General features: G+C 44.3%; 1 protein-coding gene across 3 annotated transcripts; it reads right to left on the bottom strand.

Annotated features, from left to right (window-relative positions):
* Positions 1-62,222: 62,222 nt before the first annotated feature.
* LOC119177220 (uncharacterized) lies at positions 62,223-142,135 on the bottom strand. Of its 3 annotated transcripts, XM_075878274.1 has the most exons (6): positions 142,042-142,118; positions 130,024-130,127; positions 76,583-76,702; positions 70,018-70,206; positions 66,269-66,379; positions 62,223-62,996 (listed from the first exon to the last, which is right to left on the bottom strand). In XM_075878274.1, exons 3-6 carry the CDS (start codon positions 76,649-76,651, stop codon positions 62,859-62,861), a joined length of 507 nt encoding a protein of 168 aa, XP_075734389.1. In that variant the 5' UTR covers positions 76,652-76,702; positions 130,024-130,127; positions 142,042-142,118; the 3' UTR covers positions 62,223-62,858. The 3 variants fall into 3 exon arrangements, with proteins under 3 accessions (XP_075734389.1, XP_037284534.2, XP_075734388.1); XM_037428637.2 differs by lacking the exon at positions 130,024-130,127 and having other exon boundaries at positions 142,042-142,135; XM_075878273.1 differs by lacking the exons at positions 130,024-130,127; positions 142,042-142,118 and adding an exon at positions 84,722-84,751.
* Between the last annotated feature and the right edge of the window lie 2,044 nt (positions 142,136-144,179).

Genomic DNA, 144,179 nt, shown 5'->3' with positions numbered 1-144,179 from the left:
ACCCTGGAATCGTGCAGGATGTGGAAGTGATTGGCAAGGTACGATGCAGTGACCATAGAATGGTACGGTCTCGAATTCGCCTAGACTTGAAGAAGGAACGACAGAACTTGATACGCAAGAAGCCAATCAATCAGCTAGCACTGAGAGGGAAAGTACAGGAATTCAGAGTGTCACTGCAGAACAGGTACTCGGCTCTCAGTGAGGAAACCAACCTTAGCGTAGATACAATGAATGATAATCTGACGAGGATCATTATGAAGTGTGCAGTGGAAGTTGGAGGCAGGGTAGTTAGACAGGACACTGGCAAGCTTTCACAGGAAACGAAGAACCTAATTAAGAAGCGTCAAATCATGAAAGTGTCAAGTACAACAGACAAAATAGAACTGGCAGAGCTTTCGAAGTTGATTAATAGACGTAAAGTATGCGATGTAAGAAGGTATAACATGGAGAGAATTGAACACGCTCTGAAAAACGGAGGAAGTGTCAAAGCATTGAAGAGGAAACTTGGGATAGGCAAAAGTCGGATGTATGCACTAAGGGACAAAGAAGGCAAAATAACTACCAATATGGATAGGATAGTTAAGATAGCGGAGGAGTTTTACAGGGATCTGTACAGTAGTCGAGACAACCACGACCTTAATACTATAAGAACTAGCAGTAACCCAGATTACACCCCACCAGTAATGATAGAAGAAGTCAGAAAAGCTTTGGAGAGCATGCAAAGGGGCAAAGCTGCTGGTGAGGATCAGGTAACATCAGATCTGCTGAAAGATGGAGGACAGATTGTGTTAGAAAAACTAGCCACCCTGTTTACGAGGTGTCTCCTGGCGGGAAGAGTACCAGAGTCTTGGAAGAACGCTAACATCATCTTAATACATAAGAAAGGAGATGACAAGGACTTGAAGAATTACAGGCCGATCAGCTTGCTCTCTGTAGTATACAAGCTATTTACAAAGGTAATTGCTAACAGAGTAAAGAAAACATTAGAATTCAATCAACCAAAGGAACAAGCAGGATTTCGAACAGGCTACTCAACAATTGACCACATTCATACTATCAATCAGGTAATAGTGAAATGCTCAAAGTATAACCAACCACTATATGTATAGCCTTCATAGATTACTAGAAGGCGTTTGATTCAGTAGAAATATCAGCCGTCATGCAAACACTGCGGAATCAGGGCGTAGATGAAGTATATATAAACATTCTGGAAGAAATCTACAGGGGATCAACTGCTACCATAGTGCTTCATAGAGAAAGCAACAGAATACCAGTCAAGAAGGGTGTAAGGCAGGGGGACACAATATCCCCAATGCTGTTTACCGCGTGCTTACAGGAGGTTTTCAGAAGCCTAGAATGGGAACAGTTAGGGATAAGAGTCAATGGAGAATACCTTAGTAACCTGCGCTTCGCCGATGACATTGCATTGCTGAGTAACTCGGGGGACGAATTGCAACTCATGATTACGGAGTTAGACAAGGAGAGCAGAAAAGTGGGTCTTAAAATTAATCTGCAGAAAACGAAAGTAATGTACAACAACCTCGGCAAAGAGCAGCGCTTCGAGATAGGTAATAGTGCACTTGAAGTTGTAAAAGACTATGTGTACTTAGGGCAGGTAATAACCGCAGAGCCGAACCACGAGATTGAAGTAACTAGAAGAATAAGAATGGGGTGGAGCACATTCGGCAAGCACTCTCAAATTATGACAGGTAGATTGCCACTATCCCTCAAGAGGAAGGTATATAACAGCTGTATCTTGCCGGTACTTAGCTACGGAGCAGAAACCTGGAGACTTACAAAGAGGGTTTAGCTTAAATTGAGGACGACGCAGCGAGCAATGGAAAGAAAAATGGTAGGTGTAACCTTATGAGACAAGAAGAGAGCAGAGTGGATTAGGGAACAAACGGGGGTTAAGGATATCATAGCTGAAATCAAGAAGAAGAAATGGACATGGGCAGGGCATGTAGCGCGTAGACAGGATAACCGCTGGTCATTAAGGGTAACTGACTGGATTCCCAGAGAAGGGAAGCGGGTTAGGGGGAGACAGAAGGTTAGGTGGGCAGATGAGATTAAGAAGTTTGCGGGTATAAATTGGAAGCAGCAAGCACAGGACCGGGTTAACTGGCGGAACATGGGAGAGGCCTTTGTCCTGCAGTGGACGTAGTCAGGCTGATGATGATGATGATGATGATCAAGGTCTGGTCACATCACAGCTACCGGGTTTCGAGTATATGGTGCCAAAACACGGCATCCAAAACGGGCTTCTAGCTGCCCGAACAAACTTGAGCACTCTCATTACTCATAGAAAGTGCTTAAATTAAATGAATGGCTTTACTGCCTACAAAGGAGTGAGGTTCAATGGTGGATAAAATAAAAGAAGTCACAATTTCATCAAAAGGGTGAAGCTATGAATGCGATAGAAACATATTCGAATGTTTCATGAAGCAAGGCTAGCAATTTTAGGAGCAATATTTATTGCAGTGAACATCCACTTGCTAATTAACAAAGTTTTTCGGCGACGTGGCCGCAGTAGAAGACCACAACGAGGCTCGTGCGTAGAAATGTCTTTAATTATAAGCGCCCCCTTTGAGCAGCGCATGCTGGTACTAGGGGCTATACGCCATGCGTCGCCGCTGCTGGCCGTTTGATATGGGTATAGGTAATCTATATGTTGGGAGGACCTCCCTCGGGTGTGCTCGGACTCATAGTAATGCAAGACCTACACGGTGAAATAAATTAGGCATTTAGTAACGTGTATGAATCAAAGGCCGCAAATATGGTATTCGACAGACACACTGTTGAATATAAATGAAACAAAGTTCACTTGATGACAGCGACAACCAACTTGTGGTCTCTGAAGTAGTGTCTTGATCGTAATGGAGTCAAAACTAGGAGCGGATTGGGTATTAAGGCGCTGTAGTATGGCGCGAATATCTGCTTTCGAAAATTCATTGTCAAGTATTGCATTTGTGTGACCGGTATAATCTGGGTGTAGTTGAGAAGGTGCTTGGGAGATGTGTGCGTTTGCCATCTCTCGCAAGAGCTCCTCCTCCGTACACGCGTAATCATGAATGAGCTCATTGATATTCTGACAGTGGATTGCTTTTTTTCTCTCAGGGTCTAATAGATGACAAAGGAGGTGCCATATTTTGCCTAAACCAATTTGTTTGTTCTTGTAGTCGCAAATTTCACGCCACAGTTTCTGGCTTAATTCTTTAGCGTATGTTTCAATCTCTCTGCTGAGGAGAGCTATGTGTTTCTGAAAGTTCCTGTTTAATTTTTGAGTTTTCCACCTTTTTTGGAGTAATTGTCTCGCTTACCACATTTGTACAAGTCGGCTATGAATCTCCTCAAGGTGTGGCTCTAGGGGCACTCTTTGTGTAGCATGATCAATATCTTGTCTTAGTTTTAGTTCAATGTTCAATGTCATCAACGGCTGAGATATTATTTTCTCGTGACTTGCGGAACTTGGCCAGGTCGACTAGCTAATGTTGTTTTCTGCTGGTTTGGGAGGGCCCCCCTTGGTGTGGATATCGATGATCTAATGGTCGCTACCTAAAGCCCCTAGTGTGTTACGCTAAGTTGTTGTGGGTGCATGTTTGATCAATGTAAGATCTGGCGAAGTGTTCTTGCTAGAACTGGTGCCTGCACGGGTAAGCACGCTTGCATCCGGAATGATAGTGCCACTAGCACGTAGTGGGTCGACAGCAAGAGCGGCTCTCAATCTGGAGGAAAAAGAAGATCGCGTGTTTCTTCTTGTACAGCATACCGTCTCGCAGGCAGAACGACGTCAACGAGCGGGATAAATGACGTAGTATGATAGCGCCCTGGCCCTCTAAATGATCAATGATTGGACGAAGAATCTCTGCGTCATCTCGCTGCCATTTGCTCAAGTCTTATGCGCTTATGGCGCCCAGGAAGCCTTCGTCTTCTTCTGCTTCCTGACTGACGACATGAAGGGGTGCGCGTGACAGTGTGTCAGCGTCCTCATGCTTACGGCCGGACTTATGGACGATGGTGACGTCAAATTCCTGCAGCCGCAAGCTCCACCATGCTAGCCGTCCTGAAGGGCCACGCAGGCTTGCCAACCAACAGAGTGCGTGATAGTCCGTCACTATCTTGAAGGGACGACCATAAAGGTACGGGCGAAACTTTGTGATTGCCCACACGACTGCGAGGCACTCTTTCTCCGTAGTGGAATAATTCGCCTCGGCACGGGATAGAGAGCGGCTGGCGTAGGCTATGACTCTTTCGGCGTCCTCTTGACGCTGAACGAGCACTGCACCGAGCCCAATGTTACTAGCGTTGGTATGAACCTCCGTGTCAGCCTCATCATCGAAATGAGCCAGAACGGGCGCTGATTGCATGCGCTGTCGCAGCTCATCAAAAGCTGCTTGTTGCTCGTTTTCCCAGCCAAACGGCGTGTCGTCCCTTGTGAGACGAGTCAGAGGTTCTGCTATCTGTGAAAAGCCATGAATGAACCGGTGATAGTAGGCTCACAAACTAAGGAAGCGCCGGACGGCTTTCTTATTGACAGGAGCTGGTAATTCGGCAACAGCGGCAAGCTTGTCCGGATCGAGCCGGATTCCTTCGGCGCTAACTACATGTCCAAGAAATTTTAGTTCTTTATAGCCGAAGTGGCACTTCTGAAGGCTTTAGTGTGAGGTCCGCTGATTGGATAGCCTCCAGCACGCTGCGCAGGCGGTGAAGGTGCTGCTCGAACGAGGTAGAGAAGACCACCACATCATCAAGGTAGACAAGACAAGTCTGCCACTTGAGCCCTGTGAGGACAGTGTCCATCATTCGCTGGAAAGTTGCCGGTGCTGAACACAAGCCAAAAGGGAGCACTCGAAATTGGTATAGGCCGTCTGGAGTCACGAAGGCTGTTTTCTCACGGTCTCGCTGATCTACCTCGATTTGCCAATACCCGCTTTTGAGAACGATAGAAGTGAAATAATGGCCACGACGAAGTCTATCCCACGAACCGTCGATACGTGGCAGCGGGTACACATCTTTTTGGTCACGTTGTTAAACTTTCGGTAGTCGACGCAGAAGCGTAGCGACCCGTCCTTTTTACAAGTACGACTGGAGATGACCACGGGCTGTTAGATGGTTCAATAACGCCATCGCCAAGCATCTCGCTGACTTGCGTACGTATCGCTTCACGTTCTTTAGCCGACACGCGGTAGGGTTTCTGGTGTATCGGGCGTGCGTCCTCGTACGTGATGATCCTGTGTTGAGTGATAGACGTCTGGCGGATCTTTGAGCAACTTGCGAAGCAAGACCTGAACTCGAACAAGAGCGCTCGTAGCGCAGTCTGGTTATCGGTGGACAGATCAGGATTGATTTCAATATTACTCATTGACGTGTCGGTGGTATCCACTAGTTCTGACGTGAGACAGTTGGTGACGTTGGCACGCTCTTCAATTTTTACTTTCACTTTATCCGAATTTCCAATTTCTTTTTCACGTGCCTATGTAGTAGCATCGCAGTGATGCTATGTACTTTTCCTTCCTCTTTTTGGGACTTGTTTTTTTTTCTTTTCGGAAAGCGGGATAATGCCACCAGCACGTAGTGGGTCGACAGCAAAAGCGGCTCTCAATTTGGAGGAAAAAGAAGATCGCGTGTTTCTTCTCTGCTCGAGAGCCAGCCACGACTGGCGCATCGTCCTAGAGATTGCTACCCGGTGGTTTAATAAATCCCCCAGTACTTGTGACTCATCGTGACAATAGTTAAGAATTCGTTTTGGGTGTCGAGCCAAAGATCGCGACCTTTTGGGGGTGGAAGAAAAAAAGTTTTCAAGTTTTTAGTGTAATAAGATTGTAACCGAGATGTACTAAGTCATTCAATTATTGTCATTTTTATTTAGCCTCGCAGTTTTCTACTCGCGCACTTATATGTTCAAACATAATACCCTTTTGATTCACGCGCTTTTTAGCATTGAAATTATTACCTGGTACTGTTCAGTCCTTTTCAGAATTCCTAACTGCTCTAGATTAGTAGAGGTATTCTATGACTAGACACTTTATTCACATGACGTGCTTATTGAAAGTGTGCTTGCTGTTACTTTCAAAATAGCATGTGTACCCAAACAAGCAGACGTCTGGGTACCCAATTCTAAAACTCTGCTCAAATGCCATTGACCGGCTCAGAATGTCTTTCAATCATGTTAGTCACCTCATTACCATGCATGACAACGTTTATTTAACATCACATTTGGAATGCGGCAGGCTCGTGATGTAGGCTATTGGTTCGATTTGCGTATTTCCTACTGAATAATAACATTAAGGTACGTGTTTTCTCTTTGATTATAATGCATTTCTTGATTTATACATGCGCCATTCCTACATTCGATGCATAACTTCATGTGTCTTCTTTTGTCAGTTATTGAACCATACAACGTCTATTTAAAGTATGGTCAACAGCCTTCACCCACTCTGTTTTTCTTTTTTTTTTTCAGTGGCAATCTGCCCCTCGAGCCATTTTTGTGCCTCAAAAAATACTCTGTTGCCATTTTTTTGGAAAATACTGTCGAAATTAGCTGCAATTAGCTTTCATTTATTTTCACTTCTCTTAAGCTGGAAGGCTTCATGCTTATCCCGGTGACTTTCGTCGAAGCATTGTCATCGGGATCTGTACAGAAAGCAGTGAACTCGAGCAGGCAAACGATCAGGTAGAACAGGGCGATGAAACTCCCTCACAAGCAGCTGCAAAGGCGTCAGAGTTACAACGCCAGTGTCATACTCGGAGGACGCCAACAAAAGAGAAAGCGTAGCATGTCTTTGTTTCCTGTCGTTTTATTATTCTCAGTCGCCTTCACAACTTAAAAAAGTGACCCCAAATAATCTGCTTTTGAAAATTTCCTAATTTAGGGAATATCTACATTGTCGCGGGTTTTATGCGCTATCAGTCGCCAAAATAATTGCACAGAGTGGTTTCGGTCTGGCATACAAAAAATATACTCGCTGTGGTTAAGTGGGTATAGTGGATACGTATTTTGCTAGTACGGGTCACTAGAGTGTACTTGCTTGATACAGTCAAAGCCGCATGCAAAGAACTCACGAAAATGTGCGGAGTAGTTTGATATATCGCAAAGCTGGTGAAAAGTTTTAAAAACGTGCCATATTGCTTGTGCAAATTTCAGTGCGTAAGCTTGTTTCATGACACTGCTTCACAATATTTCAAGGAGTGGCTGACTGAGCTAGTTGGTTTAGCATACTTAAGGTTTAGCAGCGCGAAAAAATACATGTTGGACAGGAAAATAACGGGACAAGCGCTCCCCATCCTTTTCCTAACTCTTCGTCATGTGTTGACATCAAATTTACACATGCCAAAGTTTTTGCGTCAGCGAGTAGCTATAGACCCCGTAGCAGCGATTCATGACCTAAAACGAAACTTAGGGATGAATAACTATCACTTTTATTGATTTATATCACTGGTATCCATCACTATTCAAAACGGTTGGCAATTCCGCCATTTCTAGCGGTGGGAGCAGAAGCAGTGGCGCTACCTCACGGTCACCTCCAGATCACGCCACAGCTGACCACTTCTCCACAGAAAAGAGTGATGTCCGACTCAGCTACTACGCAAATATTTCGTCTGTAGGCGGACATATTCAGTCATGCTTTGTCACCTGCATTGCTGACGTCGCCGTACAAAAGGTCGACTCTGGTTCAATACGATAGTCTGGAGCTTGGAATCCCCGCGATTCACGACGTCACAAACTATTTTTGCTTCGATCGACATTTTGAACAACAGTGATTCTGAAATGGACGCCGTTCCAAGCAGCACTGCAGAGGTGCCCGAAGATGCACGTTTCAGCCATGTTCACTCGTGGGTCTCAGCTATATTGGTGTGTTTTGGCGTGCGAAGAATTCATGTATACGCAGAGGTGTCAATGCAATATAGCTATCGCCAATGACCATCAGCGGAGAAATAGAATACGTTTCGTGCTTGCCAGGTTTTTTTTTGCCCTTCCAGATAGCTCCACCAGTCCAGCCTCTCGCGGTTAACACGGTATTAGCACTTTTACGTGGATGCTAAGTCTACAGATGAACTAAAATTCAACGATAAGTGCGTGTTACTAGTGAGCAATAATATCTGATTATATGCTGTTTCACTTTTGATAGCTTGCGGTCGTGTGAATGTGTAACACATACGTGATATGAAAACACACCCTCATTGCGCTTAACCGTGTTTCAAACTAGACGACTGCAACTCATCTGCAACTCACAGGGATTCCCCGACTTGCTGACCGACAAGCATACGTTTAATCATGCTCTTTTCTTTTGCCGTTCTTTTAAAGGTGGTTTTTATCTTGATAATTTCACGAAATCATTCAAAACCGGTGCGATGAAGATCAGACGCGACGTGCGAGTGCGTTTCTGCGCTTCGCCACCAGTCGGCGCCACGATAAGGACACTCGGAGCGTACACGTGATCGCTACTAGGGAATCATCACTGAGGATGGTATTTGTGGAACGTATCACCGAACACGTAGCACAATTGTCGATGTCACCGGGCAGGTATTTTCTGTTTTTTCTCCTTAGCATTTCTACGCTGTTTGACATCGAAATAAATTACTTCCGCGCGACGGATGCCGTTCAAATTTGGCCAAGAAAACCTATGCATACCAAGCTATAGAATGAGGGGCACATCTCGATCTTGAAATTTGATGTCAGTGCTCCTTTAAACTAAAATTTCTATAAGGATAGGTTGCCGGCAGTACACGTCACTTTCATTAAAAAACACAGCACATGTACAGAGTGAATGATGATGAGCGGGGCGAAGCGTCCATTCACCCATCCGTCCGTACGCACGGACGGACTGACGATCACATGGACGAACGCACGGTCGGACGGACGGAAGCATGGATGGACAGACAGCCAGATGAACGCAGGGACGAACTCACGAATGGACGCACGAATGGATAGATGGAAGCACGGACAGACAGACAGACAGACAGACAGACAGACAGACAGACAGACAGACAGACAGACAGACAGACAGACAGACAGACGCATGAATGGACGAAAGCACGGACGGGCGGCCGGTCAGATGAACGGACGGAAGCATGGACGGATGTATGGAAACATGAATGAACAGACGGACAGACGGATGAACAGACAGACGGAATCAGAGATGGACAGTCTCACGCACGGACAGAAACTTGGACGGATAGACTGATGGGTGAATGGACGGACGCATGGACGGATGGTCACAGGGACGGACGGGTGGGCGCTTGGCCCCACTCATCATCATTCCATTCATTGATATACTGTGAAAACAACTAAAACAATCTAGTTATATTATTTTCAAGGACATATATACACGCAACGCCATATATTTAGCAACTCATAAACTAGAGGTTGTTGCATATAACTACAACGACTACAGAGGATTGAACGACCCACGGCCTAAGGAGCTTTGCCCCAAAACTTTTCTAGGGCCGGGGAGGGGGAGGGGAGGGTTTTTGTCTATAGTTTGTAGTTAGAGTAGCAGAGGATATGCTGGGGTGAGCAATGTGTGCGAATATACGGTATCAATGTACAAACCAGCCCTTAATTATCTTATACACTGCATACTCGTAGGAAACCGCATGCCTATAACCCACCTCGGCCCTACCCTCGGCCCCGTTATTCAATCACACGTGCGAGCTTTTTGATACGTTGTACGCAGCGGCAACGTTGTGCTTCTTTCCACGTTCTGTGATAGTTATCGTTAGATTTGCGGAAAATGGCAGGTTCTTTCATTTCGCGGCAGCCATCGCGTTAACAAAGCGAACCCTGACAGCGCATGATGGACAGACGAATGCGACGATAAGAAATCATGGGAAAAATTTTGAGGAATAATAAGAGGAATCGGGGAGAAAATCGTGTTTACTCGATTCATGCGGCGTCCTCCAAACCAAACCGCTGGCTCTCTCAAATGCGTGCGGGAAAGTCATACTAAACGAGGAAAAACCGAGTTGTGATACGAAGCCAACTTATTGCCATGTATCGTGCTATACTATATTCGATGTATGAATCAGCTATTTTTTGTTTGATGTAGCCCTAAGTTTTCCTACGTATTAAAGCTAAAGGTACACTAAAGAGCAAAACAATTTTTCGGCTATTACTAAAGTAGAATTTCACATTTTGAAAAACACCCCCTTTACTCTGATGTATGCGACGCTTGGTAAGCGACAGAACGTGCGGAAAATAATGCGGCTTTATTTTTTTGTTCCTTTTGGTTGGCCTCTTTTATAAATGATTAAAGCGAGTTTAGCAATACAAGCGTCTAAGGAATCGCGTTAACAATATCACATGCTCAATGAAATCGACCTGTAACATTTTCTCAATTTTTACACATTAGTGCAACAAGCGTCGCGTACGCAAGCCGTTAAAAAAAACCGCCTGCATCTTCCTAAGGGGGGGGGGGAAGGGAGGTGGGCTTCGAGTAAATGCGTCACAGAGGGGGGGGGTATCGCGTGAATGTTGCGTAATTGTAGGGAATGCCTAATTGTTATTTCATCTTTATTGTTCTTATTTATTGAAGGAAGGAGAAGCGATGCCTTCAATGAGTGGTGGGACGCTGATTTGGATAGTCCCCCAACACTGGCTGAAGGTAATGTTGCTTCCATCGCATCTACTCGAGTCAAGCAAAGCGTCAAGTCAAGCGAAAGCCAAGAGGCCCTTGACTGAATTCTGTATGCACGATACAGTGCCTACACATGCGGGGTGGCCAGTGAACGGTCGGGGGGGAAGGAAGCGACAGTTTTGCAGGTGTCTTCCTGGGCTGGCACGATACGCGAGCATGGACAGTGGGTTGTGGACGGCGCCGCCGACACCGGATCCGCGACGTCGTGCCACTAAGAAATGCTCCGCATTTAAAAAGGGTCAGCTTGTTCTCAAGTGACTGAATTAAGTGGCAAATAAGTGGACTCAAGTGGCAAGGTAAAGGAGAAGACCCACTGGGCCCCCGCCGGCAGAATGGGGGTGTCATTTTCTTTGAAGCCGAGGCAAGCCACTTTGCATAGTTCCCAGTTGATGCAAAAAAGGACGCTCCGCTGTCACATAGCGCGCAACGTAACAAAGTAGGCACCAATTATTCAGCGTCAACTCTCGGTATTATATGAGCTCACGTCTCAAACAGCTCACAGCAGACAGCTCACGTCTCAAACAGCTCACAGCAGTGCTCACAGCAGACGCTTTTTCTGTCGACGACCTGTACCTGTTGGGCTTCGCGAATAGTAAATTTTAGAACCAGATCGAATGTGAATGAAATAGCTCAATGAGAAACAAACGAATATGAGGTGCATATTATTCAAATAGTAAGAGAACGATTTTCAGAACAGTTGCTTCAACAATATCTAATGTGAAAGTAACAGCCAGCAACATAGCAAAAGAATTGTTACGACTAATTTTAACCACTAGGGATGCCATTATTATGCGTGTATATCAAAATGCGTATAGGAAGTGACAGCCAATGAAAAAAACTTTATGTGTTCGCTGAAATACAGTGGTTGGATTAAAACTCAAGGGGTTATTTTGTCGCAACCTCTTAAATCAAAGTGAGGCAAGAAAATCAACAGTGAGTTTGCTGAATTAAGATAATAAATTTCGTGCATAGCGGATTGACATTATCGCATGGCGACCATTAGGTTTTAAATATAAGTACTGTGGTGAAGCCTTCGAACAGTGGGTCGTCCTCTCCAGCACCTTCTAGTGGGTTGCCCTTTTTAGCAAGAAGAAGAGCAGCTCGTGCAGAGAGTCGGTACCCGCATTGACTGTCACTGTCAAGCATCGTCAACAACCGTCCGCCAATAAACGTCTCAACAATTTGGTGGAGAGTGCTGTGCCCTTCTAACACCTCCGGTTAGCATTTGATGCCCCTGGAGCTACGATCCCGCACCGTGCCTTCTACCATGCACCAAGACGCCGCACAGCAAACGCTTCCTCCTGCTCCGACGCCATGTTCCGGTGTTCCCCGCATCCGGGACCCTCCTGTCTTCACCGGCGCGGATGGCACCGACGTCGAGGACTGGCTTGCTATGTACGAACGCGTCAGCGTCCCCAATCATTGGGACGAGGCAGGTAAACTCGGCAACCTGGTTTTCTACCTCGCGGGTGTGGCCGGCATGTGGTACAACAACCACGCATCCGATTTTCCCACTTGGTCCGCTTTTAAAACCGCCGTCGTCGACGTGTTCAGCCGTCCTGCCGTTCGTAAGCTCCAAGCCGAACAGCGGTTACGTGAACGAGCACAGCAGACCGGTGAGTCCTTCACAAGCTACATAGAGGACATCCTTGACTTGTGCAAAAAAGTGGACGCGAGCATGTCAGAGGCCGACAGAATTACCCATGTTCTAAAAGGCATCGCCGACGATGCCTTCACCATGCTCCTGGCCAAGAACCCTCGCACTGTAGCAGAGATCATTACACTTTGCCAAAGTTACGAGGAGCTGCGACGGCAGCGCTCGATGACCCGTCGACCACCCTCACGTGACGCTGATCTCTCGGCCTTGTCAACACTTCCGGACCACACCGCCTTGCTTGCTGAAATCAAGACATTCGTGCGTGAAGAAGTGGCTCGCCAGGTCTCTTTACTGGCCTTTGCTTCCCCGCAACGTGCTGAACAGTCGTCAAGCACACTTCTGCCTCCCCTCCGCCGAGCCATTCAGCAGGAAATCGCGGAGGTCGTTCCAGAATATCACCAGCCGCCTCCAGTATCTACACCACTCAGTTACGCCCAAGTTGTCGCCAGGTCACCCCCACCGATTCCTGTGACTGGCCCTCTTGGTTACACCGAAACCATCGCCAGACCCCAGGCCTTCGGAGAAACTGTGCCGCCTACATATACCGACGTCATCCACGTGCCCCGTGTGCCGCCCACTATGCAGTTATATCAGCAGCCGGCTCGCCCATCGCGTTCTTCGACATGGATGGGACCCACGAACCGATGGCGCACTGCGGACAATCGCCCCATCTGCTTTGCTTGTGGTTGCGTCGGGCACGTAGCACGCTACTGCAATCGTGTGCAGCGACCGCAAGTCGCCTGCAATTTTCCCAGCCAATCGAGCCGCTTCTATGACCAACCGCCACCTACGTCACCGTCGTCCCGCCCCGCTCCATCTACCCGCCGCTCACATTCTCCGCGACGTCGCTCACTGTCGCCGATGCGGCCACGTCCACGAGAGGGTGACCAGGAAAACTAGTCGTCGCAGTCTACGAGGCAAGGGCTGCGACGCTGTCGAACTGCGGAAGCCCTCAGGAAAGACCTTCGAACGTGATAGACGTGCTTGTGGATGGTGTTCGTGCATGTGCCCTTGTAGATACTGGAGCCGCCGTATCCGTGATGGACGCAAAGCTTAGCCGAATACTGCGCAAAGTGACCACGCCACTTTCCGGGCTCTCCCTCCGTACAGCCAGCGCCCAAAGCATTCACCCTACAGCGATGTGTACAGCCCGCCTCATGATTCAGGACGTGATGTATGCCGTTGAATTCATCATAATTCCTTCATGCTCTCACGACGTCATCCTAGGATGGGATTTTCTCTCCCGCCACGACGCCGTCATTCATTGCGCACCAGCAGAAATAGAGCTAACACCATTCTCTTCTTTGACGCCGGCCGACAGTCCATCTACTGCAAGCAAATTACTCGTCAGGGACGACACGCAAGTGCCTGAAAACTCGTCCGCGGCGGTGTCGGTGTACTGTGCAAGTCTTTCAGACACCGCTGCACTCCTCTCACCATTTCATCGTGTTTTCACCAGAAAAGGTTTGCTGGTTCCTTTCGCGACCGTGCAAGTAACTCGCGGCAGCACCACTATTTTTGTTCTGAACTCATCCCCGTACAGTGTTACGTTGGTGCGAGGGGAATGTCTCGGCAGCGTGGAACCCATCGAAGACGCACAAGTCATGGATCAACCTGATGACACGCACTGCCGAAGTTCCAATACGCTTAGTGCTGTTTCTACATCTGTTTCATCATCCGCTGATGTATTTCGTCCTTCCATTGCCGACAACCTTACGCCGGTCCAGCGCTCCCAGCTTCTGGCCCTGTTGGAAGAATTCCGCTCTTCTTTCGATGTCTCTCAACCTTCTCTCGGCCGCACTTCGACTGTTACGCATCGCATTGACACAGGCGCACAACCACCACTACGGCAACGTCCATATCGCGTATCTCCCACAGAACGCCGTGTAATCAACGAGCAAGTGGACGACATGCTACGCCGCGATGTTATTCGACCCTCTAACAGCCCCTGGGCATCTCCTGTCGTTCTCGTCGCGAAGAAGGACGGTTCTGTGCGGTTCTGTGTGGACTACCGACGTCTCAACAAGATCACTCGTAAGGACGTGTACCCACTACCGCGTGTGGATGACGCGATTGACAGCCTGCAAGGAGCCGAATTTTTTTCATCTCTAGATTTGCGCTCAGGGTACTGGCAAGTACCTATGGCTGAAGACGCTCGACCGAAGACCGCTTTCGTCACTCCCGACGGCTTGTACGAATTCAACGTCATGCCGTTTGGGCTGTGCAATGCGCCTGCCACCTTTGAGCGCATGATGGATACCGTCCTGCGTGACCTGAAATGGCACACGTGCCTGTGCTACCTCGATGACGTCGTCGTTTTTGCTCCGGACTTCTCAACGCATCTTCAACGCCTGCGGCATGTTTTAACGCGTCTGAGTGACGCCAGTCTGCAACTGAACCTGAAGAAGTGCCGATTTGCAGCTCGGCAGTTGACAATACTCGGCTACGTCGTGTCCAAGGACGGAATTCTCCCCGATCCAGCCAAGCTTCGGGCCGTGACCGAGTTCCCCAAGCCGACATCCATCAAGGAACTGCGCAGTTTTTTAGGACTGTGTTCCTACTTTCGGCGCTTCATCCGAAACTTCGCGTCTATCGCATCGCCGCTGACAAAACTCCTCGGTAGTAACGGGCCTCTCTATTCGTGGTCATCACAGTGTGACGACGCATTCACAACGCTTCGTCGTTTACTGACGTCGCCTCCCATACTCCGCCACTACGACCCTACTGCCCCTACAGAGGTACACACGGACGCCAGTGGTGTCGGTCTCGGCGCTGTCCTTGCGCAGCGCAAACCAGGGTTCCCGGAATATGTCGTGGCGTATGCAAGCCGTACGCTTACAAAAGCCGAGACTAATTACACCGTCACTGAGAAAGAATGTCTGGCAATCGTGTGGGCCCTTACCAAGTTCCGACCTTATTTATATGGTCGCCCATTTGATGTAGTCACCGACCATCACGCACTATGCTGGTTGTCCTCATTGAAAGATCCCTCAGGCCGTCTCGCCCGGTGGGCACTTCGCCTGCAAGACTACGACATCCGCGTGCTGTACCGCAACGGAAGGCAACATGCTGACGCCGACGCCCTGTCGCGCTCTCCCTTGCCTGACGACAATGCCCACGACTCAGCGTCTCACCTTGCCGTTTCTTCCATTAGCATTCATGCCGTTGCTACTGAACAGCGCAAGGATCAATGAATTGCCTCACTGATAGACTTGCTGACTGATCCATCCACTCCATCCACTCGCGCGTTGCGTCGTCAAGCCCACCATTTCGCCGTTCGCGACGACCTTCTCCACCGACGCAATTACAGTGGTGACGGCCGCCAGTGGCTACTAGTCATACCCCGCAGTCTGCGCTCTGACATATGCGAATTCTTTCATACTGATCCGCAATGTGCGCACTCCGGCGTATCGAAGACTTACCAGCGCATTCGCCAACGGTACTTTTGGCGCGGCATGTACCGCTATGTGCAGAAATTCGTTCGCTCCTGCATAGAATGTCAGCGCCGCAAAACTTCAACGCACCTGTCGCCGGTATGTCTGCAACCTCTACCTTGCCCTGCCAGGCCATTTGGGCGCGTTGGCATTGATTTGTATGGGCCACTTCCACTAACGTCGGCCGGTAACCGCTGGGCCATTGTTGCTGTGGACCACCTCACGCGATACGCCGAAACTGCCGCTCTCCCCGCGGCTACAGCGAGCGATGTGGCCTCCTTCCTGCTCCAACGATTCATGCTGCGACACGGTCCACCTCAGGAACTGCTCAGTGATCGAGGCCGCGTCTTCCTGTCTGAAGTCGTCGAAGCCATTCTCAAAGAGTGCAACGTTGTTCACCGCAAAACTGCTGCTTACCACCCGCAGACGAATGGCCTTACTGAACGCTTCAACCGTACGCTCGGCGACATGCTCTCCAAGTACGTCGCCGCCGATCACACGAATTGGGATTCCATTCTACCCTTCGTCACCTACGCATATAACACCGCCCCTCAGAGCACTACTGGCTTTTCACCTTTCTTTTTATTATATGGAAGGCACCCGTCGCACACCATCGACACTATACTTCCGTACAAGCCAGATCCGTTCGAGTGGGCGCCTATTTCTGCTACAGCCAAGCTTGCTGAAGAGTGTCGAGAGCTCGCAAGGACCTTTACAGCGCATGATCAAGAGCGGCAAAAAGGCATTCGCGCTGACACCAGCACCACTGTGCCCATGTTCCTCCCTGGAGCTCTCGTCTGGCTCTCGATCCCTACCACTTCAACTGGCCTATCTTCAAAACTATTGCCCAAATACGAAGGCCCCTACCGTGTCGTCGAACGCACTTCCCCTGTAAATTACTTGATCGAACCCATCGAACCATCTTCGGACATGCGCCGTCGAGGGCGCGACATTGTCAACGTGGAGCGCCTCAAAGCCTACCACGACCCGCTCATAGTAACCAGCTGCTAGGTCGCCAGGCGGCTCCCTCTTCGTACCCGGGGTAGTTGTGGTGAAGCCTTCGAACAGTGGGTCGTCCTCTCCAGCGCCTTCTAGTGGGTTGCCCTTTTTAGCAAGAAGAAGAGCAGCTCGTGCAGAGAGTCGGTACCCGCATTGACTGTCACTGTCAAGCATCGTCAACAACCGTCCGTCAATAAACGTCTCAACAGTACCTTTATTTGGGATAAGCGCGGAATGAATTGCTCCTTAAAAGATTGCTCTGCATGAATGCATCTTGATAATCCACCATTTTGAACAAAAAACTTCTGTCTCGTTCTAATATGCGTTCTCCTCAGGAGTTTTTCCGCCGGTGCTCAATGCTCGAAGAAAAAATACTCGGTGTTTCGAATATGTGTCATTCAATTCGCGAGAAATGAATTGACTAAAACACCATTCCATTTTCTATTGGAGCTTTTATAACTTTTAGAGACCCCTATCATTACCCAAGGTTGCAGTCAGGAGTGAAGCAAGAACGTTAAGCCATCTTCGTCGTTTTACAGGGCGTTCTCCTTCTTCACTTCTAAAAAAATGCATGATCTACATACAATATAAACCACGCGAACGCAGTAAAAAAAGGAGGATTGATGGATTGATATGGCGGTACCCTTTAGATCGGGTGGCAGCTATTGCCACCTAGCCGTAATACTTGGTGAACCAATAACTATATTTATGTTTTTTTCTTTAAATAGGGAAGTTGAGGACTGCTACTTTGCAGTGAAGGATTTAATTTTTCTTCGTGCCTTGATTTTAGCCACCAATCAGATAACCTCCTTCTAGTTATATCTACCAGCTTAAAGTCTATTTTGCCCTTGCTGTCCCTGAATCCTAGTGCTTTAAAAAATTCTGCGCCATCATTCTGAACTATAGCGTGAAGCCCTTTACAGAACATTATCATGTGTTCGGCTGTTTCCTCCTCTTCTCCACAAACAATGCATACCGTGTCTACCCCTTCGTATTTGGACCGATAAGTCTTGGTTCGCAGTACTCCCGTCCTGGCCTCAAACAGTAGAGAACTACCCCGAGTATTATGATAGATCCTTTCCTTGGCATTTCCCTGCCTAAAAGTTCGATAGATCTCTAGTGCAGACTTCTTAAGCATGCCGATTCTCCACATATTGGTCTCCGTTTCCTTCATCTTCTTCTTCACCAATATTTCTTTTTGGTTTGCCCCCTGACGTTTTGCTATGGCTCTCTTCAACTTCCTCACCTCACCAACATTTGGGTTTGTGTCTCTTTTAATTAAACAGTCTAATTAGATTCGTGTACTTCCGCACTGTTTTATTATACTCAGCGATTACCTTCTCAATTTCTTTTGTAGCTATTTCTATTTGCCTTTCTGAATAAAAATTCGCCTGTTGTTGCTCATCTTGTCTCCCTCCCACTTTCATTGCTCTTCCGAAACTAGGCTGATCATTACTGGTGGGGTGTCATCTGGGTTACTGCTTGTTCTTATAGTATTAAGGTCGGGGTTGTCGCGGCTACTGTACGGGTATCTGTAAATTCCTCCGCTATTTTAACTATCCTATCCATATTGGTAGTTATTTTGTATTTTTTGTCCCTTAGTGCATACATCCGATTTTCGCCTATCCCAAGTTTCCTCTTTACTGCTTTGACGCTTCCTCCGTTTTTCAGAGCGTGTTCGATTCTCTACATGTTATACCTTCTTACATCGGATATCTTACGCCTATTTGTCAACTTCGAAAGCTCTGCCAGTTCTATTTTGTCTGTTGTACTTGAGACTTTCATGATTTGACGCTTCTTAATGAGATCCTTCGTTTCCTGGGAAAGCTTGCCAGTGTTCTGTCTAAGTGCTGTACCTCCAACTTCCACTGCACACTCCGTAATGATACTCGTCAGATTATCATTCATTGCGTCAACGCTAAGGCTGTTTTCTTCGATAAGAGCCGAGTACCTGTTCTGAAGTGAGACTCTGAATTCCTATACTTTCCCTCTCAGTGCTAGCTCATTGATTGGCTTCTTGCGTATCAGTTTCTGTCGTTCCTTCTTCAAGTCTAGGCGAATTCGAGACCGTACCATTCTGTGGTCTCTGCATCATACCTTGCCAAGCACTTCCACATCCTGCACGATGCCTGGATGTGCACTGAATATAAAGTCTATTTCGTTCTTATTTTCACCATTAGGGCTCCTTCATGTCCACTTACGGTTTCCTCGCTTTCGGTAGAACGTATTCATATTCCGTAAACTATTGCGTTCTGCCAATTCTACTAGTAGCTCTCCTCTGGAATTTCTAGTGCCGATGCCATAATCTCCCACTGCCTGGTCTCCAGCCTGCTTCTTTACCACCTTTGCATTAAACTTCTATATGCAGGGTGTCTACCCAAGCTGACATTTCAAAATTCTCCTCGTTTTCCCCGAGTGATTTTGCTAGGATTCTTTAAGTCAAACAATTCTTTTTTTTGTCAAGACAGACTGACACTATGTCACATGTATGCTATATATGCTCGTTAAAAATAAATCTGACTTCATCTCATCGAAATAGTACAAAGTACGCTTAAACCTCGATATAGCTAAGTCAGTAAAATGGGAAACTTACATCGTTATATAAAACTTTCTAAACTTAAATTACTCTTATCAAGCAAAGTATACTTGCTAAAAGATTCTTTACTCTTGTATTACTAAAACAACGCTCGAATTATGAGGCAGCTTGAAAAACTTTTCTTTTTTTTAATGCGAAAAAAAAATAATTTTATAGAAGCTCACATACTGACAATGGTTTATGCTGCAACGGTGCGGCATGCGTTAGGACAAAATAGCCACAGGTTTGATGCACTGTGTCACTGCACCTATCCTGTTGTCGCTGCTTGTAATCAGAATGTTGGGTGTTGCCTATAGCAGTGCAACACAGATGTTGTCTCAGTACTCAGCTGAGCCATTTGCTTTCCACTCAGTCCAACAAAAGCACAACCACTGAACATTGCATGTAGAAGAAAGAAATGTTGCAGTTTCACTGCAAGGCTAAATCAATCGACTTGATAATGAATTGGAACGCTGAATGAATATCGGCTACAGTGCAAACAGGGGCGTAGTGTTGCTAGAAATTCTTCACAGGGGAGGAAGGTACTTAATCATGCTTTACACATGTTCGTGGTGAATTTTTATCTGTTTGTGTGCTTAAACACATACAAACTAAAAAGTTTTGAAGTAATTTGAACTACCCAAACCTATGCTTTTGCTCTCTCCCCTACCATCTAGCTGTGCCAGTTATAGCAGCTCACTACTATAAAAACACTGTCGCTGCAGCTAAGAGATCTATCTGTTTTTTCTATGGAAACGTTGCGACCAGAGCACAACACGTACAAAGGTATGAGCCGTCTGCTCACCCCTCTAAACATTAAAGTGAGGTGAGGGTAATATGTTCATTTGGCTGTAAATTGGGACTTCGCGAGAATGCGGATTTCCTCTATTTAGGCGCATTTTTTAACTTTAGTGAAACAACCTTTGCAGGGGAGTCACATGCGACCATAATATACACCTATTAGTTCATTTCGAATACTTCAAAATTTACATTATTTAAATTCAAATCAAAGCGACTTCAAATATTTGAAGCATTTAAATATTCGCACAAGCTTAGAAAATTGTGGTCACAAAATGTGAAGGCAGGGTTATAGACTTCCATTCGCTTAAAATGAAGTTACAGTGAATTTCTCTGATGGGAGCCCTACTTCGTTGAATTTTATCCAAGTTTTTCCAGACTATCAGAAATCCCTGAGAATTCCTGGTCTTCCAGGTCGGTAGACACCCTGTATATGGTTCAACGGCACCACCAAAAGATTGTAACATGACTTTCTATGACAGTGAATGTGCTCCAATTTTGCCATGTGGCTGTAGAACATAGTATAAAACACAGCATGAAAACGACATGAAAGAAATAAAGGAGACAGGGCAGTGCTTTATGTTGTCTCAATTGCTGTCCTGTTGTTTTCGCACTGTTAATGCATAATTGAAATGCCCAAACTTTGGTGCATTGCACCTTTAACAGTATAAAATCACCACAGTTAAAGCTTGAATTAATGAAGCCAGATATTTCTGAAGTAAAGAAAAGATTTCCATTCCCCAACAGGTATCAATTAGGTTAAATGGTGCCATCACCCCTAATTAGCACTATGAACTTGACCACTACAACAAACAAAGCGTTTCCTATATTAAATGAGCAAAGAAAGGGTCATTTCTTCTTATTTTGATGGAGGAATGTTCTTCGAGCAGACAAACCACTGATATTAATTAAAACGTCTTGACACCTTAGACACGGCCTTAGATTTATTTTAACAAGGCTGTCAGTCACACCCATGTACAGAACAAGCTCTTCAGTCAGTATTGCTCTTATGAGCTAGATGGTGCTAGGGGTGATAGTAGTTCCTCTGGTTATTTCATGGCACATGCCGGACAGCCTCCTTGCAAATTTCTTGCTCAGCCTGCTTGCACAATCACTGCATTCATTCTCCTCCTTTTTGCAGCATGTCATGGTGCTATGTGCCAGTCAATCTGACCTCTATCGCTTGGACGTGGAGCCCCACCATGTCATTGCTGCTCATGTGGGACTTTTCACAGATTCACACGCATAGGCGGGGGTCATCAGCAATGCAATGCTGATAGCTTTTGTGGGTCAGTAAGTTACAATTTTATTTGATTTAAAAGGGCTGAAAAGACTCATTTTAGATTTTATAAATTTCCCAATTTAAAACAATTTGAGCAGAGAAATCCCTTCATGGATTTAAATACAGTTTAACTGCACAAATTGCATGCGAATGAACATACAATGGCAAGGCATTTGTATGCAAATATGTATTTTCCAATAGTGACTGCGTAACAAGTAGCACACGCACACTTTTCACATCTGCCAATAACTATTTAAGTGAGATTAATTCTCTGTTCACTGTGGGACACTTGCCCAAAACAAAAATTTAAATGCATTGAACTTTTGCCTGCAAATAGCAATTGAGCAAATGAGCATCTAAAACTTAAGAAAACCATTATACGAAAATGAGAGATGCCGCGATGAAGGTCTCTACGTAACTAGACCACCTGGGGTACTTTAACATTAACCTAAATCTAAGCTCATAATCCTCAAGCATTTTCTCTCCATCGAAATTCCACCGCAGCTCAAGTTTGATCCCACAACTTTCTAGTCGGCAGACAAGCACTATAACCCCTCGACTACCAGGTGGGGGCAAATTAAGTCAAGATGACAACACACGAGTAAGCAAGCAAGCCCCAGTGTTAATAGCAGCAGGCGACACTAGCTTGTGCTTGCCCGGAATTAGGCTGCTTGATGCCCGGCACTCTACTCGTGACATTGGCTAGATGGTATATAGCTGTATAGAATGTTCTACATGACATCTCCCAAATTTTGATGAAGTCAATCTGTACCATGTCACAAACACTACAAAACATGACCACACAATGGCAGCAGCCTCACTGATCTTCTTTGATATTTTCAATATTTAAAGGTCTAGAAATCTGCTAATTGATCTTTTTTAGCATATAGCATTAGCAAAATTATCTACAAGTGATGCAAATACCATATTTTGTTTTAGTGATTCAGTCACAATAAACCAGTATTGGCTGCATGATTCTAGAACATTAAATCAATCCTCTCTTACCGTCAAGATGTTGTTACTCTTTTTTTAGCACGATATTCATTTTGTCAAGTAAAAATCAGTAACTACAATGTGCCACAAAAATTCCACATGTGCCTGGGCTTACCAGCGACAAATAAGTATGTCTGTGGCAACCAAAAGTTTCGATCTGTACATTCGTAGTGGCAGGTTTCTTGAACATATCTTCTGCAAACACTTACAAGACATTTATCTGGGACTCATTAAATGTTTCTGCTTTTTCACCAACAAAATGCTATGGTTACCAATAAATTATGGTACAGTCACGACCACATATGGCATAAATATTGACCAAACAGACCTGCATGGTGAATTATGATGCGAATCTAAATTTTTCAAGCACAGGACAGCGTTTCATTTCCTTGTACTTCAATATCACTCACCTCTGCGAATGCCGTGACGAAATACATTTACTCCACCACCATTGATGCATAGAGCACCCGGGGAACCGCATCACTTGGTGAAACTGAATTAAAGCGGTACAATATACGTACTCATGACAGTTACGTTTGCTCCTTATTTTCGATCTTCGATTACATCGCCAACTGCGCATATATAATCTGCGCCTATTCGTCTCGCTGTACTACTGCTGTAACCGAAGGTCAAAATCAAATAACAGAGTACGGGCGATAAGGGCGTAGCGGCTCATATAGCGCGAAAGCATCGTCTGGCTGCCGACTCAAGGCATCGTAAGAGCCCGCAACCACAGTGCCACGACTGCAACTGCGCTAAAAAATAGCAAGTGAGTACAAACAGCGAATTTTCGTACAAGAGCACTCTAATAAGTGGCGTCTTCGACAACAATTTCCAGAAGACATGTCCCGCGCGCACAGCCGCAGCTAGGCTTAGCTCATCATGTCTTTTTACAATGCTCATTTACACCCTAAGCCAAAAACGGCCGAAATGGGAGCAACGGCTGTTTTTACTCCTTCAGACCGTCTGTTACTCTCCAAAAAGACCAAGCGGAACAAGATGGCCGACTTGTTAGAGAATGGGGGAGCAACTGTATTCATCTTAAGTTTGTAAGGGAGCAACGAAAGGAGGAACCGTTGTAAATGCTCTCGTCACACAACGGTTACTCCCCGGCAGGACACCGCACACAAATATGCAAGCCGCCCACATTGATATTCATGAGCCAGATTATTGTTTGTTCTGTGTGCCAAACTTCACCAAACCAAAACAGTGATTTATTTTAGCATCCGCAGATAATAAGATAGCAGCGCTGGCTGAACACAGAAGGCCTGAGAATACAGCTACGGCAAGTACCTAACACACGCAGCAGCAGAATGGAGAGTTGGCACGTCAAAGCGGACCGAACGCCGAAACACGTGCAAAACAACGATAAAAAAAAGCCTAGACACGCCGTTCGTCCGCGAAGGAAGGGCGTCAAAGTCGATGAAGCACCGAAACACGTGCATAAGGACCCCCCCCCCCCCCCCCCGATATATCGGAGAAAAAAAAAAGTGGACCCAGACGCGCTTTTCATCAGCTGTGCACATAGTAGCACGCTTTACCGTGTAGTTTGAGGGCAGAATGACAAATCTGTGCCATCTGCGCCCGCACGACAAGTGTGGCGTCAGTGTAGCAAGCGATGTAATTTACAAAGTAATTTTTATTGAGTGTTTATGTTTACTACCACTAAATAAAAATTACACTCAATTTTTTATATTTAATTATGAGTTTTAGTGTACCTCAGTTTTTTTTCATAAGTGTATTAGGAGAACACACTGAAAACATTGCGCTGACGCCTGTGCTGCCACTGCTCGACGTCTTTTTTTTTTTTCGGCGCAACTAGGTTCGCGTTCGCACTACTCATATTCATATTGTCTGTGTGGTCAGCGAGCACATGGACATGCGGGCTTGTGGGCTATGTTTTGATCGTGTGTGTGTGTCGCAGATTTGCGTTTCTACTTATTTGTGATGAAGGTTAGTGTATATTTATCTTTATGGAGCGCCAAGTTGGTGTGGATTTTGCTGCTGGGTGGAACAAACACATCGTAAACACGTTTTCAGCTATCTGCAAGCCTGTTCGCTCGTCGGACAAAGGACTGTGCATGCATCAGCGTGCAGGTAAGTGGCATTTGCAACAACATTTAATGCTCTTACAATACATTGTTGAGTGGTTGCGCTATTAAAAGAGAAATGATTTGCTCTTTCTTATTTACCGTATCCATTGCTAGCCGTATCGGACTAAATTACCTCTATTATTACCGCCTGCATACCCTCTTGCTTCCCCTGTCACCACTGCAGTGCCAGTGTACTTTTGCAGTTAAAAGTTCATTTCCGCAACACTACCTCGCTTGAAAAAACACTGGGGTGGGGTTGTAGCTGCCTTCATACTGGCACTTTTCTACCATTGGCTTTATGTAACGTTAACGGCTGAGTGTTGGGGCTTTGGGCCGCATTGTTTAGAGCTGTAAAGTGTATGTTAATCAGTAAGTGAACAAATTATTGTCGCATCACTTCACTGGCATAGCCAGTCGGTTTCGCACAGAAGTTTTTTAGGCCGGGCGTAGGGAGCCCATAATGACGACCATATTCGCTTGCCCGGCCTCCAATTCAGATAAGCGGACCCCCCCCCCCCCCCTCCCCGCAAGCCTAAAAAAAAATCTGCTTACATCAATGAGTCACTTGCTTCACCTCTGCGCTGAATGTACTATTTTATAAGCGCACCATCAAGCGAGCAGTTTACATATGGACAGAACAATTGGAGGAGGAATGACCCAAATCTTTCAGATTTCTTTAGTGATGCAAAACCTTCGCAAAACTGAATATTGTAAAAGACAATCATAAATGCTGTATGTTCTCGTTAGCGTTGTCATTATTCTGCATCATGAAATCTTTATGCGCTGTGAAAACTTGGCATGCCGTTGAAGTCACATATCGACGTTAATACCAATTGACGAAAATTTCGACAACCTCAATAACGCTGATTGGTATTTGCCGCATGCACATAATTAGGCTAATTCCCACTTGGCTGTTCTTAACCTGACTTCACTGCTACCAAATGAAACGATATTTGATGCATGTCTTTTACTACTTTTTTTCAGGGATATGACACAAATTTGGTTATACTGCAGATAAAGATGCTCCCAACGATGCTAAAGTACACAAAGCAAGTGAATTTCGGTAAGTGCAGACTTTTTGTACTTCGTATATGAAAGCATCGCTTTTCAGGGGCAAACTGTGCATGTGTTGGCCAGAGAATAGTTCATCATGCCACATGGTTACACTGGCACTGACAATTTGACATGGCTCCGCTGGCTCTTTTGTGTGCTCACACTGTTACCGTTGGGATAAAATGTTTATGTTTTCATTGCAGGGATTGCTGTTTGTACTAGAAAGCCAACTGCCGAGATTTGTTTACGCTGGTGCTCCTAAAAGTACGCTTTCCCTATTTACATCGATTTTGGCTTGCACAAAGCATAAAACTTGGGCCTAGATTCACAAAGCTGTCCATGCGCAGGCTTTCATAACAGCGTGTCTTGACTTGCCTTTACCCTGTTTTCTGCAGATGTTTCGTGGGTTTAAAAGTGCCACAGCATGTTGACCTCCCCCACTCTAAAAAATTCACGTTCAAAGTTCTGCAAGAGTGGGCTTAACTTTCTTGTGCACCTCCTTGCTGTTCCAAGGTCCTGAAGTGTTATGCTCTTACTAGAGGTTGCAGTGCTTCTAATGTTTGTATTTACATCACATTGACCAAGTATGCGATCTTGGCTTGACTGGTAGCACATCCTCAACAAACGTCCTTGTGGCACATGTAGAAGGCACTACAAAATAAATAGGCAGACATTCACAACTTCTAATAATGCTTTTTTTTGGGAAACCACGGTGCACTTATTCCAATTTGTCTAACAAAGCAGTAACCTGTTTGGCTGTGAACCAACAAGACGAACTAATAAAAGCTTCACATCTTGTTGCTCTCAGATATATATGTATTGGCAAGCTATCTGTGACACTGTTAAACAAATAATCAGAATATCTGTGCATGCCTTAAGATATATTGCTTCAGTTACGTTCCGTTTGGTTCTTTCCACTCGCCTCTCGCTTGTTGCGCGACATTTGCTGCTGCTGCCAAGGAAGCCGAAGACGAGAACTTTTCATCTGCTGGCACCTTGAGGAAACGACCGCTCCGACATCATCTGGATATGGAGACGTTTATTCGTTTCTTTCTTTTCTTCCTCTTCACTGTCCCTGCACCCCTGGTTTTATCCCCTGTCTCCCCATTCAACCAATCTTACAGTCCAATCGTAACGCACCCCTCTTACAGTCCAATCGGAACGCACAGATGTTTCTCTCCTCGCCACAACCTCGAAGACCCACCGCCATTTGCCCACTCATCGGTTCTCCGCCGTCGCTCAGGTTTCTTTCACACCGGTTCCCGGAATGGTCGACGACGGGCGTTGCCAGGTCGTGGAAAAGCGCCTCCGAGTAAGTTCCCGCGATGCCGGGATGACAGGCCATCAATACAATTGGCCCGTGCGCCAATGCCGTCGCCTGCGCTGATTCTGATTGTCCGGCGGACGCGTACGTGTACCTTCCACGTGTACCTTCCACGTGTACTTTCCACGTGTACCTTCCACGTGTACCTTCCACGTGTACCGGCCATCTGCAGCCTGGCTTGGTCTCCTGTAAGGCGCCATAATTGAGCCCGACAGGGGCACGGGAGTTGTCGCGTCCTTTGTGGCCAGCAGACAGTCCTCCCGCATTCCGGTGGCCCTGCTTCCTTGATGCCGAGGGGTCACCGGCCGCGGGGTGGGTAACATAAGGTATTCGGGGAACGCACAAAGTTCGAGCCCAACAGCTTCGTTCACATATCTCGTGGCTGTGACTCGTCAACCGAGTGAACAAATGCACCCTAGTTTACTAAATTTAAAGCATTTTTTGAAGGTAGCACGGTCTACATTTATTTGTCTATAGTTTTGTCCAGTCGTTTGTGTCAGGTACAAAGAAATATACTGAAGATTATCATGTAGCCTATGCAAATGGCTGTTTTCAAGCAGGCTTTGCATGCTTGGCTTGTGCCTGCAGGTATTGCACAATTCAAGACGCAGCAGCGTATGATAGAACAGTAGAATCGAGAGCAACTATGTGCACGAGCTAAATAAGTATTTTAACATGAGCGGACGGTACGTGTTATTTGCCACACACATGATCTCACTTAGAATGCCCATTGGTGAATGGGCTCATAGAAATGTCACTCAGCTGTGTATAGGAAACAAGTTAACTGAACCTAAGGGTATCTTTAACTGCTACAAATATGCCTTGTTGAGGTGCTGCACATTTTCTTCCAGAATATTGCTGTCTGAGACATCATGTGAAGAGTGTCTACCACATCAGCATTTATATGGCTTGCCAAGTAACGTTTGGCCGAACCTTCCTTTTTTCACATTTCGTTTTGCAGTAGGCATCCTAGAATGTAAGCGCTGCTGCAGTGTGTATGAATCATTGTTATGTATTGATTCTGGCATGTTTAACCTCACACTTCTATTTTTTTTCTTGCAGCAATGAGATGCTTCCCATATGCCTGCGGTGACATTCCGCTGCGCTAGCCTGATGTAAACACCAGCTGCGAAACCTGAGTTCTTCAGAATTGGAGAAGTTGCCCTTCTCTCACCAACGATGACACAGACTGCCCCACGCTAGAAATTCAAGATTGTTTTTCACGGATGACGCAGAAAACCTTTGATGTATTATGGTGCTTGTTTAGTGTTGGCTGTGGTGTGGCGAAGTCTACTTTTACGTGTGCTCACACGTCGCCTCATAAAAAGAACAATAAAGCATTTATTTTCCTTTCAATATTGTCCACTTTTTGTGTTAGAAGCACCCAAGCAGTGCTCTTCCAAGGAGCTCTCGCCATGTGTTAAGCATGTGACAAGCATACTCGAGATAGTCATTTCCCCAAGGAGTCACTGGAAGCATGTGCAGTTGGTTTTCAGAGAGTAACTGCGAACACGTGGGAGGAACGGTAAAGAGTAACTGTTGCTTTTAGAAGAGCAACTGGTGGGAGTAATGGTTGGTCCGCAGGGAGCAACTGGTGGGAGTAACTGTTGGTTCGCAGGGAGGAACTGGAGGGAGTAACTGTTCATCTCCCGAAGGAGGAACTGAAAGGAGAGCAACGGTTCGTTCCTCTGCAGTTACTCCTTTTAGGGGAGTAATGGGAGTGGCAATGCAATTGCTCCCTGAAAGGTGCAACCCCTATACCCCTGTTGATCCCTTTTGTTTTGGGACGTTAAACCCCACAAATCAATCAAATCTGTTGCTCCCTTTTGGCTTAGAGTGTACAATGACAACAAAAAGCAGGCTGGTTACACACACTCTCTACCAATTCTCACCTCCTGAAACTTCAAGTACCGCTCGCTTTCACAAAGACGAGCGTAATTTTCTGGACACAGGCAGCAAGAAGAAATCGCTCCAAATTGGCGGTCAAGATACGCCCCTTTTCGCAAAGACTTCTACTCGCTGATTGTTGCCACCAGGAAAAAAATTCTGCCACAGAACGCCTAGACCGTCTACAGACACTGTAATATTTATTTATTTACTTGCTTATTTATATATTGTACATTTTGAGCAAGCACCCAATAAAGCGTTATTATTGTATGAACACCCTCCCCCCCCACCTCACTGCTGCCTCACATGATTAAATCACAGCCAGTCAAAGCATTGTTTTTCGTGGTTGTTGCTGACATCCCAATAAAATGATGTCGATGCGTAATGCAGCGCAGCCAGCAGAATGGCATTGTGACATGCGAATCATAGTGACCATATCTTTCTCCCTTCATGGATCATATAGAGCAAATTGTGAGCAGTCTGAATGCTGCTGGTAGCCAAACACAACATAACCGATAATACCGGTGTCACACGGACACTTTTTAATCGCGAATAGTGTCTATCCGGGCTAATCATGATCCGGTTTAGGTGCTGCTACACGGTCACCTTAAATCACGATCAGGCGTGATTCGAATCAAGATTATCGCAATCCACGCATTGCGATCTGTCTGAGAGACCGCTATTTTGATGTCGTCTGCACACCGTGGCTGGGCTTGTTCAAAGCACATTAAACAAAAAATCAAGTATAGTTCAATAAAAACACTTTAAACAACTAAGTTTTTATAAAAAAGAAAATTCTAAACTGTTTAAATTGGAACAATATCTGAAATATTGCATATTTTGTGATTTGTATCGACCGCTTGTAGTTACGGGAGGTTACGGGAGAAGCAGACGACCGTTGCCTTCCGCGCTTAGTTCAACTCTCGCACCGTCAGAGCTGAGCACTTCTCGACTACGTCGCAACGCACGCGCACTTCGTGGTTGAATGAAGAGACCTAAATATACAGGAACTGACCTCTGGCAGGAGCAACTCAAACACTTGAGGCGCCAGAAGTGAAAGCGCGTACAAGAAGATTGACGCTTCGCTGTGACTGGACGGCTATGAGCGGGGGCCATCAGAAACAACAGCAAATATCAAAAATCTGACACAGCAAAGTACATGCAAGGAGAATTCTATCAAATGATGCCTTTATTTAATTATAGTTACTTTCGTAGCAGCACGCGAAGTTTTGACGTTCGAGCGGTTCTTGCACGAATAACAATAATGATACGCCGAGTTTTGCCCGGGACGTGTTTTGCTGCACCCAAGCGCCATTTGGTGCATTTCATCTGACCCAAGCTCAAACCAGACAGCATGCAGTTAAGCCATTCTGATCTCACTTTGAGAAAAATTGTATGGTTTCCTATAAGTACTGCAAAACCAGAACCACCACATCAAGGTGTTATACCATGATTTGGTTCTATAACAATTACCTCATTTTACGGGTGTAATGATTTATTTTATATTATGAATGAATGAACGGAAGGATTCAACTTGTATTATAGTTCAAACAGAAACGGTTAAAGTAAGTCTGCATATACTTGGGCATGTGTGTGGTGGGGAAGTTGGGGCCTGGGGTGGGAGAGAATAAAGCCTTGTAAAATGGGAAGGAGTAAAGAGCACAAATGCAAGTATTAAGCAAAAAATCTTGATAGAAAAAGCGGAAAGGAGAAAAATGAGCCGGCACGGAGGAGAGGAGATAAAAAGAGGGGGAAAAGAATAAATAATAAATAAAATGCAATAAACCCATAGCTATAGGATGGCTACTTGGGCTGGTTGGTACTGCATTCTTAAAGGAAACCCCCTTTTTTGTAAGTTGAACTGAGTTCATTCTGTCCTATCTCAACATTTCTTGAAACGTTTTTGCACACACAAAAAAAAATGTTTTCCTTCAGGAATTCCGAATTGCTTCGCAGGATCCCAACCATAGCTTGTACCTACGTTCCAATTAAACGCGAGCATCTGAACCGCTGAACACGCATTTAAGGGAACGGTATGTCTATGGGCAACAGAAGGAGAAAATATGGAAAGAAAAATAGAAACAAAGTGATAGGAATGGAGAGAAAAAAAGGAAAGAAGAAAGCGGATCATATAGCTATAGTGAGCTAAGGGGTGGGGTAACCAAGCTAGCTGATCATGACTTGGAGCAGGCTTTTGGCCGAAAGCGAGACAAAACTATAGATGCAAAATCTTCTGAAATTTTGAGCGATCGAGAAAAAACCTGTTTTCTTCACGTTTTTTTTCTGAAATTCTGGAAACAATGAAAAATAACACATTTTATTCAGCATATGACAATAGTTTATTGCCATATGGTAATAGTTTATTGCCAAGTGTCAAAAGCAATCACTTTCCTTACGTAAATAACCAAAATGAATGATTTCCCTCTTTTCAGAAACGAATACGACATTTAACAGCTAGATTGAAGGCAGGCCAGAAGCATCACCAAACTCCTTTAGCTCTCTGTGAAAGAATGCGGCTTCCTAAAATTGTTTTGGCAGTTCAAATAGAGAACCCAGAAATATCAAATTCGTCGTGGCTGCAACTATATGAAAACATTGATGAAGATGAGAAAAAGATTAAGTCCAAACTCTTATTCAGAGTCAGTATCATTAGCTTCATCTGTAGCTTTCTTCATTGTGTTAAGAAGTGGCATTGGGACAAGCGTAGCTGCTGTTGCAGTGCTTACACACAGCGAGTCCCCGTTTTCCACCAATGGTCTCCCCAACCTAGTGCATTCACATGTAAGAAATAGCCCCAACCATTACAGAATCTACTTGCACATGCCTTTATAAATGGACTTCCGTTACAGGTTGCGTACGAGGGAAAGTCAAAAGCGAACAATGACGGGTACCAAATCATCAGAAACCACCCTCAGCAACATGACCACGCCCGAACAAGAAAACAGCGCTATAGACTGAAGCTAAGCTGACGCTGCAGCTGACTTTATGAGGTGTCAAAGGCAATTGCCGGTGTTTGGGGTTTTCGGTTTCATGTGCGACGTTTCGGCTTCATGTTCCATGCAGCGTGTTGCCTAAGCTTTATTTCTGTATGTTTTACCCCACAGAAATTTGGGCGAGTTTTTACAGCTGCGTCGAGAGAGAGAGAGAGAAAAAAAATTATTTAATTAAGCTTGTGAGTGAAGGTGGGAGGGTCCCTTACTCCAGTAACCCTCTGGCCTGGACAGCCCGCTGGGCTTGAGCGACGAGTTGACGCTTCTCGACCATGTCCAGCTGGGATTCCGCAGCCTCCCACGCTTCACTGAGGAGGTCTTGGTCCGCACGTGGTGCTGCTGCTTGTAGCCTTGGGACGCTTACTTTGCACTGCAGTAGGAGGTGCGCCAGAGTGTCTGCCACATTGCAGCGAGGACAGATGTAGCTGTGCAAAGTCGGCCTCATATGGTGCAATAGTATGCCGTGGGTGAAGGTGTTGCTTTGAAGACGCCTGTAGTCAGTGGCTTCGTCTCTTGTGAGTTTTCGATGTGGCGGAGGGTATGACCTGCGTTCGAGCCGATAATGTTGCAGCAATGCATGATACGTTAGTGGTACGGGTTCTCTTGCCTCTGCTTCTGTTGTTGTGTGGGAGGTGCCTCGGATCTCGTGCGGGAATGACCGGTTGACGCATTCGCGGGCAACGGTGTGTGCCGCTTCATCACCCCCAAAACCTTCATCACCTGGAATTCACACGATGCATGTGTATGGAGGAAGGTTGTCTATGTGCTTTAGTAGCCTTATGGCTACCGTGGAGACCCTGCCTTTCAGGTACTTCCGTGCCGCTGTTTGCGACTCGGTAAAGACCATGATGGGATCCTCACTCATCTGGGTGGCGAGTGCTCTAGCAGCCTCTTCAGCTGTTTCCGCTCGTTTGGCGAGGATAGTCGCTGATGCCAGTACGGTGCCCTTGTAATATGTAACGGTAATCGTGAAGGCGTTAAGCGCCGGATATTTGGCAGTGTCCACGTATCGCGCCTGTGGGTCATTGCCATAGTTTTTTTCCGGATCTTGTTAACCCTGGCGAGCCGCCTTGCTCGGTGATGTTGAGTATTCATGGGATCTCCTGAATTTCCAGGCATTCTCGGAGCTGTGACGGTATTTTGCCTTTGCGTTTTTCGTTGGGTTCTACGGTGGTCTCGTATGCTGTGTGTCGAAGGATGGCTTCACCTGTGAGTGACAGCTTGAGTCTCTCGACCTAGTTGATGAGGTGTGCTTCGGTGAGTTCTTTCCACGTATTGTCAACTCCCATGCGAAGCGATAGGTCAGTGGAGGCGGCTGGCGGCATTCCAGGGAAAGCTTAGTAGCATTTCCTATCAGCAGATTAAGTTTTAGTTTCTCCGCTGTCTTCAGGTTGAGGTTGGGAGTTCTGTACGCTATGCAGCTGTTGAAGAGAGCTTGTACCATTTTTAGAGTGTCGTGCTCTTTGAAGCCACTGCAGTTGTTAGCCACCCTTTGGATTAAGTAACGATGCTTAATTTTTTTCTTAAATTCTATTCCTTGAGATTTAATAACAATTCCTCTGACAAAGTTGAGTGTATTACTATTATTTCGGTGGAAGGTTCCACATTTATTGCTCATCAACTGGTCTGAGCCCTACACAAAGCTCTTTCATTGTTCCATTCTGCAAGGAGAAGAAAAAGTGTAACATGTTTAGAGCTATGGTTAACTGCTATGGCTACGTTTTGATGACAGCAGTTATCTCGACAGCAGACAGAATGCCACTAGAAAGCAGTTTCAGCGTGCACTCTTATAGTGTGTATACTCCCGCTCACAAGTCTATGCATTGCCTACACAGTGATTCACCAGAATGTAAATAGCCATTTGAACACTATCGTGTCTGACTGTGTTTGCAGTATATCCACTGTAGTCATTTTTGTAATTTAGCCTATATAGGACTTTGTGAATTGTATACCCAGTGAGCCGTTGTGATATCAGGTAAAGGAGAATTCAATTGTAGAGCCCGTATTCTAGCCAGATAAGTAGCCTCAAAACTGAATGAGCACTTCTGCACCACATAACTTACTTTGGCTAACCGGCTAACTAGTTGTGAATTAAATTTTTAATTAGTTTGTTTAAAAACAACATGAACACACTAGTGTGTCTTACCTAACTTGGGCCAAGCTAAAGTTTACAAATTAGCAAACTGCCTGCGACATGTTTGTAAAGCATTAAAGTCACTTACTCATCTACACACCTTCATCATGCTGAAGCTGATGATAATTGTACCTGAGCACTTTGCAATGGGTAAGTCCTGAACAACCTATATGCGCAATAAAGATAGTGTGATGCCTGCTATAATTTCACACTTCTGTTATGAAATTTTACCTGTTTTAATGCGACGTGACACCTACATTGTTTTTTTTTTTCAAAAGGTTGCAAACAGTGGGACAGCTCTACTTTCACACCGAAGGCCTGGATTTGACACTGGCTCAAAGGCATGACTTTTATTTTCTGAATTCTTCACTCATGGCACCACAATTTCTGCGAAACAAGTTCTTTAATGCTGTCATGTTAAACAGGAAGCGAGATGATGTGACCATCATTGTGTTGTATTGTGCTATCCCATTTTTTTCGCTTGTGGGTCATTCTATCTTTTTTTCTTCTTAGTCGCGGTTGGGATGATGTTGAAATGGAAGACGAAGATGGCCTCGCACTGCGCGCCTACTATGATCTTTAGGATTCAGTCTGGGATGAAACGTAGAGGAAGATGACAGGCATTCCATCCATCTCTGTCTTTCAAAACCACTGGCAATTTGTTAATAGTTGTCTTTCGCACACTGGTAATTTTTTTGGTTTCCACTGCTTGGTTAACGAGTAAAATTTAATTGCATGTATGATTGATCACTGATATAAATGAAAAAATTTACCCTTTCCATTGGAAGACATGACAATAAAGAATTTCCGGCTTGCGACATTGTTCCTTGTAAGATTGTATGAAAGTTTTGCTGAAAGAAAGCACATGCTGTTGTCTAGTGCATATTTTGTTTTTGCATTTTTGGCTACAAATTCGCACAAAACTGTGAGGAATGATGTCACGAGCTACAATCTTTGTAGCATGATAGCCTTAAATTCAATCCAAAATGAAATGTCACAATATTTAAAATGCCGAAATTTGCACAACTGTTAAAACGCATTGTTTAGGCAATATTTTTCTCTAAGTACCTAAGGGTTCACAACCAAAAAAATTATAATTATGCCAGAGGTGACCACTAGCAAAATGCTACTAGTTACATTCTGTACCTCACTGGTATTTTTCTTATTTAGTTATTTTAGCCCAAGATAGCTGGGACATGCTCCATGTCAGTAGATTTACCAGTACAGCTTAGCTTTGTTCATTCATGCTGCTGAGTCACTAAGGAAGTATGCACCGTATACGTACTCTGCCACCTGAGTGGTTCAAGTGGTTCACTTCAAAAATTAAATGCTGCAGTGTAGTAGTTGTCTGTATAGACAATGGAAATAACTTGTTTTGCAAACAGTTCTTGCATTGGTTGAGCTATGTGTCGCTATTGTTTACTGCCATAAGATTTTGGTGATAACTCTCAAATGTATTGCATCTTTTTATTCTCGTGGGAATGAGAGCATGAAAGTTTAAGTGCATACTCGATTTTCATGCACTCATTTACACTAATATTATTTTTTTAATACAGACAGAGTATTACTGTGTGAGATTTATTTACAGTGTGCCAGAAAGGAACTGACAACTGATTAAATTGTGTCTCAAGGTGAGAATAGTATAGCCAATAAAATAACTTGTTTTGCAAACAGTTCTTGCACTGGATGAAGTATCTTTTGCTATTGTTTACAGCCGTAAGATTCTGGCAATAACTCTCAAATGTATTGCATCTATTTTCATGTTTGTGGGCATGAAAGTTAGGTGCATACTTGATTTTCATGCTTTCATTACCACTAATAATTTTTTTCACTACAAGCAGAGTATTACTGTGTGAGATTTATTTACAGAGTTTCAGAAATAGACTGACAACTGATTAATTTGTGTCTGAAGATGAAAGTAACAATGTGGAAATCGTTTTTGCTGATGTCATAAGGGTCGCCATTTTCTATTACCATACATGTTAGCATGTTAACCGCAGTGCTGTAGTGTTTAACGTGCTTGGCTGCTGACTTCAAGGTCGCGGCTTCGATCCTGGCTTTGGCGGTTGAATTTCAATGGAGGCAGAATGGTAGTGGTGCATGTACCGTGTGATGTTGGTGCGTGTTAAAAAAACAGTTGGTTGAAATTTTCGCAGCCACCCACAAAGGTGTCTATCATGATCATATCATGGTTTTGGAACGTTCAGCCCCAGACATTATTATTTTTAGTATGTTGAGCAGCTGCACAAACAAGGTGTATGACAGGCATATCCTGAGTGAAATGACAAAAACAATGATAATTCAGTAAAAAGGAGTCGCCATCAAAGAAATATAATAATTAGCTTGTGACAATATCGACTACTGACGTCACCATGGCCACTATATTTGGGTAGCAACTTCATGAAAAGCTGCATCTATGATGTCATGCAAAATCTACCTTTAGAATTTAATAGAATTTTAGTGGTTTTAAAGTATGGTTATCATTTGAAATGGACAAAGTCACATATGACCATAGGTCCGCGAACTCATGAGTAGACTCGCTTGGACTCATTCAGCTTGAGCCGTAAGTCTGAGAGAGTCCAGCTGTGTAATATTTTGACGAGTTTGAATCTGGTTGGAGATAAGTTTCGTGAGTGTCAGTCTGGCTGAGGAAAAGTTTCGCGAGTTTGAGTGAGTCCTAAGTGCAAGATATATTTCTTGAGTGAGTTTGATGGAGTTGTATTTGTTCTTGCCGAGATATGCACATTACTGCTTTGTGACAACCCCACTGTGGAGCCTATGGAGCCTCTCTCATGGACACAATTTGTTATGTACAAATGAGCTGCCAAAATGCACGGCACATTTTGTATTACAGAAGTCCTTAACCATCTTTCGTGCTTGGAGAAAAACTTTTGGTGCAGCGGAAAGCAGTTGCTACTGTCAACCTCAGACAAATCTTGCTGTCATGCACAGTAAGTAGAGTCTACAAGTGCCCTCGGTTTATACTGAGGCTCGCAGTCACTTACTTTGCAACTGCTGGCGGTTGCTGTGTGGCGTCATGCAGCAAATGGCTTCTATTGGCTGTTAGCTGACATAAACCAAGAGTGGCATTTCAATAAGAGGTGCTTCTTGTAGTTGGGTGCTAGGGCTGCACTCTATAGTGGGGCATAACTTCCCACTATACGCTACCGCAACAGTAATGACGCAAAGAGAGAGTGATGGCATTTCAAAATGCCCGATCAAAATTAGTGTGTGCACTGATGTAGCTTCTTTCTCCCCTTGTTATCTACTGCTATATCACTTCCACTGCGTTTATCAGGACAGAAAAATAGAGAAAGCATTTCAAACCTGTGACAAAATTTTGCAACTGCACTTGTTCTTTTATATTCGAAGTATATTTCCAGCGATCAGTTCTTGAGATAATAAGCTCCGATACTGAGGTCATTTGAAAATTACTGAGAAAAGTGATTTAGAGCCCCTGAAGAAACATGTCAGTCTTTAGTTTGGCGTATCTTCTGTGTAATATTGTATTTCTAAGAGCATTGCATTGCAATTGTGATGTTATTTATACTTTATTTATTTATACTTATACCTACAGCGCCCTCTGGGGGCATTGTTGTAGGGGGGTTTACAAATTCAAAATACAATTAAATCATTGGGGACAATCTAAATTTCACGGCACACAAAAATTAAAAACAAATAAAAATACCTAAATCAAAGCATACAATATCATTGTGTGACCACATACTCCTTCAAAAGGGAAGGAAACGCTGTGGAAGGGGTGGCCACAATGTTTTTTTGAAGACTGTTCCATTCATGCATAGTTTTAGGCTAAAAAAAAGTATTTGCATACGTTGATGTTTGGCACATATATTCACACACTTTCAAAAGATGGTCCCGTCGTGATGAGATGTATGTTGGTGGTCTGATGTATTTGTTTTTATAGATCCCAGTTTTGTCGTTTATTAGGTTGTAGAAAAAACATAGCCTGATATATTTACACCTTGAAGAGAGTAACGGCCAACCAAGCTGTGCAAAGGTTTACACAACCACCCTACACCACGCCCTCACAGCCCGCACGCCCGGCTGCTTATACATCACCTTGGGCGGCACCACCAGTCACCAATCCTTGCAGGACGTCCGATAACCGACCGATTTGCTAGGCCTGCTTCAGTCCCGGACACGTTGCCCGCTACTGCCGCCGTTCAACGGGGCTAGCAAAGATCAAGGTATGATAACTCACTCTTTTCATCTAAACAGACTTGTCCCTATGAAGTTTGGCATCAGCATTGTTTTAAGGTGCAGTGGCAGTTACCACAAGCAACAATTTTCGATTGCGAGAACCGGATACAGATCTCTGCGAACGGTGCCTTCTTTGCATGGCTCCACATTAAATTCGAGTGCCTAGACGAATTCGAGAGTATGCTACAACTACATGCGATTTTCAAAGCCTTTCTTCTGAGCTAATGCTGCAAACAATCGCACAAAAAGAAACTGGCCAACCTACAATAGCGACGTACAAGGGGTGCGTGTGCGCCAAGAAAGTGCGCTATGCTTTAACAAAGAAGGCTCCGGGAACATTTTAATGTTCCCGGAGCCTTCTTTAAAAAGAGCGGCTGTTAAAAAAAGCGGCTTGTAGTGCCCTCGAAGAGCACGTTGAGTCTACTGGACACAATATCGTCTGTGATAATACCCGTATCATTGCCACGAAAAGAAAGTTGTTTCTGCAATTGCACATGGAATCTTGGCCATTTGGACTACTGCGCATACACTAAACAGAAATATTGGGACACTGCCCCTAGGTACACTGCAACACATCTACCATAACACGTACAGGCATGAAAAAAGAGTGCAGACCACGAGATCGTGTGGCAGAATGCATCGACGCTCCATCTACTAATGTGGAACCTGCTGTGGTGCGCATGCACGTCCCGTCATTGTCAGGTCACTTCTCGCTTTGTTCGCTTTGTTTGATGAGATTATGACGCCCGTAGCCGAAATGGCTAGTGGGTTTTTTGCCTCAAAGAATCTCGACCATTCTTTCACGTAGTGGCTCTGCTGATTTAAGCGCCGGGCTCAAGTAATTTTTCCATCGCCTCATTAGTCTTACTAAGCATAGCTAGCAACGCATAACCTGATGATGCCAAGCTTTCAAAATTAAGTTTTCTCAGCCCAGCTGGTCTTTGTTGTGTTAAACCAAGATAACTTTAAGAAGCCTAGTTAACCCAAAGTAAGCATAGCCAAAACTAATCAAACCTGTTAGAACATGGTATCACCTAATAAAATCAGGCATAAGTAGGTTACATTAAAAGCTGGTTCCAATCAAGTCTAGTCCAGCTGGCTGTCTTCATGTTAAGTCAAGTTAGGCTTAGATGTGAGTCGAGGTAAGTATAGCCAAAGATAGTTAGACATAGTTGATCACGATATCCATTCACTGAGCCGACCGTTCTTAGCCTAAATAGTATGAACCTAATAGTGACTTCTTCCAGTGCTGGGCTTTTCTGGGTACACAGGGGATTCGAATTGCAATAATTGACCACTATAGTGGTTAGTTAATTCAAATTGACTTCCCCGTGACCCCAGAAAAGCCAAGACCTGTGGTTTATTAGTTGGATTTGAATATTTTAACCACTATATTGGTCAGTTATTTAGGTTGAATTCCCCGTGACTACAGAAAAGTCAACACCTGTGGTCCATTAGTTCAAGTTGAATTCCTCGTTAACCCAGAAAATCCAAGCGCAGAAACAGACGAAATACTCCTTCTCGACTCCAAACTTAATCAGCTCATTCAGGTCTAATGAGCTTTAGTACAGACACAGATAAGTGTCTCAAATAGAAATAACCAGGTGTAATTTTCATAATTATGCAACATCGCTTACCTTAGCTGCGCTTATTTCAATCATTCATAGGTGAAATTTTTTTCGTGATCATTAGATATAGCTTATCTTAACAAAACTTGACTCTGCCAGCAGCAATTAGTATCTTTCTGAACTTAGATTATCTGAGTTTATGAAAAATTTTAGTTATCTTTAGTTAGGTATGAATTTTAGGTATGAATTAGGTATGAAGGTATGAAGTTAGGTAAGAATTTTAGTTAGGTATGAATTTTAGTCATCCTTATTTAGGTATGAAATAAGTAGACCTTAATTATTGTATTATGATGCCTAATCAGATTATTCTACGCCTACCTTAGTGCCATTTAGTTAGTTTAGGTATGCATGCTCAGTGCAGTTATGTCCCGTGAAACTAGTATGTTGACATGTTGTGTTAGATCACATGCTAATTCATTGGACATAATTAGTATTCATCCCAGTTAATATAAATTAGACCTAAAGAGCTTAATTGTTGTCGAGTCAGTAAAATATAATTGTTCTCTAGGATCTTGACTTCCCTACACTTTCAGGGATCTGAATCTGATGGGTTGGCCACAATTAGATTCACCTTAATAGGCTCAATATGCTTGGATAAACTAAGGAACACCGTGATCGACTATGCCTAATTAACTTTATTAGCTATGACTGTACTTACCTCGAATCACTTTAAGGGTATATGGTAGGGCAAACTTCGAAACCCGGCTTCGGTGGCTGCATTTCCAATCAAGGCGGAAATGTTGTAGGCCCGTGTGCTCAGATTTGGGCGCACGTTAAAGAACCCCAGGTGGTCAAATTTCCGGAGCCCTTCACTACGGCGTCTCTCATAATCATATGGTGGTTTTGGGACGTTAAACCCCACATATCAATCATGGTAGGGCAAACCCTCCAAAGAATAAAATTTCCGATTCTGACACCAAAATATTCACTGTACTTTGAGGAACTAACCAGTGGAAGCGCGACGTCGAGCGACTGCTCCAAGTGGTTTAAATGGTGCGCCAATGTTCGCGGCAGGCCCTTCGGGGTAAGCAGAATGCCCACGTAAAACTTCGTTTTTCTCAAATTCTGTAAATTTTTTAATTTATGTACTTTTTCTCAAAAAGTATTGAATCAATTTCAACTATACTTTGTATGCATGAGCTAAAACAAGTAAGAGATAATCTAAACTAAAAAAATGCTGCTTTCATAAAAAGTGAAGCTGTAAAAAATTTACAGTATTTGCCTTAATTGGCTTTGTGCAAGCAGTAATTTAATTTTTTTTTACAAAGACTTCATGAGAAATATAATGTCTTTTTAATTCAGATGTAACTTGTGATTCTCTACAATAACACAGCTAAATATCATTACATTTCCTTTGGTAGTTGCAGAGAAAAAGCACACTGAATAAGTGAGCCGCCTCTAAAATTTATGAGCGGGCCCCAGAAAAGATAGACAACCTAGGCATAAAAAAAGGTGTCACTTGATACTCAGTAGCAATTTTTGTGACCACTTAAAGTTTTATGCAAACACTTGCTGCCATTTCCAACATACTATGCTAAAACTGACATTTACACTATCATACTCCCTTAACTTCGCTTGACATGATGAGAGCAAGCTAGACTAGACGTGATTACTGTAGACTCAGCTTAAAGTGATCTACTTATGCCTGACTTTATTAGGTCATACCATGCTCAACTAAGTTTGATTAGTTTCGAGTACACTTACTTTGGCTTAATAAGGCTCATCTCCACCTGGCGAGAAAAGCAATTAGACTGGGCTGAGAAAAATAATTTTGTATGCTTGGCTTTCTTAGACTATACGATGCAGCTGGCTGTGCCTAGTTGGGTTAATTAGCCCATGTGAGAATTGATGGGTGTTTAACAACACTGAAAAAAAAACAACCCCTGCAGTGTAACCCTTCTACAGCCGTTACAAAAAAAAAAAAAAACGTGGCACAGGTTTGATGGAACAAAGAAAGCGGCACCAATGTTGTCGCTTTGGCTATGAGCTCCGTGACCCATCAAGCAAAGTGACGTGAGAGCCACCTGATAACGACGAGATGGGCATGCGCATATATGAGCAGGCATTATGTTAATAGATGGCGTGTGAATGCATTTTGCCCTGTAATCACATGGTCTGCACATTTTGCTCACGCCTGTACCTAAGAGCGTACCACTACGACGCAAGGCTCATGTGCAGGGAGTCGGACCATTTTTTAAATTTTTGTGTCTTTTACCTTGGTCGGAATTTTTGCTTAATTTCACTGTGTTCTAGACCAGGTGGCATTCCATCAGACTCTTGACAATAATTGCTGTAAATACACTGCTTTTTTGAAGTGCATATTAGACAATTTTGTCCTTGTTTTAATACTGCACAGCAAAACAATTTAATTATTAGGTGTCTTATTCTAGTACTGATATTTTATTTAGTTGTCTTCAAAAGAATACACCATCAATGCATTGTTCTCTTTTTTGTACTTTGATTTTAAAAGCATGCATCTCGTGAGTTCACCTTTCTCGAACTTTGTGTGCGACATTTATAACGGCATTCGCATCGTTGCTGCTACCCATTTACATCAATGAAGAGGTTCTAAGGTGATGAAATATTCTTTTCATCTTTCTGATCAATTGTTCATGTCATTGCACAAGTGTATATCTTCATCATTTTTCATTGTTTGCCTTCTTTCAACTTGTGCTTGGTGTTCTAGTTAATAAGGAAGTTTGTCACTACTAGGTCACCTCTTACTGCTAGAACACATCACATTATGATATGTTTAGTAGGTTTAGTAAGAGGCTCCGATTTCTGCAGTCACCTGTTTGGATTTTGAAATAAAATGGGAATACATGCGCACTATTAGGACTGTGTTTTGGAAACAGAGACGGGGTTGGTAGAAACTAGGCACCTGATTTTTAATTAGGGGTTTATTTATTAAACTTTTTGTAACCAACACTACTGTCATTCCAATGAAAACTGTTTTCTGCGGAGACAGTTAGCATAAGGCCAACTCACAGTCTGTATGAAGGGGCATCGGTATAGATGGGTGGATGAAGAAGTTGTGTGAAGCACAAATTGCTCATATGGTGCTATTTGACACATATTTTTAACCTCATTATTATGAAGTCACAACAATTTTGAAACTTATGTTATTGTTACTTTCCATATTGTTTTTCCATACATAATTTTGAAGAAAACAAGTGATCAGGTCTGTGCAGAAGAAAGACCGAGTGCCTCTGACAGGCTAACAGGACGTTTACTGTGGATTGAGATTTTTGGTAGACTATCAGCATTGATACATTGATGATAAACAGCATGAGCGTAATCCATGCTGTCAATTAGGCCTGCAGTAGAAAATTTTTCTGTGCCAAATCAGTTCATACATCAGTGAAAACGGAGAAGGGTTGGTGAGCAATCATACCCTCCAGATCTAACTAATCAAACTCTTCACTAAAATGTATGCCCTTTCCTTCTCTAATGACTGTTTCCTATAGGCTTGTGCGAATAATCGAGTGCTTCAAATATTCGAACAAATAGTTGAGTATTTGAATTCACTTCGATTATAATTTAAAATATCGAATATTTTCGAAGTATTCGATATGAACGAATAGATGTATATTAATCCACATGTCACCACAACTATAGGAGGTTTCAGTGCAATGTGGGAATGCTAAGCCAAAAAAGCATTTATAAAAAAATCGCTTTGTTGCAAAGCTTCTCCTTTAAATATAAAGGGGCTCTGCAACACTTACGGAACATGGTGAGAAAACACTACCCATTGGTAGTCAAAGCTACTGAAAATACCCGAGGTAAATAATATAGCGCAGCACGCAACCTGTATTCACAATCAATTTTCAAAGCTAAAAATTTCTTTCTTCCCTCGGCAAATGACACTACAACCTCAAATATCACTTGTCACAGCCATTGGCTGATTTCATCATGATGCACTCGTCGTTACCGGCGCCACCGCGGGAGGACGCCGTTTGTCCACGAGTACGTGCGCGATCGCACTAAAAAGCCACGTGTTCGAAGAAAAAAAATGGGGGGGGGGGTGTTCGAAATCACGCTCAAGGTGCGTGTAACGTATTTTCTTTCACCGTGACATTCCCCCCTGCTTAACTTCTAGCTCTATCGAAGGGCCGAGAAGAGAGAATGCGATTCCAGCGTGCGTCAAATTTTTGGAACTCCGCTCGTACTGGACTACTTCTAGAAACATTTCGGCGGTAAATTTGTGAGGCAATAAGCATGTTTACTGGCTCCATGGCTACCTGAAAAAGTGTTGCAGGGCCCCTTTAAAGAACTTGTTACCCTCAAATTAATTGTTCATTTTATTAAGCTTGTTATGACGACTTATATGCTCCAAATATAATAAATTTAAGAACGTTAAGTATCTTAGAGGTTATGACTCGCATCCTACCGAAACTACTACAGAAAGTTGTTTTGGCTTCGTTTGAACGAAAAAAAAAGAAGGCATTTGCATAGAGCCCCTATTTCACTTCAAAAGAAATACCGTGCAGATTAGTTATGTCATGATAAATATTCCTTTTTGTTATATGTGATACATATAATTCAAATTCGATTTGAATTTATTTGATCACAACCTTTATTCGCTACGAGTTCGCTTCGAACCTAAAATTCACTATTTGCACAAGCCTAGTGGTGAGCCTTCCCTTCGAGATATTTTAATTTGGTGTTAAAGTAAGCACAAGTGCTCATCTTATTTGGTAGCGCTTTAAATTATCAGCACTAGTAGAGCATAAAGTGGGGATTCGTGTGGTGTTGAAAGAGTAAAGGGAGCATTATTAACACCACAGACAAGTTTGCGGGGGGTTCGCAAGATTGCATCTGACACCCCTCAGACCGTGTTAGTGGGCTGCTCTTAAGGGGGTTCTGGCTGCTTATGCCAGTGGCTTTTGAAGTGCGTTAGCTACACTTTTTTTTATTATGGGGCACTGTGCTTGGCAGGTGACACGCGTGTCTCATGTCATTTTGAAGATTGTGCTTGATGCTTTGCATGCTAACTCGATGCTTTAGCACCCACGTCTCATTTTTTCTGCTTGCAAGGCACAAATTTAGATAGTGTGCTCTCAATGTCACTAAAGGTTGAGCGCACGTGATCTTAATACCCCATTGCTGTAGATGTAGTAAGAAAACTAAACACCACGAGTTAAAAATAAAAAGAATTTTGCACAAAAAGACAAGTTTTGTACCAAAGTTTGACTATCTGTACTGTTTTTATCATTACTACATAACACTAATGAGAAGCAACAGACAATAATGTTTAGGAAATATTATCTTTTTATATTACTGTTCATTAGTTCTGAATATTATACTGCTTTAGAAAGAATGAGCTCTTGAATTTATCATTTCTTACATCACAAAAAAGAGAGACCATGCATTGATTTGTGATGTGAAACTGAGCACTTGTTTTCAAGCAAATCGATGCATCGATATTATATGACAAACAAGAAAGACTTTTTATATAACCAAGAAGAAGAAAGAAGGGGAAGATTAAGTGCTCTAAACATTTTTATTCTCCTTGTAGAATGGAACAATGAAAGAGCTTTGTGTAGGGCTCAGACCAGTTGATGAGCAATAACTGCGGAACTTTCCACCGAAATACAAGTAATACACTCAACTCTGTCAGAGGAATTGTTATTGGATCTCAAGGAATGGAATTAAAGAAAAAAATGAAGCATCGTTACCTAATCCAAAGGGTGGCTAAAAACTGCAGTGGCTTCAAAGAGCACGACACCCAAAAATGGTACAAGCTCTCTTCTACAGCCGTATAACGTACGGAATACGCAACCTGAACCTGAAGACAGAGGAGAAACTAAAACTTAATCGGCTGATAGGAAGGGCTACGAAGCTTTTCCTAGGACTGCCGCCAGCCACCTCCACTGACCGATTGCTTCACATGGGAGTTGACAATACGTGGGAAGAACTCACCGAAGCACACCTCATCAACGAGGTCGAGAGACTCAAGTTGTCACTGACAGGTCAAGCCGTCCTTCGACACACACCATATGAGACCACCCTAGAACCGAACGAAAAACGCAACGGCAAAATACCATCACAGCTCCGAGAATGCCTTGAAATTCAGGAGATCCCATGAATACTCAACATCACCGAGCAAGGCGGCTCGCCAGGGTTAACATGTTCCGGAAAAAACTATGGGAATGCCCCGCAGGTACGATACGTGGACGCTGCCAAATATCCGGCGCGAAACGCTTTCACGATTACCGTGACAGATTACAAGGGCGCCGTACTGGCATCAGCGACTATTCTCGCCAAACGAGCGGAAACAGCTGAAGAGGCTGCTATAGCACTCGCCACCCAGATGAGTGAGGATCATCCCATCGTGGTCTTTACCGGCTCTCAAACAGTGGCACGGAACAACCTGAAAGGCAGGGTCTCCACGGCAGCAATAAGGCTACTAAAGCGCATGGAGAACCCTCCTTCCTACACATGCATTGAGTGGATTCCAGATCATGAAGGTTTCGGGGGAAATGAAACGGCACACACCGCAGCCCGCGAATGCGTCAACCGGGCATTCCCACACGAGATCCGACGCAACTCCCACACAACAACAGAAGCAGAGGCAAGAGAACCCGTACCACTAACCCGTACCATTGCTGCAACATTATCGACTCGAACGCAGGTGATACCCTTCGCCACATCGAAAACTCACAAGAGACGAAGGCACTGACTAAAAGCGTCCTCAAAGCAACACCTTCACCCACGGCGTACTATTGTACCATATGAGGCCAACTTTGCACAGCTACATCCATCCTCACTGCAATGTGGCAGACACTCTGGTGCACCTCCTACTGCAGTGCACAGTAAGCGTCCCAAGGCTACAAGCAGCAGCACCACGTGCGGACCAAAACCTCCTCAGTGAAGTGTGGGAGACTGTGGAATCCCAGCTGGACATGGTCGAGTAGCGTCAACTCGTCGCTAGAGCCCAGCGGGCTGTCCAGGCCAGAGGGTTACTGGAATAAGGGACCCTCCCACCTTCACTCACAAGCTTAATTCAATAAATTTTTTTTCTCTCTTTCTCGACGTAGCTGTAAAAACTCGCCCAAATTTCTGTGGGTTAAAACATACAGAAGTAAAGCTTAGGCAACAGGCTGCATGGAACATGAAGCCGAAACGTCACACATGAAACCGAAAACCCCAAACACCGGCAATTGCCTTTGACATCTCATAAAGTCAGCTGCAGCGTCAGCTTAGCTTCAGTCAATAGCGCCGTTTTCTTGTTCGGGCGTGGTCATGTTGCTGAGGGTGGTTTCTGGTGATTTAGTACCCGTCATAGTTCACTTTTGACTTTCCCTCGTACGCAACCTGTAACGGAAGTCCATTTATAAAGGCATGTGCAAGCAGATTCTGTAATGATTGGGCTTATTTCTGACATGTGAATGCACTAGGTCGGGGAGACCGTGGGTGGGAAACGGGGACTCGCTGTCTGTAAGCACTGCAACAGCAGCTATGCTTTTCCCAATGCCACTTCTTAACACAATGAAGAAAGCTATAGATGAAGGTAATGATACGGACTCTGAATAAGAGTTTGGACTTGATCTTCTTTTAATCTTCATCAATGTTTTCATATAGTTGCAACCACGATGAATTAGACAATTCTGGGTTCTTTATTCTAACTGCCATAACAATTTTAGGAAGCCGTATTCTTTCACAGAGAGCTAAAGGAGTTCGTGGTTATCCTTCTGGTCTGCCTTCGATCTAGCTGTTAAATGCCGTATTCGTTTCTGAAAAGAGGGAAATCATTCATTTTGGTTATTTACATAACGAAAGTTATTGCTTTTGACACTTGGCAATAAACTTTTACCATTGGCAATAAACTATTGTCATATGCTAAAGAAAATTTGTTATTTTTCATTTTTTCCAGAATTTCAGAAAAAAAGTGAAGAAAACAGATTTTTTCCCGATCGCTCGAAATTTCAGGAAATTTCGCATCTATAACTTTGTCCCGCTTTCGGCCAAAAGCCTGCTCCTAGTCATAGTCAGCTAGCTTGGTTACCCCACCCCTTAGCTCACTATGGCTATATGATCCGCTTTCTTTTTTCCTTTTTTTCTCTCCATTTCTATCACTTTGTTTCTATTTTTCTATACACATTTTCTCCTTCTCTTGCCCATAGACATATGATTCCCTTAAATGCGTGTTCTGCGGTTCAGATGATCGCGTTTAATTTGAACGTAGGTACCAGCTATGGTTGAGATCCTGCCAAGCAATTTTGAATTCCTGAAGGAAAACATTTTTCTTGTGTGCAACAACGTTTCAAGAAGTGTTGAGATAGGACAGAATGCACTCAGTTTAACATACAAAAAAAGGGGGTTTCCTTTAGGAATGCAGTACCAACCAGCCCAAGTAGCCATCCTATTGCTAATTGTTTATTGCATTTATTTAATTATTTGTTCTCTTCCTCCTCTTTTTACCTCCTATCCTCTCTGCCGGCTCATTTCCCTCTTTTCCACTTTTTCTGTCAAGATGTTTTGCTTAATACTTGTATGTGTGCTCTGTACTCCTCCCCATTTTACAAGACTTTAATCTCTCCCACCCCAGGCTCCAACTTCCCCATCACTCGCCTTCTTTGGTCCACACATATGCCCAAGTTTATGCGTACTTACTTTGGCCTCTCTGTTTAACTATAATACATGTTAATCATTCCATCCATTCATTCATAAAATAAAATATTTTATACACCCGTAAAATGAAGTAATTTTGATAAAAAGAAATCATGGTATAACACCTTGATGTGGTGGATCTGGTTTTACAGTACTTATAGGAAACCATACAATTTTTTTCGAAGTGAGATCAGAATGGCTTAACTGCTGTCTGGTTTGAGCTTGGGTCAGATGAAATGCACCAAATGGCGCTTGGGTGCAGCAAAACACGTCCCGGGCAAAACTCGGCGTATCATTATTGTTATTCGTGCAAGAACCGCTCGAACGTCAAAACTTCGCGTGCTGCTACGAAAGTAACTATAATTAAATAAAGACATCATTTGATAGAATTCTCCTTGCATGTACTTTGCTGTGTCAGATTTTTGATATTTGCTGTTGTTTCTGATGGCCCCCGCTCATAGCCGTCCAGTCACAGCGAAGCGTCAATCTTCTTGTACGCGCTTTCACTTCTGGCGCCTCAAGTGTTTGAGTTGCTCCTGCCAGAGGTCAGTTCCTGTATATTTAGGTCTCTTCATTCAACCACGAAGTGCGCGTGCGTTGCGACGTAGTCGAGAAGTGCTCAGCTCTGACGGTGCGAGAGTTGAACTAAGCGCGGAAGGCAATGGTCGTCTGCTTCTCCCGTAACCTCCCGTAACTACAAGCGGTCGATACAAATCACAAAATATGCAATATTTCAGATATTGTTCCAATTTAAACAGTTTAGAATTTTCTTTTTTATAAAACTTAGTTGTTTAAAGTGTTTTTATTGAACTATACTTGATTTTTTGTTTAATGTGCTTTGAACAAGCCCAGCCACGGTGTGCAGACGACATCAAAATAGCGGTCTCTCAGACAGATCGCAATGCGTGGATTGCGATAATCTTGATTCGAATCACGCCTGATCGTGATTTAAGGTGACCGTGTAGCAGCACCTAAACCGGATCATGATTAGCCCGGATAGACACTATTCGCGATTAAAAAGTGTCCGTGTGACACCGGTATTATCGGTTATGTTGTGTTTGGCTACCAGCAGCATTCAGACTGCTCACAATTTGCTCTATATGATCCATGAAGGGAGAAAGATATGGTCACTATGATTCGCATGTCACAATGCCATTCTGCTGGCTGCGCTGCATTACGCATCGACATCATTTTATTGGGATGTCAGCAACAACCACGAAAAACAATGCTTTGACTGTCTGTGATTTCATCATGTGAGGCAGCAGTGAGGTGGGGGGGGAGGGGGTTCATACAATAATAACGCTTTATTGGGTGCTTGCTCAAAATGTACAATATATAAATAAGCAAGTAAATAAATAAATATTACAGTGTCTGTAGACGGTGTAGGCGTTCTGTGGCAGAATTTTTTTCCTGGTGGCAACAATCAGCGAGTAGAAGTCTTTGCGAAAAGGGGCGTATCTTGACCGCCAATTTGGAGCGATTTCTTCTTGCGGCCTGTGTCCAGAAAATTACGCTCGTCTTTGTGAAAGCGAGCGGTACTTGAAGTTTCAGGAGGTGAGAATTGGTAGAGAGTGTGTGTAAATAGCCTGCTTTTGGTTGTCATTTCAAATCAGCATTGTAAAAAAAAACATGATGTGCTAAGCCTAGCTGCGGCTGTGCGCGCGGGACATGTTTTCTGGAAATTGTTGTCGAAGACGCCACTTATTAGAGTGCTCTTGTATGACGATTCGCTGTTTGTACTCGCTTGCTATTTTTTAGCGCAGTTGCAGTCGTGGCACTGTGGTTGCGGGCTCTTACGATGCCTTGAGTCGGAAGCCAGACGATGCTTTCGCGCTATATGAGCCGCTACCCCCATATCGCCCGTACTCTGTTATTTGATTTTGACCTTCGGTTACAGCCATAGTACAGCGAGAGAAATAGTCGCAGATTATAGATGCGCAGTTGGCGAGGTAACCGAAGATCGAAAATAAGGAGCAAACGTAACCGTCATGAGTACGTATATTGTACCGCTTTAATTCAGTTTCACCAAGTGATGCGGTTCCCCGGGTGCTATATGCATCAACGGTGGTGGAGTAAATGTATTTCGTCACGGCATTTGCAGAGGTGAGTTATATTGAAGTACAAGAAAATTAAATGCTGTACTGCGCTTGAAAAATTGAGATTCGTATCATAATTCACTATGCAGGTCTGTTTGGTCAATATTTATGCCATATCTGCTAGTAACTCTACCATAATTTATTGGTAACCATAGCATTTTGTTGGGGAAAAAGCAGAAACATTTAATGGATTCCAAATAAATATCATGTGAACGTTTTCAGAAGATATGTTTAAGAAACATGCCACTACGAAAGTGCAGGTCAAAACTTTTGGTTGCCACAGACATACTGATTTGTAGCTAGTAAGCCTAGGCACATGTGGAATTTTCGTGGCACATTGTAGTTACTGATTTGTACTTGACAAAATGAATATCGTGCTAGAAAAAGGGTCAGAACATCTTGACGGTAAGAGGGGATTGATGTAATGTTCTAAAATCATGCAGCAATTATTAGTTTATTGCATTTTGTCTTATTTATTTTAATTAGTGCCTGAATCAGTAAAGTAGGTCATGGTATTTGCATCACTAGTAATTTAATGTTGCTGAAGCAATATGCTAAAAAGATCAATTACCAGTCTTCTAGGCCTTTAAATTTTGAAAATATCGAAGAACATCAGTGAGGCTGCTGATATTATGTGGTCATGTTTTGTAGTGTTTGTGACATGGTACACATAGACTTCAACAAAGTTTGGGAGATGTCATGTAGAAAATCGTTGGCACAAAGCTCGAAACAAGACGAAAAAAGAAACAAGAAAAAGCACATTTGTATGAGATTTTCCGTGTCTCTTCTTTCAATTTTTTCGCCGACGATTCTACACAGCTATACACCACCTAGCCAATGTCACGTGTAGAGTGCCGGGCATCAAGCAGCCTAAATACGGGCAAGCGCAAGCTACTGTCGCCTGCTGCTATTAACACGGGGTCTTGCTTGCTTGCTCGTGTGTTTAGCTGTCATCTCACTTAATTTGCCCCCACCTGGTAGTTGAGTGGTTATAGTGCTTGTCTGCCGACTAGAAAGTTGTGGGATCGAATTTGAGCTGCGGCGGAATTTCGATGGAGGGAAAATGCTAGAGGCTCATGAGCTTAGATTTAGGTGCACATTAAAGTACCCCAGGTGGTCTAGTTCCCTGGAGCCTTTCATCACGGCATACTCATTTCCGCATAATTGTTTTCTTAAGTTTTACATGTTCATTTGCTAAATTGCCATTTGCAGGCAAAAGTTCAATGCATTAAAAGTTTTGTTTTGGACAAGTGTCCCACAGCAAACAGAGAACTAGTCTCCCTTATATAGTTATTGGCAGATGTGAAAAGTTTGCGTGTACTTCATGTAACGCAGTCACTATTGGAAAATACATATTTGCATAGAAATACCTTGCCATTGTATATTCATTCCCATGCGAGTTGTGCAGTTTAAACTAGATTTAAATCAATGAAGGGATGTCTCTGCTGAAATTGTTTTGAATTGAGAAATTTATAAAATCTAGAAAGAGGCTTTTCAGCCCTCTTAAAGCAAATGAAGTTGTAACTCACTGACCCACAAAAGCTATCAGCATTGCATTGCTGATGACCCACGCCTATGCGTGTGAATCTGTGAAAAGTCCCACATGAGCAACAATGACATGGTGGGGCTCCACGTCCAAGCGATAGAGGTCAGATTGACTGGCACATAGCACCATGACATGCTGCAAAGAGGAGGAGAATGAATGCAGTGATTGTGCAAGCAGGCTGAGCAAGAAATTTGCAAGGAGGCTGTCAGGCATGTGCCATGAAATAACCAGAGGAACTACTATGACCCCTAGCATCATCTAGCTCATAAGAGCAATATTGATTGAGGAGCTTGTTCTGTACAAGGGTGTGACTGACAGCCTTGTTAAAATAAATCTAAGGCCGTGTCTAAGGTGTCAAGACGTTTTAATTGATATCAGTGGTTTGTCAGCTCGAAGTACATTCCTCTATCAAAATTAAGAAAAAATGACCCCTTCTTTTCTCATTTATTACAGGAAATGCTTTGTTTGTTTTGGCGGTCGCGTTCATATTGCTAAATAGGGGTGATGGCACCATTTAACCTAATTGATACGTGTTGGTGAATGGAAATCTTTTCTTTAATTCAGAAACATCCGGCTTTATTAGATCAAGCTTTAACTGCGGTCATTTTATCCTGATAAAGGTGCAATGCCAACAAAGTTGGGTCCTTTCAAATATGCATTAACCGTTCGAAAACAACAGGAAAGCAATAGAGAAGACAGCAGAGAGCACTGCCCTGTCTCCTTTATTTCTTTCATTTCGTCTTCATGCTGTGTTTTTTACCATGTTCTACAGCCACATGGCAGAATGGGAGAAGATTCACTGTCATAGAAAGTGATGCTACAATCTTTTGGTGGTGCCGTTGAACCATATACAGGGTGTCTACCAACCTGGAAGACCGAGAATTCTCAGGGATTTCTGATAGTCGGGAAAAACTTGGAGAAAATTCAATGAAGTAGGGCTCCTATTAAAGAAATTCACTGTAACTTCATTTTAAGAGAATGGAAGTCTATAACCCTGCCTTGAAATTTTGTGACCACATTTTTCTAAGCTTGTGTGAATATTGAAATGCTTCAAATATTTGAAGTCGCTTTGATTTGAATTTAAATAATGAAAGTTTTGAAGTATGCGAAATGAACGATTAGGTGTATATTCGCACATGCTTCATTAGAGTATGAGTACGCTACATAAGAGTATGCCTCCATTAGAGTATGATGGAGTCAGAGGAAGTCGACTCATGAGTCAGTCCGCCAACCAATGGTTGAGTGTACATATGACCTATATGTTTTACGTGACCGAGAGCTAATTAGTTAACTTTAGTTGGCCAATTTTATTATTCTTACTCAAATTGGTAAAAATAAATAATTGGTTGAACCTCGTTTAAAATAGCCTCAGAATCAAGGATTTATTTTTTTGCTGAAATCTGCCTGGTTTTTACTCTGAGGTAACAAAAATGCGTGAAACACGCGAAGTAAGGAATAAACGCGCGCTGTCGTGCCGAGGTGCTGCGACCACGCGAGGAAGCAAGACGTGCGGCGTATCGGCTCTATCAACTTTAGGCTGGTGCCATGGCTCAATCATCTGAACTCCACCAAGCCCGACTTTCATCGATGCAGCAAGTCATCTGGACCCCATTGGAATCCAGTTTGGCCCAGCGGGCCATAGGGGCGAGGTTGTTACGCTTAACGGCGACGCTGGTACCTGGTGGCCTAGAACGCTGACGGCGCGTCATTGGCCAACCGAGGTAACATGGCAGCCACTGCGTCTTACCTGTGGGGTTACGATCCCGAAGACATAGGCTGGACGACAGTTGCACCTTGTCAAAACGACAACTCCACTGTTCCAGGTTTTTGCACCAATCGCTGAATGAAGCAGTCGCGCATCGCGCGTCCGTTCAAGCAAGGACAGTGGCGTCCAACGCCATCTCGGCCTCCGAAACACCGACCGGCAAAAGGCAGCCTCCAGTATCGCGCGCTGCAGGAGGCAAAGGCAAGGCTATTACAAACTGAAGGCCTCACCCATTCTCAAAACCGGGCCCGGGGAACGCAAACAGGCCTCGGTGCATCCAGCCTTCTAGAAAAACTGCTACAGAGCCACCTTTACGGCCTAACTCGGACCCGAGTTGGCAAAGTCAATCACGGTTGCGCCGTGACACTGAACGTGGGGTAATCCCACTCCATGGATACCTCCGACAAGACGGCGGTGATGTGTGCCACGGGATCATGGTTGTCAGCACCTCAGACACCACTGAATCGCTTCGAGAGCAGGTGCATTGAAGAGCAGGCACCATCGTTGAGGTGAGGAAATTCGGATATTTTAACAAAGCTTGAGTCACTTTCGACGGGAAGGTGAAACGGCGTTTTATGGATAACGAGAACATGCTTATTCCTGTGCGAAAATACTACCGGACTATTCCAGCCTGCGACCTGTGTGTGTTCGTCAGTCATTGAGCGGATGCATATCCAACGTGCAGCCAAACACACGTGCGGACTCTGCGGACAAGAAGCTCTTTTTGTGGGCGGGGTGCGGGCCCCTGACAGGTGTATTCCGCGTGCTCTGTATGTGGTGGTGAACATGCAACAAATTAGCGAGAGTGTGCAGCAATATTCTGTACCCACAAGGTGATCGCCGTGATGGGACGAAAAAGAAATCGGCAGTCATTAAGAAGAGCCACCATTTTAGCCTCCCCTGTGGGCACCGAGCCGGAAAGACAGCACTGTGAAGCCGGCACCATGTGCGGGCAACGACAGCAAGGGGCCGCCGACGCAGCCACCACCACAAGGCGACAGTGGAAAATGTCACCACGTGGCGAGGCCAGAACCTGGACCAACGTTGCAAAACATTGAACGCAGGTGAGTGGTACGGGCAGGCACACGCCCCCCCCCCCCCCCCCCCCCTGTCGCACGCAATGCCGAGCAAACCAAGAAAGCAGCTCTCGAGGACAAAATTGAGATGTTGCTCAAAAATCAGAGCTCCTAGAATCGAAATCGAAAGAGTTAACCAACCCCTCCTCTCCCGTTACTGAGGCTATGGAGAGTGAGCCAACAGCCCCGACGGCAGCACTGAGCACGGAAGCTGCACTTTAGGCTCGTCTAGAGGCCTGCATGTACGCCCGTATAAATGACTTAGAAAATCTGATTTCCACAGAAATGACTTCTGTGATCGCCAAATGACCGAAACAATCCCTACAATCATGGGCCAGCACTTGGCACAGTCCTCGCATAGCGTCCAACGATCCGGCGGTCTGATTAAAGACGTGTCTGGCCACTTTTCTAAAACCTCGCGTAGCACCATAGAAAATGATGTAGATTACGATGACAGCTGCACGCTTACAGCAATTGAGGACGCCATCCTCGCCGCGAGTGCTGGCTCTTCAGCTGCGTCCCTACAACCGCTTTTGCTTTATAACTTCAATGACCATGTCAGGCAACCCTCAAGTTAGACAATTTTTATGCTACAATTCAGCCACCCCCGTTCAAATTAGTCCATGAAACGGCCGGGGATTCCGTTCCCGTGCCAAAAGAGCCCCCCGCCGGCTTTTCCTGTCAAATCCCGTCCTCTCCTGTCGAACCACTTCACGCAGTGGTTGCCCTCCAGGAGCCAGGGAGCGGCGCTAGCCTTCCAAACTATTTTACGTTCCAGCAGGACCCCTCATCGTGTATGTTCGTGCACAAAAATTATACAGCGAACCAAGTAGATTTGGAACGTAAGACTGAATATTTGTATGCCATGGTCTACCTCCTTCCGCTTAAGAAACAAAACGCACAATCACACATACTCAACATGTACGGCTCTCCAAAACCTAAAAATGTTACATTCGCAACACTTTTCAGTTTCGCCCTGAAGGCTGTGGGCAGGGATCCCTTTGTGATCGTGGGCGGTTTCAACGCTCACAGCACTCACTATCTGTGAGTACGTGCGTGATGAGAAGCGTGGGCGCAAGCTAGCGGCACTTGCGTCCACGTCGGGCCTCAATCTTCATACTGACCCTGCAAGTCCAACGCGAGTGCGTAACTCCGTGACTCGGGACACGTGTCTAGACCTTACCTTCACAAAAGCATGAGGCACGCAGACGGTGCCAACACCGAGGAAACCCAAGTGCATACCCAACTCAACCGTCAGAACCACATCTTTGGCAAGACCCCATGGCCAACCCGCCTACCCGACTGGACGAGGTTCCGGGAAAACTACTCCAATCTGGCCCAGATTCACGAAACAGGTTATCACGCATGGCTACAAGAATTGGTTACCCACATTCGTTCAACGGAAATTCAAGTTCAACTCTCAAGGCTACGCTGCAGGGGTGGACAACCACCTCCTTCACCTCTGGGAGGCGCGGCAGAGCCTCGTACGCAGAAGGCGCCGCCAAAAACACAATCGGAAACTCACAATTTGCATTGCCAAGCTCACCCAACGAGCGGCTGAGTTTGCGGTCCAGGTCGCCGACTTGAATTGGGTGGAACAATGCAACATGGCTGCTAGACAACTGTCCAGCCGGAACACTTGGCGTCTCTTTTGTGCCTTAATTTATCCGACCCAAACTAGAGCCGAGACGCAAGAATATCTCCAACGGGCTATCCATGCCTGCGATGAAGATACTTCAAAATTAGCATGCAATTTTTGATAGAGGCGAAAATGCTGTAGGTCCGTGTGCTCAAATTTCGGTGCACGTTAAGAAACCTCACGTGGTGAAAATTTCCGGAGCCCTCCACTACGGCGTCTTTCATGATCATAGGTTGGTTTTGGGATGGTAAACCCCAATTTTATATCTATCAAAATTAGCATGCAAACACCGCGATCAATACCTCTGTGTCCGATGAGACATTCAAGGACCAGCGTACTCGAATGCAGGTTGGAAGAACGCGGAGCTGGATGAACCATCCCGGCTCTATGACCTGAAGGTGGTCCTGACTATAATGAAGCGAGGAACGGCACCGGGGAGAGAAGAAGTAAGAGTGAAATTACTTGTCAACCTTCCTGACCCGGCGTACAACGCACTTCTCACGTACATAAACACTATTTGGCTTGGAGGGACACCCCTTCTAATTGAACGGATGACTGCCCTAATCTCCTTCATTCCAAAAGCCGGCAAAGCCATAAACAGGGATTACCTTCGCCCCATCTCTCTCACGGCTTTTGTGGAAAGCTGATGGAGACTATGGTGTGAGATCAGCTATCCATGTTTTCGAAGAACCAACATGTATGACACCTAGTTCGAGTTCCGCCCGCACCGGTCCACACAGGATGTCTTGCTTTAGTTAGGCCATGAAATTCTAAATCTGTCGATTATCCCCCAATGACAAGGAAGTACTCGCCCTCGACTTGAAGGGAGCTTTCGACAACGTCACACATGACATAATTCTGACGCACCTTTCCCAAACCAACTGTGAACACAACACGTTTCGATACATTAGGCAATTATTCTCTGACCGACCGTCATATATCCAAATACGAAATGAAGAACTTGGCCCCTACTAATCAGGAACGGGAGGTACCCCACAGGGCGTGGTCCTCTTGCCCCTACTATGATGAACCTACCGGCTCAGTTGGAGAATGTTGAAGGCATACAATACGCACTATATGCTGACGACATTACCATATGGGCTAAACACGGATTGGTAGGAGACATAGAAGCCAACTTGCAGCAAGTGGCGGAGATGCTACACCTGCTGCTGTGGCCTTCAATTCTTCCCGACGAATTCTGAATTTGTGCACATTCGCTCCTCGCCAAAGTGCACTACCAAAATTGAACTGTCCTCGCTAAGTGAACCCCTCCCAGAACACGATGAGATCAGAGTACTGGGTCTGTTTATTGACGATCATCACCGAGTCGATACAGCATTGACAAAACGGCCTAAGGTGGGGAACCAGCTGGGGCCGTATTGTCCGTCCGCCGGTTTCCGACAAGCGCGGGGAGTTACGTAGCAGAGACGCCTTGCGGCTAGCGCATGCATTCATAACAAGTCGAGTTTTCTACTCGGCTCCTAGCCTCCACCTACGCAAGTTGGATGAAAACGCCCTTGAAGTGATTCCCAGGAATATATACAAGCGTGCCCCCGATCTCTGATGAACCCCGTCGAACCAGCGCCTTATGGGGCTGGGGATGGTAAACACTTTCGCAGAGCTCTGGGAGGCACACTTGAGCAATCAGTACACGTATTTACTAATGAGATATGCTCGCTAACGACGCAAGTGGACTCGCTGTTCAAAACCTCGCGCTTAATAGGTGGAGCTAAGTGTCGGTATACATGCTCAAATTCGGCTAGCTCATGGGTAAATACAAGGCTCATGTTGACACAGACCGACAGCCTGCTTCAGGTAAACGCCAATGTGTTATTGGAAACCGGCTCGAAGTCGTCTATCTCGCACGATGCAGTGGTTTTTTTTTTCTCTGGTGGGAGGGTCAGCGCGTTTTACAAAAATAAAACGGTGTCTATTCACAGTAACACCGAGAAAAATATATTATGACAACTTTGAGATAAATTGGAATTGACCCCGCGTTTGTCAGAATGCTTCAATTCAAGTAACAGATCCCGAGGAATAAATTCCCCAAAACATTAGTTTCAAGTAACAATCAACACGTTAACCAAAATATTAGCTCAGCTTATACTGAGTTGCGCAATGCTGGGACACAAAAGAGCTGGTGGCCACCCAGGTTGTCTTAACTAAGCTAAGCTGTAACCTTTTTACTTGTATTTTTCTCTCCCCCTGCTGTACAATACCATATATGGCCAGGCTTTCTCTCTCTTTCATCTTTTTTTTTGTAGTGTGTCTTTCTCTTCCTTTGTATGCCTGTAGGCAAAAGTCCACCATAAGAGCTCTGCTGTAAAGCTCTTATAACGCGTATAGGTTCCCCTAAACCAAACAATGGTCCACAAAAATTAACAAGGAAACGTACGGGTGAACGGCGAGTAAAGGCCGCACGTTGCATGATCTCTTGTGAATCAGGCTGCGCCGTGTGCTTGGGTGGGGATTGAGAGTAGGCCGGTTTATGAAGGTGATCATTTTCCATCAACAACACAGCGCAGAACTCGACCCTCACAGTACAGCTGTAAACTTTGATACGCCTCGCTGCTAAGAAACTTCTATTTTTCCTTAAGCTACGCAAAAATATCTCGAACTATACTACGGTCGTTGCATAAATGCTCCTCAGACTTGTGTTAATGTGAGTTAACCTTTGACTCATGATGAGACTCAATCAGATCCCTAAATATGCAAATTTGGGCATTGAACTGGCATCGGAGGGTGCGTAGGTGCGCCGAACATGACTGTCTGGTCATGCTATAAATATATAGCAAGAAATTCCTGCCACGTACGCCATGACACTCTCCACTGCGGTCACGTATGGCACAGACCCGTATATCACGCACTGTGGTATGCCGGTATGCGCCACAGGTGATTCGCTGATTATATGTACCCAGCAATGGCGAGGACAGCCATTGACAATTCAAATGCGAGAGCGTTAAAAATATCCCGCAACATCAGCAGCCTTAATCCGATCAGTGGAAGAAATAAAAATCAGAATCCTATAGAAGGAATTGAACCCCGGCATTAAGCGTGGCAGTCATGTATTCACATCTATTCACACCAAGCCATGCCAGGTCTTGAAACAGCTTTGTTAAAGACCCTACGCTGGCATCATGCCAATGCGAGGACAATTGTGGTTGCAGTGCTACCTATCTAAATTCACAACAAGATGATAGTCATTGCATATGTACGCCTATGATGCAGGCATCATGGAAATTAGTTGTGGCTCCATTGTCGGCTCCCCTTTTAGAAGAGCCTGATAAACATTGCATTTGCACTCCCAGAAGAGTGCATATATAACCATAGTCATATATATTTTAGCATGCCATATTCAAGCGTTGCTTGACCATGGAAGAATATGCTAACGAATAATATTCCGATCCTAGCAGCGTAGCTTGAGCAATGTTTTGATAAAACTGATTTCAGTGCTCTAACGAGAGTGCTCACGTTGCATGAAAACGCAAATTGCCGTTTAATTGCAAGTGTAATTGACGTGCCTGGTAAGCACACGATGACCGCACTACTCTAATTACAAAAACACGTCTACATACCTCATAGCCCTTGTCTCAAAGGGTCAGGGAGGGGAGGGTTCTCGATAACTGCTAGATTTCTAGCACCGTATCTCAGATTGCGTGAAGTCTACCGAATTCTTAATGGACATCATGAGCGGGAATGTGGAAGTAAATTACTTCTGCTCTTGCTTCCACACGGCTCGCGCTTCGGGACTCAGTGCTGTATTCACTGCCTTCTGTATCAATGGGTACTCTGCAGTCCTTCAATTGACATTGTACTGCTACGTAAATGGTTAGCGATGTTTTACGGAGCAACACGCTACACACGCAATACACACTCATGCACGTGCACGCGTAAGCGCTGAGGCGGTATGCATCCATATTGTACACCACAGACTTTTCTGAGGCAACCAGAGTGTTTTACCACTTCATCTTGGGAAACAATAAGGCAGCCATTGCGAACAATTTATTGAGCACTTAAATATCTGAAAATGTGAGTTCATGCCTGTTTCTACTTTTGCCTAAATATATCTTACAAGGGATTCGCTTACACAAAAACGCATATATATATATATATATATATATATATATATATATATATATATATATATATATATATATATATATATATATATATATATATATATATATATATATATATATATATATATATATATATATATATATATATATATATATATATATATATATATATATATATATATATATATATATATATATATATAGACTCTAGGCCGAAACGTCGAAATAAACCACGTTGTGACCGCTCACGGAGGATCTACTAGACTATATATATATATATATATATATATATATATATATATATATATATATATATATATATATATATATATATATATATATATATATGAATGCATGCATGATGTTAGTCTTTTCGTATATGTGTTAATTCACCTCCGTGGAGCATACTACTTCGTGGTCGTAAAACACATTTTTCGCTTGGCCCCATTCGTAGTTTGCCCTTTAGCTCAGCCCTTTGGAAGAGTGGGTGCCAGCAAATTTTCTCCAGGGGCGTTTGGCAAGAGAAATCGGGGATCGTCTGACACAGACAGACATTCAGCATGCTGTGCTAAGACATCAAAAGTATGGATAGACGAATGAACTAATTCTAGTAATATAAAAAAGTGGCGCTATAACATGGACGAGAGGCAATGTGGGTAGGCTGCTAACCTAGGCTCTCTCGCCGACACGTTGAGCCGGTGCATCAATGCCAACGTGCATACGACCTGGCTTTTTGCCTTGCAACTTCTTGAAACGCTTTAATCGCTATTGATAGCTTTTGCGTCTGAGCTTCTGCGTCACTGTTTTTTTCAGGCACGCCAAAAAGGGCCGTTTTATCTGGAAATCCAACGTATTATTGGGGAGTCCCAGATTACATCGGCTGAAAAGGGTGGCACCAAGAAAATATGTATTGCTATCATTTCACAGGTAACAGCTTGATTAAGGTGACCTATGTCCTATAGGTGTGACCCACTGTTCACATTAGCCCCTTTATCATCCGCGAGTGAACGCGTGCAACTCATCGCAAAGGTAACGGTTACAGAGATGAGAAACTAAGGAGGAGGATTGAAGGAGGAAGGACAGGGAGGTTAGCCAGTTCTCAAACTGGCTGGCTACCCTGCGATGAGAAACTAAAATGGAAACTAGTGTTCATGAGAAACTAAGATGAACACTAGACAAACGCCCTTAATTATCACTGCTCTTAGTTATCAACTTGATAGAAAAGTTAGGCAAAATAACTGGTTAGAACTCCAACCAGTAACTCATGAGTGCACTCAAACAGCTCCTGCTCACATGAAGATCAGATGAGCTACCTCCTATTTCCCTCACTGCCATGACCTCTCCTTCTCTCTGCGTGTAGACTCATGTTATATGACAATGAATATAAAAGAAGTGGCTCGGCATTTATGGATTAACGTTCTGTAAATGATTGTGTGGTCTTATTTAAACGTCTTCACCTGATGACGAACTACATTATGCAAGTTTCGCTTGTTGTTCCCTTCATTGCAGTACAGTCTTTAGAACCAGCTTGGAACACAGCTGCCACCATTACACCGTCATGAAGCAAACATTGCTGGGAAGTACTTGTTTCTAAAGACAAAAAAATCGTAAACAGGGGTTGTGTGTTGAGCCAACGTTTCGACAAGTGGACCTGTCTTTCTCTAGGCTAGAAGCATAGACAAAGCTTAAATTCTGCTGGAAGGTGACAAGGTGATGACTTCATATTTATTTTGGCTTCTGTGAAGCTTGTTATGTTAATTATTGAATGAAAATGTCATTGAAGAATTAGGACTGTCACAGCATTCATTGTAATCTGCATCGTATGCTTATTTCTTGCATTTTCCTATTCGGCATGTGCCACTTACGCCCAAGATGCGCCCATGGCAGAATTGGCTGCTGCTACTTGGTGTAAGGGAACAGATGAAGCTACGGTAGTTCGGCTCATACTTGTCTGACATCGCTGGGAAAAAATATAGAAACAAGCAAGAGCTCATTCCCACACGACATATGGGTAGTTCATGCCAAAGCGGTGTCTGAGGGAGTAAAAAAGAAACGGGTCGAACTCCCCACTGTTGTGTAACCGACGCTTCTCCCGTCAGAGGGCAGTGGGAACGAACGATCCATGACGTGCACGTTCTGACTAGCACAGTCTCCGCCACACTGTTTGTCGCAAGCGTTCCCCATCCAGGGCGCCTGCTCCTTCCAAAGATGTACATGGTGGAAGAACAGGCATTCGGCTGTAGTGGTTCTCATCGAAGACGGCATCGTTCCTCAGTCCACATAAATGCGAAATTGCTGCAGTCTACCGGCCTGATCGGGCCACGGCCGAGACGGTGTCGTTACTTGGGCAACACTTGCGTGACGGTAACCGAGTGTAAACCAGGTGGTGGCAGGGCTGGTAGCCGTTCCTCTTGGAAGAACTTGTATGAGAAATAGGACGACACCACGAAGCACATCATGGCGAACATGGCGAACACCTGTTGATAGAAGGTGACATTGCATCAGTTTTGAGCGGCATTGGCATAGCGTCGAAGACCAAGCATCTAACGACCCATTGTGTTTTAGCCATTCAGCTACAGCCCTCTCCGGCTCTCTGACAATGCCTAAGCGCAACGTACAGAGGCCGTGAGAAGTTCTCAGTCAACTAAGTCATGTATTTCCATGCCGCCGATGCCCGCAAACTTTTTAACGGCCCTGTACATAATTTTGTTTTACATAACATTATATTTTAAGGAACTGTTCTTAAGAAGGCCGAAGATGTCGAAAGCAATGTAAGGACGAAAAAGAAACTATAACCAATGAAACTTTATCAATATTGAAGGAGTATCTTGATGCTCACTCCTATATAGTCAATGATGTTTGAAGATGATGAAAAAACTTTGTTTTTATTCGCGATGATCTCAAGATGTATGACTGGTTCCGTTTGTGGTATAACACTATTACGGGACAAGTGCACTGCCATTAGGAACTGAATATATATATATATATATATATATATATATATATATATATATATATATATATATATATATATATATATATATATATATATATATATATATATGTATATATTGGGACATAGTACGTTGAACAAGAACCCAACTATGTGAACATGGTGTAAGTTAAGAATTTTGATCTTCGTTATGTGATAAACTGGTAATAGTCAAGCCTTCTTATACGTTACTCAATTGTATGTAGATAGCCCAGTACTTATAATGATATTGCTGGTAAGATCGTTCATAAACAGCCAAAATAGCAGCTGCACTGAAACAAATCTCGAAGCTATGCCACACACAATATTGAGCGTATTAGAAACATAGTCTAACATAGTACAGCGCAATGACCTTGAAAGAACTACGCACTCAGTAGTGCACGTCTTGTTCTTAAAACCTCAAAATTCTGGTCGGATGTGGTTTAATCATGGAAACCATCTATTAGAAGCCTCTACCATTGTAAGAACTATTCACTAGCAGTCATAACTGTCGGTGCATGCTTATTCCAGACATTCTATTACAGGCAGCGAGGAAAAATAATTTCAATTAAGGAAGATTGGCCTGAGCACATCTCGGCCTTGTACCACGGGGCATCGCAATGTAGTTGTCAATGGTCTCATATTTTTCCAAAAGAACTACCAGCCACACCGTAAGAACCTAAAAGAGTGTACACTTTGAAGGATATTCCTTCCTAGATGAGCTTGCCCTCCATTTACTGGAGCTTGTTGATCAGTGATCTCAATGTAAACAGTATATAGGCTAAAAGAAGTGCAGCGCCATCATAAGAAGGTGCAGAAAAGCGAAACTGCGAAATGTGTTAGGAGGTGCGCGAAGCGGAGGAAAAAATTTACAAGGTTTCTTAGAGATTCGCCTGAGACGTCTCAAAAGTGAAAACTATTCTATGTTTCTACAGTTTCGTTTTCTTTTTAAAGACGACAGTCTTTCTCGGGAACCTTCGAGGCCAAAATTTCGGTCTCTCTGTATATTTGTCTGTTTTTCCGCGGTAACGATACCCTAAACGACACCAAACGATACCTCAAACGGCCGACGCCATCCGAAGCGCCCGCAAATATTGCTCAAGTTTCAGCGTTCGTACCTGTACGATTGTCAAATAAAAAATTGGCCCCGTATCTGCATGTAATCTGCAAATGTCGTCAAAAGACGATAGTCTTGCGTGAGGAAAGAGTGAACAAAACATTTATTTGATGTTCCACGCAAGAAAATCGGTGAATGATATTGTGAAGGCGCTGCGGTAGAGTGCCTCGAGCACGCAGCGGAGGCTAACGAGCGCATCAAGGCACGTCACACGTGAGACATAAGTGCCATCTGGCAGTTTTCTTAAAAAACGAACCGCGTGGCTCTGCGACAAGTGTGCGCGCCCGTCTCAGAGGTGATAAGGTATAGAACGCAAGGCGACTGGTAGGGGGCACCACCGTCTCGTCTTAGCAAAGCATTGGACCCACTCGCCTTTTCGTGCAGCGCAGCGCAGTAAGCGCTACGGTACTTAGAATTACTTATGTATGCCTTTTCTTGTAAAAGACGCACATTCAGATTATATACGGGTTGTTATGGTGCCCCAGACATGCGCAATAATTACATTTTAATGGACAATCGCACAAGTATGAACGCTGAATCTTGAGCAACATTGGTGGGCGCTGCGCATAGGGTCGGCCGTTTCAAGTACCAGGTGCCCTCAAGAGTGGACAAACAGACAAATGAACAGACAGACAAGTAGACAGACCAAAATTTTTACGTCGAAGGTGCCCAAGAAAGACTATAGTCTTTAAAAAAGTTATTGTGCTTATCTTAGGTACCATAAGAACACATCTTTATACTAGAGAAGGCACACACAAGTAATTATAAGGACCGTAGCATTTATCACGCTGCGCTGACAGTGCTACGCGATGCTCAAAAAGGCTAGTGTTTCCAACGCTTTGCTAAGACGACACAGTGGTGGCGCGTGCCCGTTGCTTTGCGTTCTACACCTAATCGCTTCCGAGAAAGCCCCGCATCTTTCTCCGTGGGTGCGCCCGCCTTCCTCCTTTTTCAAAGATAACTGTCACATGGCGCTCGTGTCTAACATGCCTCGATGCCCTCGTTACCGCATTATCAGTCCTTTTCAGAATTCTTAAATGCTCTAGATTTGTAGAACCACTTCAATGACCAGGCAATGACTAGGCACTTCATTCACATGACATGCTCATTGAAAGTGTGTCTTGTTGCTTTCGAAATAGCATGTGTACCCAAACAAGCAGACGTCAGTGTACCCAATTTTGAAACTCCGCTTGAGTGCCGGTGACCTGTCCAGAATGTCTTCCAATCATGTTAGTCACCCCATTACCGTGCATGACGCTGTTAATTTCAAATCACATTTGGAAATGCGCCAGGATCGTGTTGTGGGCTGTTGGCTGGATATGCGTATCTATTACTGAATATTAGCGTTCAGGGACGTGTTTACTCTTTGATGATAACGTATTTCTTGATTTATACAAGTGCCATGCCTACATTTGAGTTATAACTTCATGTGTCTTCTTTTGTCAGTTATTGAACCACACAACGTCTATTTAAAATATGGTCAATAGCCTCCACCCACTATGTTTTTTTCTTTTTTTTCAGTGGCAATCTGTCCCTCGAGCTATTTTTGTGCCTTAAAAAACTACTCAGTTGCCATTTCTTTGGGCAAAACGCTATCAAAGGTCGCTGCAATTAGCTTTCATTTATTTTCACTTGTTTTAGGCGGAAGGCTTCATGCTTACCCCGGCGACTTTGGTGGAAGCATTGTCATCTGGATCTGTGCAGAAAGCGGTGAACTCGAGCAGGCAAACGATCAGGTAGAACAGGGCGATGAAACTGTCACTCACCAGCAGCTGCAAAGGCCTCAGCGTTACTACGCCAGTGTCATACACTCAGGATGCAAACAAGAGAGAAAGCGTAGCGTGGTTTTGTTTTCTGTCGTTTTATTATTCTCAGTCGTCTTCACAACTTAAACAAGTGACCCCAAATTATTCTGCTATATAAACTTTCGCAAGTTAGGGAATATCTACGTTGTCGCTGGTTTCATACGCTATCAGTCGCCAAAATAAATACTTATAGTGATTTTTATCTGGCATACAAAAAATAATCTCGCTCTGGTAAATTGGGTATTGTGAATGCGTATTTTTCTAGTACGGGTTTATACAACGTACTATCTTGATACAGTTAGAGCCGCATGCAAAGAACTCACGAAAATGTGGGGAGTAGTTTGATATACCACAAAGTTGGTGAAAAGTTTTAAAAAACGTGTCATATTGCTTGTGCGAATTTCAGTGCGCAAGCTTGTTTCACGACACTGCTTTACAATATTTCAAGAAGTGGCTGACTGGGATAGTTGGTTTAGCATACTTAATGTTTAACAGTGCGAAAAAATACACTGCAGACAGAAAAAGAATGGGACTAGTGCTGCCCATCCTTTTCCTGTCCACCGTGTATTTTTTTTTTTTGCGCTGTTAAACCTGAAATTTCAAGAAGGATAGCTTCCCGGCAGTACACGCCACTTTCAATAAAAAATTATAGCACATCCACGGAGTGAAGGATGATGAGTGGGGCGAAGCGTCCATCTGTCCGTCCGTCTGGACACACGGACGGACTGACGATCGCATGGACGGATGCATGGTCAGAATGACGGAAGCATAAATGGACCGACAGAGACATGGTCGCAAGGACAGACTCATGAACGGATGCACAAATGGATGGATAGAAGCACGAACGGACAGACATACAGACACACAGATGAACGGACAGAAGCACAGACGCATGGACGGGTGGAAGCACAGACGGGTGGATGGACAGATGAACGGACGGAAGCATGAACGAACGGATAGAAGCATGAACGGACAGACTGACGGACAGACGGACGGACAGATGGATGGACGGATGAACAGACAGACGGAATGACAGACAGACAGTCTCGAAAACGGACAGAAGCATGTACGGTTGGACTGACGGGAGAATGGACGGACGCATGGACGGAATGACACACGAACGTACGGGTGGACCCTTGGCCCCACTCATTCCATTCGTTGATATGCTGTGAAAACAACTAACGTCATCTAGTTATATTATTCCCTTGGACATATACACACAACGCCATATATTGAGCAACTCATAAACTAGATGTGGTTACATATTACTACAACGACTACACAGGATTTAACGACCCATGGCCTAAGAAGCTTTGCCCCTAAACTTTTGTAGAGTTGGGGGGTAGGGGAGGGTATTAATTTATGGTTTGTAGTTAAAGTAGCGGGTTATATGCAGGGGTGAGCAATGCGTGCGAAGATGCAGTATCGATGATAAAACCAGCGCTTAAATATCTTACACTGTGCTCACTCGTAGGAAACCGCCTGCCTATAACCCGCCTCGACCGTAACGTTGGCCTCGTCCTCCAATCGCACTGTGCGAGCTTTTTGATACGTTGTACGCAGTGGCAACGTTGGGATTTTTTCCACGTTCTGTGATTATTATCGTTAGCTTTGCGGAAAATGGCAGTTTCTTTCGTTTCACGGTCGCCATCGCGTTAACAAAGCGAACGCAGAATCGCGGAGAAGCGAACGCTGACAGCGCATGATGAACAGACGAGTGTGATGAGAAGGAATCATGGGATAAATTTGGACGAATAATAGGAGAAATCGGGGGTAAAAAAGTGTGACGGCAAGCAGTAGTGTCTACTCGATTCATGCGGCGTCCTCCAACTCAAACCGCTGGCTCTCTGAAATGCGTGCGGGAAAGTCCTACTACACGAGGAAAAACCGAGTTGTGATACGAAGCCAACTTATTGCGATGTATCGTGCTAACCTATATTCGATGTAGGAATGAGCTGTTTTTTTTGTTTGATGTAGCCCTAGATTTTCCTACGTATTGAAGCTGAAGGGAAACTGAAGCGCGAAACAATTTGTCGCCTATTAGTAAAGTAGAATTTCACAATCCGGAAAACACCACTCTTACTCTGACGCGACGCTTGGTAAGCGACAAAACGTGCGAAAAAAAAATGCGGGTGAAGACGCCACCTTGAAATTCCCGCACCAAACACCATGACGTCATAAATTTCGAAAGTTTCTACTGGCTCTTACGTAGCTGGTAATCAATAAAAATTAAGTACATTATCATATGTGGTAGCCATAGACCTAGCATACGAACTTTCAAAAAATTTCATGCATCTAATGTCGCGAAATTCCGAAAAATACATTTTGAAAATTTTTACGTGACGCGCGGGGTTCTCAGTGCGAAATTTTAAAACGAAATTTCTGCCTTGAAATTCTCCACTCATAATGAACCAATGAAAGTGAAACATGTGGCATTAGAGTTCTGAGAGTGTAGTTTGTCAATTTGAACCAATTGTCATTCTTTCTCTTTAGTGTCCATTTAAAGCTTTGTAGTGTTGGAAAATAGCTCAATATAAAGGATAATTTGATTTATTCGAGTACAATGCAGTTGGGTTTGCAGTATTGAGCTTAGAACGCATTTGAGTCATGCTTAAGGAAAAAACAAAATAATACACAAAGTTCTGCACGTTCTAAAGACAGATGGCCAAACGGACGTCCATGTTCTGTACGTTCTAAAGAAAGATAAAATATTTAGGGCTTATTCATCCGAAAACAATCATTTTTGTAAATTTTGCGCAAATTTGGTTCAGCGAATTCCGCTTGCCAAGAATATTTTGGGAACGAAAGACATGCTCGTTCGATCGAGTTATTCTGTGTGTCGCGTAAAAAAAAGGTACATAAAAGGTTGCTAAATAAAGTGTACGGAAGGCAGCCAGTACTTTCTTGGGGCGTAAGCTCGAAAAAGTGCAGAGGTTTCTTGCGGGTGCAGCCATTTTTCACAAAAGCTTTTCTAGTTCCAGATGAATTACCGCATAAGCATATCTAATAGAAATAAGAGAGAGAGAAAGACATGAAGGGTAACCAGAAGGAAATTCTCTGGTTTGATACCCTTGCACTGGGGAAGGCATATGTAGGTACAAGGCAAGGAAGGGTAAAAAAAGGAGAAAGGGTTAGAATTATAAAGAAAACAAAAAGTTGTATACACGCTCAAGCAAAGGAGTGTCAGTTGTTTAGAACCAAAATTCAAAGAGGGCCTCCAAGACGAACTTTGCTTAATTCATTTATTTCAAGTTGGATTATTTTTTCAAAAAAAATTCATGCTGCTGTATTTTGAACGTGAGTGGTGCATGCGGGGTAGCGTTTATCATCAGCCCACTAATAGAAAGATTTCGGGCGGTTTTACGGCGCAGGTAAATAGTAAGGAAACCACGGCGATGAAGGCCTAGCATAACCTCGTATAAAGAATCAAGGACATCTCGCATTTTTTGTCGGGCTTGCGCATAGAATAAAAGCTGGAGGTGATGACGTTGGTGCCGCTTCGTGCGACTGCTCGTACGCTCGGGAAAATTCGCGACTGTGTCAGCACACATGCGGCTACTCGTTTCTTTGCGACAGGAGACGGAGCTGTAACGCAGTGGTCTTACGGAGAGCGGTACGTTGAAGCATCTGGCAAGGGCCTCCTGGGCACGCAGCACGAACACCATGATGACCAAGAAAGCGAACAGGAACGATGTGATGACCACGAACAGGCTGAACTCGTAGCGGTGTATATAGGCGTAGTAACAATCCCCGCTGATTGACTCGATACAGATGAGCCCGCACAGGCCCAGAGTCTGCAAGGGTGGAAAAAGAATCGTCAGCTTTGAACTGAAGAGGCAATATTTAAAACAATCTCATTAAGGGCACCACTTCATTCATATTGTTCCTACTTCATTCATATTGTTCCTACAAAATTATCTGTCGTTTTGCATTTTTGGATTTCTTGTGGCACATACAATTTTTTTTCACGTAGCTTCAAAACATACAGAGAGAGAAAGAAAGATCAAAAGAGAGAGGGATAGAGAAATTCTTAGGTCCATCGTGCCAATACAGTAATCTGCGCAACAATTTTTTTTAGTGAATCGAGTTAGGTGACCAGTAAATTTCAGTTACGCATATTCGAAAAGTTCGCCCGAGGTCACAGTTACTTGAAAAGGCTACACAGCACATTCAAAACAACAGGTGTAGTTGGATTCATTCAGTGTTCATCACACGGAATCTTTCTCTAGCTGTGAAAGAAAAAAAAAACACAGCAACAACAAGAGTGGCCTATGACTTTTGAGTGTAAGATACATGAATTCTTTCAGAAAAAAAAAACACCTAGAGAAATGAATCAAGCTTGATAGAAAGACACTGTATTTACGACTGATGGTTCAAAGGTATGCAAAGTGTAAATAGCAGCAAGGAAATCAATTTGAGAAAACTAAAAGACTGTACCAATGCGTACGCGTATTATCGAAAGTCCGATGTACAGCTGTCCACCTACTTTTATGTCATGCACACTGGGCACACTCATCATGCCCGCTTACACAATTATTTACGTGCCTCGTCGTAACTGCAATACTAATATCTGGGGCTTTACGTCCAAAAATGACGATATGGTTATGAGAGACGCCGTAGTTTAGGGCTTCGGCAATTTCGATCATCTGGTGTTATTTAACGTGCATTGACATTGGCCATTCTCGTCGTTCAGATGGCTTCATACAATAGTCTATTTCTTAATATAAAAAGAAACGTCTTGGAACACATGTAGCGTACAAAACTGTGTGGCACTTGCACATACGACAATAATCTGCGAAATGTCCGGGACATGTAATCGTCTTCGTGTTGCATTGATACTTCCCAAGCTTAGTTTTCGCCCCTCCCAGTTCAACCAACGTAGCTTCTACTAAATGAAAGTCAAATCCTATTGATCTTTCCATCTACTCACGCAACTAAACATATAATGCGTGCTTCTTGGGGCCAGTGGTATTGATATACATGTTTATGGCAGCGTACTACATGCGTGCTAGCCTGTCCGGTGCGCACAGGACACATCGCACATCCACCTTTTTAGACAGCGCGAGATGTTGCCACGTGTAGAACAAAACCAGAGGCCACTTCTCCAGCCAGTTTATGGCGTCTTTACATCCTTGATCAGACTTTCTACGCCTACCGCGACAGTTATTTGCTGGTAGCTTGTCTTATTCAGGTGGTCCATCTGGCCGGTCACACACTCATGGCTTTTTTACCTAGTGTCAGTACGATTTGCCCAGACCAGCACGCAAGCAACTCCTGCTAGCCCATTTACTTTTAAGTGTTTTTCTATGGAAACTGTTACAATGCACTTCACGTCAGACTAATTACATTTCAACTTTGTAAGAAGTCCATATGCTTGCAAAAAAAGTACCATTTCCGGAAAGTCGTGCGCAATGCTTTGTTGAATGGAGACGAGGAAAACTTTAATAACTTCAAATTTCACGCAATGACTGCCTACAAAAACCACTTCCGCCGTTTGTTTCTACGCGTGTGTGTTGCGGGTGCTGTTCGCTGAGAGCACATTTAAAAGCACCGAATTCTGCACGCAGATTTTCCCTCGCTTCCTTCACGTGTAGTAGAAAACGGCATAAACGCTTTTTGAAAAAGGTTTACCTGCAGTGCTACATAACCTGGAAACCATCTCCTTCATGGCGGAGCCAGGTAAACGATGTTCCGAAAGAAACGAATGTTAGTTATGCCACGCTAGACTTTTGATTGATATGGGGGGTTTAACGTCCCAAAACCACCATATTATTATGCGAGACGCCGTAATGAAGGGCTCCGAAAATTTTGACTACCTGGGGTTCTTCAACGTGCACCCAAATCTGAGTACACGGGCCTACAACATTTCCGCCTCCATCGGAAATGCAGCTGCCACAGCCAGGATTCGATCCTGCGGCCTGCGGGTCAGCAGCCGAGTACCTTAGCCACTAGAGTACCGGGGCCACGCTAGACTTTTCCATAATGGTTTCGGGCTATATTGTATACGGGAGGGATGAATGAGATACTACAGATCTCCACACTACTTGTAGAAAAAATTGCGGGGGGCGTTATTGACACAGCTGAAAAAAAGAAAAAAAAGGTAGAGGAGCTAAGCGTTGACGACTTGGTGTAACGCCATGTACATAAAGAATCAAGGTCATCGTTTTGTGCTTTCTGTTTCATTTAGACGAACACCTAAAATTGTGCACAGATGGTCGTAAATATTCATAAGAATTGGGATGAAGAGGCAAAATCTGTGGATGGGTTCGATCATACAGGACGCCCACTCGGCATTTCTACCTTAAAGTCGGCTTCTACACGATTATAAATGGCTGCTGTATTTGTTGCCGTTGTCTATACACACATTCACAAACTAAGACAAAAACACAGACTGTGTTTGAGCAACCTAGAGCCTTGTAAGTACTAGCCAGCATGGACAAGCGATGATTTCCGCTGACTTTACAGGCGGAAAGGCTTGTTTTTCGTAATTCCGCTTGTAAACTTCAACATCTGTGAAATTCAGTGGGACGCTGTTTATGTGGGTCATACAAGAGATTAAGTTGATGTAGGTACTTATAATAATTCCGAGAAATCTGTGAGTCACTATATTGCGATATGAATGATTTGGTTTGCTTTGTTTGGTCTTTCCTCTCTTTCTCTCGCCTTGCCCTTGGTTCACGCATGTGGTATAACAAAACGCAAGGCTTCATTCATCATCATCATTATCTTCATGATCAGCCTGACTACGTCCACTGTAGGGCAGAGGCATCTCCCATGTTCCGCCAGCCAGCTCGGTCTTGTGCTTGTTTCTGCCATTTTATACCCGCAAACTTCTTAATCTCGTCTTCCCACCTAAATTCCTCTCTCTCCCTAACCCACTTGCCTTCTGTGGGAATCCAGTAAGTTACCCTTAATAACCAGCGGTTATCCTGTCTACGCACTACATGTCCGGCCTATGTTAATTTTCTCTTCTTGATTTCAAGAGAACGATGACGAAGTATTCGTGTATCCAAGCGCTTCTCTTTGTGCTATCCAATTTTTTCGGTGCAACCTTCAGTTTTTCTCTGGTTCCTCGGCTCCGCGACTTGTGGCCAATGACGCGGGGCCTTCCGGAGGACCGCCTGGCCAGCAGTAATCTCGGCCGACCACCGCGAGAAATAGAGGAACCTCACTCAGTGACAGCGAGGACACATAGCTGTACTCAGCCGCCTCGGAAGACGACTCATCCAATGATGATTTCATTCCTGCCCGGAGCAAGAGGGCGAAGAGGAAGATCGTCAGCGCAGCCTCGCCCACCTGTGCGAGTACAGCGACTATGAAGTCAAGGCATGAACACTGGCCACACGTCATCATGTTCGTGCTAGAAGAAATCTCAGGAAACCTGCTACTGCTGAACAGGCAAGCAGTCTCCACTTTTCTGGAACGTGTGGTACCTAATGAAATCTAAAAAATCAGAGTAAATGCACGAAAAATTATACTTGCCATAGACGTATTTTACGTGAACGCGCTTGGACCACTCAAAGAAGAGAGTGAGCTAGGTGGCATCAAAGTGCGCCCCTTTACACTTATTGACAACACATCCATAACTGGTGTGATATAGGACGTAGACATTTAGATTCCCTAAGCTGACTTGCCTACCCTCATCAAACCGGCAAATGAGGGTACTGTCATCACTCAGGTACACCGCCTTGAAAAGTACGCCGCCTTTGACCATCCCATGTCAAAGCCAGACGTTTTCGACATCCCGTTCGGCCTTTTGTGAAAAAGCCACTTAAGTGTCATCAGTGCTTTAAACTAGGTCACGTCAAGGGCATGTGTCCGAACTCCCTACGGTGCCCCTGGTGTGCAGGAACCCATTTGGAAGGTGCGTGTAAATCCACATTTCTTGAATGCGGTAACTGAAATGGCTCAAACCCTGCCTTATTGAAAGAGTGCCCTCGAAATAAGAAGGAGCACGTGGTGCTTAAGCAAATAGTCACAGACAATTAGACCCACAGGGATGCTGCCGAAACAGTCTAGCATCAGCAGCGGCGTCAGCGCCGTCGTTAGACCTCGACTGCGCAAACTCGAAATGACAGCGCCACCTCTACTGCTGCACCATTAAGTCAAGCTGCAACAGGACCGACTAATTCAAAGAAGACTACGGAGAGGACTATCTCTACAGAAGAATGGCCTATTCTTCCTATTCATCCGCTAACCATAGAATGTCAGAAGACCACGCCCCCTCAGGAGTCTTCACCAACCACTGATGACACACATATGAAAGATGGCAAAATCATAACTATGCTTCGTTCTCTCATGGATGCCATATGGGAGAACTTTTTGGACATGAGAACAACGTCTGCTCGAAGCGCTCTCAAAGTACTGGACGCCTTAAGCCCAGAACTTGAATCGCTCGAGCAGAAATACGGCTAACGATCGCCATCATTTTTATGAAGTCAAGGAAGCATTCATCATTCAGTGCAACTCCAGTGGACTAAAACCGTGTCTTTTCAGACTTTTGTCAGTTACTATGCGTCAATGTGTTCCAAGTCATCTGCATTTGTGAACCCAACGCGTGTGCGAGCTCTCCTCTCTCTCCTTTTTTTCCATCTTTCAAACTCCCTCATTCCTATCCCCAGTGTAGGGTAGCATACCGGTCGCTCCAGACTGGCTAACATCCCTGCCTTTCCTTTCCCTCCTGTTCCTCATCTTGATTTTAACTATGACATATTTAACCCCAGTTTGTGCCCTGTATCCACTCCGCTCTCTTCTTGTCTCTTATGGTTATACATATAATTTTCCTTTCCATCGCTCGCTGCGTCATCCTCAATTTAAACTGAACCCTCTTTGTAAGTCTCCAGGTTTCTGCTCCGTAGCTAAGTACTCGCAAGATGCAGCTGTTATATACCTTCCTCTTGAAAGATAGTACCAATCTATCAGTCATGATTTGAGGGTGCATGCCAAGTGGACTCCGCCCCATTTTTATTCTTTTAGCTACTTCAATCTTGTGGTTCGGCTCCACGGTTATTACCTGTCCTAAGTAGACATAGTCTTTTACAACTTCAAGTGCCCTGTTACCTATCTTGAAGCGCTGTTCTCTTCCTAGGTTGTTATACAATACTTTCATTTTCTGCAGAATAATTTTAAGACCTACCTGTCTGCTCTCCTTATCGAACTCCATAATCATAACTTGGAATTCGTCCCCTTCATTACTCAGCAATGCAATGTCATCGGCGGAATGCAGGTTACTTAGGCGCTCTTCATTAACTCTTATTCCTAACTCTTCCCATTCTAGGCCTCTGAAAACTTCCTGTAAGTACGCAGTAAATGGAATTGGGGAGTTGTATCTCCCGGCCTTACACTCTTCTTGATTGGCATTCTGTCGTTTTCTTTATAGAGCATAGTTGGGGCAGTTAATCCCTTGCATATTTTTTTCATGAGGTTTATATATGCTTCGTCGACACCCTGATTCCATTGTATCTGTATGACTACTAATATTTCTACTGAATCAAGCGCCTTCTCGTAATATGTATAGTGGCTGACTGTATTCTGAACATTTATCTAATACCTCATTGATAGTATGAACGTGGTCGATTGTTGTGTAGCCTGTTCGAAATCCTGCTTGTTCCTTTGGTTGATTGGATTATAGTGTTTTCTTAGTTCTGTTAGTGATTACCTTTGCAAATAGCTAGTATGCGATGGAGAACAAGACGATCGGCTTGCAATTCTTCATTCTTTGTCATCTTCTTTGTTATGTTATAAGATGATGTTAGCATTATTCCGAGATTCTGGTACTCTTCTCGACAGGAGACACTTCATAAACAGGATGATTAGTTTTTTTAACGCAATCTGTCTTTCGTCTTTCAGCAGATGTGATGTTACCTGATCCTCACTAGCAGCTTTGCCTCTTTTCTATCCCTCCAAGGGTTTTCTGACTCCTTCTATTGTTACTTGTGGTATGCCACCTGGGTTACTGCTAGTTCTGATGTTAAGGTCATGGTTGTCTTGGCTACGTTTATTTTTACGATAAGGTAACTTTCCTTTATACCACCTGATGTTTGACGCCTCCAGATGCTCGGTGCACTTACGCATACTACCTGGTGATGCCGGAAATCACAGCTTCCACTACTGCGTATTTCTCCTTTGTCGACCACAGGGGACAAATGCACTTCTTTTGAAGACACTTACAATTTCAGCTATCCTCAGCAGCCCATTGGCGGTGGCCATAAAGCCTCGGTCAGCACCGATGGTCGGCATATTGCTGGGTTCCACTGTGCTTTGCAGTCCGCACAGCCTCAGCAGGCCTTTCTGCGAAAAGTCATCAATAACACTTATATGTATTGCCTGCCGAGAAGTTTTTATTGATGCAACACAACTTTATTTTTCCGGCGTCTTGCCTTTCTTCTGTTGCCCGTGTGTGCACGTTTTCACTTTTAGAATGAGAAACATAACTGATACCAGTTTTACTATTTAAATTTTACAAATACAGCTTTGTTATCCTGCTCGTAAAAGTAGATTTTATGGTGAAGTGAACGGCGAGAATGGGGATAGCCTAATTTATGGGCAGAATGGCAGGTGGGGTTTGTCGCTCAGTTTCTCGAATATAAGAATCTGCACAAAATAGTGCGTGTAATTTAGTAGGTTACCTGCACAAATGACAGGACTTAAGAAAGTAGCTTGACATAATATTGATAATAATCACTTATGAGGTTTTACGTACCAAAACTACCATATGATTATAGAAATGTCGTAGTGAAGGGCTCGAAAAATTTTAAACACGTAGAGTTTGAAAACTCATGCCCCTAAAATTTAAGTACACGACCATCAAGCATTTTAATCTCTATCGATAGGGCTACTGCGACTGCCGGGATCGGACCCATGACGTACTGCGCAAGAGCCGAGCATCGTAACCACTGTCCACCACAGTGGTTGCGTGGTATCTAGATTTAGTATGACAAATTTTTGCAGTGCTACTGGCATATGTTGTGCGCTAACTCATGGTGCCAGCTTTAGTGTTATTGCACTGGAGTGAAAAACCATGACGACTGTAACATTTAGGGCGATTTTCATCGCTGATTTTGTGATTGTGGAACGCCTTCTTCGGAAGCCTAAGAATATTGTTGGCCGCTGGATGCTGATTAATGATCGAGCCAGGCATGGCTTCCTTGAAGAACTCATGGAGATTGTGTACTCAACGCTTCATTAAAACACTCAACGCCCCTTTTGTTATCTATTTCCTTGTCTTGCACCCATGTTCGCAAACGTCAGTTTTTCTGCACGTAATACAAATGTCAACTACCTCAATTGTCTGTTGTTCTAGGGTGGGCTGTTGAAGATTGTCACGGGGTCGCCCCACCGTGGTGGTCTTGTGGCTAAGGTACTCGGCTACTGTCCCGCAGGTCGCGGGATTGAATCCCCGGCGGCGGTGGCTGCACGCCCGATGGAGGCCGAAATGTGTTAGGCCCGTGTGCTCAGATTTGAGCGCACGTTTAAGAACTCCAGGTGGTCAAAATTCCCGGAGCCCTCCACTACGGCGTCACTCATAATCATATGGTGGTTTTGGGACGTTAAATCCCATATATCAATCAGATTGTCATCGGGTGTCTGCACTTAATGTTGCTGAACAGTCAACCATACAATGCTCTACGATTCCTTAGCTCCTTCAAATTTTTATCGAACCTTGCTTAGCTGGCTCAAAAAAGTTTGCGTGAAGCACAAGTATCTGCCGCAATAAATGATTTCTCCAAGTCGTTCCTCAGGCACTTCCCATGATATTTGTTTTGTCTGCGCTCTTGGTTATTCGACAATATCCAAGCATGAATACATTTTTCCATTTGAATGAACAAAATACTTCTCCGTTCACTTGAAGTAATACTTTACGTTGACTTTACTGGTCGTAGTGCACAACATTTACAATTAAAAGAATATTGGTGAATCTTCAGGAATAAGAATCGTTACATGTTCTTATTAGCGATCTTTTTATAACACTTAAATGACACGTGCGTCTGATGGTTAGTGTATAGGACTTAAATGCTACACAAAAGCCTCAGATACCTTAGGGATGTCGTGAGCAATGAATAATCTCTGGACGCCATGCTCAGAAATTGCACTGGTTATCAATGTTCTCAGTTTCACGTCACTGTGGCAGCAGGCAATTTTTTGCTCGTTCCTACATCGTCCAACCAATGCTCGCGAACGTTTAGTTTTTTGACGAATCTACTAGTATTTCAAGCGTAAAGTATCATCCAGTCTGAGTGTGAATTAAACCCTGGCCTTCTGCGTGGTAAGCATGCAAGTGCTCACGAAACCCCACCAGTGCTTCGTAAAAAGAAAAGACTAACACATAGAATGTCGTTTAAAGGGCGGGGTCTTCTTAACGCATATAATATTGCATGGAAGAATTGTAGAAACGCACTAGGCGTAAAAACATGTGAACTGCGTGAAGAGTGGGGTGCAAAAGGAGCCCATTACAAAGTTTACAGGTATGCATGGCTCCTTACAGATGCGTAGTGGATACATTGCCAGTTTGCAAAATGAAGCATTATGGCACAGTGGGCTCTTTGTAACTGTGTGCACAGTAAATATTTCAGAACAGTTTACAACGGCCAATATTACGTGAAAAAGCGTTCCTGTCCTTCCAGGATAGTTGAAGGTGGTTTGCACGAAGGCGGATCACGCTAACGCGTGCGACTCCTGAAAGCGAAGCTGAAGCATCCTCCGTATAAAGGAAATGTCCTTGTAAAAGGACTTGTTGTTGGGATAGTTAGCAGAGCATTTTTAAAAGTTAATTCGAGCACGAAAACATGACACGATCACTCACACACGCACACACCCATGCATCAAACACACACAGCGTTCTGTGTGTTTGATGCATGGGTGTGTGCGTGTGTCAGTGATCGTGTCGTGTTTTCGCACTCGAATTAACTTTTAGAAAAAGAAATGTCCGCCGCGATGGCGTATCAGTTATGGCACTCGGCTGCTTACCAGTTCACTGGTTCGATCGTGGTCGTGGCGGTCGAATTTCGGTTGAGGCAAAATGGTAGTAAAGGCTTGTGTACTGTGCGATGTAAGTGCACGTTAAAGAGTGTCACTTTGTCGAAACTTCCGGAGCCTTCAAATATCTCATAACAATTTCGGGAGGTGAAATTCCACATAATATGATAATACTTGTATCCAAATGAAAATAAATGGCATCAGGTGGTAACCTTCGGTCACTTTATCAAGTTTGTTTAATTATTCGTGATATCTAGACCGGTTCGCTGGCTCCTACATACGTTCAATGAAACAATTGCACCGCCGGGGGACATTTGCACACGAAAGGTGAGCAGCGAGGTTCTGGGTAATATTCACCTAGAATCTCTTTTCCTTTCCACTCCCACACACCGAGCAGAATGTAAGATAATATACGTTGGCTAACCACTGTGTAATTCATTGAAGCGCTTTGTCTTCAATTTGTCGTTTGACGGCAACGCCATGCTGGCGTGCGGAAGGTAAACGCGTAACGCGATCACATGATAATGGCCGACTATGCAATAACCAATAATGTATTCACCTCTGGCGGCTTGAATTGATCTAAAACACTTACAGAACACGAAATGCATGCGGCTCACGTGTTTCAGAAAAAAAATGTAATTAATGTCAAATAATAATAAATATGATGTCGTTATAGCAAAGTAGAATATATGGAAGAAGATTCCAGAGTCGCAAGCCATCTGGAACCTCCTTCAGTTGTGTTTAGACGCACCGTGCTCTCCACCTGCTTGCGCTCAGCCATGTTGAATGAACAAACAGTCGATATGCAAAAAAACCGAATAAAAACAATGGAACAGATTGAAAACTCGCTGATGTAAAAAACATATAAAAACGTATAAAACGTTTGCCCTTCTTCACGCACAACATGACATAGTTATGATCCATGCAACTTTGATCTAGTTTCATAGCCAGCAGGTGTTTTGTAACATGTTACAGAAGAACAATCAGACTATTCGCTGATATTCCTATGCACGGGTGCATCATTAGTTCCATGTTAAGGGGTGCGCTTTTCGCGTATTCAGCATGAGTTGTAGACTCGCCAGGTTTTACACCCGAACACATCATATAGAGTATAGCATTTTTTAGACCTCAACTTTATCGTGACAATTGTGGCTGGAGGCGACTAGAGCTCACACAACTTTGTATGTACAGTCAGTCGACGCATATCCGTAATCGACGCATATCCGAAGCGCAAGGAAGTATTTCTTCCTTGCGCTTCAAATTGTGAACCCCGAACTTGACGTTAAGACGTTGATGAAGTTCTAAATACCTAAACATTTCTATGACGACCCAACGATGAAAGCTGTCCGCCCTTCACTGCATCACGTAATAAGAATTGCTATAAAGAAATGAATATTGAAAACAAAGTAAGTACGAACGAAACAACATTATCGTCGGTTAGTTTCGAACCCACAAACCTAGCTCAGAAGAAGAATGTTTTACTGACTGATCGAAGCAGACACGCCCTCAGACCCACAGCTCAGCTGACCCGTATGGATTTTTTTCTGCCGGCGGTTAAAAAAATTGTAAAAGGCGAACACATTGTGTGAGGGGTTTGGGGAGAGACTTGAGAACGGTGAAACAACAGCCCTCTTTCGGCTGATATGTAAAGCTCACTTGAGATATTGCAAACATCAGGAAAATCCTAACAATGCAAAAAATTGAAGCCATAAAAACACGTCTGCGGAATGCATTTCATTGGTCGCGGGAGACGCCTTCAGTTATGTCGTTCCAGATTCTGCCGAACGCTAGAAAAAAAAAAAAAAACGTACCCGTGCTCATGCCATCGAACGACGATGCCTAGGAATCTGCAAAGTTAAACAGCACGAAAACGCACCCACAGGACGAATGCCAATTCATTGAGTCAGCGCTGGTCCTGTGTGTATTTTCTTGTGTCTTCGCCTTCCGGGCTGCTTAATTTTGCAGATTTTGCACCAAACTGCCCAAACTACAACACTCATAACTCAAAATTCCAGTAACAAATGCCATGCAGAACACGCCCGGAAAATGCAAGCGCGTAACGCGGGGGGCGTCACTGGAAACAAAAGACGTGCTATTCACCGCCTCTTTGTCACCTCTCTGTCAACATTTAGATATTACAAGTGCACTTCTCCGTCTGAAGACTCTTGCGTGGTGCTTCTCTGAAATATATCAAAGGCAGCGCTCATGCATGCATGATTTGGATCACTCTCAGATGACATTCCGCGTGGGATTTTTGATATGTAGGAAGGGCTCCCACTATTGATATTTTTTTCAACGATATTTCTAGATATATATGAAGCATCACTTGAAAAAAAAATAGCGAGTTTGTTTGTGCGCTGATAAGTTGCCTGAACACTGCTATCGCGTTTTTCTCTGACAAAGATTGTCTGGTGTTCAGTTTGTCGAGTGCAAGTGTTGGCAGCAGTGCACAGGCTGCGACAGTTTTTCCACGTACAAGGTTACAAAGCTGCACGTCGTCGCTGTGATAAATAAGCGAAAAAGGTGCGCACTTCTCGCTTGCACACTTGTGTCCGATGCGTTATCAAATGTAATGTGCGCCGCTCTGCACGCTCTCCTATCGCTAGAGAAAAGCGGAAAGGGGTTACTTAACGCATTCGCGCGTTACTTGTTTCACTTGCAATCTCCACATGCCTGTAATGAACAACGGAAGCAGCAAGTATATGACGTTTGCTACAGCATGCGCCGATGAGCACGTACTATTTTAGGAGCCGGACATAATAAATCGGCCCAATAATCTATCAACCGCGTATAAGCTGCTCGAGAAAAACAGCAAGAGTTTGACTCTAGCCATCTATGTTGCAATCAATTATCTTCTCGGCACTGGAGTACGCGGATTTCACCGATTACCAAGAAAAAAAGGAAGGCAGGGAGTAATGTTGTGATTTGCTATGCTCCCCTGCACTGGGGTAGGAAATCGTGAGATTAAAAAGAGAGTGCGAGATAGAAAATAAATAAGAGCACGACATGGACATGCACATGCACACACGAAAACGTTCCACTCAGGGTCGTTCAGACAAGCCACTAGTTTGCAGGAAGCCCAGTAGCGCTTGCACGGCCTTCTGCGACTTTCAGTCTGGACAATGGCGTAATATTCTTTCCTCTGACGGAGACTTGTCATATAACTTCTTGAGTGTATCCGAAAGAGATTGCCTTAGTATTTTGCAATCCCGGCAGTCACGCAGGATTGTTTGAATTGCCTCTCCATCTCCGCAGAGTACAGAGGCGGCGGGGTCGATCATCCCTACGCGGAACGCATACACACGGGTAAACGCAATCCCTAACTATATCCTGCACAGAACAGTATATAGCGTCGCCTCGTCGATACCATGCTGGAAGTCGTAAGCTTAACGTAGGATCAAGGAGCATAATATTGCATGCGTAAAATGCTATTTATTTCAATGCGACATGTATCATTGGCGAGCAAGCTTGCGGAGCTTCCTAGCACTGTTGGTCATGAGGTAGCGATTGATAGGTTAAGGTATTTTGAATGGACTGAAAAGGCAGCTTGATCAGCCCGTTTATTACCGATAATTCCATTGTGACTTTACAGCCACTGACATTCAATATATCGCTCATTCTCGGTTGTGGGGTGTAGTGTTTCTGCCATATCAAAAATTAACTGTTCGTACGAACCACGGCGCAAACTTGACAGAAGAAGCTGCAATGGCACCTTGCAGTTGCAGAAGATCGTCCACCTCTGCGCCCTTTGGTCGTTAATGAAACGCAACATGGCGCGAAGCACTGCAAGCTCTGCTGCTGTCGATTTTGTTGGTAAGCTGTCCTGAATTTGATCGTTGTGGCGCGTTGTGGTCAAGACCACCGCCGTTGAGCTGTTCGGCAGGACATAGTTTTCGGCGTAGACGTGGGTACAGTCTTGATAATTCTCGTAGAATAGAAGCAAAGCGAGCTGCTTAAGGTCTAGTGTTGACCCATCTTGTTTTTTCTGGGCACCTGATATTGTCAGGCTGATGACTGGCTGTTTGAGGCCCCATGGAGGAACCGAAGGTCTTCCCGCAGGCGTGAAGACAGTTGGTTGAGAGTCGATCACCGTATGCGGTTACTGTTCGGCAAAAGAAATTGCCAGGTCCGTCTGCTGGCAAAAATGCTAGTGCGAGGGGGGGGGGAAGTGGGGGAGAGTCCTGGTGACTAGAATTACTGTATATGCTACCTTTAGGTAGCAGAGTTGCGCCATTGTTTTCAGGGCGCAGCTCGCTCCGCCTGCAGGAGTTGAGCGCCCCTATTCGCCGAGCGCCATCGCGGGGTCATAGGTGGTTCATTTGCACTGCGGAGAAGTTAACGCTACGCAGATTCTGGGCAGATCAAGCGGGGTTGAAAACGGCTGTTGTCATTCTCGCCGAGCTTCTTCGGTAATGTAGCCATGCTGCCTGTTGGTCATGAAAAATGTGGCAGCAAATGCATTCTTTGTTGAATTGCACTACGTAGAGCCTGTGCGATTAGACGCGGGTGCAGCGGGTGTTGTTATAGAAAGATTAGTGTTCAGTTGGAAGGAATAAACGCTTGGCCAGTGTCGTCGGCAGAATTTTCTCTTGGGGGTGCAAACCATTGTTACATTGTGGCTTAGGAAGAGTGAGAGCACTGCTCTAGCTTGGGTGAGGGCAAGTGCTCTTCTGGCTTGAGGGGGGCAAGGGCCCCTTTTCGACTTCTCTGCTGACGCCCATGCGCTTGGCTTTTTTTCATTCGGTCCACAGCACTGCAAAACTTGCTCCATTTTAATTAACCACACATGCAGTAGTGAATACATTATACATGCAGAGTTGGGCAGTGTGTGTCAGCTGCATACGTCAAAATTTGTCTGGCAGTAAAAAGACTAAAAATAAAGAGAGAATTTAAACTAGAGCTATTTGAATCGGCAAGGTGTTGCTGCTAGTGCGTGAATTAAATACTGCTTTGAAACCTTAAGTGAAAAGAATGTTGGACACGACAAGGTTGTTGAACGATGATTCACATCAATTGTCGTGAGCCGTGATTGTAACACCATCCTCATACGAGATGCGCGCTTAACGCGGGCGTCGCACGGCCACTCTCGATTGCTATCCAGCTTGATTCAGTTGAAGACCACAAAACTCTAGCTGGTTACCTCACACAGTTAACGAATGAGCCCAACGCGATGAAAATATTCCATTCCTGAATTGATAGCGATCAAGAGTGAAAAATAATATCATATATGTAAATGGGAAAAACAGTGCAGAAGAAGCAGAAGCTAATGTGTATAAATGTACATATCTACAACTGGTTCAATGAGCTGACGCACGTTTTTTCATTATTACTTACCAAAAACGTAAACATGAAATCAAGACTTCCAGGCGTGACCAGAGCAACTGAGTTTGTCTCGTACCTTCATAAAAATAGAAAAAGAGAGAGGAAAAAAATAAGGCAACGCTATGAGCGCGAGCACTGCTCCTACACGGGTGGTGAGTGGCTTTCCCGCAAGACATTTGAACCCAAGATGGCGTACCTTGGCGCAACTCTGCTACCTAAAGGTAGCATATACAGTAACTCTACTGGCGACATGCCTTAAGTGTGTCTTCAGCACTCCAACTTCAATACCGGTCATCATGAGTTGGTCTTAGGCGGAGGCCATAGTCGCTACTGTTGAGGCATACTGAGGCAGGCCTCGAAAAACGTGGAGTGCCTGGGCCTGAATGCTTTGTATCATGCGTCGACTTGTTTTGCTTAGGTTAAATAATGCAGGCAAACTGTATGGTAGAAAGAAAAAAACACCATGCACAGTGGTAGCATAGCACAAGGCTTCATTCCCCTATTCTGCCCAGCGAAAAACTTGAAGAGGTGGCATATAGCTCTCAACCGCTTTCTCAGGTATGGCACGTGAAAACTCCATGATATGTCTCTTTTCATTACGGCACAGAGAAGCTTGCTTAGAGTCCTTATATTTTTGGCTGAAAATGCCTGTGCCGAGAACACCACTGCACGCATTCAAGTGCTAGTATGTCTTGTATTCCACGCATGCAAGCGAGACATTCCGTTTGCATTGCACGTATTCTAGTTTTACAGGGAAGCTATTATGACGAGATCATGCTGAAAGCGGCCACTCAGTGTGTTTTCTATAGATGATTACGTGTCACTAACATATAATTCACTATGCACCTCAATGTGTGAAATATTTAGTTTCATGGTGCTCATACACTTAACACGCAATTATTCTTGTTCTATTCATAATGTGCAGAAGCACTGTAGGATAATTACCGTGAACTTTACAATTCAGTTTATCAGAATGGGCACGAAAATTCACAAAGCTGTATGCACATAAGGGTGCCGTGAGAAAATCTGAAGTACAATTTGATTTCTCAAGGGCTTTTCAGTGCATTTTTTAAGCCCCACCGCGGTGGTCTAGTGGCTGAGGTACTCGGCTGCTGGCTCGCAGGTCACGGGATCGAATCCCGGTGGCTGCGGCTGCATTTTCGATGGAAGCGGAAATGCTGTAGGCCCGTGTGCTGAGATCTAGGTGCGCGTTAAAGAACCCCAGGTGCTCCACATTTTCGGAGCACTGCACTACGGCGTCTCTTGTAATCATATAGTGGTTTGGGACGTTAAACCCCACATATCAGTCATTTTCATTTTCAGCGCATTTGGCCACTGCGAACACACACGCACTGCACAAACTATATAAGATTCAATTGTGGTTGGAACAAGGAAACAACACGAGAAACAAGCGCCATGAAGACAGCCGAAAATTAAAACGGCAACCCTCACATCCTGCCTCAAAGAGCAGCCGATGTTGTCGCGAGTAAAGACTATGCCAGAAGTTTTGTTCATTACGTCGCAGGCCTACACTGCAAAATCAGGTATGGGGACGCTGTGCAGCCAAGAGTGTACAGCCAGCAGCGAAGCGACCACGAAAATGCTCGCTAAACCGAGACCTCGCAAGACCGACACCAAAAATCTTCTGCACAGAAAAGAAATGGAAGCGAGACAGATGATACAGGGCTCGAGAGGCAAAAATTATGCGAGATCTCAGCTTCGGTATTGGAGACGCCTGATGGACAATGACGGTTGGGGATGCTGGCTGAGACAACGCCAGTGAGCCTGCGCGGATGGTACACTCGCATCACAGTAATGCGTTATCACTGTCGCGTGTTGCTGGTGCCGACAAGGAAGTGGATGGAGGCACGAGGCGGCACGCACAAGCCATCGAATAAAATTTTTGGTTTTTGCATTCGATGTAGCAGCAACATTCTTCCTTCTACATTGCGCTACAGCGGTGACCCCGGACCATCGATTGACATTCCATAAGATTCCACCGGGCACTCGCACCAAGCCAACCTACCCTGACTCGCCTATCACCATGGTGCGACAACCAGATACAATGACCCCGGCGCCTGCATCCTTTTACCGCCGGAATCGTGGAAATTTTGGCCAGCAAGCCAAGCCATCTGGCTCCTCAAGATGGAGACTGGTTTCTACCTGCGCAACATTATCTGGCACCAGGACTGGTGCGCCATCGCAGTAGCCATGTTTCCTCCTACTTGGCGATCCGTTGTGCCTCCTCCTTGGCTGCAGGCATACGACCAACTTCGAGGTTTTATACGCGTCCTACTGAAACCGGGAGTGTCATGTCACTTGCTCCTTACCGCCCTCAACCTTACTTTCGAACTTCAGGCCGCCACAATCTCACTGCCCGAACAAGCTAAATTAAGTTGCCCGATCTGACCAGGTGTTGGCGCTAAGACATCAACCAGTTCACAGGTAACCATGCAGTCATTAAATGACATGGTTTTGGACCGCACACCTAAGGCGATACTGTGCACGCCACATGCCGCGGATGAGTGACGCCTCTCGCGAACTGCTTCTGCCACATCTGTCATCATGGGCGCCAGCTTACGTCTATACAAGCGAAATTCGGCGAAGTAACACCGACATCGTCAGCTGAAGTGCCAACGCCAGGGGCTGTTCGAGAACTTGTCGGAGCTACAATTACTCTCCGTCAAGTGAACAAACAGTTCTGTTCTCAGACGCCCCCATTGCAGCGCCGCCAGCCGCACAAAACCTCGTAGACGGTACAGATTCTGCCAGGCGTGCGAACATCATACCGGTCGGACGCCTCTAATGTCTGTGGTGAGTGTTGTGTCGGTGGGCGACGTCCGAACGACGACAAGGGGCCCGACGGCTGGACGCGGCACATGGAGAGCACCGGTAACGGCCCACCAACACGACAGAGGGAGTCAACCGAGTCGTGCGGAAATTAAACAATGACTGCACCGGCTAGCGGCCGTTTATTCCCAACACACGACAGAGCAATGCATACACAAAGGATTGGTTAACGACAATTACGTGTGTCCGTAAGCAATGACATCTATGGATGAAGCACACAACTTCACGACACACAGTGCGCGTCCTTTACAGGGGTGGCATCCCAACACAACAGTAACCTCCTTCCAGAAGTATTGCCTGAGGAGCCAACCTCTCCCGACGGGGTCGTAAGCCTGCCATTTCGTACGTGTGTTCAGGTACATCAACATCACTTGATGCAGCCGTGTTCACACAAAACCTCAATGAAACTGTGCCGCTCTCCAGAATAGAGGAACACCAATCCCTGCCATCAACCACTTTCTCGGTTTTCCAGCCTACTGGTCAAGAAAGACGTGGGTCAAGTACAGCAGTGTTTTGTCCTCACAGTCAAACCTTGTTCTTGGCCGTTCTTTGATCGACACAAGCACAAGCTGCGTCCCCCTGCTCTGTGCTCACTCCGATCCACACAACAATGAAGCGTTCATGTGATCACCCAACGACTCACGCCGACAAAGCTTCAACGCCACATTCCGACCAGCCTTGATGGAACCCGTCTAACCTGGGACAAGAAAGAACTCATTTCAATACACCTTACGGAACGCTCTAGTGCGCATCCCGACCTCTGCGTCACTCTCAGCTCCGGTCCCCTGAAGAAAGTTGAACACCCGTTCGCCACTTTGCCTTCACGACCAAGACTGCCTAATGAACACTATGGACTGCAACTCCGTCTATACGGCGGAGGGCACTGTCGCGTGCTGCTGGGGCCGGACACAGCAACGACAACGAAGTGAATACACGCGCGAGGCGACACTCACGAGCCATTGAATAAAATAGTTGGTTTTCGCACTCTATGTAGAAGCATCATTCTTCCGTCTACCTTTTGCTAGACCACCTATTTCTGCAGCTCCTCCCATGTCATGCAGGAGGCAAGATCTCCAAGCACAACATTGTTTTGAGCCAGCCTGCTCCATTCTATGCCTACATTTTTGAACACGCCAAGTTGGCAGCATACACGTCTGTACCGACTGGGCGTGCCTCTTCGACTTTGCCGCCATATTTACTCTATAAACTTGAGACAGCGGTATTTTACTGACTGTATGCCTTCATGTAAATTTTACAATTTCCTTCGTCTTCCGTATAGGCATGGATGATAGTACTGCGTTCAAGGACTGCAGCAGTGAGGAAACCACAGAATGATTTCTTTACCGCGGTCGTCGCTCCAGAACGCAAAGGCTGTCGCAGAGCAGCGGAGCAGTGGTGTTCACCCGCCTCGGCAACAGTTTTAGTAAACTGACCACAACAGTAGTCTCACTGGAAGTCTCACCAAACCTACGTTGATTTTTACAACGTAGTGAACCTATGAGACAAACAATAACGCTTCCGTTTCTCACCTTTCTTTTCTGTGTGTGTGTATGTGTGCATGCATGCGCAGCCTGCCTTTATCCATTTTTTTTTTCCATCTGTATTTACTCTTCCCTTTTCGCTTAGCGTGGAATGTACAAAACAGATGTTTCCATTCCGGTTAACCTTCCTGGCTCTAACTCTTATCCTTCTTTCTTTCTTCGTAATCTCCTTGCTACTCCCCCCAAAATCTCAGCTGTCATCGACTATGTTATTCTTATCTTGCCATACACTCTATTCAATTACTCAAGCCATTATCTCTAGTACGTGTTGTGCCATGTTGTTGTTGTGGCCATAACATGTGACTCTTACTCACGAGGAGGATTTACAACATGGAAGGAGATACTACCTCTACGCTAAGAGAGAAAAGAACAAGAGCATACAAACAGAGAAACACGTGAAACTTTGGCTTGTGTGAAGTTGTAGAAAAACAATGGATCAATGTCCGGAACTGTTGTCTAACTAAAAAATAAGTCACAGTTTTGCAAAAGGGTGAATCAATGAATATGATAGCAAGATATCCGGATGTTTTATGAAGTAAGGCTAGCATTTTTAAGAGCAATGTTAATTGTAGTAAACATGCGCTTGCTAAGTAACCAAGTTTCCTGCAGTGTGGCTACAGTATATGACCCCAAAAAAACTTGTGCGTAGTGACGGTGTTGATATACAAAGTGAGACTGGCAGTCAACCCATTTAGATCTGACCTCGCGTAACTCTACAAAACGCTGGTGTAGGAGAATACGGCCGCTCCAGGTAGACTCTTTGCACCATTTTTTCGTGGTCACAGCGCAGCCTATATAAGCTCCCACCTGTTGTGGGGACAGAACGCGCGCGCTGATTGTTGTCGCGATAGTGCGGTAAGCGTAAGCCACTACCGCCCTCCCCCTGTTCACTGGCGGGATAAGCGCCCGCGCAGACAAGCCCGGCCAGAGAGGCGATGTTCGCTCGGCAGAAAGAGGAGCGAAGATCCTTCCCCGCCCGTACACACACACACACACACACACACACACACACACATATATATATATAAATATATATATATATATATATATATATATATATATATATATATATATATATATATATATATATATATATATAACGAAAGCGAGAAAGCACGACGTACGACAAAACACTTTTAATAATTACATACGCTTCGAATGGCCGTCACACTGACGAAGGCTGGCCCACCAGCCGAAACGTATGTGATTATTAAACGTGTTTCGTCGTACGTCGTGCTTTCTCCCTTCCGTTTTTACTAGGGAGCCGGAGCCAGTGCGCTTCCTTCCTCGCTACGTCAATATATATATATATATATATATATATATATATATATATATATATATATATATATATATATATATATATATATATATATATATATATATATATGTAACGTAAATAGGTAGTGACTGATGGTAGAGGCTGAGGAGGAAGAAGTGCTTTTAGAATAAACATGGCACATGGCGTATGAGCCAGGCACGTCTGCCATTCATCATAGCGTCACACAAGTCGGCAGGATGAAGACCTCGCAACCACTTCATCGCCCGGCCATCATCATCGAAGACCTCAGCGAGACGTAGGGACCGAACGCGGACCACAGAAGAATGCGGACCACCAAGACCACCAAGCATCATGACAGCAGCATCAGGCGACCTTGACATCCCTAAGTACACCGGATCAGCGGACGATGGACCCGTACAGGACTGGTTCAACCTGTTCGAGCTCCATGCCACCGCTGCATCTTGGTCGGAACGGGAGATCATCATCAACTTCACTGACTACATCTCAGGTGAGGCATTCAAATTTTAGCTCACCCACATATTCGAGAACGACGAGTCATGGCGAAAAATCAAAGAGGAGATGATTACCCGTTTTAACGACTATGACCAAGAACTACTCATTGCCAACCATCTAGAGACAACCGCACACTATCTTCAATTCTCTAAGCAGTCCTCAACCATTCGAAAGCCCAGCGCGAATCGACTACTGCCTGAAGACGAAGTAGCACATGAGTTCACTTACAGAAGGCCATGCGTATATTGGGAAAAACCTAACCGTCAAGCGCGCCTCCCTTCTGCACGAAAGTCATCGCTTCAGCATATGATCCGAAACGTTGCTCAACCACCTGATGCCCTTCACTCTTCGTCTCGCATACGTGGTCCACCACCTGGGTTTTCATCACGCGGTTTTTCAAGAGCTCCTATCGCTCACCATTCGTCTCATAAGGACGTCGCGATCACGGTAGATGACCTGACGCTTCACGAAAATACCCGGTCAAGCCATGCTCTTTCAGGACGGGTTCATTCATTACCATCCGGTGCATACACCTTAGACAGTCGAAGCAAAGCACAAGGCTCAGACGTATTGAACATCGCACCCTGCCAGCCACAAGAGCTCTTCGTAGTGAACAGTGTAGAAGAAGCTTCTAAAGAGCTGTCTATCAACCCTGAAGCATTATATTCACTACCGGAACAGAATTATAGCAGCCCACAGACTACCAGCTGCCGACTAGACACCAGCTCAAGTTGTCAAGAAAACCGGCCTGATGTTCAAGAATGGCTCCCACCGCAACGCGTTCCACAGCAACATCAGCAACACCAACAAAAACAACAAGGAGAACACCAAAAACTAGAACGGCCACACCAACAAGGACAACGAAGAATTAAAGCTACATCGCAAGCATTTTTGCGGCCTAAAGAATGTCGTGAACAACGATCACAAAAGAAAAGACTGATTCCGCATCTGAGCCAGCTTAGAAAGAAAAGCCAAGGAACTTTTCTGCAGCAGCTTTCAAGATTGCACCTTCGGTCTGAACATCTGCGTTATCACCATAGAAAACTCCCCAAAAGCCACAAAACAACCGTTTGTGCTCTGCAGAAACACAAGCAGCGCCTAATCAGCCACGATCAACGGGTGCGCAAACTGCATGCACGGCGTTTGTATGACCCACAACAAAAAATGCGACGCCTACGAAACATTCAATCCTGCAAAGCGATCCAACCTCGTTCGTTCTTTGCAAGAATACCGGCTGTATCTCCATCTGTTTCCACGCTCAAAACATGTTTATGTTGTCCAGAGCATAACAGCCAGCCTCGCCCACCGGAGCTGCACTTGATAACCCCGGATTGCTGCCCTCTCTTGTGAAGACTATGCGTGATCTTAGGGAACTTCAACGTGATGTGCAACTACGGCCCATTTCGATGTTTTTTTTGCGTTCTAGTACTGCTCATTCATTATGCATTGTATGATAAAACACGCGCATTTTTTCGGGGGGAGGGGGAATGTGTAACGTAAGTAGGTAGTGACTGAAGGTAGAGGCTGAGGAGGAAGAAGTGCTTTTAGAATAAACATGGCGTATGAGCCAGGCCACGTCTGCCATTCATCATAGCGTCATATATATATATATATATATATATATATATATATATATATATATATATATATATATATATATATATATATATATATATATATATATATATATATATATATATATATACATATATATATATATATATATATATATATATATATATATATATATATATATATATATATATATATATATATATAAATATATATATATATATAGTTAGACGTTTTTTTAGCCGGCAACCAGCGATCAAACTCTATGGTGACGGCGGAGCACGAACTCCTAGCGCGAGCGGCGTCCTTGTTGGGTAGCTCCACTAGAAGGTACTCACGAGTTCCGACCCATTTCAGAGTTCGGAGCTTTCCCTACAATTACCCGGGGGTCGAAGGGGAAGCCGCCTGGCGACCTAACAGCTTGTTCCTATGAGCGGGTGATAATAAGCCTTCTGGCGCTCCAGGTTGACGATCGGGTGATAATAAGCCTTCTGGCGCTCCAGGTTGACGATGTCACGCCCACGGCGGCGAATGTCTGAAGATTGTTCAACGGGTTCGATCAGATAGTTGACCGGAGATGCGCGCTAGATGACACGGTAGGGGCCTTTGTATTTGGGAAGTAGTTTGCAAGAGAGGTCACCTACAGAGGTCAGGATCGAGAGCCATACAAGCGCACCAAGAAGGAACGTTGGCTCAAAAGTGATGGAGCATCACGAATACTCTTCTGCCGCTCTTGCTCATGCGTCGTAAAAGTCTTAGCAAGCTCACAACACTCTTCAGCAAGCCTGGCTGTCTCAGAAATAGGTGCACACTCAGATGGATGCGGCGTGTATGGGAGTATCGTGTCCATGGTGTGCGACGGGTGCCTTCTGTACAGTAAGAAGAAAGGTGAAAAGCCGGTCGTGCTTTGAGGGGCAGTGTTGTAGGCGTAGGTGACGAAGGGCAGTATATTATCCCAATTCGTGCGGTTGGCGGCGACGTACATCGAAAGCATGTCGCCGAGGGTGCGGTTAAAGCGTTCGGTGAGGCCGTTTGTCTGCGGGTGGTAAGCACTAGTTTTGCGATGGACAGAATGGCACTCCGTCACAATGACTTCGATGACTTCCGACAACAAGATACGGCCTCGATCTCTGAGAAGCTCTTGGGGTGCTCCGTGGCGCCGTATGAATTGATGAAGCAGGAAGGGCGCAACATCGCGCGAAGTAGCCGCCGGGAGAGCGGTGGTTTCGGCGTATCGCGTTAAATGATCTACGGCAACGATGACCCAGTGGTTACCAGCTGATGTCAGAGGAAGTGGTTCATACAAATCGATACCTATGCGCCCAAATGGACGGTCAGGGCAAGGTAACGTTTGCAGACCGGCGTGCGACATGTGTGCTGACGATTTGAGGCGTTGGCAAGTGAGGCAAGAGCGAACGAGCTGCTGCACATAGTGGTACATCCCGTACCAAAAGTAGCGTTGTTGACGGCTGTGGTAAGTCTTGAATACCCTAGAGTGCGCGCATTGTGGACCAGAACAGAACGATTCACATATCTCCGACCGCAGACTGCGGGGTACCACGAGTAATCACTGCGGGCCGTCGGCGTAGTAATTGCTTTGGTGTAGGAGGCCGTCACGGATGGTGAAATGGTGAGCTCGACGACGCAAGGCACGCGTGGATGGTGTTGCCGATGGATCAAAGAGCAAGCCAATGAGCGGAACAATCTAATTATCCTTTCGCTGTTTGGTAGCGAGAATGTTAACATCGATGGCAAAAACAGCAATTGAGGTTACTGAGCAGGCGACGTCGTCTTCGCGCAGACGGGAGCGCGAGAGGCCATCGGCGTCAGCATGCTGGCGTTCATTGCGGTACAGCACGCGGATGTCATAGTTCTTTAAGCGAAGAGCCCAACGGGCGAGGCGGCCTGAGGGATCCTTCAATGATGACAACCAGCATAGTGCATGATGGTCGGTGACGACATCAAATGGGTGACCATACAAATAAGGTCTTAACTTTGTAAGACCCCAGACGATCGCCAGGCACTCTTTCTCCGTGACGGTGTAGTTTGTCTCGGCTCTGGTGGGCATACGGCTTGCATATGCTACGACATATTCATAGATCCGGGTTTGCGCTGCGCTAGGACAGCACCAAGGCCTAAACCGCTGGCGTCCGTGTGCACCTCCGTTGGGGCCGTAGGGTCGTAGGGGCGTAGAATCAGAGGAAACGTCGACGAATGGCGGATGCGTCGTCGCACACGGATTACCCCGAATTGAGGGGCCCGTTACTTCAAAGGAGCTTCGTCAGTGGTGATATGATCATTGAAAGTTTCGTACGAAGCGTCGGAAATATGAGCACAGGCCCATGAAACTACGCTGTTCTTTGACGGACGCAGTTTTGGGCAATTCGGCCATGGCCCGAAGCTTGACCGGATCAGGAAGAATGCCATCCTTGGACACGACGTACCTTAGGATGGTGAATTGACATGCTGAAAAGCAGCACTTTTTCAGAATTATTTGCAAGCTGGCATTGCTCACACGTGCGAAAATATCTTTCAGACATTGAAGATGTGTGGAGAAATCCGGAGCGATGACAACGACAATGTAGAGGTAACACAAGCCCATGTACCATTTCAAGTTGCGCCGAACGGTGTCCATCATGCGCTCAAAGATCGCGGGTGCTATACATAGACCAAACGGCATGACGTTGAACTCGTACAAGCCGTCGGGTGTGACAAAGGCGGTCTTCAGTCGAGCGTGGTCAGCCATGGGTTTTTGCCATATCCCGAGCGCAGATGGAGAGAAGGAAAAAAATCGGCTCTGTGAAGGCTGTCAATCGCATCATCGATGCACGGCAGTGGATAAACATCTTTTTGAGTGATCTTATTGAGCCGTCTGTAGTCCACACAGAACCACAAAGAACCGTCCTCCTTCGCAAGAAAGACAACAGAAAACGCCCATGGACTGTCCGAGGGCTAAATAACGTCGCGTCGGAGCATATCGTCAACCTTCTCGCTAATTACCTGACGTTCAGCCGGCGACAGGCAATATGGACGTTGCCGTAAAGGTAGAGGGGCACCAGTGTCGATGCCATGCGTAACAGCGGACGTGCGACCGAGAGAACTTCGCCCGACATCGAAAGAAGAACGATATTCTTGCAACAGGTTCAGAAGCTGGGAACGCTGCACCGCCATAAGGTTGTCAGTAACGGAGGGGCCAAACACATCAGCAGATGACGGATCAGAAGTGGAAACAGCATTGATGGTAGGTGAACTGGGACAATGCGAGTCATCGGGTACGTCCAGAACTTGTGCGTCGTCGATTGGTTCCACTCTGCCGAGACATTGCCCTCGAAGCAAGGTAACAGTTTACGGGAATTGTTTGGTTACAAAAATAGAGGCGTTGCCCTTGGTGTTTTGCACGGTCTCAAAAGGTACTAGCAATCCTTTCCTGCTATAAGCTCGGTCGGATGGCGAAACGAGTGCAATTGTGTCGGAGAGACCGGTGCAGTAGACCAACCCAGCCGTCGTCGAGTTCGGAGGCACTGTTGTTTTGTCATTCATGAGAAATTTCATCTGTGCCGAGGGACTGTCTACTGGCGTCCAATGCGAGAAGAGTGAGAGTTCAATTTTGCAGAAGCACAATAGATGACGACGTCGTGACAGGAGGGAAAGTCCCATCCCAGGAGGACGTCATGAGAGCATGCCAGAATGATGAACTGGGTGGCCCACAGAACGTCCTGAATGACAACGTGAGCTGTGAACCTTGCTGTAGGATGAATACGATGCGAACTAGCAGTACAGTAGGACAACCCAGAAAGTGGCATCGTCACTTTTCGAAGTAAGCGGCAGTTTTCCTTCCATAACTGATACGGCAGCTCCAGTTTCAATAAGAGCTTATGCACGAACACCGTCCACAGGCATGTCAATGACATTCGAGGGGCTGCTCTGAAGGCTTTCACATTGCAATAACGTCGCAGTCCTTGCATCTGGGACTGCGACGACTAGTTTTCCCTCTCATGCGCAGCCGAACTTGGTCGCATGGGGGACAGGAACGACGTCGTGGAGATGGTGACCTTCAAGGACATCAATCTGGGCGAGACGGCAGTGGCATAGACGGTGGTTTATCGTGATAGGGATGGCTGAGCTGACCAGAAACGGGCAAAGAAATTGGAGCCGGCTCTACGCGAGGACAATAACGTGCTACGTTACCGGCGTAACCTCAGGCAAAGCAGATGGGCTGGTTGTCGGGTGGGCGGCATTGGTTCTGCGGGGTAGCTCTCACCCATGTCGCAAAAGCCGATGGATGGAATGGTGGCTGGAAATGCTGCATGGTGTGCTGAAGCTGAGGTTGAGGGGTTGTGTGAACATACGTAGCGGGCATACCCGCTGCAAAGGACTGAGGTCGAGCGGTAGCTTTGGCGTAAGTCAGAGGGGTGGGTGCTGGCACGACTTGAGGAGACCTGGCGACCACTTGGGCGTAACTCAGGGACACAGGAGCCGGAGGTTGTTGGGGGTGGTACGCGGGAACGACCTTCGCTATTTCCTGCTCAATCGCTCGATGGAGGGGAGGGAGAGGGGTAGTGGCCGATTGTTGAACAGCCAGTGGGTGGGCAAAGGGCAGGAGAGAGAACTGGCCCGTGATTTCCTCACGGATAAATGACTTCCGGTCTGCAATCATCAACACTTGGTCACAACTGGCCTCCAAGCCAGCAAGTGTTGCAGCTCGTGGTGGGGAGCGACGGGTCTTCGAACGCTGCCGGCGGAGCTACTCCTAACTCTGGCACAGTGTAATGACCTTACCCAGTGTGCCGGGGTTTTCGGCCAGCAGCATCGTGAAGGCATCATCGTCAATGCCTTTCATGATGTTTCGGATCTTGTCAGACTCGGACATGGTGTTATTGTATTTGTTGCATTAGTCAAGGACATCTTCAATATAGCTGGTGAATCACTCACCAGCCTCCTGAGCACGTTCACGCAAGCGCTGCTCGGCTTGCAGCTTGCGAACAGCAGGGCGGCCGAAGACGTTGACGATTGCGGTTTTGAAATCGGACCAGGTGGCAAAATCGGACGCGTGGTTGTTGTACCACAAACTGGCGACACCGGCAAGGTAAAACACCAAGTTTGTCAGCTTGCCGTCCTCGTCCCATTTGTTGGGGACGCTCACGCGGTCATAAATGGCGAGCCAGTCCTCAACGTCAGTGCCATCAGCGCCAGTGAAGATAGGTGGATCGCGGATTCTGGGGACACCGGGACAAGGGGGTGGCATTGGAGGAGGCGTTTGCTGAGAAGCGTCTTGGTACATAGTAGATGGCAGGGTACGTGATCGTAGCTCCAAAGGCATAGACAGGGATCGCAGCACTCTCCACCAAATTGTTAAGCGTTTATTAGCCGGCAACGAGCGAGAATATGCAATGGCGACAGTCACAGCAAAGCACGGGCTCTCAGCGCGAGCGGCGTCCTTGTTGGGTAGCCCCACTAGAAGGTACTCAAGAGTTTGACCCATTTCATAGTTCGGAGGCTTCGCTACAATACATACATACATACATACATACATACATACATACATACATACACACATACATACATACATACATACACACGTACGTACGTACGTACGTACGTACATAGATACATACATACATACATGCAAACATACATACATACATACATACATACATACATACATACATACATACATACAAACATACATACATACATACATACATACATACATACATACATACATACATACATACATACATACATACATACATACATACATACATACATACATACATACATACATACATACATACAAGGGATGGACAGACCCACGCCTCAAGGAGCTTCGCCCGTAAAAATAAGCAAAAACGCGAGACACCAATGAAAAGGCACACTTTATTTTCAAATGAGAGACGTGTAACATTCTTCCTGTTGTGTGTTCAGAAATCTCCAATGTTAATTGTCATCACGTGTATTATTTCGCGTGTAGTTATTTGTCTTTTGTGTGGTTTCCTGTGTATACCAAGGCGTACAGACCATGTTAGTTGGCGTGTGTACATGTGAACTCGTGTGCTGTTGAATTGTACTGTGCACTCTTGTATTCCACTGTATGAGAAGCTTTGTAAGCTATTTGTTTTTCATTCAGGTTCGTATATTTCGTTTGCCAACTCAGACGTGTAGCTGGTGCCAGCATAACAGCACCCACTTCTGCTATTTATTCTTTCAGTGATCAAATAAGAAAAAAAAGAACACTTGAAAGGTCAGGATGTCTACGGGATAAGTATACTTTCCTAGTTAGTCTGAGGCGTCATATTGTTGCATTCCTTGTCGAGCTATTATGAAGGGCTATTCGACTCGTTATTTCCGCGCAAACACACCCAGAGGTCTATAACACTTGGGCGTTCGATTGCGCAGTGCTTGTGCATAAGCGACGAACGCTCGCGGTGTGCCTTTGCTGGTGTGCAGCCGCCTCTGCCGAAAAGCGTTTACATTCGATGTAGACTGAGAGCTTCATGCGCGTGCACCTCGTTCATTGGAGACGTCACTCGCTGATGGCATATGAATATTGGTTGATATGAGAGACGGAGAAAGAGATAATGACTAAGAAAACATGTGGTTAGCTATATACCATCCACTTAATTTCCTTCCACATGTTGAAGTCAGCCCCGCCGCGGTGGTCTAGTGGCTAAGGTACTCGGCTGCTGACCCGCAGGTCGCGGGTTCAAATCCCGGCTGCGGCGGCTGCGTTTCCGATGGAGGCGGAAATGTTGTGGGCCCCTGTGCTCAGATTCGGGTGCACGTTAAATAACCCCAGGTGGTCGAAATTTCCGGAGCCTTCCACTACAGCAGCAGTGACATTAGGTAACAAATAAGTATCAAAATAACACTATTGACAATGTTGCAACGAAAAAAAGCTAACCGCAAAACAGAATAACAACAAAAAACTGTATATAATAAAAAACATGTACTTTAGAAACTACTGCTAATGTAACTACTGCTAAAAACTGCTACAGAACAAAGCGTTGCTCCATACACTCATATAAAGGCATACATTTACAAAAAGAAATCCTCCAAGTTTTTGTTAGTACTGTTTAAAACATCATTTATTTTAGTGTTGTTCCTTTAGGGTGATCGCGAGTACATGATCAAGTTTTTGTTTTCCATAATAAGTACGCGCAAAAAACGTGATAAGGAGAGGGACATCTGAAAGGATAGAAAAGTTTGTATGCTTGAAGATTTGCTATTGCTTAAAATAGATACATTATTCATAATATAGCATTGTTGCAAGTTCTTCATTGATTGATAAGTGGGGTTTAACGTCCAAAGACCCCCATATGATTATGAGAGACGTCGTAGTGGAGGGCTCCGGAAATTTCGATCTCCTGGGGTTCTTTAACGTTCCCCCGAATCTCAGCACACGGGCCTACAACATTTCCGCCTCCATAGGAAATGCAGCCGCCGCTGCCGAGATATTTTTGTATGTTTTTTGTAGTTTATGTTTATATATATTGTGAATCTTCATAATTTTATTTCACTGTAAAATCAGCACAACGTTACGATGTGGACATAAATTCTGGTGTAAATGACTTCCATGTCATGATTATCATGTTTGCGCTTCGAATTTGTGTTCGTCGTCCATTCACGTCACGTAAGACCAAATTTAGTATACATGAACCTAGCGAAACGGCCAGGAACGCAATTTGATCATATAGCATATGATCATGTTTTACATGAGACGCATAGCATGATTATAATGTTTGGTCGTGTCATTGACTTTCGTCGTCTATTCACGTCACGTGATACCAAATTCGGTATATGTAAAGCTAGTGAAACAGCCACGACCACGCTATGAGTGTAGCGTGTAATCATGTTTTACATGGCACACATATAATTATCGTGTTTGGACGTGTCATTTACTTCATCATTCTTTCACAACACGTATTACCAAATTTAGTATATGTGAAGCTAGTGGAACGGCCACGAGCACTTGCCGCGCCGCGGTGGTCTAGTGGTTAAGGTACTCGGCTGCTGACCCGCAGGTCGCGGGTTCAAATCCCGGCTTCGGCGGCTGCATTTCCGATGGAGGCGGAAATGTTGTAGGCCCGTGTGCTCAGATTTGGGTGCACGTTAAAGAACCCCAGGTGGTCGAAATTTCCGGAGCCCTCCACTACGGCGTCTCTCATAATCATATGGTGGTTTTAGGAAACCCCACATATCAATCAATCAATCACGAGCTCACTATAAGTGTAGCATTTAGTCATGCTTTACATGACACGCATGTCATGCTTGTCATGTTTGGATGTGTCACTTACCTTTGTCGTTCCTTTTTGCCATATAATGCTAAATTTGGTGTATGCGAAGCTAGCAAAATGGCTGTGAGCGCATCATGAACATGGCATGTACTACTGTTCTTACATGACAAGCATATCATGATTGTCATGTTTGCACCAGTCATATACCTCCGTCATTCATTCACGTCACGTAATACTAAATTTGGTATATGTGAAGCTAGCGAAACGACCGTGAGCGCAGCATGAGCGTGGTGTGTAGTCATGAGTGACTTATCACTTACATGACATGCATGTCATGATTTCCACGTTAGGGACTGTCACTTATGTTTACCATTCAGTCATGTCATACCATGTCCGTTTTGCAATATGTAATGTGAACCACTCTACCGGAAGGGCAGCAAGATGATGACATGAAAATTATGACAATAATGGCATACGTGCCACGATTTTCATGTTATGACTAAGCATTTATGCTCGTCATGTAGTAATGTTATGCCATACCAATTTCGGTATAGATGCCATTATCGAAACGGCCCGGAGAGCTAAAAGTCACAGGCGGATAGATAGATATATAGACAGATACGGTCGAACTCGCCGCAGTTCGCTATCAAATGCTGCGCATTTAAGAATACAGTACACAAGGCATCGAGCGCGAACTACCAACTGGTTTTTCGCCTGTGAAACTAACCTTGAAGTAGGGGTATGTCAAGCGAGGATGCACGGATGCTCAGAAAGACAAAGCAGGGTGTCAATTACAGCAGAGACAGAAAATGAAATGAAAATAAAGATGCAAAACCAAAAAGAGGACGCTCTCGTAGATTCAGGATCTAAGCAAAGTTAGCATGTTTTTTTTCTCAAGATCAATCTCAGACGCCACAACGCCACGAGAATGGCACAAGCTGCGCTAGCACAAGCATCCTCGCAGTCTTGCATAATGCTCAGTGTATCTAAATTTTCTGAACAGCTTTTTCGTAGGAGCGGGCCACGACTGCTGGTTTCTGGAAAAATGCTTCACAAGAACATTATTTTGCCATTTGCACTTAAGTTACCAGCCGCTGTTAGCTTCTGACAGGCGTATCATGTTTCTCTTAACCTTAGATCAAGGCATCGCCCCGTCTGCCCAGTGTTGGACCTCCCACGAAATAAGAATATCTTTTAAAAAACACCTTTCGTACACTCGACGAATCTATTTCTGAGTTTAACATTGCAAATGGGCTTTTGGATCATTTCACATCCACATACTATATTGAGCAAGCCTTTCAGAATTTTCGGGATGAAAAGATAACGTCAAACACTTATGTAGGCTGCGATTTTTTTATGTAAAGGATTTTGCCCATATGGTAAAAGGGCCAGCCTGTTTCTGTTGTCGGACGCGACTTTATGTTGACTTTTAGCCCCGCCACAGTGGTCTAGTGGCTAAGGTACTCGGCTGCTGACCCGCAGGTCGCGGGATCAAATCCCGGCTGTGGCGGCTGCATTTCCGATCGAGGCGGAAATGTTGTAGGCCCTTGTACTCAGATTCGGGTGCACGTTAAAGAACCCCAGGTGGTCGAAATTTCCAGAGCCCTCCACTACGACGTCTCTCATAATCATATGGTGGTTTTGGGACGTTAAACCCCACAAATCAATCATTATGTTGACTTCCAGTTTGATCTCCCTTATAGGGCTTCTACAAGTTTGTATAATCGTCCCTTTAGGATAGCTGAGCCTTTGAATTGGAATAATCGGGGCAATCATTCTGTTGACCTCACTTTGGTGACCCATTGTTTCATAGATTCTTCTTTCATGGTCATCAGTCTTGGCTGTCAATAAAACTTCTTTTAAATACCTGCATGAATAAATCTAAGCCTAATTCAATACTCATCAGAACCGACTAGGGCAAACGCTTTAGTCTTGTCTAAATGTAGGAGCTTCAGTTTTTTGAAATGTGAAGCAATTTTTAGCTAAGAAAAAATGTAATGGAGGGCTTCAGAAATGTTTACCATGTCCACCTGACGTTCTTTAACGTGCACGCAAATCTGAGCACACGGGCCTACAGCATTTTTGCCTCCATTGAAGATGCAGCTGCCGCAACCGGGATTTGATCCCGCGACCTGCGAGTCAGCAGCCGAGTACCTTAGCCACTAGACCACCGCGCCGGGCATCGGAATTCACAAGTCAAGGTGTAGCGTCAAGTGAAGGGACGTTCTAGAATACGGCGGTTAGGCCGCATCGGCAGTAATTGACATGCGAATCGTGGCATTTGTTCAGCCGACAAGTTTATAACAACACGTTTATAACAACCGTTTTGACCTTTGCTGAAAGCAGGACGAATTCTTTGCGAAAAGCTTCAGTTAAGATACTCTGCGGGAAAAAAAAAAAGAAGTCTTGCAGATAAGAGGGAAATACTGTCATAAACGTGTAGGCTGAAGAACTTCTGTGGAATTTGGAAAACTACAAACTGACTATTTTTACGTGTTAATTTAGATTTCAATTTTGCGATGATAATTGTGCCAGGCTATATGTTGGTGACGTGTTGGAAAGCGTCTTGGACGCATTGAAGTTGAGTGAAAGTTCTTGGACGAAAACAGTGTTTCAGTGGAACCAGCATTTGACGACTATAAACATTGCACTGATAAAGACATGAAAGTTACACTCTGCACACTTTTGTTATATCACAATCTTCATGCTGGCTATATTTATTTTAAATTGTAACTTAATGAGAAGGAATGACACATCTTCACCATGACTGAAAGATGGCGGACCGAGAAAAAAAGAAAACTTCGCAGCAGTCGTTCTTATCTGGTTGGTATGAGCGTGGATGTTCCTGTTGACAGATAACCTCAACAATTCTTTCGATAAGTATGAATAATCACCTTGGCCGGATGGCTTCTGCATCAAACAATGAACTGCATATCCTTCCCATTGGTCTTGGCTTATCGTGACCGACGTCACAGGCTTCGAAGATAAGGTGCGCTTACGCACACTAGCATAGCATATGACATCGCGTGGTGGACACTTGCTTGTGCATCACTCCAGATGCAGCGTTTTTTTTTCTTTCAGAGCGAAATCCACGTTCATGGTGTCATTCAGTGGCGGATTCGGAGTGGCCGACAAACTCTGAGCTGGAGCGTTCCACTCTTGCTTAGGACAAGAGAAGGTTGATTGATTGATATCAAGAGTTTATAGTCTCAAAATCACCATATGCTTATGAGAGACGCCGTAGTAAAGGGCTCTGGAAATTTCGACCACCCGGGGTTTTTTAACGTGCACCCAAATCTCAGCACGCGGGCCTACAACATTTCCGCCTCCATCGTAAATACAGCCGCCGCAACCGGGATTTGATCCCGCGATCTGTGGGTCGGCAGCCCAGTACCTTACCCACTATAGACCACCACGGAGGGGCTAGGGCAAGAGAAGGGGATCTACCAATGGAACACACACGCTCCTTCTGAAGCGAATGGTAGGGTTTGAATGGACCCTACCACGCAAAAAGATAAATGAGCGATGCGCGCGTTTTTTTTTTTTTTTGCACGATTGGGCTAGCTAGGCACAGTAACGCTACGCTAGCGTAACACGAGCTCACAGTTGGCACCGTTTAAGGACACGGGGTGCTTGTGACTTCGAGTCAAATATGCCGCTCTTCGCGGAGTAGAAAATGTTGGTCCGTGGAGAGAATCTCACGACGAAGCTGCTCCGAATCTGCCAATAGAACATACACGGAACGCCCTCAATCTGCCAATCGGATATACTTGCTTCGCATGAAGCAGAAAAAGTGCTACCGGAAGTACTCCGAATCAGTCAATGGATGGCACTATATGTAAAACTAAAAAAAAAACACACACGCAAAGTTGTTTGACAGTTTGGCTCTGACAATGTGGTCGCGCCTGTCCCAGCAATTTTTCACAAAAATCATTTTTCACGCTCCTTTCCCAAATATCATTCAAGCCCATATTGCGGCTAAAATGTATATTGATCACTATCGTTGGTACTCAGCAGTCAAGAGTAAAATAGGATTGAGCACTTAGTATAAGAAGCGAAACATTTGAATAGGGCTTGAATTCGCTAGGCAAAAGTAAACTAAATTGCATCGAATGAACAATATAACACTAATTGGCGATAGAATTAACAGCGCCTGTAGCTGTCACCGGTTCCGCCTTTCGTTTAATGGCCGTAAGCGTGATGACTAGACTTGAAGAGCGAGTGGTCGTTCCTTGACTCTCAGCGGCGTTTTCTCGTAGTAGTGGTAGTTGCAGTTCCTTGTTTCTGGCATATATCTAAGCCCCCCCTCCCTCAAATATGCTTCAACTATTCTGATTAGCTGTCCGCCTGCACGGAACAGTGGCTAGGGTGCTGAGCTGTTGATACGATTGTCGCGGGCTTGATCCCGGTCGTGGTTGTCGCATTTAGATAGAAGCGGTATAGTAGAGACTGGTGCACTATGCAATGTCAGTGCCCGTTAAAGAACACCAGATGGCCAAAATTTCCGGAGCTCTCAACTACGGTATCTCTCATAATGACCTTTTGTTTGACGTAAGACCTCAGATATAACTATTCTTATTTTTAGCTGGTTTCATGTCATGCTGTTTGGGATCACGTCATCTTCAAGGACTAGATCAGTTTCTGAAACTTGACTGCAATTGTCTTCCATTTCAAATATATCATGTTGAAGCGAATTAAGAATACGATACTGTAGCACAGAAGCCGAAAATAAAGACTGACAGGTAAGAATACGAAAGTAAGCATCTTATCGAGTTTCACACTACAGTGTCATGTCCTACGGTAAGTGCCAACTTGCCTAAGAAAAAAACGATTCTGGAGCGAAAGTACCGTAACAACGCAACTTGGCCACAAATTAAATCAATTGGATGCAGATATACGTTACCTTTTCCGGTCACGATTGTCGACACAGCACTGGATTAATGAATCTGGCTAAGTTTGATTCAAACACGTGCAGGACTTGGCTCTTTTCCGATTTAAAACTGCTCTTTTGAGTTAACAACACAATCGAAATCTCGTTACAAACGTTTCAAACGCTAAAGCCTCTTAGACGTGGCTTTCGTTCACATGAAATTAAGCCTATTTTTGCTTCCGATGATTGGCTCTTTCAACAACAACAAAAAAAAATTCACCGACGAATATCATACTGTCTAATGCGAATTCTGAGCGCAGTTTTGGGAGGAGAAAGGGGTAAGACTAACTACCGGGTTCTAACCACCACCAACTAACCGACAACTACACCATTACTCATCTTTATGCGGATAAGCGAGGTATCCGCAACACACCTGGAAATTATTTTGTGGACTTTTTTGATGCTGCATATGGCAAATGACAATAAAAAATTATGAATGAGCACTTTGCATGGGGTAGGAAGCATTAAACCACGCACTCGTTGCGCAATTCGTATTGCGTGATGACTGGCTGTTATTTTACCCTTCTGCAAAGATATACATGCTACCTCTTGCCCGACCTGACACTTGTATCGGGTTTTTTTTTTTGCAAGTATGCTTTATTCATTAGCGTAGCTATATGGTCGAATGCTCGACTGCCATGTGGAGGGCCTGGGTTCAATTTCCCATCTCATTGTAATGTTTTATGTCTATTGGTTACGTCCCAATAAACCAATAGGTTTATTGATTATATATATAAATATATATATATATATATATATATATATATATATATATATATATATATATATATATATATATATATATATATATATATTTAAAATAAGGGAAAGAAGTGTATATACCTAAGGGCTCGTTTTTCCGTGTTTTAACACAATATTAATGAGATCTAATAGACAGTAATGCCAAGGATATGCAGGGGAAGTTATTAGAACCAATGGAATGTAAATAAGAAGAAAGAAAAGTGGATGAAAAAATAAACAGCCGTGAGCAGGAATTGAACCTACGACCTTCGAATAACGCGCTATTCATCGAGAACATCGAACGCGTTATTCGAAGGTCGTAGGTTCGATTCCTGCTCACGGCTAGTTATTTTTTCATCCACTTTTCTTTCTTCTTATTTACATTCCATTGGTGCTAATAACTAATAACTTCCCTTGTACATTCCTTGGCATTACTGTCTGTTATATCTCATATATATATATATATATATATATATATATATATATATATATATATATATATATATATATATATATATATATATATATATATATATATATATATATATATATATATATATATATATATATACATATATAACAGCTCCGATTTTCAGACCGCGGTCGCGGTGATGCGGTGTTCCCTTCGTCAAATTAACAGATTTCCATATTTCGCAAGCCTTTGTGATATGTTGGATCAGAACAGCTGTTTATCAGGCACACTTCGTTGAGAGTTGAGATGGCAGTATCGTTTCACTGCGCCTCGGTTTACAAAAAAGCCTTCGCCTAAGATGATCCGATGAGTTGTATCACTGCTATTCAACATTTTTGCTAAGCTTTAAGGAGGTGGTAGTATAACCAACCCTTTTCAGAACCACGAAGTATCATGTGACAAGGGTGTGACTGTGGTAACGCACCCGCTATTTGTTGGGCTCCTGTTGCCTTCAGTTTTAGTGGATCTGGGGTGTAGTGGGATTCCTCTGATTTCCGGAACATATTGCGTTTATGACTATGATACTTTTCTGATAGGCCTCAGAGATTTCAGTGGCACACATAGCCTGACTGTTGCCTTCTTCATTTTCAGTTGCCCAGTCGTGGATAGTGGGATATATATCCAATATGTACTTCAGTAGTACCATGCCTGGTATAGGACAGGGAGGCTTCAATAAATACTCGAACAAACTTGTGTCCCCCCCTCCTCTTACTGAACTGTAGCTAAAATATTAAGCCGTTAATGTGAAATGGATATCTTTATCAAGCTTACCGCACATTTATTCGGAGACTAACGTGAGTGTCTCGCTGGGCTATCGCACCAACAAACTTGCTGAGAAAAAAGGAAATAAGAAAAAGAAATGACACTTGACTAATTGAAGAAGTGCACTACTCGGATAAATAGTTTGCAGAAGACCTTAGGGTGAACAAGGTTCTTGAAAAAAAAATATTTGCGTATTTTTAATATGAAGCTATGAAGGAAACAAATTGGTTTTCATTCATAGTTGCATGATAGAACCAGTGGATTTAGAGTCGTAACTGTTCTTCCCGCGCAGGCTCTTATTCAGAAAACGTTCAGAAATCGTAACTCTTTCGCTAACAAGCTGTACTTCAAAATACTGAATTGGAGCCACTGAGTTGAAAATGTTTCCATTTGCTTGAATTCCAAATTAACGACGTGAATTCACAGTTTTAAATCGCCTTCGAATGAGTTTTAAAACTGACACCAGTTTTTATATATGTGCTTTGGGATATTTGGGCGAAAATTAACTATTATTCACGAACTTTGATGTGACGACAACTCTATACGGGCCCTAAACATGCATTCTTTTCGTGGGTGACACCTGCATTATGGTTAGGGTGGCTAGAATATGATGGTGTAACGGTGGTCGACGGTGTTTTTGTGACCGACATGCGGAGGGGTAAAGCGTATTTACCACGTCGTAGCTTTTAGATGCAAGAATGACGCAGCCAAATGTGCTGCAATATTTTGTTCCGCTGTCTTCCACTCGCACGTGCGTTGAATGTTCACAGGTTAGCGTTTTTACTAAGCTTACTATATGTACAGACGCGCGAATACACTGATTTAAATAGAAAGGACAGTAACACCATGTCAAAAGTATCTTTAATACTTTCGCGGGGCGCTGACAGGTTTGGTTGGTCTCATTTTATTCGCCACAAAGAGGTGAGACCCACGACTCCCTGCTGCCAGAGCTCTTCAGCGATGTCTCAAGTTTATATATCACTACACTGTTTCATTTGCGAAGAAGCACTTACCTACTAGCATGCATGGCAGTGGCTGCATGGTGCCTTCGCGCATTATTAGAATGTCGTCATAGCCGCTCTACCGATATGTTCATTGTTATTTAATTCCAGCGCTTTCGTCAGGACGAGAGAAGAGATAACGCATTTGCAGCATGCGACAAATCTTGGTAGCTCCACTCGCACTGGACATATTCTTAAAATTTTTGTTGCGTTGAATTTGTGAGACAATAAGATCTTTTAGTGTATTCATTCTATGGTTACTAGAAAACGTGTTTCAGGGCCCCTTGAACGCATTTTGTTCAACAGGTGTCTCGACGAAAACGAACCCATTCGGCGATAATAGCACACACTGATCCAATCTACTGTGTCCGTGTTTGTGTGCGTGCGTGTGTATGTAACAACACGTATTAATAAGAATGCACTTAACTGTTTAAGGGTCCACTAGGGGCCGAATGTCGCTATCTCATTCAACTCTTAGAGGCGAAGCTTAAGGGTCCTGCAATTATTTTGTTCAGTTGTGTGCAGATCCGTGGGGTGGCGTCCTGCCTTCCTGGTGTTCGCTATGTTGGCCGTCACGCTGGCTCTGCAAGAGACACAGTGCTTCCACATAGCACGTCAGCGTTCATGGTGCTAGCCGGTAACCAATCGGTACGCGCCAATGCAACACTGCCACAGATGTTTAAGTACCTCACGAGCACTGTGGCGGCATTGTTTCGAGCCACAGTGAAAAGACATGAATAAACAAATTTGACAGACGCAAGACATCGGAGAGACTATAGCGCATCTATCGCATCTTAGTGAGAAAGCATTTGGACGCCCGGGTGACGCAAGTAGCCCTACCCTTTATGTGGCTCCGCATCTCTACAACTCGCTGAGCTAAAACGGACGATGGCCCGCATTGGAGAGTTGCGACTGCACTGGCATTGAAAAATGTAGATGAAGCATTGGTGTAAGTCGAATGGTTTCAGCTACATTTAAACGCGCGGACGAAGAACAGAATCACGAAGACAGGGCTGACATTAACTACTGGCGTTTTATTGAAACTCTCAGCAGAATACATATAGAAGTGGGAATCTATCGTTTAAAAACACGCCGTAAAATATTGTGTGTCAAGAATGTATCGTGAGGGAGTGATTTTGCAAAGAACTGGTGAAATACAGAGTAATTATTCAATAATGCGTTTTGATTTTAAGGTTAAATAACGGTCGCCTTTAGAGTAATACATATCAAAAGCAGAATTTGGTCATTTGCTGCACAGGACTAAGAAAATAGGTTCCCAATAAACGGGGGGGGGGACTTTATGCAATTGTGTGCTTTTTATTAGCGGAACCTCATTCAGCCAATCAAAGACGTTCAAGTCGCAGCAGTTTGATCGGCTGTTCATAGCGGACTGCCCCGCCGTGGTCATCTAGTGGCTAAGGTACTCGGCTGCTGACCCACAGGTCGCGAGATCGAATCCCGGTTGCGGTGGCTGCACTTTTGATGAAGGCGAAAATGCTGTAGGCCCGTGTGCTCACATTTGGGTGCATGTTAAAGAACCCAAGGTGGTCGAAATTTTTCGGAGCCCTCCACTATGGTGTCTTTCATAATTATATGCTGGTTTTAAGACGTTAAACCCCACATATCAATCATTTATAACACTGACTGAATAAAACGCCTGAGTGCAAACACGGCCATTGTTACGACCCGCGTGTATAATGAGAAACGTATCCAGCGTGTATGTGAAGTGCCCCCGTTATCTGCCCGCTTCAGGCCGGTTGGTACCGGTCATGTTGGTCGTAAAGCGATAAAGGTGTAAGATTGCCGCTCTCGTGCGAGATATGGTGGTTCAATTACGAAAAAGCATTTACGTATTCTTCTCAGTGCTGCTGGACCGAAGAGAAGTGCAATTCAAGAACATTTGGAAAAAGAAAAGCTGGAGGTTCTTATTGTTTGACCAGTTTATTTATTAGCCGTGATTTAAGGACAACTCAAAGTCACGTGCGGTAGTGGGAAAATGGGCATAAAGTAATGGCGAATACTCATGGTATTCTAACGTTCAGGCTTGAAGCGCAGCTGCTTCGTCACTCGCTAGTATTTTCTGCATTACCTGCTGAATCTCAGTTGTATACGTAAATTATTTCATGAACACTGCTGGGACTGCGTGCTTAGACAACTTATTTCATGAACTTGAACGAAAATGTGTTTTGATGCACCTCTCGCTTGCACGCAAGCTCAACTGAGGAAATGTCGCAGCGTATACACTCGCACTCTTTTCCCCCACTTTCCAAGTACATTCACTTTTTAAGTACATACACAGTGAAAGTGAAACCTACAGCCAGCAACTCTTCCTTTAAATGAGACAGAGTTCCGTATTATTCATATGCTCTGGTGGAAGAAAAGCAAGCCAGAAAATTTTTGGAAATATTTTTCTATTTCCGAGCCACGACAAAGCTAGCGAGGGTGCACTATTGTTGAGACCTTCAGATGAATGCCATCAATCATGATGGAGTTTTGATTTATCTAAAAAGGGAGTGGATGTCCCCTATTACCGGTCAATATTTAAAATTAAGCTTTAAGTGCGATTCGAACTTTTATGCAAAAAATCAGCTTTGTAAAGCAGTGTGTTGTGGAAAATGAGAAATACTTGCATTAAAAACTAGTCACGCGAAATATGGAAATTAACGAAAAATGTAAAAGGTCATAGAACAATATTGCGTTTATTACGAATATGTATAGCTTTAATAATAGGGGTGAATGCATATGTTTACACGTTGCATGCTGGAAAGTGAAAGCCAGAAGTGTTTAATGAACGCGTTGCGCTCCAGTTGTTTGACAACAAAAGGCCCGCCTCCATGAAAGGGAGTGTTCATTACACCAGAGAGTCATGTGAATGATATGAAACGAAAGCATGTGACCTCATATATCGATACATGCCCTTACACTCATGCAAGATGAGATTAGGCAGGCGCATTTGAGTGGGTGACTGATAGCTGCGACGTCAGCACGTTCCATGAAGAAGGACATAGGGGTGGTCAATATCAGCTAACATGACCCTTTAAAAGTGATGAAGTGCGCAGGAGATGCTTTCGTTATCATCAACGAGCCGAGGAATCATGAGAGCGAGTCATCACGTGAGAGATAAAAAATAAATTTGTCAGAACTCTAATCCGCGTTACCGCAATCACTATAATTACGGCATCGTAATTAATATTACTGCTACTATACCAATGTTATCCTAGTGATGTCAAAAGAAACGTTTGAAGTAAGGGGAGGACCAGGACGAATAAACAGTTACTACTTGAAACAGCAAAAAGTGTTTTCTTTCAAAAGGATGTCTTACTTGGGTAGTTGGTGCTTACATTGGTTAGGTACTCTTGACTGTTGCGCAAAATACATTTCATCCAAATGAGACAGAAGAAAACAGAAGAAAGTGAAGCCCTGATGGAGCACGTTCTTGCCTTCACTTCGTCCCGTCTTTCGGGAATTGTATGTTGCGCCATAGCGAAGTGTACCTGATGAATGTTCTTTCTTCGCAAGAGTTGCGTGGCCCTGTCAGTCCAGAAAGCCTTTATTTTATACCGTGTTTCGTGCTGGTCCACCAGACCATGCCAATCCTTTAAGCTCTGTGCCCTTATCATTAACTGCCGCGTTTGTTTGGTCGCTTGTAGCGGTTCTAAAACTTATTTTAATAGTTCTTGTTGCGACTCGGGCACACAACACAATGTGTTGGATGGTGTTTAGTTTGTCAAAATCAAAATCAGCATAAGCACGAGAGAATGAGAATTTTGAGAGGCGTATACGGTGCACAAATTCACAGGACACTTGCGTTCATTTGTACATGGTCTGAAGAGGGTGGGGACTTTTTCCTTGCTTAGTTTTGGATGTGGAAGTGGATGTTGTGTTCTTTTTAGTTGGTAGTATTGGTTGGAATACCCACCACTATCGTCAATTTCTGGTGATGTTCCGTATTGTATGTTTGCACGCGATGACATGTAGGGAAGAAAAAAATAAGAGAAAGAGAGAGATGTGGGTGGATCACTGTTATCGAGCGATACTTCGCTAGCGTAAAAAAGAGTAACAGCCTTTTCAAGTGGTGATGCTCGCCTGCAATGAACGGCGCCGCGATGAGCTGTTACGAACAGAAGCAGCATTCATTGCATGCCATTGGCGACTGTGTGAAAATAGTGAAACTTTAAACACCACGCTATTGCCGGGACAAAGTACGCATGCACTGTGGGGGGGGGGGTGTAGCTTATCACGTGCATTACATGTTACCGCCTCATCGGAGGGCACCAGCTGTTCTTAGCAAAGGCGCCCCAGTTTCGATGCTTCGAGATTTCAATGAAAATGGAGATTTTGGCTAATGTCTTTCTCCTTTCTTTTCCGATTAATTCATATCAACCCTCCTCCCGGTTCTTCTCCAGCAGCCAGACGGGGAATATTCTCTACTGCTATAGTGTGGTAACTGCTAAAAGCTTGCAAGTTTGTGATGTCTATTCCGGATCATTGCACGCATGAAGGCATCGCAGAAAAAGTGTCAGAAAATGCTCAGAACAAAAAGTCACGCTCATTCGTAGATTTATTTGGTTAAACGAACAAGTGTTTGAGGCTACTAGTGCACTTTGAAGAGGCGGCAACCAGCTCTGCAGCTGATAGGCTGAGAATATCTCACGTGTTCCACCCCGCGAACACACTCATACGTCGAGCCAAAAAGGCAGACGACTGCAGAGGCAGAGGGAAGGTTTGAGCGATAAAATTAGTTTCGGCATTTTGAGAATAATGAGAAGGAGTCTGGCTCGTTGCCAGAACCAACAGATGGACTCACTCTGAAAACCCCGGGAAAAAAGGACATAAATAAAAGGTTCCAAATTTCTACTTGGTTACATGGGCGAATTCACGCCGGACTTGTCGCCAGTCCAGTGGAATAAATGATTCCGAATGACGGGTCAAATGCCGGCTCTGCTCTAGTACAGGTACGGCGCTCAGAAATTCTGGCTTAGGGAGGGCCATGCAAAGCAATCGCATATAACGGACGTTGTGTCGTCAGCTTTTTCGTCTTTTTCGAACACTGTCTCATCTTCTATTACATTGTCGTTTTTACTCTCGATTCCTCTGCTACTCTTGCATTACCAGAACCATGTTTCTTTATTTCTACCAAATTGATTTTAATTATTAGATGCGAAGCTGCCCTTTGACTAGCCTGTGTAACACTCTCTCTCCGTCCAGACTGCACTCTCCTAGCCGCAGGTGTTGGGGTGGTGTCAAGTAGGTGACGCTTTCTCTAGGAGTGCGCGTGCGTTGACGTCACTCACTCCTAGTCTATCGTCACTCGCGACAGGCTAGGAAGAAAGTGATCGAACCCACACCACCTCTCTCCGTATGTCGGTGAGAACAAGCGTGCTGCGCGCTCCTCGAGAATCCCGCAGTGCCGACAACGTGGACAGCGCGCACTGCTTGCAGCACCATCGCGCCGACTAGTGCGCGTACCTTTCGCGACTGTCGCCGGCATTGCGAGGATTAGCGAAGCCAATCGCGTTCGCGAATCGCCACGTCAACACCGACGAGGCGCGAGCCAGGGAAGCCGAACGCAAGCGTCGGCAGTGGAAGACCAGCGACACCGACGAGGTGCAAGCCAAGTACACCGAGTGCGTTCGAGAATACTGATGGCACTCGCGTAACACAGACGAGATGCGAGCCAGGGAAGCCGAACGCAAGCGTCGGCAGTGGAAGACCAGCGACACCGACGAGGTGCAAGCCAAGTACACCGAGTGCGTTCGAGAATACTGATGGCACTCGCGTAACACAGACGAGATGCGAGCCAGGGAAGCCGAACGCAAGCGTCGGCAGTGGAAGACCAGCGACACCGACGAGGTGCAAGCCAAGTACACCGAGTGCGTTCGAGAATACTGATGGCACTCGCGTAACACAGACGAGATGCGAGCCAGGGAAGCCGAACGCAAGCGTCGGCAGTGGAAGACCAGCGACACCGACGAGGTGCAAGCCAAGTACACCGAGTGCGTTCGAGAATACTGATGGCACTCGCGTAACACAGACGAGATGCGAGCCAGGGAAGCCGAACGCAAGCGTCGGCAGTGGAAGACCAGCGACACCGACGAGGTGCAAGCCAAGTACACCGAGTGCGTTCGAGAACACTGATGGCACTCGCGTAACACAGACGAGATGCGAGCCAGGGAAGCCGAACGCAAGCGTCGGCAGTGGAAGACCAGCGACACCGACGAGGTGCAAGCCAAGTACACCGAGTGCGTTCGAGAATACTGATGGCACTCGCGTAACACAGACGAGATGCGAGCCAGGGAAGCCGAACGCAAGCGTCGGCAGTGGAAGACCAGCGACACCGACGAGGTGCAAGCCAAGTACACCGAGTGCGTTCGAGAATACTGATGGCACTCGCGTAACACAGACGAGATGCGAGCCAGGGAAGCCGAACGCAAGCGTCGGCAGTGGAAGACCAGCGACACCGACGAGGTGCAAGCCAAGTACACCGAGTGCGTTCGAGAATACTGATGGCACTCGCGTAACACAGACGAGATGCGAGCCAGGGAAGCCGAACGCAAGCGTCGGCAGTGGAAGACCAGCGACACCGACGAGGTGCAAGCCAAGTACACCGAGTGCGTTCGAGAATACTGATGGCACTCGCGTAACACAGACAAGATGCGAGCCAGGGAAGCCGAACGCAAGCGTCGGCAGTGGAAGACCAGCGACACCGACGAGGTGCAAGCCAAGTACACCGAGTGCGTTCGAGAATACTGATGGCACTCGCGTAACACAGACGAGATGCGAGCCAAGGAAGCCGAGCGCAAGTGTCTTCAAGGCATCCCACCTCCCATGACTTTGCGTTTAAAACAAACGTTTACTCGAATAAACGCTACACCGAGTTCCGCGTCAAACCGTTCTTCCAACAACCACGCCGAAGCCAGCTCCTACAGGGTCAACGCCGTGTGTACCACTGCTGCTTCGCATCCCATCAGGGTTCCCTTCAGAGAGATGGTCCATGGTTTTTTTTTCGTACATTAGCTTGAGCATGTAGTACTCTGCAGAAAGCAATGGCACCCACAAACCCATATTGCGTAGCGGAAGTGAGTTCTATGTGTGGTCATTGTCGAAGGCCATGCTCGTGGTGGCGAAGTTATACAAGTCTTGGTTCGACCATTAGGCATACCGGTTACGAAAGTTTTCTTGCATTGCTTTCACACAGATGACCAGTGACGGACATTTGGTGAGACCTCATGGTGAGAGTGTATTTTTGATGAGTAAACGTGACGAAGACATCATATGGACGCGTTTTGCTTATTTTCCAGGCAAGTTTTGCATTTTATTGTATATATATAAGGGGAAAGGCGGATATGCGATATTTTGTATTCATAGTCTACGTATCTGTTTGCGTGTGCTCATGTATTGAGATAGTCGTAAGTAGAGATGCGAAATTTCCGAAAATCTTGAGCAGTAGGAAATAAAAATCAAGTTTTTCTAAGTTTTTTCTCAAAATTAAGAAAATGAAAATAAAAAAGTTTCTTTTTACAAACAAATACAGCATTTAACATATATATGGCAGGCCAGAAGGATTACCTTGAATGCATTTAGCACTCTGGGAACGGGTGCGTTTTCTAAGAATTGTAGCTGCAGATAGAACAAAGAACCCAGAAATATTTTGTCATGACTTCGACTAGAAAAACATTGATTGATATGGTAAAATATAAAGTGCGAACTCTAAGTCAATGTAAGTGTCACTGGCTTCATCTGTAGCTTTCTTGATCATGTTAAGATGTCACATTTGAAGAAACGTAGATGCTGGCGCAATGCTTACAGAAAGCGAGTCCCCGTTTCCCACCACCGGTCTCTTCGACCGTGAAGTACATCCACATCAGAAATTAGCCCATCTATTGTAGAATCTGCTTGCACACGGCTTTATAAGCAGACTTGCACCGCAGGTCGCAGGAGTGTGTGAGGAAAACTTAAAACTGAACAATAACGGGTACCAGACCATCAGAAACCACCCCGAACTTCACCCCACGCGAACGACGAAGCCGTCATCCACCGTTTGTTGTTTTGGTATGATGTGCGATGTTCTGGTTTCCCGCTCAACGCTGGGTATTGCCTAAGCCTTATTTTTGTAAGTTACACCCCATGAAAATTTTGGCCAAGTGCTCCATTAGCACAGAAAAAACACCGAAAAAAAAAACAGTTTTTTTTCCAAAATTTCTTTTCCGTACTTTGCATCTCTAGCCGGAAGTGAACTCAGAATTGACGCCAACAATTTTGCAGAAGCGCATTTGTAGGTTACCACGATACGGAGGGCTAACGTAAGGACGGTCGTCCAGGAGGACATTGAGTAGCGCATCATTGGGAATCAAGAAGTGGTACGTCTCTTAAGCATTTCTGTTAATGTTATGGAACGCTTCGGTATTCATGAAAATTTTTTTGATGTAGAAAATTGTGCACTAAAATTAGAAATTTTGCTCAACCAGCCGTTTTATACAGCAATGAGGAGCATACGCTAGCAACAGTTCGTTTAACTGGTGCCTATGTTGTAACGTTCGAGATTCAGAATGCCTAAAAAACCACACCCCGGCTGCGGCCGTTGCATTTTCAATGGTGGTGAAAATGCTATAAGACCGTGTGCTCAGGCTTGGGCGCACGTTCAAGAACCCCTGGTGGTCAAAATTTCGGGAGCCCTCCACTACGGCGACTCTCATAATCATATGGTGGTTTTGGGATTCTAAACTCCACATATCAATCGGTGATAGCATCATAAAAATTATATAATAATAATAATAATAATAATAATAATAATAATAATAATAATAATAATAATAATAATAATAATAATAATAATAATAATAATAATAATAATAATAATAATAATATTAATAATAAACGTGAATCTAACAACTGAGATTTTGGCAGGGATGTCATTTGGTTTAAAATTCACACCAACTTCCCAAAAGGGAACCCTGATGGGATGCGAAGCAGCAGCGTTGTGCACCGGTGGCGTCACGCGTTGAACGGCGTTAACGCGGGTGCTGCGGTGAAAGCTGCAAGGTTCGTTTGAAGCGATGGCTGGCGTAGATCTTGTCTCTTCTTCAGAATGGACACGGACGCTGGACCAGAGCTGGCGGGCATTTCGCCTTGACTATGCCACGTCTTTGTGGGTGTCACTTGACGTGCGCTCGAGCATTGCGAGTGGTGGAGAAGGTGACGCGAGAGAGAGGTGATACATGCAAACATGTTTCAACGCGTACGTTAGGCGCGTCAGGCTTCTTGCGCGTGAACCGACGGTGCAGGGAGTGGCGGTAGCAGCAGACGTGCGAACAGACGAGACGGCAGCTTCGGGTGCTGCGGTGAGCGCGTGGCAGGCGAGTGAGAGAGTGACGTCAGCGCACACTGCGAGGGAAGTGTGACGTCAATGCGCAGCCGTGGTGTGTAGAGTTGCTGTATATGCTACCTTTACCTAAAAGTAGCATATACAGTACGTGTAGTGGTGTAACCTACTTGGAACCACTCTAACACCTGCGGCGAGGGGAGCGCGTTGCAGTGCGTTAGTATGGACGCACGGACGTACAGCGTTAGACAGCCTAGTCGAAGAGCTGCTTCACATCTAAAAAGATATGCCACCGGCTATCACCATATATAGCTCTCATTTCATTCTCTCTCTCAATTGTCGGGCGCCCATGTTTACAAACTCCCATCGCATGCTGAGTTAACAGTAAATTAACACCTTGCCAGAGGGGGCACAATCACACTTAAATTTAAATATATTAGGGCGAAAAAAATATTGTTGCTTTTATGCGATTAGATGGAATATAACATTTACCAGCAAGTGACATCGTGCCAATAATAAACATTCTTTCGATTGTTCGAACAAGTGAAAGACGCGTGTGCGATGCCATGCAGCTGCGGCGAACACGTTTCGACAGAGGCGAAATATTTGTGACCCGTGTTCTCTGCGAGGTAATTACGCGTCAAATAATTTTACGAGATTGAAATTATCCGGAGTGTTTCATTGCGGCGTCTGTCATAACGGTGTCTTTGTTTTGGAACGTAGACCCTCTGAAATTATTATTTCCTGCCATCATCTCATTCGTCTCTTAGTACGGGCCCTTTGTTCCACAGGGATTCGATTAGAAAAAAAACACGACAAAGACAAGAAATAAACTATACTGCCTCAGCCATTTAAGATCTATAGTACGTGGGTCCGATTCCATGTCATCAACGGCCTCGTTTCGACGTGGGCTGAAATGAAGGTGTACCTGTGTAATTGTAAATGCAATTTGAGGAGCCACGGATGGTCAAAATTTATTCAGGGTCCGCTTCCGCAACTTGCTTCATAATCATGTTTGACAAGTGAACGCTTTGAAATGACCGATTAGGTGGTTGCGGCTTCAATCTTCATGTCATAATGTCACCATCAGAACTCGTTCCGACAAGTATGCGCAAAAATCCGCTTATCTTCTTAACCCAAAGAGTAAGAAAAAAATGAGGGGGGGGGGTGAGGGCGTTGTTTATTCGAAGCAGAGAATGTTATGGCAACAAATCAAAGCATGCAATCGCTATGTCAACATCGGAAGGCCGCTACACCAGGTGATATGACTGATACGTTATACGACCGCATTTAGATAGCCGTGTGGCTCTTTTGTCTTCCCCTACTTCGCAGTAGCCATTCATCTGAAACGAGCACGGACATGCGCAGTAAAAGTGGCCGAATCACTCGAAAATGGTGACGGTGCCCCACTTTGGCGTTGATAGAACAGCCTTGAGCTGCTTTCTTGACGCTAACGCAAAAGAAAAAAAAGAAGTAACATCCCGTCTAATGGTTGGCAACAGATAATTCCACAATAACTGCGTACTTCATGCGCCGGTACAAGCCCTGTGACGTAGCACTCAAAGTAAATAAAACATAACAAAAGTCTCAACAATATTGCTAACGCGTGTGCAACTATGGAAATTGTGGTATAAGCAGAACGAACACAGGAAGTGTCAGGCTGGCCGACGGCCAGCATGTCTCAGGCTCTTCCTCTTTTCATTCTGCCTATATCACTACGTGCTTTCATATGTCGGCTGCCATCTTGATTACGGTAATTGCGATGCTTGTACTGAACGCGAGTTTATATTTTCATATTACCGCTTTTTAACGTCTTTTACTTTATGTTTTTTAATGTTTTACGTCCGAAAGCTACGATATTATTATGAGAGACGCCGTAGTGGAGGGCTCGGGAAATTTCGACCAGCTGGGGTTCTTTAACGTGCACCTGAGTTTCCGTACGTGGGCCTCAAGTACTTCCCTCACCTAAATAGTATGGACACCATGGCTAGAATCCGATCCCGCGACCTCCGGCTTAGCAGCCGAGTGCCATTTCAGCGAGGCAATTAAAGCAGCGTGTGTAAAACAGTGAGGTTTCTATATTCAGACGTCCGTCTAGGTTGTACCTAAAGACGGTAGCAGCACCACACCATACGCAAATATTGCACGTAATACGGACAACAGATGAGCCTAAACAACCTGTAGCATTTATGTAGAAGCGCAGTTGAGCGCTTCTGCAAGTCGTTGATGTGCGTCCATCATTTCTCCATTACGATCGTTCTTACGTGGCACTACTTCTTACCGAAAGACCATTATTAATGATGTTAAGGCAACGATCGCAAACACAACCTTTTTCCTCTAAAAAATAATAGAAAAACTGCCTGTAGAATGGGTAAAAAATTGTTGCTACAGACTTGTCGGGGAGCTGTTATGTTGCTTTTTCTTTTAAATCATAATTATCTTTGCACATTTTTCTCGTATACTTCTTCTACCTGATCTACAGTAGTCATCTACCTAATGGTAATGTTCTGTTCGAACGTTCGAGATTGAATACCACAGCTTTCGGGTCAGCAGTCGAGTACCATGGCCACTATAGACCACCATAGCGGGTGCGCCTTTTAATATCGTGTATAGGATACATTCATGTAACGCCATTGTAGGCCATCTTCTTCTAAAATTCACAGTTTCCGCTGTGTTTCCGGATCTATATAAAGCGTGTTTTTTTCTGTGTTGGCTGTACAAACATTTCTAGACACTTCGTTAGGCTATACTTCAACGAAATGGCAGCGTCAATGACTTCCGTGCATTACCAGCGCAGGCTCAGTTATTATGTTCTCAAAAAAAAAAAGTGGTAATCGATAGAGGGGATAGAGCTACCGTTATATGATCGAAGTTTCTTCGTCAGACGTCTTGCAATTTTTTGTTAACAATTTAGGCAAACTGTTCAAATCTTGTTCGCATTCCCAAATAATTTTATCAGAATGGTTCAGCCATTCAAACACAGTAATATTAATGCTTGGGGCGTTATTTCTAACGTTTAAGCGAAAGAAACGCTGGTACTTGTGACTTTACTCCACCAGTTCGAGCTCTAAGTGTATCGTGTCATGTCGGGCAGGTTGCAACTAGGGTACGTACGTTTTAGCAAACCATCGTCTACATGCCTCACAAATTCAGAAGAAAATCTGCAGTGCAAGAAAATGTAGGATACTGTATGATTGTGTTGGCTTATTAGCCATAGTCTGTAGCTTCACTTGATGATAACGATGATGTTTATTGTCACCCCCTCCGAAACATTGGTGGTGACCTGTAGTCACCCAGCTTGTTCCTTACAATCAAGTGTAACTCCATCGACTGGGGTCGAGCATGAACGCCAACTTCAGTTACTTTCTTTGTATAAGATTTTGTTTTTATAATGTACTGCTACTTACACCAGTAGCGACTCCTGTTCTATCAGTCCCATCGGCGCTTTTTTCCCTCCAATATTCTAAACGTGTCTCTTGCTTATATAAGCCTTTGCCCAATTAACGTTTCCCTACACAATAAAAATGCCAGAGCTTCTTGAAGATGCACGATTCAAGCAGGTGGTGCTGGGGAAATGTCCCGGCATTCCGGTATCGAGACAGGGACCCCAATAAGACAGAACTTGGAACGCTGAAGGTTGTGCGGCGCGGGGGGCTGTCGTGGTTAAACCGCACTCTGGTGTTTCTCTTTCCGAAATATACAAGCATGGGTGAAAAGGCAAGCTGTTGCTGGTGACCTTTCTTTATTCTTTTAGCCAATATCCAGGTTCTCTTAGATAAAATGAAATGAGAGAATTCTATAAGGGCTTCGTTCATACAGACATAATGAAAACGAACAGATAATGACGCAAACGAAGGTATATGAGAAGTTAACTGTACTCTTCAAGTGATTTGTAAAGTTTACAATACAAATGTGTACAAAACAAACTTATAAGAATACTTACACTATTAGTAATAGACTAGAAAGACACAAGAGCATATTGGGCTTTTGTCTGTATAGTCATTCATCCCGAGTGTTCGTCTTTTAGGCAGTGCGAAATAACGTAACAATGTACAAAATAAAGTAGACAAGAAGACTACTTGCAGCCGGCAGGAGCCTAACCTGCAACCTTCAAATAACGCACTCGATGACCCCCAAATTGAGCTATGGCGAAGGTTGTCCTTTCGTCCTCTTAACCGTAATGAGTTATTTATATTTAATAATTAAAAAGCAGTCTGAAGAACCCTGTTAAACACAGTAAGAGAAAGTCAGCGGGATAACATAACTAGGTTTCAGAGGATATGTTTATAATATTTCATTCATTGCATGAAAGTTTTGTTTTTTCGAAAGACTGCGCTTCGGCATAACATTAGTAGAAAACATGAGAGGCGGGTCACACGTAAACAAGAAAGTTGAGCTCGTGCGTTTGCCCCGCCGCGGTGGTCTACTGGATAAGGTACTCGGCTGCTGACCCGCACGTCGCAGGATCGAATCCCAGCTGCGGCGGCTGCATTTCCGATGGAAGCGGAAATGTTGTAGGCCCGTGTGCTCACATTTGGGTGCACGTTAAAAAACCCCAGGTGGTCAAAAGTTCCGGAGCCCTCCACTACGGCGTCTCTCATAATCATATAGTGAGTTAGGGACTCTAAATCTCACATATTTAAAAAGAAATCGTGCGTTTGCCTGTTCAAATTCAGTTGGCCAAAATTATACTTGACGTTGGCGATAAAGTGGACGCAACTGCAGGGGAGATTTCCAGCTGTTATGGAAAGCACACAGGAGAGTCATGCAATCCACTGTACGTGCGATGACTTCGTAGATGACCACGTTGTCGGGATCATTAACTTGACGCGGCCGTTTGTCCACAGTGGCATGCCCGTATCAGCACGCGTAAATGGCCGCAATCCTGAGGTCCCTTGACGTTTCGCGTGCTTCCTTAGGTGCGCGAAAAAAACGACGAGGACAGCGGACTCTTATCGAAAGTCGTACAGGGGCGTAGCTCGTTTCCAGTGTGGTATTTAGCTACAATGTTTTCATAACCACCAGCCCGGGAACACAAAATGAATGCAGTGAGTTCTATTCATGGGCCTAAATGCAGCTCCCAATGCCAGCGTAATCCCAGTAGTGCTTGTACTTAGGTTTTAACGTGGGTGTTTTACATACAGGTGGCAGTGAAAACTTTTTATATAAAAACCCGTATTAGAAAGAAGGAAAATACTCCTGCAAACATGTATCGCTTATCTGTGTTCTTGCATACAGAGAATAATCTTTAAGGACTATGCGCGCTTACTTCATAAAGCCTTTTCTTTTCCCTAAGGCTTGTGTGCCAAGGTTTGTGCGGTCATCTTCACCAGTAGTGCATACATTACGTCTGCCGTGTGGTGACTGTTCTTATGAACTATGTTAACATATGAATTGGATCTTGAACATGAACTTATGGTCCTCATTGACATAGCGTGTGCTGAATCGTTGAGAGTTGCCTATCGAGGCGCCGAGACGGAGGCCGTCCGCAGTCTCGCGCTGTAAAAGAAAACCTGCTGAAAAGAGAATAGATCAGCCATGAAGTCGGGGCTCTTGAAGCTCGTTATCGAACTCATATATAGGCTGCACCAGGCCTTCTTCGAACCATTCCGCCTCGTGTTGTTCTTTGCGCAAACTGAGACGTCTGCAACCTACATCGGGTTACAGGCGGCTGGGCGCCCGGTGTCAGTATATGGCTGAACTGAAGGAAGCGCCCAACGTGTGTTGTTCCAGCGGAAGGTATTTATAGGCCAAGCCAAACAATAGGAACCCTCTGGCACCCCGGAAGTTGTTGCTATGCGTTGTTCGCGCGTGCTTGCTCAGCTCCTCTTCGGTGGTTATTTATTTATTTCAGCCCCTTCGAACCGATCCGCTAACTTCATTTCTTCTGTGCATGAAGGCCTCGAGAGAAGCCAAGGCGCATTAACGGCTAGCCGAAGAGGAGACAGGCTCTGTCGTAAGTACATGAGTAGAAATGAATAAGGTATGGCAAAACAATCGTTAACTAACGTAGCAGTGGGCTCACTGCTAAGCAAAGAAAGTTCACAGTTGCTGGTCATTAAGGGTTCACTCAAGTTACAGCTTGGATATGAGGATTAAAATAGCTAAAAATCTGACTTATGGCCTTATGATTTTTACGGCATTACATTCCAGCACAAAAAATGAGTCAGCATTGCAAAACAATATATATATATATATATATATATATATATAAACAACTTACTTGACAGATCCTGGCCTCTCATCTCAGGATCTCTCAAGAACTATTAAAGACGGCATCGCTATATTTCAAGCTTTAATCATTATTCACATGAAAGACGTCCACGTTTGATTCATGAAACGAATTAGCTGCATTATTAGCGCATCGATCGCCTTTTCAGTGTATGCAAGGACGAAAGAGTTCTCGCGAAGAATTGTTATCCGACGAGACCGCAAATAATTATCAGAGTACATGCGTGCAGGTATTGGGGAACTTTTAAATACTATTGAGGTCATGGTAAAAGTGCGAAGGCTTTAATTAACGAAACTAAGGAATCTTCGAAGCACTGTGCAGTCACACTTTAATGAGCAGAAATTTCGGCCTAAGTTTCTACTACGCAGATGTGACCGATGTTTGTGTTTTTGTAAGTGTCAAAAAAAAAAAAAAACTCTGGTAGTCAATGAATATTCTCGAAGTTAGTGACTCTCGTAGTCGGTATATATATTGCAGAGACAGACTTAATACTGACATGAATTTGAGATTTAAGCAAGTAATGAAATGGCTCTCGATTTTACGAAAATACGCGGCTGGCCCTGAGAATAACGGAAAACCTTCTAACAGTTTCTAACAATAATATTGTAAACATGTGCAGACTTAAGTACTCCGAAGGAAAACTTCAGTATCAGCTAAAGATCCTTGATTAGGCGATTACTGTGCTCTTCAGACATTCCTTTTAACACAGATGAAGTTGTTCACTACATATTGCTACGTAGAAATCAACGAAAGTATGCTAAAGCTTGGACGAAGGAAACACAGCGCCGACCAAAGTAAAAATATAAGTTTAAAAATAAAAATCACAGCACATCTACGGAGTGATTGATGATGAGTGGGGTGAAGCTTCGTGGGCTCTCAGCTCGGGATCGGCCTGTCCAGCGCCTCCTCTATTTTTCCGTGCCTGGGCGAAGGAGCGGAGTAATGGGGAGTGGCCGTCGACCTTAGTGCGGCTTTCAGCCGCCACGCACCGCTGCGCGAGTAGAGTTGCCGCCGCGCCGTCGCTCATTAAAACGCATGCGGGATCTGTATTCGCTGCTCTTGTATGGTGGAGGTTTCGGTTGTATTCGCGCTGTTTCAAGTTTGAACAAAACTTTCGTGAACAGAAACAATGAAGCACTTGGCTACAAGTCTTTTTTAAAGGCTTGCGTTGCTCGTGGCTATTACTTTCGAGGCGCACGCTCGCGTGTCATCTGCTGCGCTGCTATGAAAGCGTGGTCATGTGATGGTCGTAAAATTGTTTTTTGACAATTATCCTCGCTAGTCTTACAATGTTCTGTTCTGTTCTGTTTTAACTATATTGCTGTGGAAAGGTTGCTGTCCATATTGCCTCGGCTACTCCGTATCAATAAATTCAGCAGCGAAAAAAAAAGAATAATACTGAACTGCTTGTGCCCGCATTCGCTGTGAGATTGTACCGGGTAAGTGTCCGTTGTTTCAGTTGTAGTACTTGTGGCGTCCATGGGCTCCGATTCCTCATCCTCGGAATCTAGTGCCACCGTTAAACATGGCGGTGATCTTGAGGCAGAGGTGCTGCTGGTGCACGTTGACTATTCGGTCGCAGTGTGGTTATGTTTCATAATGCTTGCCATGCTTCGTTTATTCGTTAGATTCGGCTGCAAATGAAAAAGGTAGTCCGCAAATACCGACGGTACTGCATCCTTCTTGAGCCGCCGTTTTTTTCCTTCTATGAAGTCCTCTGATCGGTAGAGGCGGCTACATACTCTTGTATAGTTCGAAGTTGCATTAGGCGACCAATTGTCCCGCCTAAGCGCAGCAAGCCCCCTTTCCCGCACACCAGCGGCAGCTTGTATTTCATGGAATGAAATCCCGTCAGTATTGTTCTTTCCGCTTGATTTGCACAGTGGTATGCAACAGTACGACATGCCGGTGCAGTCTGAGCACGTGGTTGCGAAAGGCTGAATAGCAAAAAAAAAAATAAAAATAAAAAAATGACGAATATTATCAAATTGAAATGCACTTTTCGCACTGGCACCACCGCCAGATAGACTGCATTCGGGATACATACCTGTTAAAGCCTGTGAGAAGCGCAAATGCACCTAAATTCCGAAGTAAACACGGATTCAGAAGCTTAGCAATGCACGCGGCCGTTCACCGCCAGTTTTCCGTCGTCTATTCGCACAGCGCCGCCACGCGGCAACGGGAAGCGGAGGCGGAGCGCGCGCTCGACGGCCGGAGGAGAGCGTTCGCCCGGGCACAGAAAAAAATAGAGGAGGCGCTGGCCTGTCCTTGTGTGCGTTTCACTGCCGCCTTTTGGACACGCGTCTCCAACGCGTCTGTCTGTCTGTCTGTCTGTCTTTCTGTCTGTCTGTCTGTCTGTCTGTCTGTCTGTCTGTCTGTCTGTCTGTCTGTCTGTCTGTCTGTCTGTCCGCCATCTAGGATCACTTCATGTACTTCAACAGCGCAGCACCATCTCGGGAACACTGTGAGAAGTAAGGGGTGGCTATGCGACCACGGAGGAGGGACTGAGCCATAGCGTGAAGAGCTTCGCCCCTAAAAAACGTTTCGGTTCCCACACGAGAGCCGTGTGGGAACGGAAATGTCTTGTTAAGAATACATTTCTACTTTGGTCAGCGCTATGTTTGCCACGTCCATGTCTTTCTCCGGCCAGGCAGGATTACGCCAAACTCTTGACATCATATGCTAAAGATATTTTACCTTCTGTTTGTTCCTTCAGATAACAAACTTAGTTCTCCCATCCTTCATTATCTGTATCGAAGGTAGAGTGACCCGACTACATGTTTAATACAATGAAAACTATGCCGGTAGGTAACTGGATCAAAACGCATGAAACAGATACCAGGAGTGCTCAAATAGTCGATGCATCACGATTTGTGAATGAGTGGCGAGCGTTTTCATCCCCTCTCTCGAATATGTGGATAGATCACTGTGAAGAATAGATTTGATGGTGAGGCACCTTATCTTGGGCAATTCGCATCACCCGAAGCTATTGTCTTCCCTGCCGTAACGTAGCATATCCGGTGCGATAATGTGGGGAGGGCAAGAATGTGTGTATCAGCGGGATGTGTAGGTTGTGGTAGTGGGAAAATTTTGACGCGTCACTATCGCTGCATGGCGTTCCTTGTTTCAGTGCTTAAGAATAATGAGAAAGACAACGATAGGATTAAGAAGCGAAGCACGCTACAAGAGTATTACCTAAATTTTAACTTCCAGTTAATTCTTCGTTTTTACTAATGTTCACTTATGTTTTTGTTATGGCTGTAATTGTGTTATCTGAGGCGTCACACATAAATCAAATAAATGATGAAACGTTAACGTGCAAAATCTATGCCTTGACTACTACGGTGGCCACAGTGAATAGCACTGAGATATTTTTTTTTCTCAGGGTTTTCTAAATTTTTGTGTCTATGGAAAAGCGGCCTCTGCAGCTGATAACAGGACTCCACACCTCACGCTCAGTACAGACACCAGAAGCATTAGTCCCTCGCTTTTGTTTTACTCCGTTATGTCAACCAGAGTTTTATGAGAGATACAATGAACAGGTGTGCCAAGATGGCGAGAAATTGCAACGAAAAAGGTGGAATAAAAGTAGAGCTTGCGGGACGTTATCATTGGAATCCAGCTCGGTTTCGGATTCTGAAGAAAGCAGCCAGCGAGCGCACGCATTTAAGAAAAGAACTATTTGTTCATGTCGCGTGCAGGGTGACGTGGCGAAAGACTCAAATTCTTGGCAAAAAATATACCATAAAGACTAATACTGTGGTAAATAGCACGTGGATGTGATGCCTCACCAATACAGGTAGACATGCCCAACACAGGGCAGTAAGACACCAAAAGCACAGGTACGCCGACTACTAATGTATGCCATCTCATTTGTCTAAAATTCGTGCAGTTTTCTTTTTTATTATACCATTTTTTTTTGCCTCGTGACGAAATGGTCAGTGTCGTATAGACAACGGCGAGAACTGAATACACAGGCACTTCTGAACAGCAGTGGTCGATTTTCCACCAGCCTTTTGAATTGGCAGATTGAAATAAGAATAAAACGTTCCTGCTGGAAAATTAGAAAAAAGAACTAACACAGGAAAACAGTGGCAAGCTAGCCTGCGATTAAACATGAAATGTCACATATGACAATGTGACATGCGGGCTACTAAGATCGTCTATAACGTTGCGTTGTCTATGGCATTCACGACTTTTATCTATACCACGGGTCAACACTCAAACTCACCCGTCTATATACTTTAGCGGCTATGAACGAGGATACAGTTTCAATATGCGGCCATGGCAGCCAGGAATCACTGCTGCATGTCAAAGAACACTATGTTACCAAAATAATTCTAAGCTCACCACAACTGCGCACCGTTAACACATGATGGTGGCACGGAAAACCCCTGAATATATTTAAACACTCGAACTCCTCCCCCTGATTCCACTTTTTTTTTTGCGCCATCGTGTCGTTTCCTTCCGTTCATACACTTCCGCACTGCCATGCATTAAAGGCCCAGTCAAGTGGCTCCGTCTTTTTTACACCCTAAAAACAAGCTCGCGCGTTTTCCCTGCGCGTGACCAACCTCCTTCCTAGCACAGGGACGTCAACTCGGCGATCAGCGAAGTTGACTTCATTACTGTTTGTTCAGACCTGGTTTAGACCAATCGACGAGTTGCGTGCTGCGTCACGTCGCCAATCGCCGAGTTGACGTCAGTGCGCGTGGAAGGAGGTTGGTCACGCGCCGGAAAAATGCGCTAGCTTTCTATGACCATAACACACGTGTTTTGCTGGCTATTCGCTTTTGATTACGTTTAAGCGGCTCGGGAAGTACCTCATCCTGGCGCCAGCGGGAAAAAAAGACGGTGCGTGCTGATAAGACGCCGATAACGACGGCTTCGATAAGCCCGCCCCTGATGCCTCGTGGTAGCCACTGTTCCTTTTGTTCGGATTTGCTGGGACCCCTGTTTATTTGCGGCACGACGTCATGAACTAAAAAGTTGATATTTTTTGCCTCCTTTACTTTTAGTTTTTTTCTCGCTATGAGGAGGTTTAGTCACTTGTTTATTTTGCGATAATGAGACGCGCTGTTGGAGAAATTAGGCTCTGGTTTGTTGATCTATAATCTATTAACGTTCCCTCCTCCTTTCTTGCCTTTTGATTTTTATTACATACAGACAGTGGCATGTTATATCCACTGACTTGACTTCCTGCTTTCCCTGCTCACTTTCTCAAGGTCGTCAAAGAACTGGAGGCGTTTAGGTGAGATGAATACTGAAGAGCGAAGCTGTGTCAAGAGGCGTACATATAAATAAAAATTCACCAAAATCTTATCCACATCACTGTTCTCAGCGTCGTAAACACCAATAAGAAACTATGACTTCGAGCCCGCGTAATAAACAGCAAGAAATCGAAGTTGTAGCCCTTAATTTATTAAGACATCTGTGTAAAAAACAAAGAGGCTAAATGAGTCATTCCGCGTCAGCTGTCTTAACCATGCAAGTCACTCGATAAGTATTACCCCGGTAAATTGCAAAAAGATTACATGCCCACGAGCATAGCTTGCACAGCACTTTCTCAAAATATATAGATGAGCAAATTATGTTTGCGCCCGGAGGAGGCAGTTAAATTTCACGAACTTCTTTAAAGCACTTTTAACTTGAATGCGGCATCTTTCCACCCCCACAACGGAAACTTAGGAGACCGCAGGCATTAATCCTACGCCTATTACAGACACACACGTGCCTAAACCTTGCCACACTTCACGTTTATTATCCCGATGCATACCCCAGCGACACATGCCCATCATGTGGACACACAGCAACACTCGCACACATGCTCTGGGAGTGTAGAACAACTCCTCCCGACTCTACCTCAAGCAAGTGGGAGATGTCCCTCAGGAGCTCACTTCTCGCCGACCAGCAATGGGCCGTCCAGCAGGCCCACGAAGCGGCCGCCAGGTACTCCCTGTTGGTCTCTGTGTGAAAGACGCCCGCTATGCGCTAAGCGCGTCCCGCAGGACTGAAATAAAGTTTTTTCATTCCATTCTATTCTTTTAATCGTGGTTTTCATTTATGACAGTGCTCTCTCCCATCTACATCTCTCTGGTTTTAATTTCTTGCCAATAAGCTGTCAGGTTAATTCCAAGCGTGAACCAAGTTATTTCATTTGTGGTAAGACCCTAATAGAATTGTTTTTTTTCGGGGTAAAACCGCAAAATATTTCCACATGAAACTTCTTTGGCTGAAGCTGTTATGCCTCTAAACTGTCTCATTGTCTGCGTATTTCTCCACAGGTGATCTTTCTGTGTTATGAACGTTCAAACATGGGTCGAACTAGCTTTTACTTCAAACTCAAGCTTTTATTTGAAAATTTGTGCGCAGCTTTGAGGCACAAACAGGTATAGTTACAAAAAGGGCAAACAGTTATCTTTACAAAAAGGACAAAATAACATGACATCTGTCCCTCTCTCTTTCGCGTAAGCAAAAATAACAACATTATTGCAATAAATAATCACAGCAAACGCACAAATTTGACTTCCGTAGTAATCAGTTCTGTTATTAAATCTTCCAAAAGAGGTTTCCCAGTTACTCGATATGTGTTCGCAATAATATGTTGCTATGTCAGCCTTGGAGACAAGATTTAGAAATCCTATGTCAATATATTAGACATTTTAAAAAGCAACTAAATATGCTATAGTTTTCTCGCTGTCTTGACATCGATTTATGCAAACACGCTCGCGTTCAAAGACAACTGAAGTGTTGAATGACCGCTAAAAAAAAACAACGCCCAAGACTTCTGGGAATGAAGAAATAATTTGTAAGAGAATAGAAAGTGTGAGACGAATAGTTTTTTGTCATTCACTGGTAATAAATTTACAGTGGCCACCTTTCGTTGTTTATCCAGGCCTTTTACAATAGGTGGAGACGTAGCAATATAATCTAGTAATTCTAATGATCGGTTTACTTACTGTGCGACTAGTTCACTATTCCATATTTGACTTGATTGATTGATGTGTAGGGCTTAACGTCTCAAAACCGCCATATGATTATGAGAGACAGCGTAGTGAAGGGCTCCGGAAATTTCGAGCACTTGGGGTTCTTTATTGTGCGCCCAAACCTGAGCACACGGGCCTACAGCATTTTTGCTGCCATCAAAAATGCAGGTGCCACAGCCTGGATTCGCTCCCACGACCTGCGGGTCAGCAGCCGAGTACCTCAGCCACTAGACCACCGCGAAGGGGCAGTTCACGGTCTCGCATAACCATGCTCTTCGCAAAAACCCATTGCTGAAATTATTGAGTTCTTTGCAAAATATAATGTGCTGACAAAATACCAACAGGCCTTTTAAATAAGTTGTTCACCATCTACAGCAGTCAATTATTCATTGAATAACAACAAAATTTGCTGAGGCATATTTGCTGCTAAAAGAAACATCAGTCATTACGTTGACAATGGTGTACGACAGCACAAGCTTGAGAGGAGCTGATTTATTGAGCTGGCAGTTAGGAGGTTAACAGTTTAGCGAATAACCGTTAACATGTGGCTCGAATATAAGGAACGAAGTGCATCATAATGCCACAGTACAGACAACTGGGAGGGGTTGTTGACTACCAACTTGAAATACATTATTATAAGGGTACACTCTTGACCGATTTGGTAGCTATTCACTGTTACCTTATTGCGCACTGCTTAAAAGACGAACACTTGGGATGAATGAATAGACGGACACAAGCGCAAGCTTTAAACTGAGTTTATTAGACAAGCACATGCATGAAGCTTTTATGAAATCGCGCTTCATGGTTACAAAAAAGGTTTACAAAAATAAACTCTTTTGTTGTTGTAGAAATGTTTTGTGGTTTATTTTTGTAAACCTTTATTTACTTTAAATGATCAAACGTCTTCCTTGTACAAAGTTACTAGTGGAGGCCCTGAAGGGTCGGTATTAGGTGCACTTTTATTTTTAATCTTCGTTAACAATGTTTCTTTTGTAACTCGCTATTCTTCTTCTCTTTTGTATGCTGATGACATTAGGATATTTTAAATCCATCGTGTAATTTTTATACTCTGTCAATACCATGTCCTTATGTATGGTATTTGAATTCAGTGATATTGGTGTTCGATTTGATAGCATGCAAAATTTTTCTGCTCACACTAAACGTGCTTCCATGTGTGGCCTTCGTTCTCTCAGCTGCATTTGTAGAATCTCCTGAGACTTCAGTTCTCCTGCAGCCTTCCACAAATTGCACACTGCAATATGTCTTCCTCATGCTGAATATGCATCTGTGATCTGGAATGTCATCACTAAATCTCGCAGTGACGCCGTTGAGTGAGTCGAGAAAAAAAATCATATCATAAGAATTCACCACCATTGTTTTGCTAGAAATCAGTAGAGATCTCGTTCCAACACTGCCAGATTATTAACACTGTTATCGCTTCACTGCCGACGAAACCACGCTGACCTGTTATTTCTTTACAAATGAGTTCATGGTATAATATCATGCGCTTTACTTTTCAGTTGTGTAAATTTTTGGATTCCGCGTAAGGTAACCAGGGAATCGATCATTCCATGTACTTGCCAATTTCTTTCAACACTCTACAGTTCACGGAATACAAAGTCTATGTAATGTAAACTTTCTTGATTTTCATGTTTTTCACAGTCCACTGTCATTGTTTTTATCTCAGCTGTGTAGTGCAGTAACGAAGTTTTTCACGAAGTACAGATTTTTTCTTTATCCGTCTTTCAGTGGGGTTTCTGCATAGTAGCGTGTATTCCTCTTTATTTTGCTCTTCCTTTTCATGATTCTAGTCTCGTCTTTTCTTCTTCTCATTTTGCGCTGAATAATCTTTTGTTGTGTATTTTCACTCTTTATTTGACTTTTCCGAAGTATTTGTATCGTATTGTTTATTTGTATCGTTTTATTTTTGCGTGCGCCTGTACTCAGACCTGGTGGTTTCTGGAGGGCACGTTAATAACTTGTTCAATGATTGATTGCTTATCATCATTAAAAGTTAGCCTCAAATATTGCGACGAGGCGGAGGCAGGTGCAGATGCTGTCTATGAATGCAGGCATGAACAACACAGAAAGCACAGATGGGCCTAGCTTAATCTTTGTTCGAGGTGTTAATGGTAGTTGTTGGTTCGGGTGGCTTAAATTATGCGTGTTGCGTGCCACGCCGCTGCACCTTAAAATATGGGGCAGATATAAAGCGGATATAAAATTGGGGCCGCCTCCACACAATTTATGGGGCAAGTTGATAAGCTATGAAAAAAGCGATAACTTGAAACTTCAAGTGGACCACATGAATGAAATTGGTTCTTGGCTGTGCAGACGCCGTATCCAGGGCATTGCTCTTTTAATCCCTTCCAGTGGATTGTGACTGTATCTCAGGACCTAAATATAGATTTTGCCCGCATATACAAACACCCCGAGTGGCATGCGAACACAGCCAACCGCATTTGGGAGAGCTGCCAAAGCGACTTTAAACTGCAGGCAGAGGACACACCCTGGTGGGACAGTGCGAGAACTAAGCGTGTTCTCGCCAAGACTGGTTACAAAACAAACATGATTAAAATAATTTCTAAGAAAACCGCGTATGAGACTTAGTCATAGACACTATTCGCATAACTTTCAGTTATCTTTATTATTATTATTATTATTATTATTATTATTTAATATTCAGTTTGAGTACCTAGAAAACACGAAGACAGAGGAAATAGGGAAGGAACAGGCTGACAACTGCCACCTATAGGGCCACAACGTCTGCCTGCTTCTTCGGGAAGGGGAGGCACAGAGGAAATGAAGAAAGAAAGAAGTAGAGAGAAGAAAGAAGGTAAAAAAGGAGAAAAAACACACACGCAAAAAATAATAGTCACATAAAAAATGTCCATAAACGTGACACCAAGTCCGTTTTTGTTAAGAAAGTTAAAAGGGCTTTTTGAGCCTGGTCACGCTTAGAGGAGCACATCCTCCTGGGAGCAAGCTATCGGAAAAGGTCGTGCATCTAAGTCCAATCAGTTCATAGTTCTTTTTGAATAGTGCTCGCTGTAGAAAGAATTTAGCACACTATAAAATGACGTGTTTTAATGCCTCACAGGAGCAACACGACGAACATATCGGTCTGTCAGCACGTATTTGACGGTATAATCGTTCACGCACTGACACAGGACCAACTGAAGGCATCCCTGCAGCATGCAGGTACATGCTTGAAAAAAATTATATGCGCACCTCACTATAAATCTGGTGTGATGTATACTCCTGTCTAATATGACAGCATGGTTGATGTAAACAAGACTATAGCACTGATAATTATGAAATAGTTAATGCAAGTGTAATCATTTCACTTCTAACTGGGAGAGGTCGCTTTTGCTTTGAAGGCCTCAAATGCACCATTTAATTGAGCTATTCATAGGATTTGTGAAGGACTGCAGATGTGAGATTACCAAAACGCTGATCGTCTAAGTCTGAACTGATACTCCTCAAGCATAGTGTGTATCTTTGCACCTGGACTGTTCTTTATCACTGAAGGAACTAGATGGACAAAAAGAGAAGACAGAGTAAAATGTTCTAGAAAGAGTCGGCCTGTTCTATTTATAACAAGCTGTGAGGTGTTGTTCAGCAAAATGAGTACAAAAAAAAAAAAACGACGTATGCGCTGTGATGAAATGTTTGTTATTTTTGTGTTGAACAGCAGCCGTATATCGTAACGGATTGGTTGGGAAACTTCTGACCTAATAAGTTCTGTATTCGACAGCTCTAACAACTGAAGGTCACGGGTTTGATCCCGACCTCGGCGGTCGCATCTCGCTGGAGGCGAAATACTGGAAGCCCGTGTACTGTGCCATGTAAGTACACGTTGAAGCACACAGGACGGTTTGAATTTCCAAATTCCTCCACTACGGCGTCTCTTCTAATCACATCGTGGTTTTGAGATATAAAACCCTGGATATTACTATTTACTCCAATAGCTAATGAGTTAATGGTGCTTTATTTATACGCCGACATCTCCTTATGTCATGCCATGAAAAGGAAATGCTAGAATGATGAGTAAACGATACTCTTTTCATAGGCAGAGTCCCATAAAACGTGTGCAACAGTTACGGGAAGAATCGATAAAAATGATGTCAAGGATGCTGCAGCCTTCATAAACGTTTTACTCGTGAATTATCATTTTGACAGGAGCGCACATATTTGGCTGTAGTTGTTGTGCTGTATTTGGCTGTAGTTGTTCAGTGAAATAAAATATTTTTTCTGGCTGCAGTTACAGATGCCTATCTTTTGTAAGTTTTTCTAAGCTGTTCTCACACAGGATATCTGTAAAGGCTTCATTAGAATTTTTGTCTGGAAGATACCTATTATAGACCACAGTGCTTTTACGGATCACCTTTTCTTCCTTCTTTTTGTACACCTGCACTTTGTCTCTTTTTTTCTTCCATTTTTCTTTGTACTCCCCTCTGGTATCTTGTAGCAAACCAAATGTATAAGTTCTGGTTGGCCTACCTGCCATTCCCTCATTTGCGTCACCCCTTGTATGTATGCCAGCATAAAGCGATCAATATCCCCAGCTGTTGTCTTGCCTCTTTACATTTAAAATATTTATTTCTTCTTTTAAGTACGCCATATCATACCGAAAGCTGGGAATTCCCTTAGAGCCTAATAAAAAAATGAAATTTTCTGCGAGCTTGCAAATCAGTTAGGGTGGAGGGCATAAGAGTTTCATGTTCGCGAATGTGTGCGGGTTTGCTGTTTTTGGGTGGTATGGGGGAAGGGACGTGTAGAATACGTGTTGGTTAGCACAAGCTTTTTTTTGTTCGGCCACATAATGCTCACTTTTCTAGAATTTCTGTGAGAATTAGCGTAAGCGTTTTTTCGATTAAGGTTCAGTCGGCTATGAGGTTGTTTTTGTTGTACAACTTTGCTTGAAGTAGCTGACTACGTCTTGCGTGCCTATCTCTGCATGCTATATTAAACGACTAGAAACTTTGTGTTAGTTACATACTGCATACTTTCTGGGTTCGGCCCACCTCATCAGTGGTTTTTGATGATACATACATACATACATACATACATACATACATACATACATACATACATACATACATACATACATACATACATACATACATACATACATACATACATACACACACACATACATACATACATACATACATACATACATACATACATACATACATACATACATACACAATTTCTGAAGAATCAGCTATATAATGCTTATTAGTTAAATGTGGCTGTATTTCGACATCACTGCCTCTTTATTGATCATTTACACTGACTTGAAGTAATCTATTTAACACGAATTAACCTTTCAAATGCGCATTATACGCATAAGATTCTTCAAGTGACTAGAGATTTTTTTACGTAGTCTGTCACCCGTAGACTCGTTTGCAGAAGCCTAAGTACTCGCGTTTGCTATAAATTTGGCCAAATCACTGATGAACTGAGGGCAATTGAAGTAACAGCATGCTGAAGAAAACCAAGGAGAAGGTTTTAATTTAGTCAATACTAGAATCAGCGTCTTAACGGAATGTTGCTGTCCGTTTTGTTTTACGTAGTTAAATCTTGCGTCACCTAAGTTTAGCTCAATTCGTTGATGCGTTCGTTAGATATATGTCGCCATTTTCGTTTCAAACACTTGACACTTGACATACATACATACATACATACATACATACATACATACATACATACATACATACATACATACATACATACATACATACATACATACATACATACATACATACATACATACATACATACATAATTCCTGAAGAATCAGCTATATAATGCTTATAAGTTAAATGTGGCTGTATTTCGACATCACTGCCTCTTTATTGATCATTTACACTGACTTGAAGTAATCTATTTCACACGAATTAACCTTTCAAATGCGCATTATACGCATAAGATTCTTCAAGTGACTAGGGATTTTTTTACGTAGTCTGTCACCCGTAGACTCGTTTGCAGAAGCCTAAATACTCTCGTTTGCTATAAATTTGGCCAAATCACTGATGAACTGAGGGTAATTGAAATAACAGCATGCTGAAGAAAACCAAGGAGAAGGTTTCAATTCAGTCACTACTAGAATCAGCGTCCTAACGAAATGTTGCTGTCCGTTTCGTTTTACGTAGTTACATCTTGCGTCACCTAAATTTAGCTCAATTCGTTGATGCGTTCGTGAGATATATGTCGCCATTTTCGTTTCAAACACTTGACACAGATTATCCTAGTGGGTGGTATTTCTTGCGCCGCGTACAGTTACAAGGTGTAAACGTGGAAACACAAGCACAGCAGAGCGACGTCCGGGCATTCCAGCTTTTGTTCCTTTGCCAGGAACGACGACCCACTTACGGCTCTATGTGGGCTCGGTCCCAAAGCTGTCTAATCTCATCTCGTGAATGAGTCCTACTACACGCCCGGATGCAAACCTGGTATGCGCGCCCACTTGTAGGAAGGCCACCGCTCGAATGGTTGTCAGTACCTCTGAGGTGACGTATAGCTTCTCTATCGCCTGGATATTCGGAGGCCGAAGCCATTATCAGCCTATGTGCTTAGTCCCGAGTGAAAACGTGTCTCGTGCCATTCAATCGCTTAGTGAGAGAGATCATGGGACGAACATTGTTTATACACAAAACGTTGCTGTCGAAGCTCATAGTAAGACATCAAGCCAACTCAAGAGGGCTATGCGAAGGAAGGAAAATGGTACCGATTGGAAGACAATGATCGAAGCGTAGACCTGCGTGTTATGACAAATGCAGCTGGTATGGGGACGTTCTTATTGTTGTCTATGTGGGCGGAACACATTCCTAGGTCGAGTGTGAATGGTTGCTTTTCATCGCACACACGGGGACGTTCTTATTGTTGTCTATGTGGGCGGAACACATTCCTAGGTCGAGTGTGAATGGTTGCTTTTCATCGCACACACCGCTGAAAGCATCAAACAAATGCTTCCGATTATAGCACACCATGTCATCACAAGCAGAGCTATTCGGAAATCATTGCAAGTCGCAAGACTATTGTGGTGTATCTTTGTTCACGATAGGATGCACTTCACAATAATTTTATCAAATCCTGTTCTCACGAATCACATGTAAATGACGTTACTGCTCTGTTTTGGTTGCATTTTGCTTGTTTTCAAGCGAAATTCGTACTGACTGCCCTGTGAAGCAGGTATTGGTGGTGTTCTAAAAAAAGAAAAAAACAGCGGAAGAAACACATGACGTGCTTACCCAAAAAACCATCCATGCTCGTAGCTGGCACGCATGAAAAAAAATGAGAAGAACTAAATAAATGTTCTTTCTTTTCTGGAGATGCGGCTTCAATCCCAGTCCCCTCGGTCAGAAAGCGAGTGCCTTGACCACTAGGCCACGCGGCCACACTTGCCCAATCTGAACTAAACTGAAGCGTGCGAATGCTTTTTAAGCACGACGCAAAAAAAAAAAGACATTCGGAAGCAGTACAATTGCTGAGTTCTTTATTGAAATATGTTGTATTGATGGAAGTAAAACCACTCTGCTGGACAACGCTTAATGTCAATATTAGGAACTGTGCATTCAGGGAAAATCCGAACTTTGAGAAAATTCAATTGCTGCCCCACGTTTCCACAATTGCATGATGGTCATTTCATTGGGCCATTCTATGGACTTATGAACGCTCAAAAGAATATAAAAGACGACATACCAATACAGCGCGAAAAGAGCGTTCCGGGGACGGCCCCGCTACCTAGAATAAAACTGAACTCTTACTTCAGTAGAGTTCATTGCGCAATGCGAAATAAATAAATAAATAAATAAATAATAAATAAATAAATAAGTAAGCAGGCAGTTTGTGAGGTACACCCACGCCACGATTGGCTGGCCAGCTTTCTGATTTTTTAACAGACATATCTTTCCATTTTGATCTTATATGAGTGTGCATACAAAATTTTGTATCCAATCTTGTGCAGAACGTTGTGTGACATGGTATGAGTAGCAGTTGTATACGTAGGCCAAACTGTGCTCATCAACAGCATCCTGGTGCGTTAGCTTTAGTGATGGCGATATTTCATTTCTTTAGAATGATTGCTTGAGTAAAAAAATAAATAATAATGAATAAACGTCTTTGAGGCAGTGCGAATACCTGTATTCTTACATGAAAAAACTTGCAATATGATTCCTCTATCGACAAGCACTTCAGACTACTTTTCTTGTACTGACATCGCAACGCAACTATGATTCTTGGTCAATGTCTCACTGGGTGCATCTTTTACTTTGATGTTTGTGCTTCGCCAAAGTGGGCAGATGGCACACCAACATAAAGATAGGTACCAGAGTAAACATTGCGCAAATATAAATAGTACATAGGTTACACATTGTTGCATCTAGTATGCAAATAGACTCATTTGTACGCATAACAGCTAGTTGATATATGGTTTCAAGAGCCACCTCACACATAGTTTTGTCCAAACGAAAATTCGGAACCGAAATAAAACTTTTCCGTAATGTACACATTTTAATAGCGAAAGCGTGCCAATAAATCTATCTTCATACATTGGAATTTTCTTCTCCTGAGGGTGTTTATCTCCAAGTATTTTCAAGAGTTGAGCCACAAGTATGAGTCAATGAGTACGTATAAGAGGGAAAACGTCTATGTTCACCATGTTCCTTTTTGCAGGAACCAATCTAAGAACAGTTTCGCAACTTTTTAATAAGTGCTACTAGTCCACGAAAAATAATTAATATGTTAGCCAAATGCCAGTGGTCACAACAAAACGCAAAACTACTCGGATGTTTACAAAGCTCTTTCAGCAATTTTAGGGCGCTCCAACGCGAATTACTTGGCATCAGTACGTACGTAACTGAACGGCCACGAATACGCTGAACCGCAGTTGATTCCGTTCTATATAACGCTTCACAATAGAATCTGGTTGGTTTTGCAATACTTTTTTTCTGCCAAGTGGCCAACAGTGTCCTCTATTACGCGGGAAGATGCAGCTAAATATACAGCAGAGACAACCAAAATTATACGTGGCGAAATTGCTCTCCTCTAAGGTATGGGCTCTCTTTCAAGATAAGAATTTTTAAGTATGCTTTTGTGGGTTCATTCTAGCTGTGCATCCCTCTTGAGAGAATAGGATTACTCAAGGTGCTTGCAGCGGCAAACGAGCATTTTCTTTGCCCCCCTTCCCCCATACTCGACTCTTCTTGACCAAGTGGCGTACTTCTTCATTGAGTGAAAGCTAATAAAAAACAAACAATTCTGCCAAGAAACAAACATTGCCAGTGTGTCTCCGATGTTCCGACGTATGTTTGCGCTGAAGTTCGAAAGTTTGCTAAACTTGTCATTCGTGGAGCTTCCTTTTTTTTTGTTATATTTTATCACTGTTTCCTACGCTTCAGCATTGGAAACAACAACGAGTGATAGAACATGTTAAAATCCGCGACCGGTACCACCTTATCATTCTCCTCTTCAAGCTGCTGAAGACAGGCGTGCATTTCAACATGAAGAAACACTTGAAAAAAATATAAAGTAAAATACCACTCCATTTCATTATGTTCTAAAAGAGATGCACCTCCTGAAACATAAGTTGAACCGAAGAACGCAAGTCGAATCTCTTTTGTTGTTGATTTTCGAAAGTATTCGTTTTTGGGGTAAAAAGTAGGCATTCGCCGCAAAGGAAAAATACAATGATACAGTGCTACTTCAGACAACAATGTCGCACGTTAGGCACATGGATTTGATAGTACATGTACAGCTTTTCAGTTCGCACGTTAGACGTTAATTTTGTTATTTTTGTAATTCAGGAACAATGACGTATTTTTTCTAGTTCAATCTACTGCTTTACTGTATATTATAGAAGGAGCAGGCTGGAGCTCTTTAGCTACTGACAGCCCTGGCTGAAGTGCGTCGAGAACCAGTTCTTTCACTCAATGAACTGGAAAATCTTTCTTCATATTCTACTACCTTACGATTGCTTTACTACGTTTATTAGTGAATAAGTATATAACGAAAAAAAAAGCAACAGTAAAGCTACCAAGCTTATAAGTTACCAAAGAAAACTCAAATCAATTTTCAAAAAAGACAGCATATAATCATAATGTCAAAATATAACGCACGTATCAATCTAAACACAAGCACCAAGAAAAATTTGGTAAAATACGAATAAATATTTTGAAAACGTGGCCGCATGCTACCGGCATAACCACCTACAATTGTTTCCCTTGTGAATACGGGTACATTGTTGAAGTTAAAGTTGACCCAAGCAGTGAATAATGATAGCAGTTTTTCGACAATCACATCTGCGGAAACATTGTCTAACGTTGTTAGGCAAATGGAAGTTTATGTACTTTTGCAAACAAACGTTCTGCATCAACAATTTAACTAAAAGTGTCTCTCCTTCGAACACGTGCTTACGTCGTGACTTGCCTTCGCCTACACAGTATGTCCTCAAGCGCTCACGTTCACTAATCATGATTATTTCTGTGTTTTAGCGGTATACGTGGCCGGCTTAATGCCACACTCATTTTGAATAGACGCCCGCCCTCTCGTGTCAGTGAGGCCACCTCGACCGAGAGGTCGAACGCGCCTACCTGAATTTATGTATATAAGTATACCCTCGACGACAGCGGCATGCCTAAAACCCTGGTGGTTCCTTTCGCGTCCATCGCGAAGCGTTGCTACCAACTTTGCACCGCAGTTGAATCGTCTCTTTGTCTCGCAATATGCTTGCCCGAACGGTCACCTAAACGGAGCTCGCGATACAAAGTACATCGTAAGTATATCTGCTGTCAATTTTCAAATGTGTAAGACACTAGAAGATAGACGCGCATGCGGATGATTGGCCGCCGACAGCCTCGAGGGGTGACCCCTGTGGCGCGGCCCTTACCCGGTCCTTGGGACTTCAGTTGCAGGCCAGTCGAGGCGGATCCGGTGCGAGCAGAGTTCCCGACTGCGGCTCCGTGGCTTCTTCGCTTGGCCCGGATCCTAGAGAGCGGGCTTTATTTTGGGCCACTCCCTTTCCCACTAGAAATACTTCCGTGGCTGAGCCCCGGGAGAACGCGGACAATCGCGTCGGCGACGCCGCCGCCGGTCCTTGGCGCGGTCCACGCGGCCCTTCTGCGAGGCCCGCCACTGCGGGCACCGAAAAAGACCACTCGCGGACCACGCGTGTTCAACGCCTTGAGCACAACGCGTGCGTGTGCTGACGCGTACCACGTTTTCTGCTAGAGTGGACGTGGTCACGGAAGCGTTCCACAAGTGCTGTGCGCCCTGGAACCCAGAACTGATTTGCGGTACAACATTGCAACTTCTTGGAAGGCCGTACGCCAAATTTCAATTTGTCTAACCAATATACGCTAAAATTCGAAAAATGCGGTTTTATACGGATATCGTTTCGCCCTATAGCAAAGCCTGTGAGGTGCAGCTGCTATGTTTTGCACACTTCACTCTGGCGTTTAACTTTCGCGGAAGGAATCTCCTTTTCTCTTTAACTGTGGCGGCTCAGTTTAACCAACAAACACTAAAAAAGGCCACGAAAAGAATCAAAAAGCGAAAATGACGCAAGGGCACACTTTTATTTCATAACAACTTTAATGTGCTCTGAACTTCCGCAGACGTCCCCGCTCTCTTGGGTAAGAGCGCTGTGGTTTTCTTGAGGGTCGATGTTTAAGTCCAGTTCCAAGATTTTATCTCAATCAGTTATTTTTTTTTGTCCGGATACTCTCAGTTCTAATGTATACACACTGCAGAGTGACCTTCGCGGTCAGCGCGACAAGATACACCAAGCCTAACAGAATTGATCCCGCCTGGTCCCGGCCATTGAATAGATGGAGTGAAGTGTTTTATTGATTTGGTGCCTGCTCTACTTTTTTAACGCAATAGAAAATAAACGAAGGAGTTTTTGTCACCGTTACTTGGCGACGGCTACACCTTTCCACTTCATTGTAACATATAAAAATTAAAAAAAAAACAAAATTTGCGGCTTGGAGTTTTATACCTGTGCATATATCTAGGCAGAGCCTGAGCTGTATTTCTAAATCACACAGTATTCACATAGCCATCGATAATCGGCTCCGATTTCTGTTTCAACACTTTAGAAAATATAGATGCATTTTCTAACGTAGGGTCTTGGCCAAAAGTTCCCATGTCACGCTTCCTCATAAATACATGGGATAGTGGTTTGGAAACTTTCGACCCACCCTGCACTTGCATTCGTTATTTCAGGTATGTTCATCATGCTGCACACAATGTTTCTGGCGCAACAGCGTGCTTCGTTCTGTCTTTACAGCCTGCCATTAAACCCAAATGATAAAAGATAGCGAAATGTATTTAAAAATAATAAATAGAAGATTATGTAATTTATGGCCCTTGCTGCTGCTGCTTGCTGTGAAGTTTAGTTAAAAATTATAATTTTTCTCGGCTCTTTAATTTTGAATAATATCAGAACATCGTAAAACACGACATATGCAATATTTGTATAAACTTGACAGATATTGCTCTCAATCATTGAATACATAATCATGCGCTCCCCTAAAAATGACGTATTTTATTCACTTCCTAAACGTTATAGTTTACTCGCTTTTACGGAGCACTGCATGCCATGCTGTTTTATGTATAGACTGGCCTGCACCGCACAGAACGTTGAAAGTTACGGGGAATGTTGACGTCCAGGCGTCAAGCAGTGTGTTTATGTTTATTGTCGTGAGCAGTTATTTTAAATGCTAACTAAAACGAGACTCCTTCAAAATAAATTTAATGTGCTTCTGTATAATATTTAGGCTACTCTATGCCTTTTCTTATTTAGCGACAGGCGTATTTTGTGCCTTACGATACGTCATACCTCAAGACATGTATCCAGCATAGAAATACTGATGCTTGTTTTGACGAATGTGTGGTAATGCAGATACAAAATACCCTAACGACATTTTAAGATGATACCTAAGATACATGTTTTATCGCCATTCTCCTTCTGAAGCGCTTGACAACTTTTTTTTTCTTATTCTGTACATTGTGAGTGAGTGTATT

This window comes from Rhipicephalus microplus, chromosome X, assembly GCF_043290135.1.
Source record: "Rhipicephalus microplus isolate Deutch F79 chromosome X, USDA_Rmic, whole genome shotgun sequence".
Taxonomy (NCBI): domain Eukaryota; kingdom Metazoa; phylum Arthropoda; class Arachnida; order Ixodida; family Ixodidae; genus Rhipicephalus; species Rhipicephalus microplus.
The sequence above is the reverse complement of the archived record's forward strand: the minus strand, read 5'-3'. Positions and strand labels throughout refer to the sequence as shown.

Coding starts and splice junctions, on each gene's coding strand:
- LOC119177220 (XM_075878273.1), bottom strand. Junction 70,207..76,582: donor TGCTGAGGATAGCTGAAATT/GTAAGTGTCTTC, acceptor CCACCCTTGCAG/ACTCTGGGCCTGTGCGGGCT. Junction 66,380..70,017: donor GCTTCAACGTACCGCTCTCC/GTAAGACCACTG, acceptor AGGCCTTTGCAG/CTGCTGGTGAGTGACAGTTT.